The sequence below is a fragment of the Lampetra fluviatilis genome, chromosome 49 (assembly GCF_964198595.1).
Source record: "Lampetra fluviatilis chromosome 49, kcLamFluv1.1, whole genome shotgun sequence".
NCBI classification, from domain to species: Eukaryota; Metazoa; Chordata; class Hyperoartia; order Petromyzontiformes; family Petromyzontidae; genus Lampetra; species Lampetra fluviatilis.
This window is the reverse complement of record NC_136323.1, coordinates 10,111,877-10,256,055: the sequence shown is the minus strand read 5'-3', so window position 1 is coordinate 10,256,055 and position 144,179 is coordinate 10,111,877. Positions and strand designations below refer to the sequence as shown.

General features: G+C 44.2%; 1 protein-coding gene across 4 annotated transcripts; it reads right to left on the bottom strand.

The window, feature by feature from the left end:
- Window positions 1-32,235: 32,235 nt before the first annotated feature.
- On the bottom strand, window positions 32,236-127,670 carry LOC144948529 (paraspeckle component 1-like). 4 transcript variants are annotated; one of them, XR_013640171.1, is made up of 10 exons: window positions 126,309-127,669; window positions 116,053-116,354; window positions 114,700-114,795; window positions 114,104-114,300; window positions 113,632-113,716; window positions 108,118-108,232; window positions 99,625-99,682; window positions 92,730-92,890; window positions 36,859-36,979; window positions 32,236-35,350 (listed from the first exon to the last, which is right to left on the bottom strand). XR_013640171.1 is itself a non-coding variant. In XM_078878104.1 (9 exons), exons 1-9 carry the CDS (start codon window positions 127,503-127,505, stop codon window positions 88,125-88,127), a joined length of 2,406 nt encoding a protein of 801 aa, XP_078734230.1. In that variant the 5' UTR covers window positions 127,506-127,668; the 3' UTR covers window positions 87,224-88,124. The 4 variants fall into 4 exon arrangements, 2 of the variants coding, with proteins under 2 accessions (XP_078734230.1, XP_078734232.1); XR_013640172.1 differs by lacking the exon at window positions 92,730-92,890 and having other exon boundaries at window positions 126,309-127,670; XM_078878104.1 differs by lacking the exons at window positions 32,236-35,350; window positions 36,859-36,979 and adding an exon at window positions 87,224-88,319 and having other exon boundaries at window positions 126,309-127,668.
- Window positions 127,671-144,179: the final 16,509 nt, after the last annotated feature.

Below are 144,179 nucleotides of genomic sequence, written 5' to 3'. Positions count from 1 at the left end.
CCAAACGCATTTACACTAACATCTGCTGCTGTAACTTCTTCTAATGCGAAACGAATTCTGTCTAGAACTAGCTTAGCTCTTATCTCAGAGAAAATCAGACTTACGCGCACCGAACTAGATCAGTTAGACAAGACACTCTACAAATCACACTTATCTTTGAGTGCAACAATGTCCACATCGGATTGGGAACATGTGGAAAAAATGACTGCCTCTTCAGCTGCCGTTATGTCGACTAAATGTAAGAACAACTTGATTTCCAAATTCAACCGCCTCTCAAACAAGAAACCGGACCCACACATTGAAAAGCTAGATGTTAACAAAGTCGTAATTAATCGCAGTAACAGTTCTATTTCTGAAGGTTTGAAATCCGTTTTAGCTAAAGGACTAAACTTTGCAGTCACACCTAGACACATACCAGTTAATGATATAATTGCTCGAGTAGATGTAGCTCTCAAGGGCTTGAGTCACATCGCTGCAGACGTAGCAAGATCCGAAATCTCTGCAACCCTCAAAAACGCTAAGATGCCAGCTAGCAACATCAGCAAAGATGAGCGTTTTGAATTAGCTCAATTAAAAAAGAGGGATGACATTGTCATCCTCTCAGCCGACAAAGGCAATGCCACTGTCATCATGGACAAAATAGAATACAACAACAAAATTCAAGAACTACTCAACGATGGCAGCTATACAAAAATAAAAAGAGACCCCACCAACAGCCTCGTCACTAAAACCAACAAAATCATTTCTGATTCAACCGCATTATTTGATCAGACCAAACAGTTCTCGTTGAAACCTTCTGCAGCCAGGCCACCAAGATTATACGGCTTGCCAAAGATACATAAAGAAGATACACCTCTTCGTCCCATTGTTTCTACTATCAACTCCCCCACCTATAAATTGGCTCGTTTTTTGTCTGAAATTCTACGGCCTTTCACTGGAAAAACCACCTCTGCAGTACTAAACTCTAGTGACCTGGTATCGACAATCAAGGGGATTGCCCTGTCCCCAGACGACCTGCTTGTCATTTTTGATGTGGTTTCCATATTCACCAAGGTTCCTGTACCTGACACCATCGCAATCATTGAAGACTTGATTCATCAAGGACTGAATGCTGGGGTACCCCCCCTGGTGAGACACTGCTTAACCAATACATACTTCACTTGGAATTAAACTTTCTACAAGCAAATTGAGGGCACCCCAATGGGCTCCCCCCTATCTCCGGTTGTAGCCAACATCTTCATGGAGAAATTTGAGATGGACGCCATCCGGACTGCCACTCTACGTCCTACCTTATGGAAGAGGTACGTAGACGACACTTTTGTCATCTGGCCACATGGCCGGCCTGCTCTAGACCAATTTCTCGACCACATCAATTCCATACACCCAGCCATCAGATTCACCATGGAAGTCGAAAATGATGGCAAGCTACCCTTTTTGGATGTCCTAATCAAAAGGAGACCTGATGGTTCAATGAGCCACTCTGTCTACAGGAAAACCACCCATACGGATGCTTATCTAAAACCGGATTCCCACCACCATCCATCCCAGAAGAATTCTCTCATCAAGACTCTATATCATAGAGCCCAATGCATCTCCGACCATGAACACATTTCCAGTGAACTCAAACACGTACGCCAAGCTCTTAAGGCTAATGGTTACTCCGACTACACAATCCGCAAAGCCATCACTCCAACCATCAAGAAGGATCCTGTTGAGGAGCCTTTCAAGACCATCACCTTACCCTACATTGCTGGGGTCACAAAAAAGATCTCCAAAATCCTGATTAAACACAAGATCCAGGTCCGATTCAACACAGTACATAAAATCTGTGATCTGGTACCGTCTGTAAAAGATGTGGTTCCAGACATACAGTACCCTGGTGTCTAAAAACTAAGTTGCCTCTGTGGTAGCAGTTACATTGGGGAAACCAAACGACATGTCTCGGACCGCATCCGTGAACATAAAGCTGACCTGAAACACGGTAGGACAAACACCTCAGCCGTGGCAGATCACTGTTACAACTCAGTGGGCTCACATGACATTGACTTCTCCAAGACAGAGGTTCTCTGCAAGCCATCTGGCTATCATGAGAGATTCGTTCATGAGGCGATCCACATATACAAACACAGAGACAGTTTTAACCGAGAAGATGGATTCTGGCTTAGCAATCATTGGAAGGACGTAATAAACCATTTCGATACACATTAGGGTGGGTAGAATAATACATAGTGTTATGTTGAAATGTATAAGGTATAGGGTGGTTTATAGTAATACAGTATATAATTTAATGTTGGGTTTATCTATGGCAGTATATAGTACGGTATATGCTCGTGTGATGTAAGAGAATAAAGTTTAGATGGAAGCATATTATATAATTTTTACGACGTAGAATTGTAATGTATTACTTGATGTTAGTAACTCAGCTTATTGTAGAGTATAGTAAGTATACTGATGGTGCTATGCAGTTTATACTTTAGTTTTTTATGTAGTTTATACTTTAGTTTTCTACGTGGTTGTTTAGTAACTGCAGCTACATATCATTAACATTCCTTTCCTTTGTTAATGCTACTCCCTGCACCCCCCCTTGGTGCTGCTGATCCTGCATAATGCATGGGCATAATATGCCTTTGAAACCCCCCCCCGCCCACCTCCTACGCATTTTCCATGAATATGCTAAATTCCTCTTCATATGCACATTCTTTTTTGTTAAGGCGCTCTTCCACCTCCAACCCAGTTTATATATAAGCTCCTAGCTTGGTAGTGTCTCATTCTTCACCTGAAGACGGCTGCTTGCGTTGTAGCCGAAACGTCGTGAGAATTATTTCATTTTATTATGTTTTATTTTTATTATTTTATTACTTCCCTTCTACGTGACTTTACCGAAAGAACCAAGAAGATAGTCCCTAATTGGCATGTTTTGTTTACGTGACACATTTCTATTTACGCCATCTAACCCAAAAACCTCTATTATGGATAATATTTGTTGCGATAGCCTGCTACGTCTTAAACTGATAGCTTGGTAGTTTAACCTTACAATGTCAAGCAGTAGACCCTTCTAAAAGTGAGAGTGTACAAAGAGATGGTGTCACCGTTCTCCCTCTCCGATTGCTTGCCAAATACAAGGAAACTATTGCAAGCATGGTATCGAGTGAGTAAAACTCGTCGCTGCGAATCAGACAGACAGACGCAAACGCCATCTTATCTAGTTGACTCGCATCCATCCATTCCGGTCACTTGCCAAAGCTATTTGTCAATTCCCACAAAACTTAGTTTTAACCGTAAACAAATTACTCTGGATGTATGTAATTGGAGACACACAGAGTTAGTCAGTCCCTTTGGCTCATATTTGCAGGTTGTTTTTTCCACTGCAGAAGTGCCCAGTGACGCCACTGGGGGCTTCACACGAAACTAGCAGAGGCGTTTTGATGACACGTTCACGTACAAAATACAAAGATCCCCCATTGAGCCTTAAGAGACTGTTTGGGGCAAGTGCTTTTAACAAATAGCATCTATGAATGCCGGTACAGCATATGAGGGGGTGGGTGGCTAACATCACGCTCGGCCGCCTTTGTTTACACACTGCACCAGGTACTCATTTGAGGCTGAGTCAACCTAGGGGAGGCCCAGGACCAGTTCAAATAATCGTCACTGGTGTTGGCGTCCGTGAGCGGAAATCGAACTTGGCTCGCTGGGTTCGTAGCGCAGCACACTAACCGCTACACTACATTGGTCAACACACTTTTTCTGGCATAAGGTATTCCAACGGTTGTAATGTAATTTTGGGGTGCTGATTCCAAATCTGGCATCAGTTTTTGTCTATGACATCAGCTTTTTGAGATATCAAATATTGCATTTTCAATAAAAACTGCAGAATCAAAATATTAAATAAATGTGGATATCTACATAAAAACAGGACCCTGCGGGGTGGGCTGGTAGGAACGAATAACCAAAGAATATAAACATAATGTATTATTACACTTGTTTAGCCAGGAAAGCCCCACTGAGTCTAAAGGTTTTTGTAGGGTCCTGCCAAGTGTTTGCAGTAGGGGGCGATGTTGCTACACCGAATCGGACGATACGAAGGGAGAGTGAGGCCTAGTTCTAGGCTTTAGGCCTAGCTGTAGGCGTTAGGCCGCTGTGAGTTAATTTGTAATTTAAATGTTTTAATTATTTATGTAAAAGCTTTAAATGTAAATGTTTCTATTTAAAAACATCAGGGAATGTAACATTGTAAAACATTAACTCCCTTTCACACACGCGGGAGTACGATACGAAGGGAGAGGTTGAGGCCTAGTTCTAGGCTTTAGGCTTAGCTGTAGGCTTTAGGCCGCCGTGAGTTAATTTTAAAATTAAATGTTTTTATTATTTAAGTAAAAGCTTTAAATTTAAATGTTTCTATTTAAAAGCATCAGGGAATGTAACATTGTTAAACATTAACTCCCTTGCACACACGCGGGGGTACGATACGAAGGGAGAGTGATAGGCGTAGTTCGAGGCTTTAGGCCTAGCTGTAGGCTTTAGGGCGCTGTGAGTTATTTTTTAATTTCAAAGTTTTAATTAAAAGCTATCTCAGGGAATTATAAGGGAATGTTACACTTGTTTAGCCAGGAAAGCCTCACTGAGTCTAAAGGTTTTTGTAGGGTCATGGCAAGTGTTTTCAGTAGGGAGCAATGTTGCTACACGTAATCGGACATCGGACAGACGGACGATATTATTTTTTTATTTCAAAGTTTTAATTAAAAGCTATCTCAGGGAATTATAAGGGAATGTTACACGTGTTTAGCCAGGAAAGCCTCATTAATTTAAATGTTTTAATTAAAAGCTATCTGAGGGAATTATAAGGGAATGTTACACTTGTTTAGCCAGGAAAGCCTCACTGAGTCTCTAGGTTTTTGTAGGGTCATGCCAAGTGTTTGCAGTAGGGGGCGATGTTGCTACACGGACGGACGGTCGGACGGACGAAATAATCTATTGGTGGCTGGTCCACTTCGTTCCTACCAGTATATTATAAACACACTATCCTAAAAATACAGCACCATATTTTAACACTAAAGCAGTCACTGACTCGCAACAACTTGCAATCATAAGTGACAGAGTTAATGTCGGGTAAAATCAATGAAAATGGGGTATGCCGATAGCATAAAAATGAGAAATGATAGAGTAAATCTGAGATCAGATTTGGAATCAGCACCCTGAAATTAGTCTAAAACAGCTGCAAAAGTCCAGGCCAAAATTTTGTTTTTTTGTTGACCAGTGCTATCATACACATGCAGGCAGATGTACACCGACACACCAGTACATACACTCGAACACACGCGTGCACACAACCATACATACGTGGCCGTACAATTGTAATAGCTGTACCTTGCAGGTGGGGCATGCAAACTCGCAGCCTGCGTGTGTGCCTTTGTCCTGCAAGCATGCTCCACAGAAGACGTGTCCGCACACCAGCAGGTAGGGGCGGCTGTTTGGTGCCCCAGGCTCCACTGGGAAACAGATAACTTTAAAATCTCAACGAAGGCATGGACGAAGTGCTACGACAGCACCTGACGTGCAAAGACAGTGTCGGCATTTTCCCATTTTAAAGTGGCGACGCCTCGTCATCATTGCAGATTAAGGGGGTGAAACTCGAGTCTGGAATTACTGTCCTTGCAGGTTTTTAGTTTCAATCAAAGACCTGATTGTTATTCATTCAGGATTCTGTTTGGAATTCAGCTAATAAAGTACAGTAGACTATCTATTATCCGTGCTAATGACGGGGAGGATGGCCGCAGATAATTCAAAATCGCGGGCAATATAAAAAATATAAAATTTCCGCGCATCTCCATGCCAAAAAGCACGAATATAGATATAACTTATGTTTAAGTTAAGAAAGATGAGTTTGTTTACGAAATAACAATTTGTAGTAAAGAATCAACCGATCGATGATGCGCGTGCTCAGTGATAACACTTCATTGCTTCCGCGCAGATTACTCCGCCCACTAAGTGGACAGCAGCAGAGCTACGCCAATCAACATCAATCAAACTCCACCCACTGTTGTAAAGATATGCAACTACTGTACTTTAGAGACGATCACGTGGATTTCGGATCAACCTGGAGCAACATATTTGTTCGGTTTAAGCGCGTGATTTGTAATAAATATATCCAATAATATCAATGGATAACTGTTTAAAAATAATTAATTTGGGCTAAAGGCAAAATCCATGAGTTATTAATTTATGTCAAAATCTCAGGTGCGCAGTTAATCCGCAAATCAAGAAAAACCGCACGTGGATAATCGAGGATTAAGGTATGCAAACGTTTTTCAGTTTTCCTGTGAGGATTCGGGGTTAAGGCTATAGGGTTTAAGGCAAGAAGTGGGGAACCCTACAGAATGCAACTTCACTTCCTATGGCATGTGGCCACATGAGGACTGCTGTAAAGAAAAGGACACACAAATTACGTGTCAACCACTGTAAAACATTATTGGCTGCACCAATTGAACCTTATGGCGGGGACCCCGGGGTCCCATAAGCCCCCGGCTCTCACATAAACTGCGTTGCGAAGTTATTTAAAGTCTGTTGAAGGCGAACGATGCGGCACTATTCCTCTCGACGAGATAGACACGATGCACTAATCAAAGTTTAAAAGTTTTGTTTCTTCTGCGCATTCGTCCTCGCTGCGCTTGGACGACATGACAACAGAATGATCCATGCCAGGTGGGTTGCAGCATTTATGTGCGCGGTCGGACGGTGGGACGAAGTCGCCAAAAATAAATAAATTACGATTTTGATTTCCGTTTATTCAGGATCCCGGGGTCCTGCCATAAGGTTCAATTGGAAACGAAAAAAATTAACCCGTAAAAACAAAGTTTTTCACTATAAATCTTTTTTATGTGTGGCATCGTTATTTTATTATTCATTTCTGTTTTTCTTGAGAAAGAGTTTCATTTTTATCACATTGGTATTTTACATTAAATATAAGGAAAGTCGATTCACATTTGATCCACAATTCACATAATATTGGCCAAAAATACGACGACGAAAGTGAAAATTGAAGTTTGTTTACACTATGAATATGCAAGAGAAACTAAAACTCACTAAAACTCTTCAAGAATGTCCTCTTGACATGCCCCGTATATTCCCAAGGGCACTAGCGTTGACCCGTTTTACCACTTTCAAGAACCTGGCGGCTTCAATTTAACTGCTCTATAAATAGTCTCCATTGTACAGCGTGGGGGCAGGGATTTCATGCCATGTGGTTAGTCAACATTTGCGTCATCATGAAACGGGCGGCTAGAGTCCTCTCGTCCTCTGGCTTGAGATGGCTGCCACCTATGGGTCAGATTATTGTCTGCCACCATTAAGCAATTGGTAATTAAATATTTTTAAAAAAATTCCCTAAACAGTGTAAAATTTTGGAAAAAAATTTTCAAGAAAATTAATTGTCACGCACAACGAGTCTGTGTGCAAAATGTCAGCTCGATTGGATCACGGGAAGTGGGTTAAAAAACGACCGAAAGATTTGCACGGTCGCAAGCAAGCAAGCACGCAAGCACGCAAGCACGCAAGTGAACTTAATATAAAGGATTTAAAAACTAACGATTTTCATTTTACCAGGTAAGGTCCACTGAGCTATGTGGCTCTTTTTCAGAAGCGACCTGGCTATCACAAATGATAGCTCAACAAAGTGGCTTATGTGAAAATGTATAGCAGCCCAAATGCTATTCATATTCTTTGGGTCTTCGGTATATCCACGTTAATAGAAAAAAAATTAACAATACCACGACATTTCGATCGCAACACAAGCAATCATCATCAGATCGAAACGTCGTGTTATTGTTATTATTTGTATTATTTTTTCTATCTACGTGGCTTTACCAAAAGACCCCAAGAATATTAATTCCTCCAGTCACGAAAGCTTTAAGTCAAGCCCAAATACTATAAACGCATATTAATAAATGTGGAGGCAAAAAATGGAGGACCCGAAGAAAATTCCATGCGACCATGGGAGAGAGACGTGCAAACTACAAATATACAGGCGTCAGGGTTGGGATCGAACCCACAACCTTCTGTATATCAGGCGAGGTAGTTAACATCTCGAAACCATTGCACCCCTATTGGGTAACTCGAGGCCAATGTTTTTCATTTGCCAAAGTGTTACCAATTTTAGCAGCCACTTGTCACTGTTGGCTGCTGCTTTTTTCAATCACTGGAAGTAGCACCCCAGGGTTGACACAAAGGAAAATGACCAACAGATAGCAGGCATAGACATTGAGGGTTCTGGCAAATGGAAGGAAGCAATGGCGCGGTGTGTGCAAACAACAGCACAGGCTTTGAGGACTTATTTACCTTTTCAGAAACATTAAAAGTCAACGCTTGCAAGCTGCAGGTGTCTTATATTACATTCACACGCCAGGGTGTAGTTTGAACTCACGCCAGGGTGTAGTTGGAACCCACATGCCAGGGTGTAGTTGGAACCCACATGCCAGGGTGTAGTTGGAACTCACATGCCAGGGTGTAGTTTCGGAAGCAGCATCTGCAGGAGCGCGAGTGCATCCCCGCGGTGCCTGTGTTCAGCAACGACCACGACATCCTCACCGTGCTCGACACCTGCTCTGCTCCAGGCGCGGGCTGGTTTAGGCCTGCAGTGAGTGGTGATGCAACTCTGGGCTGATGGGGAAGGGCAGTTATATTATTAATTAATCCATTAGATTAATACATTTAACCGATTAACTTAATACATTAACAGTACATCTAGCAACTCATTTACATGGTGGAATTGAAACAATTCTTACCTGCTTGTGTTAAACAATGCTGCTTGAAATTACACAATGGTGCGTGTTGACGACGGGAAGTGTAAAAAAACTATTCGGAGTTTGTTTTTCTTCTTGGTTCTTTCGGTAAAGTCACGTAGAAATAAAACATAATAAAATACAATTCTCACGACGTTTCGGCCACAACGCAAGCAGCCGTCCTAAGGTGAAGAACAGGTCTGTCCGCTGATTTTATGGCCAGCTCAGATATTCTTTCGGGGACTCAATTCGCTACTTTAAGCTCTGAACATCAAGGGAAGCGAGATAGCTTCTATGAAGGTCAACAGCGTGCTGTGTTAGTGGTCGTGTAAGCAGCATCACAGTCGTCTTTGCCTGCCGAGTCCACAGCGAACTGGGTACTCATTTAAGGCCGAGCTGACCTAAGGGAGGCCCCCAGAAATGGTTCAGATTCGAGTTTCCGCCGATTCTCCCCGTCAACGTGAAGATGCCCTTCAGGCATCTTCACGTTGCGTCTCAACGAGACTCTACGGTCTATGCACCTGAACTCAAGGCGTGTCTGTTTGTAAGCGCCACTGCCTTACACGAGACTTTAGTTGTTAATTTTGCGGTCATCTGCTCCTTTTACGGATGTAGCAAGTAAAACAACGTTTACTGTGTTGAACTTCTTTCGACGTGGCCAACGGTGCTAATCGGAGTGTACGGAGCAAGACGCACGCGCATGCAGACTGCTATAAACAGTTCAACGCGTAGGCTTTCGCGACCAATATCAGCCATAATACAGGTTTTGTGGGTTATATCGCGTACATTTTTACCCCCAAAAAACTGTATTACACGCGATCTAAACAAAACTGGATTGTGCTATAACCCTGTAATGTGCTATAAACAATTACCTTTATTTTCCTGTTCGGGAACTGACGATACAGTACAGAAAACGACGAGCACGCGGTACACCGGACACCACCAGTGGCCGCGTCTACTACCGCGTGTGCAGGCGGTGCAACTGCACGGGCCCACACGAGCGGGGAGCGGCTGCAGTGCCACGCCACGTGGTGGAGACATTGGCAGGCTCCATTTTTTTGTTTATTGCACCAGGCCCAGAGACTCACGGGCCCAGAGACCCTTGCAGATAGCAAGTGACTCGCACAAAGAGCCACAAGAGACCCTTGCAAATAGCCAGCGACTCGCACAAAGAGCCACAAGAGACCCTTGCAGATAGCCAGCGACTCGCACAAAGAGCCACAAGAGACCCTTGCAGATAGCCAGCGACTCGCACACAGAGCCACAAGAGACCCTTGCAGATAGCCAGCGACTCGCACACAGAGCCACAAGAGACCCTTGCAGATAGCCAGCGACTCGCACACAGAGCCACAAGAGACCCTTGCAGATAGCCAGCGACTCGCACACAGAGCCACAAGAGACCCTTGCAGATAGCCAGCGACTCGCACACAGAGCCACAAGAGACCCTTGCAGATAGCCAGCGACTCGCACAAAGAGCCACAAGAGACCCTTGCAGATAGCCAGCGACTCGCACACAGAGCCACAAGAGACCCTTGCAGATAGCCAGCGACTCGCACACAGAGCCCCAAGAGACCGACAGACGCTGGACTCGAGAGTCCCAGAGACTCACGCGGCAGCGACTCCGTGAGCAGGGACGGCGGCGCGAGACCGCGTGCCCTGGGTGACACCACGTGGTGCTGACACCACGTGCTGAGTGCGCGCGCCGAGTCACGTGAGGCGCGCGGCCAGCTTGCCTGGGGACAGTGCTGCACTGTAATAGCGGGAGAGTGGTGGTGGAGCGGTGGTGCACGGGTTAGCGCGGTGTGCTGTGCGACGAAGCCGGCGACCGATTGCCCGAGTGACGATTATTGTAAACGGTCCTGGGCCCCCCTAGGTCGATTCAGCCTCAAATGAGTGCCCAGTGCTGTATAAACATCGCCACTAGGGAGACAAAGGTGGCCGGGCGTAGTGTTGGTCACCCGCTTCCTCGTGTGCCGTGCCGGCCTGCATAGGCGCTCGCTAACACCACTTGCCCCAACAGTCTCTTTGAAGCCTATACCTTTGTCTTTGTTGTCTGGTGGCGAGTGCGCGCGTGTACCGCGCCTGCACGTGACAGCAATAACAACTATACGCCTCAAAATAGACTGAGTATCGACACAGTGGTGCGATGTTAGATGGTGGTGTGTTTATGGTGGCATCATGATGGTGTATACTCGTATTGGTTCTTTCGGTAAAGTCACGTAGAAGGGAAATAATAAAATAATAAACATACAACAATTAAATACAATTCTCACGACGTTTCGGCCACAACACAAGCAGCCGTCCTCAGGTGAAACAGCTGTCGGAAAGACAGCGCTCCAATGAACACTGCTAAGCTTGGCAGCGTATTTAAGCTGGGTGGGAGAAGCAGAGCGCCTTGACAAAGGAGTTTACATATCAACAGGGGAATTTAGCATAGAAGTAGCTATGATAATGTGAGAGATTAGCATGATGTTAAAGTGAGAAATTAGCATGTAACTGGGAGATTCGCATGATGTTAATGTGAGTAATTAGCATGTAACTGGTCACGGAAGTGGCTATGTTAAAGTCAGAGTTTACATATCAACAGAGGAATTTAGTATATTGACGTTAAAGAACTGCAACTACCCAACTATCATACAATAAACCGATGTGAAGGAACTAAATATAAACTACATCAATATAATCAATGTACTCAATATACTCTCCAATAAGCTGAGCTATTGACATTAAGTAACTGGGTATACACTACACTATATGACTACCATATATAGTGAACCGATAAAAATGGCAGTCATAATGCGCATACATTATGATAATTAGGAAGGTGTGTTATGCAAATCGATGCGATTATGCTAAAGCATGCCGTTATGATAATTAGGCTCTGCCTCGTTGTCTAGGGTCGTATTATCTATCGGGATAATACAATGAATTGTATGAAGTTATACAAGTGTGATGTAATTGTGCGACATAAAGCTCGGCTTTGTTGTCTAGGGCTGTATTATCAAGCAAGATAATACAATTATTTTCGCTTTAACGTTTACTGATTATATCTTAGTAATTTTATGTCAGGTCTCCAAATTCAAATCTCACCGCAGGACAGGGGCGGTTTCTTCATTAGGGCGATTGGGCGACGCACCACCAATTTCATTCAACCACAGTTACGCTAGGCGTTACTGTGCCTCTGCATATAGTCCAATCAGAGTCATGTCACGTTCTGTGGAGTACCGCCTCTTTTTGGGCGATTTCACTCCGGCTGAGAATCGCCCAGAGTGGTCCCATAGACTTACATTCAAAGATGTTTTTTTTCGAACGGCAGGCACTGCAATGCATTCTCTATGGCTTCCGGGAGGGCTTGCACTAACGTGCTTACGTCATTATACGTAAGCACGTTTCAGTCAACAATATTATTTGTCGCCACCTAGTGGAATCTTTAATAAAAGAAACTGAGTGAGTATAGAAACAAACAAGATGTATTGTTAAGAGTCACTTTATTTTTCATTAATATTAAAGAAGTGAAGTTGCCTTTACATGCTTAAGCTGTTAATTTATCCATTGCATGGGTGGACCTTATCCTTATCAATCATCCAGACATTTGCCCCCCCTGAGAGATTTTGCAGGAGCCGCCACTGCCGCAGGATACAGTTCTCAATTAATATTAGTATGCATGAACTTAGGAAGGCACCACTCAGACACTTCTGTGTTAAGCAACTTTAATCTCTAATAAAAAAAAACCCACAGCATTCTAATATGCGAACTCTTATGCTTGGAATTGTCAAGACAGTACTCCTGGAGATGTTCTCATTGATCCATACATTTAACCCTCAATGATTACGTTTGTTAAACTAGGTAACAGAACAATCGGTTAATTCCTCAGCGTAAAGGCGAGCATATACGGCGATAGGAAAAAGTCCTTAAAGATGAATGTGACGATATTCATAAGAACGGCAATAAAGAAACATGACCCGAAGTTAAAATAAGACCTGAATGAATTAATTGGTAAGATTACGCAATTAACGAAATATCTTGGAACAATGGTGTGCGGCAGTGTGCTTGCTTCGGCAAATGCTTATCAATTGGCTAAAAGGCTTCAACAAATTCACGGGCAAGATTCTGTGATCAAAAGAAAGATTTTAACACGATAAGTCTCCCTGTGAATGTAGATTCATAACGTAGGTTTCTAAACGTTTCGTTTCATCAATGAATTAATTGGTAATATGCAATTAGCAAAAAGAACGACTAAAATACTTCTAAACGACCATATCCATGTGTAATAACACGCTGGAGACGGCTTGTAGAATCGGTCCTTTTATTTCACTTTCTTTGCAGTTCACAAACACTCCCCGTTGCTGGCAGGCAACGGGAAGTGGGCAGACAGTCACCAGAGACCCACCACCACGTGGCACCCAGAGCCCCACTCGCGCGTGGCCTCTCCCTCTCTTAGTTCCGTGTCTGACCCCGTGTCTCTCCTCTCTCCCCTTATTTAATGCCTGGGTCACGTGGTACCCTCCAGCCAATCCTCAATAGCCTGCGCCGAATGTTCCAGATCCCCCATCAACTCCCGGGACCATGCCCCTGACTTGTCTTCCCATTGGCTGAGGCCAAGACCACCGAAACCAATCACCTAGCTGACATCCCGTGATCACGCTGGGGCCATGCTCCCAGGCTCTTCCCCCATTGGCTGTAAAGCGGGACCGGCCAAGCCGATCACCACGTGAATCTGACATAGGCTCTTATTACACATGTAACTCAATGGGCAACAATGTTCTTCATCATCAGCTAATAGTTGACGCACTCTTATCATTAGTCTTCTTATTATTATTCCCGTTATGTGCGTTATGTGCGTGTTGGTGGTTTGTCTTGTTCAACTCTGTTGTGTTAAGCAGACACCGGGCGATGCGTTGAGTGTGTGAGTATGGGGGAGGGTCATACACACAGCTTCCTCGCTCTCTCTCGCTCGGCGGCAGCTGTAGCTGCTTGTCCACTGCTGGATGAAGAGAGAGTTGGCACGACGCTCGCCGTCGGCGGTGCGCGATGATTCCGTCGTCAGATAGCGCCCGCAGCTCGTCCGCTGGTCGCCGTTCCTCACTCTTGTCTTGGTTCCCAGCTGGTGCTGGTCGGTGTGTGTGGGTCGAACCCACGGCGCTCTCGCTGGCGCTCTCCTCTTCCTCACGGGCGGCTGGTCAGGCTCTTTCCCCTGCTGGATGAGCTGAGACGGCACGACGCTTGTCTTTGAAGGTGCTCGACAGCGCTCGCAGCTTGTGCGCTGGCAGCTGACATCCTTGCTCGGTGGCGCTGGTGGCGCTGGTGGCGCTGCTGCGCTCTCTCTCCGGCTCCGTGCTGTCTGGCGATGCCTGGTTGCGCGTGCAGCTGGTTATCTGCTATACTGGCTTGGCCGATGCTTGGCGCTTTCTGCCCTTTCTCCCGGTTGATTGCTTGTCGTTGCTCGTCACTCTTTCTCTCGGGCTGCAGCTGCTCGTGGGAGCTGGCACTCACTCTCAAAATTTGTAAATTGTATTCGCACACCTCTTAAACAACTGTGAAAGCTTAGTACAATACAACTTATCGCAATCCTTGACTTTGCAAGTGACTCAAAACGTCAGGATAAATGTAGTATAACATTTTCAGCGATACTCTGTCGGTCCATGCCGAACTCAGCACCGAGAATCACCTCGCCCCTCTTCTCTGCGAGACACAACAGCCATTGTTGATCTCGAGGCCATGCCCCGGAGTCTGCCCGTCGCAGTACTCCTCTGTCGCTTGCAGCTCTTCTGTCACTTGCAGTAGTAGCAATGTATGGGTCATGTCTATTTGTTTTTAAGTGAAATTCTCTTCCCTCGGCTCGCCTTCTCACAAATGACTGGAATCCCTTTGATTTCGCTCTTTGCTGTGGGGGCAGTTGTTCAACCGAGGTACGTGTGTGTGTGTTTGTGTATGTCCTGATTTATTAGGCAATCTGTTAAGTCTCACCCTGGCCTGGTTCCTGCCCATCTCCTTAAGCCACCTTTTCATCTGTGGAAAACAGATGCTCCAAATTGCCCTTGTGTTTTTCTAGTTCTTCAACTTCGTAATAATTTCTCTGGAGGGAGGGATTCCCCCTGTTTGGTGGCATCCCCACCCCCACCTCTTCTCTCGCGGTGGGGCGTTACATTTTCTTCTCTCTCACAGAGAGGGGCACTGGCCTTTGAAGTCGTTTCTCTTGTACCGTTAGGAAAAAATATTATTTTACCTCTTATAGCTTGATACCGTACCACTTTTGTAGTTCTGATTCTGTAAGTGACTCAAGGTATGTTTGTAGCAGTGTTAACAGTACTTCCATCGTGGTTTAGAGTTCCTTCATGGTGTTTGATTTTAATTTTTAAGGGGAGATGCCCTCTGCATGCGTATGCAAATGTTTTCTATCCCGTGCTGCTGGGAGACAAAGGCGGTTGGGAGGCTCTCTCTCTATGGGATACATTTTATCTTGGTTATGTGTGATTGACTGTTTCGCCTTTTTTTATTCTTCTGGATTACCCTCGGTCTAATACTTCATAATTATTATTTGGTTTATGTTTATCCAGAATTAATTATTTGGTTCTTTCGGTAAAGTCACGTAGATAGCAAGATACAATAAGAAACAATATGTGAAGTGAATGAGAGTAAAATGAGGTAAGTGATAATTCAAGGCCACCAATGTGACTGCAGTCTGGTTTATAATCTGGGTGAATGTGTTGGCAGACCATGATGTCGACTTATTCATGTCGCGAAGTTCTGAACTTTAACCGTTGTATTAAGAGAAACGAAAAAAACTATTTTAAAAAATCGTGGCGCCTACTGTCTGTACTCTTTCGAGGGGGCTTTTTCAAGTCATGTTGAGATTCCCCAGAATCTCATCATCAAACCCCCCCCCTTCTCTTTTTTTTACCTTTATGGCTTATCTCCGGCTGCCTGGTCCCGAGTGTGAAAGGCAGCTGCTGTGTGAGGGGAGGGGGGTTCGCATCACCCCCTTTTGCCCCAAGCGACACCGCGATTGATAAAAAAAAAAATTGGAAGAATAATTCTTAATATAAATTTTGGAAAAAGGCCTATATATACAACACCACCAGCTCAACTGGGATTATACGCAACAATCAGCACCCCCTACTGGCAGACAAATGCTCGATTGCAGGCCAGGTGCTGAGTCACCTTCTACCCACAGGGACATCTGTCACTGGGGGTGACCTTTCAAACGTGTTGAGATGAGATGCCCCGCTGTACAGGAGGGCACTAAATCATTCTCATCGTCATCACTGTCTAAAGCAATAATGTAGTGGGTTAAATTACGGCGCACACTGGGCTTTGGAGGCAACACTATTTATTAGCTAAACACAATGGGTAACTCTTAACATGAATAGGATCACGACATAGGGTGGTAACCACCATTCCTAACTTAGCTAACACACAGGGATACTACATATCTGGACCGGAGACCGAGGATCGCAGATGGTGGCTTAATCCCAGAGTTGACCCAGCAGAACAGCACAGAACTCCGTCTACACCTCGCTTATAACCACTCCGGCGTGGCCGGCTCCACCCCAGGCCACGCCCCCTTCCTGATCCTTCGGGAAGGCCCGAGCCCTCAACCACATGACCCCCCTGGGGCCCCTGCCCCCCCTTTATCCGGTCACGTGTCCTGTTGGGTTCACGCAGAGTGTCACTGCCTGACACGACCTCCGTAACACCCACCTACAGCCCCCATACCGAGCCAACACAGTAGTGTCGTTCTACTACACTACATACAGTGAGGGAAAAAAGTATTTGATCCCCTGCTGATTTTATACGTTTGCCCACTGACAAAGAAATGATCAGTCTATAATTTTAATGGTAGGTTTATTTGCACAGTGAGAGACAGAATAACAACAACAAAATCCAGAAAAACGCATGTCAAAAATGTTATAAATTGATTTGCATTTTAATGAGGGAAATAAGTATTTGACCCCCTCTCAATCAGAAAGATTTCTGGCTCCCAGGTGTCTTTTATACAGGTAACGAGCTGAGATTAGGAGCACACTCTTAAAGGGAGTGCTCCTAATCTCAGCTTGTTACCTATATAAAAGACACCTGTTCACAGAAGCAATCAATCAATCAGATTCCAAACGCTCCACCATGGCCAAGACCAAAGAGCTCTCCAAGGATGTCAGGGACAAGATTGTCGACCTACACAAGGCTGGAATGGGCTACAAGACCATCGCCAAGAAGCTTGGTGAGAAGGTGACAACAGTTGGTGCGATTATTCGCAAATGGAAGAAACACAAAAGAACTGTCAATCTCCCTCGGCCTGGGGCTTCATGCAAGATCTCACCTCGTGGAGTTGCAATGATCATGAGAACGGTGAGGAATCAGCCCAGAACTACACGGGAGGATCTTGTCAATGATCTCAAGGCAGCTGGGACCATAGTCACCAAGAAAACAGTTGGTAACACACTACGCCGTGAAGGACTGCAATCCTGCAGCGCCCGCAAGGTCCCCCTGCTCAAGAAAGCACATATATATGCCCGTCTGAAGTTTGCCAATGAACATCTGAATGATTCAGAGGACAACTGGGTCAAAGTGTTGTGGTCAGATGAGACCAAAATGGAGCTCTTTGGCATCAACTCAACTCGCCGTGTTTAGAGGAGGAGGAATGCTGCCTATGACCCCAAGAATACCATCCCCACCGTTAAACATGGAGGTGGAAACATGCTTTGGGGGTGTTTTTCTGCTAAGCGGACAGGAATACTTCACCGCATCAAAGGGACGATGGACGGGGCCATGTACCGTCAAATCTTGGGTGAGAACCTCCTTGCCTCAGCCAGGGCATTGGAAATGGGTCGTGGATGGGTATTCCAGCATGACAATGACCCAAAACACACGGCCAAGGCAACAAAGGAGTGGCTCAAGAAGAAGCACATTAAGGTCCTGGAGTGGCCTAGCCAGTCTCCAGACCTTAATCCCATAGAAAATCTGTGGAGGGAGCTGAAGGTTCGAGTTGCCAAACGTCAGCCTCGAAACCTTAATGACTTGGAGAAGATCTGCAAAGAGGAGTGGGACAAAATCCCTCCTCAGATGTGTGCAAACCTGGTGGCCAACTACAAGAAACGTCTGACCTCTGTGATTGCCAACAAGGGTTTTGCCAACAAGTACTAAGTCACGTTTTGCAGAGGGGTCAAATACTTATTTCCCTCATTAAAATGCAAATCAATTTATAAAATTTTTGACATGCGTTTTTCTGGATTTTGTTGTTCTGTCTCTCACTGTTCAAATAAACCTACCATTAAAATTATAGACTGATCATTTCTTTGTCAGTGGGCAAACGTACACAATCAGCAGGGGATCAAATACTTTTTTCCCTCACTGTACATAGTAGGGGTCACCAAAAAGATTTACAAAATCATGAGCAAACACAAGATCCAGGTTCGATTGAACATAGTACATACAATTCGTAATCTGATCCCATCTGTGAAAGATGTGATCCCTAACATGCAATACCCCGGTGTTTACAAACTAAGATGTGCCTGCGGCAGTAGTTACATTGGGGAAACTAAGCGACATGTCTCAGACCGTGTTCGTGATCACAAGGCGGATCTGAAACACTGTAGGACCAATACCTCGGCCGTGGCTTATAATTGTTTTAACGCCTCGGGCACATATAAAATAGATTTATCCTATAAAAGGTACTCCCTAACATAGCCGCTTTTCCTTTTTCTTCCATGTGGCGGTTGCTCTCGTTGTTTAATAGGATGAATGTCTCACTGGCACGGCCACTGTTGCGGTGGTTATATTGCTTTAACATGCTGGTCTCTCATTTTGTTGCCCACGAGGTGGCATTGTGCCCGGTTCTCTGACACTGACATGCCAATCTTCTCATTAACACAGCCGCTGCTGCGGGAGCCATCTCACATTGACATGCTAATCTCTAATCTCTAGCAATACAATAGCCGCTTCTTCAGCACCGTAGTCGTGGGGTTACATTAACAGATTGACATGCTAATCTCTAGCAATACAATGGCCGCCTCTTCAGTACTATAGTCGTGAGGTATATCAGGCTCTCTGATCTTACATTTACATGCAAATTCCATCTCTAGCCCCGCCCACTTAACCTTGGGTTGCACCCATCTCACATCTACATAACCTCTTGTTGCAGCAGTTCTCCCGCTATATTTCTCCTGACTCAGTAGTTCGCCTGCTGTATATATTCACCTGAAGACGATTGCTTATGTTGCCATCTAAACGTCGTGATTTTTATATTTTTTCTACATACGTGACTTTACCGAAAGACCCAAAAAGTTATGTTTTTAAGCACGAATTTTTAAGCCACTGGCAATGCAGTCCCAGCTGGTTTGATATTTAAATTGACGTCATATGGTCTTTATTGTCTACTTCAAAGAACAAATCATTTAGAAAAGTCCCTGCACGGATCACCGGGAATCGTTGGAAACTAAACCACTCACTACTCTCTGGGCTGCGGAAAGCAAAATAAACTCGGCATTCAATCCTCATGAGTGCACGTGAGACGCTCTCGCACGTCATGTAATGATTAGATTGCGCACGCGAGAACGTTCCACAAATGCCTCCTGCGTGAGTTTCGAGCGATATCCGAGTTGGTCCAGGGTGGTCCACCCACGGCGTTCGCCAACCCGCACTGGAAACACGGTCAAGTATCAGAATCAGAATCAGTATTTATACTGCAGGAGGAATCCGATAAGCTTTAAAGCTCTTTTCCACACATGTCTAGTAGGGGCAAAGGGTAAGAACTTTACAACAATAAACGATAACAAAACATGACAGGAGTGCTTGGCCAAGTGTGGTAAAGCAACTTCCGTGACTGACAACACCATGGGGGCAAACACCTTTCATCCGTTCATCCAGTAGGAGATTAAACAAATGGCTCAGAACGATTAACACGATATGATTTTAAGATATGAAAAATAAATTATCCCCGAATCAATGGCAAACAGACCTGTACCGAAATATGGTGGAACGTTACGATATGAAAAACAATGAAAACATAAACATGATAAACATAAACACGATAAACATGGGGAAATATACACATCAATATATACTGCACTACCTGAGATAATTATTGGAGCGGAGCTATCAGATTGTTTTAAGTAATTGACGACTACCCATTATCAGTTCCTATATATAAAAAGAAGAACTGATAATGGATAGGGGTGTAACGGTGGCGAGATGTTAACTACCTCGCCTGGCATGCATGAGGTCGTGGGTTCAATCCCAACCCTGACGCCTGCCGTGGTCGCGTGGATTTTTCATTGGGGTTTCCCCTCCACATTTAAAATCAACAAAACGCGTTTAAGGGTATTTGGCTGCTATACATTTCCACGTGGTGATAAGCCACTTCATTGGGCGATCATTTGTGGCCAGGTTGATTCTAAAAAAGAGCTATATAGCTCAGCGGGCCTTACCTGATGCATTATTTTTTTTACTATATATCACTTGCTGGGAAAAGGCCCGAAGTGTCAAATGACCAGCAACTAACAGCACGAGTGAAGTCGTATAACAGATACGAGAGTCTATGTTTTTACGTAACCAGTGCACGTATCTGGCCATTAATAAGCGAGGGATATATGCTGATATGTGCATTGCAGGACCTAGATTTGCGATGTGATGCCGGAGCTCTGCTAGGTTCACGGTAGAATCACATTCTGCACGACAGTGCGAAAAAGGCAGAAACGTCGTCCCTGGTGTAATCTCCATTCAAATGAATGTATATTTTTTTTACTTGGGGAATCATCCCCCCTTTTCCATTGCAATGTGTGTTTGTGCTGTTGTTCAACCCCCTTTCATATCCTCCGTGGTGTGTACCCGAATCGCCTTGCACCGAATAAAATACACTTGGGACAATCGACCACAGAAGGATCGTAATTCTTCAAGTAATCATCCAGGGATGGAATCATAGGAACCGAATGATTCCGGCCGGATTAATGGCAGCTCTCACGGCATATTATGTCAAATCCCTGCGCTGTCAAATGGCGACGTCGTCTCTGCGTCACTCGCACGATGCACACGACGCACCGCCAATTCATCCCAACAGTGTAAACGCGTTTTTTTGGTTTGTTTAGAAACACCGGTGTCTCTGCGAGGCCAGGCCTCCGGTTCTCATCGTGCCATTTGCAAGTGGTGGCCGGAAGGTGTCCTGGAGCCTGCAGTGGCAGGAGCCTGATGGAGATGGTTTCGTTGTATTTGTGTTTGGGTGATTTTCTGTACCTTTCTTGTATTTTGCACTACTATCGTGTTTTTGTACTGTTTGTTGTTGTAACGTTATTACCCCGTGCCCCTACTGAACATCTGTGAAAAAGAGCTTTATAGCTCATCGGATTCCTCTAGTATTCATAAATATTCAGATTCTGACCTCATCGTCTTGATTCGAATCCGGCTTTGACAACTCTTCCTCGGTACATTCACTCTGGTGTTTGCCACGTGTCTCCCTTCGTCAATCTGTTGTTTACTCAACGAAGTATTTATACACAGGAAAGCACGTCAGTGGCTCACAAAGTCATTGTTATTCCTCGACGTCTCCGCAACTTCGTATCCACGTTACACTGTAATCACAGACGTTACACCTGCAAGTCACGAACACGGAGTTTCTTATTTTCACTGCATTGTCGCATCAAATTTGTCTCAGACATTCATTGTAAATAGAAAAAATCATAAAAGAAACGTGACTACCGGATAAACCAGAGAGTATGGATTATTGCAGTCACGAAAGCTTCAAATCAAGACATTCATTGTAAAGTTGGCAAGTATTGTGTATCTCTTTAACTAAATGTAAATACCAGTATTTGATCATATATATAGTGGGACTTTACGACCCATATTCTACTATGTGCGTATAACTCGGCAAAAATATACTGAAATATTAATTCAAGCAGAGAATTTTACAAAAGAAATATGGAGACATGAAAGTCGGCATTGCGATCTCTTGTGAATTCATGTCAAGGTCCGTGATGTGTGTATTGATGTATTACATCGGAATGGGTGAGTTTTAGCGATTATATGCTTTCTCTCGCAGTAAAACAAATCTAAACACTCGGAGAAAACATTTTGCAAAATCCCATCACTCTGAGCCGATGGGATGAAGAGGAGGGGTTGAGGTATCAGCTCGGGATTTTCAATGAGAAAAATGGAGTGACAGGCTCACAACATAAACCTCACACATCAACACAGCCTCGCTCGTCCACACAGCCGCGCACGTCCACACAATGAGAATCAGAATATGTATTTTTACTGGAGAAATCCGATGAGCTATGAATCTCTTTTTCACGGATGTCCAGTAGGGGCACGGGGTAAGAACGTTACAACAATAAACAGTACAAAAACACGATAGTAGTGCAAACCCCTACTGAGGTATTAACTTGTTTTTGAGAAGCGACCTGGCCACATATTATAGCTCAACAAAGTGGCCCATCATTTGGACATTCATGGGACTAAAATAATCTAAATTATCTTAATGCATGTTTCTAAATGTGGAGGGAAAAATCAGAGAACCCAGAGAAAAAAAATCCACCCGACCACCGGGAGAGAGACACGTAAACTCCAAATCTACAGCAGGCGTCAGGGTCGGGATCGAACCACCGACCTCCTGCATACCAAGTGAGGAAGATAATATCACAACCACCGTGGTGCCCTGTGTACACATCCAGTGCACACATGAATCAATCACACACGGGACAGATCGGTTCAAGGCTTGAGACCCATTAAAGCCCTCATTAATGCGAGTAACCTATGCAAACACGAACATCACAGCTGCCGAGCAAGCGTCCACGATCCATGTGAAAAGACTCCACTTTTTGTTTGTGATGTACGCGATTGTTACCTCTTCAATCGTGAGATGATGATGCTGCTGCAATCGTTCCTCAATTCAAAAAGGGAGACAGACCTGCATTGAGTCATTACTGACCCATCGACCTCCCACTGCACGTATATAAACTATTCACAAAGCTCTGAGTGGAGAAGGATTATGGTTCACTTTTGAGACCAAACTAAGCACATGAGAAAAGCTGGATTTAGAAAAGGCTTTTCCACCGTAAGGGCCACATACACAACGCTACCAAACGGTGGCAGGCTACGTGGCCCAGCGCTTGTTACAGACGTTCATGGTTCGAATGCAGCAGCTACGGTGGCGTTGTTAACTACCTCGCCTGGTATGCAGGAGGTCGTAGGTTCTATCCCGACTCCGACGCCTGTGGTCACGTGGATTTCTCTCCGGGTTTTCCCGCCACATTTAGAAAAACATGATTTTAGATTATTTGGCCGCTATAAATTTCCAATTGATGATAAGCCACTTTCATTGAGTGACCATTTGTGATGGCCAGCTCACTTCTGAGAAAAGTGCTTCATGGCTCAGTGGGGCCTTACCTAGTTAAAATGTGTTTAGCTTAGTTTAATCCTGCACGTGTAGTAACAACCATATGGCCTCCCATATATTGGTCGAACCGAGCCTTATCTTTCCATTATTGCAGAACAAATCCTCTGTCCTTCAACTAAGGGTGGGTGGGATCATACAGCCCACACAACAGATGCCAGCGCTCTCTTGGCACTCCACTGGGGTGTCCCCTCGTCCTTTGTCCTTTGCTTTGCCTACAATTGAGGCCGAGTGTTGAGTGGCCCCTTTGCATCCCATTGGCGGACGGCACGTCGCAAAGAGGGTTCCTCTTACCTATAAACATCTGACAGTTAATTGGTTCAAACAAACCTGGCTCTGCTGCTGAGACACGGAATGTCAAGACCTGTCCAGAGTTGGCTTGTAATTGAACCGATGCTTGCTAACATTTTGTGCTCCCAGAGGGCCGAGTGAGTTAAGGGATGTGTAAAATATAAAAAAAAAACTTTAACTATTTACACGGACGGACAAATATGCAAAGGAGGCATATTTTGTTTCTCTTTGAGGCTCCGAAATTATTTCAGAATCACCTCTCATCTTTACTCCAGACACTTCACAGACATGCTCAATACGTACACCAACCTAACCCAAAGCTTGAATGCAACACAGACATGTACACAATTAGGCCTGGGTGGCACATATATACATAGATGCACGTGTGCAGAAAAAATATAATAGGTTTTACCCTTTCTGGCAATAAAACAAGAGGTGTTAAGATGTCCAAACACCAAATAGATACTAATTTGCAAGTAATCAAGTCTGCATTAACGACATGTACTTGTGGTGAACATGCAAACAGACATGCTTGGATAATACATGTGTAGTGACATAAGACGTCACTACTGTGTCGGCCCGTACGAGGCTGGGGGCCCCAAGAGGGTGCCTGGGGGGTCACGTGGTGGAGGGACCCAGACCTCCCGTGAGGTGGGGGAAGGGAGGCGTGTCCTGGGAAGGGAGGCGTGGCCTGAAGAGAGCCAGCCACGCCGGGGCGGAGCCAGCCACGCCAAAGCAGATATAAGCGTGGTGTGAACGCAGAGCGAGGCTGTTGTACTTACTCCAAAGAGAAGACATCATCGGTTGTCAAGTCCCGAGTCGTCGTCCTGGGCCAGGCAGGCCGTTGCCTGCCTGGTCCAGTCTGTGTCGCGTTCCAGAGTGTTAGTGAGTTGAGGAAGGTGGTCACCACCTCATGTACAGTGTTATATTACTTACCGTTAATAAATAGTGTTGCCTCCAAGCTGCGTGTGTGTGCACTTAATTCGAACCCACTACATTTGGCATCAGAAGGTGGAAAAATAAATGTTGCTAGGTGTTATCCTAGGGAAGTAAAATGGGCACACGAAAAACAAATATAAAACTCACCTGGACGCCTTCGTACAACGGGGACGGTGTGACGACCATCCTTCGGACAGCCCCGGGGATGGCAGCCCCGGTGACAGAGAGAGAGAGATGGCGCTGCACGCGGAGCGGCGGGACTGGCATCGCACTGCTGCTTCGCCGCCATCGGGAACGGAGCGACGGAGCCGCGGGGAGAGGACACCATCGTCGCTGCGGGGGCTGGCGGGGGAGGCCCGGGGATGCGGGCCACGCGGTGGGCCCGCCATTTCGGCGGCTGGTCGGGGCGCGGTTCCCGCCAAAACGCCACTCCCGCCAACTCGGCGGCTGGTTAAGGTGTGGTTCCCGCCTAAACGCCGCTCCCGCCAACTCGAGGGCTGGTCGGGTCGCGGTTCCCGCCAAAACACCGCTCCCGCCAACTCGGCGGCTGGTCGGGTCGCGGTTCCCCCCAAAACGCCGCTCCTGCTGCCGAAATGCCGCTCCCGCCGACATCAACGCCTGCAGAGGGGGAGTTCCAGTCTTCTGCTCGAGCGCGAGAGGTGGATGGGTTCGCAAGAGCAGGCCGTGTTCACCATGAAAGATTCTTCGGGCCGTCCCAGTGCTCCACCTTGCCGCCCTCCGCTATTCACAGTCGCCAGGCAAGTCGTGACATGACAAACACCCGTCCCCAAGAAAAATGATAATAACTTCACCCATCTTGCGTGTGCCGGGTTGCGATCGCGGGTGTTTTTTTTTTACTCGCTGGTTTGTGGAGCGTGTTCATCCGGTTGTGTGCGTGATAAATTGACGCGGCTTCCATGCGGGTGTCTGCTTGTAACAAGTGTTGTTGTTAATTACGGCGTCGAGATCGGTATCTTTTGGGTGTAGTTAATGATTAATTCGTTGTTGGGTGTCCCGAGCTCTGTTGATATCCTGTAGGTTGCCGTGTTAATGACTCGTATTGTTACATCGTTTTGTTGCGAAATCGCCATTGTTATTGTGTATACTGCATGGAGTTTCGCTCGTGATTGTCACGTGTAACTGTAAGAAACTTTTGATCGTCATTGTTGCCAAGGTACAGACCGTATGGAGCCTTGCTTGGAATTGTTAATAGTGTATGGACTGTTGGGTACTTGCTTATGATTATTTACTATGTACGGATTGTCTTGACTATTGATTGTGTGTGTTGCCATGTGGGGACTGGATGGAGCATTGCGCCAAATGATTGACTGTACGAATTTCATGTACTGCATATACTGTATTAATCAATTCGGCGATTCTTGGGGTTTGTGTATAGTTTTTTTGCTCTCAAAATTCGAATGCCCTGAGTCCCATGGTTAATGTTGAAGGGGTTTTTGAAATGACAGGTTCGGTGTGTTCAACCTCACTGGTTGGCTCCTGTCCGTTGTTGCACAGATGATGTCTTTTGTGCGGGAATGCCCCTTGTGTTCTACATGGATCGGGGGTGCGTTTCCGTTAATTGCTGTCAAATTGCGTTGCTCTTTCCACTCGGTTGGTACAGCTGCATGCTGCAATGCGAGTCTCGGAGATGATGTGTACGGATACGGGATGTGAGGTGTATTGTTGTGACCATTGAATATTCGGGATCGTCACAAATTGTGCGTACCTGTTCAGCATTGGATCAGTTCTGTGGGGGATCATAATTCAAATTGTATGTGTTGTGATGGTGTTAAATTGCGATGGTGACATGCTGCCAGGGATTTGGAATTGTGGTGCTGGCTGTCACTTATCTTGGGGCGCAGATCCTGACCAGGATGGCCCAGTGAGAGTTGCGTGTCTAACACGAACATTGTGGTCCCGTCATGCTGTGTCTGACGGCTTGACCTGACAGCCCGGAGATCGAGACACTCCGTGGTTTGTCTAGCCTCGTGGGCTGTGCGCTCACATGGCTCAGAGAGTGTGGTCCTGTCATGCTGTCTGACAGCTTGACCTGACAGCCCGGAGATCGAGACACTCCGTGGCTTGTCTAGCCTAGTGGGCTGTGCGTTGACATGGATCAGAGAGTGTGGTCCCATCATGCTGTGTCTTATGGCTTGACCTGACGGCCCGGAGAGTGAGACACTCCGAGGTGCGTTGAAACAGTGGGCTGGAGATTCGTAAGGTTCAGGTGGAGTTGTCCTGTTACGTTGGGACTGTATCCCTCAGTTGTTAGGGTGCATGTTGTGCAGTGAGTGAATGATGGGTCGTCTCAGCTCGGTCGGTACAGCTATATGCTGCGATGCGAGTCTTGGAGAGAGACTGGGTCGTCTCAGCTCGGTTTGTACAGCTATATGCTGTGATGCGAGTCTTGGAGAGAGACTGGGTCGTCTCAGCTCGGTCGGTACAGCTATATGCTGCGATGCGAGTCTTGGAGAGAGACTGGGTCTCAGCTCGGTTGGTACAGCTATATGCTGCGATGCGAGTCTTGGAGAGAGACTGGGTTAAAATCCCCCCGATATGGCCGACGCGTGCTACTGGTTGTGACGCCGCGTCGGAAAGGCGGTGGGGTGGTAACATGGAAATTCCCCCCCCGATATGGCCGACGCGTGCTACTGGTTGTGACGCCGCGTCGGAAAGGCGGTGGGGTGGTAACATGGAAATTCCCCCCCCCGATATGGCCGACGCGTGCTACTGGTTGTGACGTCACGTCGGAAAGGCGGGGGGGTGCTAACGGGTGACTGTCATGTCCGAAGAGCGGAGGCGAGTGTTCGTTGAGTGATGCCTCAGGAGGGTTTGGTTCTTGTCACAGGAGGCAGTATCTACCTGGCACCTTGGAGTCGTCGGTTATGCCGACCGGCTATGGACTGGGGGGGGAGTGGAGCATGCGTCAGCTACTCCTGCTCCTCCTGTTCTGACTCCTGGGGGGAGGGGCCGTGCCCTTTGGGCCGCTTCTGGTTCCCCAGGCCCGGCCACATGGACTCGTTGAAGACTGGCTGCTCTACATGCCTCTCAGACTCCTTGCTCATTGCCTACGCCGTCGTTCCAATGGCCACACTCACATGTCGGTGCATGAGTGGTTCTCACGGGGAGGCTGTGCTGGAGCGTAAGTGGGTTAGCCAGTTTTCATGTATATTTGTTGTTAATTCCCCGTTTTCTATGCTGTTCCCTTTTACCCTTGTCGATTCTGTATATATTACGTGATTGTATTTATCGGTCGCCGGTCATTTATTGATGTTGCTGGTTCGGAGGCACACCTTTTCGATGTTTCACAGTTGTGTTACAGCCGGGGACGGCTGTGTTTATACAGGGGGGGGGGGGTGATGTAGTGACATAAGACGTCACTACTGTGTCGGCCCGTACGAGGCTGGGGGCCCCAAGAGGGTGCCTGGGGGGTCACGTGGTGGAGGGACCCAGACCTCCCATGAGGTGGGGGAAGGGAGGCGTGTCCTGGGAAGGGAGGCGTGGCCTGAAGAGAGCCAGCCACGCCGGGGCGGAGCCAGCCACGCCAAAGCAGATATAAGCGTGGTGTGAATGCAGAGGCTGTTCTACTGTACTCCAAAGAGAAGACATCATCGGTCGTCAAGTCCCGAGTCGTCGTCCTGGGCCAGGCAGGCCGTTGCCTGCCTGGTCCAGTCTGTGTCGCGTTCCAGAGTGTTAGTGAGTTGAGGAAGGTGGTCACCACCTCATGTACAGTGTTATATTACTTACCGTTAATAAATAGTGTTGCCTCCAAGCTGCGTGTGTGTGCACCTAATTCGAACCCACTACACATGCATTGTCTTTGAAACTGATTGGCCTACATCAGAGGCAATCTTCTTTATGGCCTAGTCTCACCAGTGTCAGACCAGAGAACGCCACAAGGCGAACAGTACAAAGACAATGCACTATCAGAGCATTGAGAGATCGGGGTGAGCAGCTATAATATGGGTCCTTTTTGTCAGTATCAAAGATTCCAAAGAACACAGGATGAGATGTTACTATCCTTTGTGCAAGCACTTCCAAGAGTTCATGAACAGTGAGCCTGGTGAAATTTGGGGAGCGCATCTTCAGTAGTGAACCTTTGGTTCCTAGGGTGTTTCGGCCTATCATACTATACACCCTCCCCAAAGGCGGCCAGCGACAGAGTGATCAATCCTACGCTTGCGTCCCATTCCCAATTAGTCATAGGAGTTGCCTTGTTGTTGATAGCCAACATCCCATGGGACTATGCATGGCAGGGCCTCCTGGCCCTCTCACTTTGGGGCCCAGCTGGGGTCTTTCCTCTTCATCCAGAGCCACTGACTGCTGCCTTCTGCCGCCTCCGATACAGCTCTGATTGCCGAACGCTGGCTCTGGCCCTTAATTCCCAGGTCTCTAAGCAGTCTGGTTGTAGATGTTGCCACAAAACCTCTGCAGCCCACCTCCACTGGTCGGACTTCTGTGTTCCTGCCATGATGCCGTGCTTCGGCAGCTAGATCGGCATAGCGCAGATGTTTTCGCTCATAAGCCTCATCTACTGAGTCCTCCCAGGGTACTGTGAGCTCAATGATGAAGACCTTCTTGAGCGAACGGGATCAGAGCACCATGTCAGGTCTTAGGGTGGTGGTTGCGATCTCCGGAGGAAACACAAGTTGCCGGCCAATGTCAGCTAGCATTTTCCAGTCGCGGGCCAAGTGCAGCTGGTCTCGCTCTATTGAAAATTAGAATAGGTTTTACTCTTTCTGGCAATAAACATGTTACATGATGTTCAAACACCAAATAGATACCTTTTGCAAGGCGTTATGTCTGCGTTAACCACACATGGCAAACATACATCTTAACACCTGTTTTATTGCCAGAAAGAGTACAACCTATTCTTATTTTTCATACTTATGTAGTGTCTGTGTGCGCCTCTCCTGTTCGTTCTCTCTTCTGCTCAATGCTCGAGGCTTGTGTGCGTGCGGGTGGCGTGCGTCGCGCACACACAGTCGGAGATGAGGTGGTCGCAGGAGGCACCGTCCTCCCCTTTGATTGTTGTTGAGTTCACGCCACCACTCGGACCCCCTCTCTCTCACGACCATACTGCCTCACGACCCGTCCCAGACACGACCCTGTCCACGTTGCACCGACAGCGTCGACCGGGACAGCCAACTACTCTCCAGCCGCACAATGATGGGGCGAAGGCGGCAGCGACGACAACGACAGCGACGACGAGTCCAATCCCAGAACCGGCAGCCTGGAGCTCTTGCTCTCCGCTGCTTATATTCCCCTCGGCATGGTTTGGCTCCGCCCTAGCCGCGCCTCCCTTCTCGAACCCTCCAGAGGATTCCAGGGGCTTCCCCACGAGGTCTACCATGACCCTTGCCCCAATTCCTCAGCCCTGCCGGCACACCCGCATATATGCTCAGTGGCGTGTGCGCCAAGTGCCCACCTGCAGTTGCGGCTGCTGTACAATAGTAATCGCTATGTCACTACACTTAGATACTGGCAAAAAGGTCCCATGATAAAAAAAGAGATAAAAAAATAAGTGTGGTGAGTCCGAGCCGAGTGTGTGCCTTGCCATGAGAATGTCATGGTGCTTGGATTCAGTGGAGCAATGTTTCCTGGACAAGCACTGAAGGAGATACGGAAGGTTCTCACGTGCACTGCTTAAGAGCATTTACATTTCAACAGCCACAGACATTAAGTGATGCTCTCCCTATTCATCTATTTGTTGTCTTGCAGCAGGTAAAAGTTCTGTGATTCTCGCGTCTGATGTGCAACTGGCAGAGCCAATGTTTAAAGCCAGAACAGGAATTAAAAAAGTATTTGCCGTGCTAAAATATTTTACTCCCCTATCGGTCAGATTCATTTTCATGGTGCAGTCCAAAGACGTTCTCACGTAAAATGAATAACAATTACCAAGCTACAGAATTACCCCATGCATTCTTTATCAACATTTCCTTTGCACTTTTTGCAAAAAGCAGAACCTATTTGAATTGAGCGTAACGACTGTACAGTACATTCACACAAGAGGCGTGATCCCTTAAGGGTTCAGGGTGTTCACGTGTTGACAGACGATCTACTTGTCGGTCGTCCTTTGCTTCTCTTCAATTAGCCCTGGCAAAGTGAAGCCTCTCCTCCTCTCTCTCGCTCAGGGGGAGAGGTTTCCAGGGCCCATCGGCCCACTCAAAATGGAATTTAGCCACCCAGGAGGCCTCCCCTAGAGAGCGCTAAACCCTCCTCCTCCCTTCAGACTAAAGCGTGTTTTCACCTAAAGTTGTTTAATACCAAATAAATAATGACGACGTTTATAACGTGCCAGATTTTGCAGACAAATGTCGATAACTCAGGGGGCGGCCCGGAGTGAAGCTCAGGGCTGCTCGGAAGCCAGACCCAGACAGATGGAGAGGAGGCCTTTAGGTGTTTGTTGAAAGTCAGAGAGTGCATTCAATGTTGCGGATGTGCTAAGAGGATATAGAGAGTTCCACACGGAGAGGGCAACATCAGGAAACGGACGTGAGGCTGTAACAGTGTAGTGTATAGTATAGTCCTTTAGTGTAGTGTATAGTAGTGAATAGTGTAGTGCATAGTGTAGTGTATAGTAGTGTGTAGTAGTGTAGTGTATAGTGGTGTAGTGTATAGTGTAGTGTATAGCAGTGTAGTGTGTAGTAGTGGTGTATTGTAGTGTTGCATATATTGTAGTGTATAGCAGTGTATTGTATAGTGTAGTGTATAGCAGTGTAGTGTGTAGTAGTGTAATGTATAGTAGTGTAGTGTATAGTATTGTAGTGTATAGTAGTGTAGTGCATAATGTAGTGTAGTGTATAATGTAGTGTACAGTAGCGTAGTGTATAGTAGTGGTATATAGTAGTACAGTGATCCCTCGTTTATCGCGGTTAATGGGGACCGGAACCCCTCGCGATAGGTGAAAATCCGCGAAGTAGGATTGGCCCCCTAGGAATTTCCGTATGTGTGGGTACCAGAATGTTTAAAATATGTATATTTATACTTTATATATATATTTTACTTAAATCTATTTAATTATAAAACCTTAATATTATACATTCACTCTCTCTCTCTCTCATACGATACGTATTATGGTGATCTACACTCACCAATGACAGTAGTACTGTATCTTGAGACTTGACTCCAGTAATGACGACGACGATGACAATGACGATGACAATGACCTGTGCAGTTCGATGAATGTGATGATGAATGATGATGATGATGGTGTTACTGCACAGGTATAATGAGGCCTTTAAATCAGTTGGAAAAATCCGCGATGCACTGAGGCCGCAAAACTTGAACCGCGAAGTGGCGAGGGATTACTGTATCATGTAGTATATAGTGAAGTGAGGCTGTAACAGTTCGAGACTTCGGTGTCCAAAGCAGATGTTGAGTGACGCTGCTACTGTTGCTGCTGTGTAGGGTTTTACCGTGAGCCTTCAGTGCAAGGCGAGAGTAATGAGGCGAGGTGCAGTGGTGGGGAACCTAGTGGTGATGGCGCGATGACAAAGTACTGAAAGAATGGACTTAAAAATACCTCTGCAACCTAACTCATTCGTAAGTTGAGGATTCCCGGAATTCATATATAAAACATATCTTGCTGCGAGTAACAATGAATGTCACCTTGTAGAAAGGCTCTCGCCATAGGAACATGGAATGTTCACCGTCTTGGCCCACCGACAACGCACGAGAAACATCCCACACTGCTTCGAACAGGAATGTACTTTGTTATTTTGAACTTGAATAAATAACCTCTTTACAGTACAGTAGTCGCACGCACGCAATATCCCCGTTGTATGGTTCAACCGCATGCACTGTGTTTTTGGTGTTGAGATTTCACAAGCGTGAACCGAATGGGTAATGAAAATATGTTTATTTTTTGTTTCCTCGAAGTCATCTCCAAAAATCCATAAATGGCAAAACATGTCACTTAAAAAGCATGCCGTACATAAAAATGGACACCCATTGCCGTATATATTTGAACACATCTGGAGATGGGGGAAAAAAATTCCTGCTCTTCACTTCTCTACGCCCACTAACTCCTGCATGACCCCTTCGCATTTCACACCCCGGGTTGAGCAGGAATATTGCCCAGTTTTGACAGGTTTCTATTTTAATGTTTCCTTTGCAAGTGCTCGGGTCTCGGCGGCGAAGCAATCCATGAATTATTAATCCCGCGCGTGCAGCTGGCAATGCCCTGCCCTTAAAAAGAGGTCGTGGGTGTTCTGACGAGTTACACCACCAACACTTATCGTCCCTTGCTAGGAGGTCCTGATTCTACGACTTGCTCACGATGGGAGATTGTTGTTGTCGAGGAATATTCTTTTTACAAATTGCAAAATACACTATTTAATTAATTTGATGGAGTTTTAAAAACTAAAGTTAATTTGAGTGGGAGGCCAAACAATTCACTTTGTGAAAATCAAATTATTTATTTGTCAGTTTGCTCGATGAAGCCTCTATGATCTTTATAACAATCCAATGAATCTATTTTTAAAAGTAGGCTTTCGCGACCAATATTATCCATAAGAGGTTTTTGGGTTCGTTTGCTTAAATAGACATTTTGTTAAACCTGCCAACACCCGACACAGAAATTAGTAATGTTTGTCACGTAAACAAAACGTGCCAATTCCACGTTTTGTTTTGCCGGTAATTGCAACAACAACCAGCCTCATCAGGCGACAGCCAGAATTCTGGAGAAATCCTCCAAAATTAGACGATTAAATCGTAGCCATGTTTGCTTTAAACGCAATAGAACGTAGTAGTAATAATAACACAGGAACAACATTCAAGTAATATTATTTACGGTTCCTTGATGAAGGTCTCTACATCCCACATTGGTCACGGGAAATAGTTTAACCATACTTCACCGTGCAGGTCAGGCGAGTTGAAGGGGAGGCCCAAGACAGATTCAGGCATCGCTTCCTCACAGATGTCAGCCATGACCAGGCCGCTGGTTTGTATCGTGCGGTGCACTCACCGCTGCCGCACCACCACTCCGGCCACATAGCACTTATAAGTCAATAAAGCTTTCATGTTAACAAATTATCTATGAACAAGACTTGTTAAATTATGTTGAGTAAGTAATATGTTACTACAAACTATGTCTAGGCAGATTAAGCAAACCGTGCGTACAATCGAAAACAAAATTTTTACGTGGTTACACAAATTTAACGCTTTCCCATTTCTTTTTGGCGTACTCCCAGCATCGAAAGGACGGCACCCATCTATGCGAGAGAAAATACTGCCGCATGTACAGCACACTTTGTTGATTTTGAAGGTCACCTCTGAAGGTGGTTTTGTGTGTGTGTGCGCGTGCGCTACGAACAATCGCTGAATGAATTTGAGACACGCGGCGTGAAAGTTTTGAAAAATCCAACGCTCAGCTCACGCAGCTGCCGCAACAAAGCTATGCGTGGTGGCGTCCAGATTGTGCAAGCCCGAGATGCTCGACCAGACGTCGTCGTTGTCACGGCAAGGATTCCAAGGTGCTTCGCGCCGTGCCCGGCGTAATCCGCTCCGCCACACGATGCGGCCGTGTGGCAGAGCGCCATTTGCACGATGGACACCGTCCACTCTGGTAACATTACCACGGGGACAATCCATTCGCAGGTGGGTGCGCACACACGCATGCACTGCATGCGGCGAACAGGGAAAACTCTCCGCATAGAGAAAAATGATTTTAGGGGGGTGACAATAACCGACGATGGAAATGCAAATCTCTCGAGGGGCTTGCGGTGATGGGGGCCAGGGGGTAGATTGTGGGCACGTGGGGGGGGGGGGGGTGCCATCCATCTCACGGTCGCCTCTCCCCTTCACGTCTCTGCTCCGTGCCTCTGCCCTGACCCCTGATGGCCTCCTACCCCAATCTCCCATCACACCCCCACCCCCTTTCATTATGTAATGAGCGACTTGCGCGATACGTCGTGGAGAGGGTACTCTTCTTTATTTCATAATCGGGCACAACACAAGCTAACGTTATCTTCTCCCTCTTCCGAGTTCACACTTTGGATATTAAAGTTGTTACAGACTACACACACGGTTGATCAGACGGCGGGGCTCCACCCGTCCACTACTGGCCTCGCCGCTGGCTGACGGCGTGCCGGTAAGGGCGGCGGAACTCCGCAGGAGATCCGCCACGTGGCCGAACAACGGAGAGATGACGGCGAGCAGCGACACAGTCCGGACCCAAGACTCCACACACTAACCCCGAGTCCTCCTCCGCCTCCACTTATATTGCCACAGGCGCGGCTAGGCTCCGCCTCCGGCCACGCCCTCTTGTGGAACTTTCTAGCCAGTTCTCGGAGTTTCTCGGCCAGCCCTGCCCTTCACCTTTGGCCCAGATACCTCTCCCTTGGGGATTGGATAATGTTTATAGTGGTGCCCGGTCGACTCGGCCTTAAATGAGTAACAAGTGCAGCACCGGGGAAACAAAGCCGGCTCCCTGCCACTTGCTGTTCCCCCGGGCTCTACGCCCGCCGTGTCTCACCCTACGCCCACCATGCCTCATTGTGCTGTCCCCATGCTGTGAGTAGACGCAGCATGTGGACGAGAAAATACTACGGACCGACGTGGAGCAGTGCCTTAGACAGATACCCTGTAGAAAGCTGGCATGATCGGTTGAAGTGCATATAACCACTCAAAACATGATGCCGCTTCTGGCTGAGACCAATGGTGCCCAGATCATGATGACGGCGTTTGTGGTGGCTTGCGGTACGCTTCTTAATTTGAGGTGTCACTGGTTCGGGGCAGGCTGACGTTGCCTGCGATTCTGAGCTCGCAGAGAGATCGCCTCTTATTGCTGAAACCGCAGCTTGTGGTGCAGCAACCCGTCCTCCAGACGCGGCGTCCCATCCTGCAGATCCGGCGTCCCGTCCTGCAGATCCGGCGTCCCGTCCTGCAGATCCGGCGTCCCGTCCTGCAGACGCAGCTTCGGTGTTCTCCCGACGCGGTGCCTCATTCTCCCCATGGAAGCCTGCCGTGCAGGAAGTGCGTAGCAGACAGCAAATGAGACACGTTTAGAGAGATGTCCACCTGTCATTCTGGCATGAGGATTGGCCTCTCTTTACGAGATGGTAATGTTACTAAATAGGAGAAAAACTCATGTGTACACATATACTCTGTGATGCATCCCGACATGCATTTGTCTTCAGAAGTATTTAACCCTTTCCATTTCTGATGTAGTATATGTACGTCATCCCTTCTTTTTTCTTCCAATTCCGTTTCGATGACGTACGTATATGTCGTCGGAATACAACCAGAAGAAAACCCAACAAAATAACTTTATAGGTACCGAGGCTCCCACAAGGCCATGCGGGAGGGCGTGTCGCACAGTTTGGCGCCAGCTATCGTAGAGTCTGGTCGTGTCGCTACGGTTATCTGTGATGAGTACAATGTCCTTAAAAACAACAGTGCTACTACGCCTCTCTAAATAAAATTTATGCTGAGCCGCTTGCGTGTTCTGAGATTCAGCAATAAACGGGAATACCCACCCTGCAACTTGCAAATGTCTGGGAACGGGAAAGGGTTAATTTGAAAAAATGGTAGCGCTCATGCCAGGTGCTTAAGGAGTAGTTACATCCGTAGGCTGCAATGAGACCACGGAGCTCGTGGCTCTGCCAAATGGCACACCTCAATCGGGAAGGCTGAGACACCGAGATGGGTCCTTCAAGCTGTTTTGGGTAATAACCCTCTGACCGATTTGGCTGCTTTCCTATAGGTTAATTCCTTAACAGTAACACAACTTTATGCCGAAGTTTGATTGATATTGGTTTATATTTTATGAGTGATGGTGTCCCTGCCACTAGTGACAGATATAATGCACAAATGCTTTCAACCTTAGTTGGAAAGCATTAAATAAATAAATTCAAAAGTAACTGTAATAGCAAATTAACTTTCTCTAATAAGAAATAATATATTTGTAAAAAATACCGTCATGTAAGAATATTCAGCAAAAAGTAAAGATTTTAATAAGTACAGGCTCCAGACCTTAATTTTTTTCTTTCTTTCTTTCTATACTCAATGCCCAATTTCTGTGTAGCGGCTTCAGATACGGTCACATTTATACACTCTAGGAATCTACATTGCACTGTATGGAATACATTTTATTAATCCTAGAAAACAATCAGCAAAACATTTAAGTACAGACCTCTATTGCAATGAGCCTTATGGTAAGCATGCCAGACTTTTACCTAAACGTCGTCACCATTTTTGTTTCTTAAATATGGAAATAACATTTTATTGGCCAGAATCAACAATATTTAAGTTCAATTACAATAATTGGCTACACCAAGCATGGCTGTGATCAATGCTGTGGTCAGTGAGCATTGTGAGGTCTTTTCATCATATCGCTACTTTTCAGCATCAGACTATTCTAAAGAATATTTGGGAGAGTGGATATGTAAACAGGTAGACAATCTTCGTGTGCTGGGTCTGTAAAACATCAACACATCGACAATGCTTTACATTTTCAAGGAAGCTTACCACATTCGCGGTACTCTTTGCCGATGCATTTCAAACTCTGCAGTGCCCCCGCCCTCCTCCTCCGCGCTGTGTTTCACCAAAGGTTAATCCACAAGAGGTCACGTCACCCCGGCTGCACAGGCTGCCGCACCACAGACACACCGGGGAAACCGTGATCGCAACATAGACTCTTTACCATACTGCATCATTGAACAACACCGTAAGTATCACAGAAACAATGATTTTTCAAAAACAAATTACACGAACAAATTTAAAATTATATCTGGCATTTGTCAAATTACGTCAGAGGGTCATTTTTTTGGCGCTAGCATCCCAATACAAGTTCGACATTTAAGCGTGCCTCGACAACGTTTTTACCCACCCCGATTGGACATCTGTGAAAAAGAGCTTTACACCTCATCGAATTCCTCCAGTAAAAATAAATATTCTGATTCTGATAGACTACCCAGTTAGTTGAGCACGAAACTTTTAAGTACAGTAGAACCCCTCTTAACGATAATTGGTTCCATGAAACCGGTCGTTAGGTGATTTGGTCGTTTAGCAAGTATAGGAAATGCAGTACACCAAGAAATCAAAAGAGATGTTTCCACTTCAAAGCACAGCAGACACTGATTGTAAACAATGGCCCCCAACGCTCATGAATGGACGTCACCGATTGGCTGAGGCCTGGTCAGACCACTTTGAAGCTCGCCGATTGGCCGAAATTGGTGGTCACGTGCTCGTTGTAAGCCCGTCGTTAACAGAGGAATGATCGATAAGCGTACACCTTGGGATCTATGGAGGCCTATCGTTAATCGATTAGTCATTAACAGGGGTGGTCGTTAAGAGGGGTTCTACTGTAAAAAAAAACTCAGTGTGTGTCAACTCAGTCGAATCACTCATTTGTTGCTGTCCTGATCAGACGGCCCTGGGAGAGGAACGGAAACGCCTGGGCTACGGCATGGGCCTCACCCAGTGCACACACACGCGTGTGCGTGAGGGATTATTATTAATTATTGTTTATTAAAGAGATACCTCATAGAAACTTGTCTTTAAATAAGCAATAACAAACTCATTTTAAGGTTCAACACATTTAAGATTTCGATTTAAAGATGGCATGTGACACAAGTCTCCAAGTGCAATGCCGGTGGCCGAGCATGGTTTATAATGTTTTGACCCCTACAACTGGTGACACTTCACTAAGACATAGATTTTCTAAGCCAATTCAATTTATATTAGTTTTTTGCATTTGGTGTTAATTTTATGCCATATTCTTGTCATTAACCCTCCAAGGCCTGACACAGATCATCACATTTAGAGATATGGGTATCCGTCGATTACGAACGTTCCGATTACGAAATTTCAGGCGAACGCTATTTCGATAAACAAAATCGAATTTCCACGTTAACAAAATTTAAAATGGCACACGCCATGAGATCATCAAAGGAGCCACCCATTTAATCCACCCGCGCCAGCGTCACGGTGTCCCTGCAGTGCAACAGTGATGCCTCCACATCGCCTCAACAGTCATTCTAACATGCAGCAAATCTTTTGACGAGTTCCCTGAAAAGGTTTGTTTTAAATTATTATTGAATTTCGATTTAAAGCTTTCGTGACTGCAGGGATTCATTTTCTTGGTTCTTTCGGTAAAGTCACGTAGAAGGGAAATAATAAAATAATAAAAATAAAACATAATAAAATAATTCTCACGACGTTTCGGCCACAACACAAGCAGCCGTCCTCAGGTGAAGAACAGGTCTGTCGAGAAGACAGAACAGGTCTGTCTTCTCGACAGACCTGTTCTTCACCTGAGGACGGCTGCTTGCGTTGTGGCCGAAACGTCGGGAGAATTATTTTATTATGTTTTATTTTTATTATATTATTGAATTGTTTTAATATTGTTCTTAATTATTTTTGGAGCGTGAAAAGTGGTATGTCTTTAGGTTAGGAGTTGAAATGCCTATCCAAAACACATCCCTATTTTTTTTATAAATAGCAAAAGCCATTCAAATATACAAAATTTCGTTTTACGCGTGTTTTTTTAATGCATCGCCTTCATAAATCAAGGGATACCTTTCGATTTAAAGCTTTCGTGACTGCAGGGATTCATCTTCTTGGTTCTTTCGGTAAAGTCACGTAGAAGAGAAATAATAAAATAATAAAACATAATAAAATACAATTCTCACGTTTCGGCCACAATTCTGTCTTTCCGACAGACCTGTTCTTCACCCGAGGACGGCTGCTTGCGTTGTGGCCGAAACGTCGTGAAAATTTTATGTTTTATTTTTCTCTTCTACGTGACTTTACCGAAAGAACCAAGAAGACAAGGGATACCTGTTACTACTTACACACGCCAATGATGATACAAATGTCAACCAGTAAAGCTCACAGGTGGCTTAAGACTTTTCACAACCGAATTTAAAATTTCAACTTCCGAACTGATTATCCAAAGAAGCTCAAAGCAGTTTGAGCAAAATGCTGTACATTGATGTTAAATTCAGTTGTGAAGTCTTAAGTCTATGGCGAGCTTTATTGGTCTCTTATACTAGTCATTCTGTACCGCCCTCCAGACAGTAACATCATACATCTTTTCCTCATGGAACTCTCCAACCTTCTCAACCTCTTCTTCTGTAAGTGGTCGCCGCTTTATAATAGCCGTAGAGTTTAATAATCCCGGCTCTTCGGGAAGCGGAGTTAGATCATCACCTAAGCTCCTCCTACGAATCTACTGTCAATGACGGACCAACACGTGTGTCAAGTACGGATATTGGCAGCACATAAGACCTAACAGTTGAGCCCAAATCTAAATGTCAACTCAATCTACTCGGAACGCCATTTCGCAGCCAACTGTGCACCATCTGTCTACCAGCCATCGAGGACAATCACCGACTACACTTGCAAGTTTGGCCGCTTAAATTTCACCACGCTCTAACAAGCTTCTAAACTCCACCTCCTCCTTGGCGTCACCATCATCCAACACAATCTGCACCAATCAACTGGACCTTAACCCCAGACATGCCCTTGACACTTTAGGGCCCGTAAAATGCTTTACCGGTCATTCTATTCTCATGATAACCAGTAGCGCTCAGCAGCAGCTTTTGCGTAAAAGTGCAGCAAATGCCGACTGGAAACAATCTACTTGTGCTACAGACTCAAAACTGACCACATTACAAAGTCTCATCTGTAAAGCCACCAACAAGCTCATCATACCCTCAGGTGCTTCATACAAACTCTGTAGCTAACCACCTGTGTAAACTCTGGTCCATACTTAATGCCATTCTCCATCACAGTGGTGGCCAACGTGCGATCACCAGGCCAACTCTTCGCTGTTAAATTCGATAGATTTTTAAAGAGACACACTTACCAACATTGCCTACACCACCCAGATAACATTTTCGCTGTTAAATCAACCCCCGGCCATTCTTTCTTTTGCCTCTCACTCAACACATTTCACCTTTCACACCCCGAGAGGTTCTCAACCTCATCCTAAATTTCCCCTGGATTTCTTCCCATCCAGCGCTTCAAGCGTTGCACCGATAAGGTTAAAATGGTTTCTCATCTTGAAAACGCCTTTTTCCAATTCGGTCTTTTCCCTCCATTTAAATTGGGCTGAGTAACTCAACTCATAAAGAAATGCGGCTCTGACCCCTGAAGACCCTGCCAACTACCGCCCTACTCACCAACGTAATAACCATCTTCAAACTTCTTGAGCGAATTGCCTTCGTCCGAATCAAAGATCACGTACATTCACCCCCCAACGTCTACCTCCCCTCCCCCCTTTCAGTCTGCCTACCGCCCAGTCCACTCAAATGAGACTGCACTCATCAAGAGTATTAACATTCTAGCTGTCAACTCTAGTTCCACCGTTGCTCTCTTTAGTCTCGACATACATCTGCCACCTTCAACACTTGAAACAAGATTTTGATCGATTGACTAAAATCTAATTTCGACATCAGCGGCACAGCCCTCAGTGGCTCTGCCATGTCTCTTCGAGAGAAGCTGCTACGTCACGGTGGGCAAGTCCTCAACCCGTCGTTGCATCCACTGTAGGGGTCTCTCAGGGATCTGTCCTGGGTCCCTTACTGTTTAGTCTACATCTCCCAAATCAGTTACCTCATCAACGGTCACGGTATATAAAATATCACGTCTACGCTAATGAAACTAAATTATACTCCACTCAGGGCCCACTCAATTCACCTATTAAATCCCCCCCAAAGCCATAGCCCTTAATCGAGGCACCAGGCAGCAGTTCATCATGGTGTCGCTCCCCCAATGTCGACATATCACCGGCTAAACCAAGTCTCTCAAACATGCTGCGTATCACCTTGGACTCCACACGCTCACTGAACAACGTCCTCAACACAGTAAAGAGTTATGCAATCACCATCTCAGGGGCTTCCGGGCACATCCGCCTCATGTCGTCTACAGCCACACCACCAAACACTGCCTCGTAGAAGTCGGCACTCATCTTGACAATTGCAACGCCACCCTTACTCGGACATCAGATTGACAAAAAAATCTCGACAAACTTTAGCGTCTACGAAACAACCTATCACTGGCTGTCCTTGGGATTGGGTGGTACCCAAGCAGCTTCCTTGGCTTTAATTAAAAAAATCTTGCGCTGGCTCCCCATCAACTCGAGGGTACAGTACAACATTTCTATGCTGTGCCGCCGAACTCCACATCAAGGTCTTCCGCCATAGCTCTCTCTACCCCTTCTCACTCCAGACCACAACAAAACACAGCGTACTATGGGGCACATCGAATACTCAACTCATCTCCCACTGCACATTCAGGCTTTCACCTGATCAGACTCCCACCTTTTCAGGATCACCCCATCCACAGGCTCTCACCTGTTTTGGCCCTCACCTGTTCAGGTCTTCACCCGTTCAGGTCCTCACCCGGTTCAGCCTCTCACCCGGTTCAGGCTGGCATACGAGAGATTTAGCTCTGGCTCCATGGCTCTGACTTCGATTGTACGACGCTTCAGATTCGTGAAATGTACGCGTGCTATAAATTGTGTTTATTATTATCAAGAGGCACACAGGCGCAGGATTAAAATTTGGGAAATGGAATTTTCATGAAAGCAGCGAACACCCATGCGCTTGAAGAACGAAGTATTCAATCAGTGGCTATTACGATGACATACGAATCAGAAGCACAGAGCAAACGCTTAAAGGTGCACAAAGAATGGAGAGATGCATTCTTGGGATTGCAGAGCGAGAAAGGAGAACACATGGAACAGGAATCAAACACAGACCCAAGAAATAATTTGCGACTCCAGATTAGTAAGTGGGCTTTGGCAGGACACAATGAGAAGGGATGATGGTCGATGGACAGGACTCGTCATGGAAATTCCCGAAAGGATGAACACTCCAGAGATGGAGTGATGAGATCGGTTCACATGCAAGCAGATGGACTGTGGACGTCATGGAAGTATTACAAACGGCAATGGGGTGTGGAGATCTTCACAAACAAAAAAATACTCGAAAGGAATCGCACTATACCCAGGAGTCTTCCATATACAGGGACTCTATTTATGAACTTTCAGAGGTACAAACAAACTTCCGTATGTCCAGTTGCCTGTTCAGACCGAGAGTCGTAAGTTAAACCGCCGCGCAATAGATGGCGATGGTTGCTCATTATCAAGCACCGGCTTGTTTTGAGTCTCAGGACCCAAAGACTGAAAGGTTTACTAAGGTGTCGGCAGCTGTTCACGATGCTATTGCCTATTACAAGTTGATTTATGAAGAGAAGAAGAGAGCAACTGTGCAGACATCTCTTGGTAAGTTTTTCAAAAGTAGAGAGGAAACACGAGCACCAAAGGGTATTAGCATATACATCTGCAGAACATTAAGAACCAGAAGCATCATAATCTACAGGAGATTGTACAACTTTTAAAGCCATTCCCTGTCTTTCGTGTACATGCTGTACAACATGTTTGGAATTGACAGAAGTAAAGTTGGACCTACAAACAAATTGACTTACGAACAGACCTCTGGAACCTAACTCATTCGTAAGGAGTCCCTGTACACCAAATATAATAGCCCTAAAAACCTACACTTCAAAAGAGCAAGGCCCTGTCATGGTGAAGAGACTTGAGTGCCTTGAATACACAAGTATCTATATTTTATTGGGGCAACCACAGTAGTCAGGTACTCAGCGAGATCAATTGTGTTCCATTCACTAACCTTTTGATACCGGTCCCCTTTTACTCTTTCTGGAAAGCTGGAGTTCAAAAGAACTCACAAACACCTCATTGTGAAAGACTCAACGCAAAGGATCGCTGGTTTTGATCTTCCGCGAAGCTCATTGGTCTACCTCAAAACGCATCCGCATAAACCATCACAGATGTGGATATCTGATGCATAAATGGAATATTAAAAACTCATGTGCGACTGTGTTCATCCAGAACAGACCATAACGTATAATGATGCAATGCCCGATCCACAAATACGAAGGAGACATCCAGCGATGATACACTCAGCTGCTTCTGACGCGGTTGTCTGGCTTGGCAACCTGAATGTGAAATTGAAGTTGTTGCTCTGCATTAGCTATACGCAAGATGACTTTTCCGTACACATACTGTGTTGGCTTTCCAGTTGTCCCTCCAACAATAATTTTCTATATTTCCGCAAACATATACGTTGAACGTCGTTCATATTCCTATTCTGTTCAACTTTGCAGCTTTCACTGTTAAGCTTATTCATGCATTTCCTGCAATTAACTTCGATTGGTTACTATAGCAACAAAAAATAATTTGTTTGTTACCATGACTGTCGACAATGAGATGGTTAATATCTTCTCCCGTAAGATTTGTACAACTTTATTTCTCCACTGTCATTTAAGAAAAATATATTCTAAAGCACCACTGACTGGAGCCTTGGTATGAGCACATCTCCTAACATGGCTCCTCTTCTGCTGCTTTATTACATTACTCTCGTCATGCAATGTTGATGTAACGTTTCATCTTTTCTAGTGGTTTGATCATTTCTGTAAAATGTTTTTATCGAGGCCTGATTTTTGAGAGCTCGGATGACCATGTGTTTCCAAAGAATTGAATGTCTCTTCATAGTATTCAATAAACAGGCACGACACTGGGTGCATCAGTCAATTTACCACTGTAAAACAAATGTTTGAACTTAAAATGGAAAAAGATATGCCATTAGTTAGGTACCATTAAACAGGGCAGCACACTTCAAGATTTTTTCCCAATCGCGTCGCATCCGACAAGACATTTGGGAATGGGGGAGATTAAGTCGTGGAGTGTTTTTTGGAGTAAATCTCCATACACAGTGCAACAAAATATTCTGGGCAAGTTAAAGTGTCATCATGTGCCAAGCAGGGAGTCAATTACCCGAGGTCAAACCCCATCTTGTGAAACTGCAAGTGTTGCGGGCGAGTCTCAGGGAGGGCTCACCACTGAACACTGTTAAATTACAGAAAAGCTAAAAGAAACAATTTTATTTTATTTTACCAGATAAGGCCCACTGAGCTGTATAGGTCTTATTCTTTGGGGCTTTCAGTAAAGTATAGTTCTTTTTCAGAAGCGACCTGGCCACAAATGATAGTTTAACAAAGTCGCTTCTCGTATAGAAATGAATTGCAGCCAAATACTCGAAATACATGTTTATAAATGTGGAGGGAAAAACCGGAGGACCCGGAGAAATATCCACACAACCACGGGGAGAACATGCAAACTACAAACATAGAGGCATCAGGGTCGGAATCGAAACCACGCCCTCCTCCATACTAGGCAAGATAGTAAACATCTCGCCACAAACATATAATACGTTTTGTTGTAGTCTATAGAAAGGCATTTGAGTGGAAACTCATTCCGTTATTCAGCTCTCATAAACCAAAGCACGAATAACAAATTAATGAAAATTAAACGTATTTTCAAACAATGATTTTCACTCAGGGTGTTTCTGCTGCATTGGTGAATGTCATGCGATAATTTTTTAGTTTTACCTTTTAACAGCTGCTGCATGTTGAGGAGACAAGCGTGGTGGCGGGTGGCGACACCATGGGTACGTGGGGGGCACCACGGGTACGTGGCGGGTATGTGGGGGGCACCGCGGGTACGTAGGGCGGCACAGCAGGCAAGTGGCCGTGAAGCTCGGCACTCCAAGTTTCGAGAGCTTCACGGTCTGTACGTATGACGGTGAACTTCATTCACACCGTACGGAGCCAACCGTGCTAGTCAGAGGTGCGTCATTTCAGTCTCGGTATCTCATTGTATATTTCATATTCCTTTATAAGCAAAGATGTTACACGTTCAAGAATTGTGTCTAGCTCAGCATTTTATTTCTAATCTAATCTTATTTATTTAGAGTGCCTTCACTCAAGGCGCCTGAAGTAGCTTACTAAACGGTGACAGGATATAATTATTTAGATGACAGGGGCACGTGCTACAAGTATTTAGAGATGAGTGACGGCAATAAGAGGGTAGTTAGGGATCTACACACTTAAAATGTATAACTTACGTGGACACAGAAGTGCAAGAATTACATTTTAATATGGAGCAACAGCTGTTTCTCACTAGAAACTAGTTTTAAAATCTGAAATAAACGTTTTTATATAGATCTATCAAAACCATCTACAGTACAATCAGTAGTTAGACAATGTCAACATTACCATTCCTATCAATAGTAGTCATTTAAAAGTATTACATTACAAAAAGGAGTACACTGTATATCCCTTAAGAATGTAATTCCCATTCAAATAATTTTGTAGTGATTTTTACGTTTACATAATTGTGGTAAACTGTATTTACAGTTAACTATAAAATACCTAACCGAACAGCTCTTGTCGGTTTGGATTTAGATTATTTTATTAACGACTAGCGGGAAGCATTGTCCAGGGGAAAAATATATTTATACACAAATACTAAGCTATTGTGAAAGACCGGTATTCCGTTTGTCCATTTGTCCGTCAACAAAATTATAACAGGCTTGCAGAAGTCTTGAATCAAAAAGTAGAAGAAAATGGGGGGTAAATAGTGTATCTAAATAGTTTCCGAAAATTGAACACCCCCCCCTCAAAAAGTCCCCCCTCCTCGTAAACATATTTACCTACACTCCCAACATACAAGAGTAGTATCTAGTGACTATAGTAGTATCTATGGACTCTGCAGGTGTATCTACTGACTGCAGTGGTTTCTACTGACTGTAGTATTATCTACTGACTCTATGGTAGTATCTATCTACCGACTCTAAAGTAGTATCTACCGACTCTATAGTACTAAGTACTGACTCTATAGTAGTAACTACTAACTATACAGTGAGGGGAAAAAGTATTTGATCCCCTGCTGATTTTGTACGTTTGCCCACTGACAAAGAAATGATCAGTCTATAATTTACATGGTAGGTTTATTTTAACAGTGAGAGACAGAATAATAACAAAATCCAGAAAAACGCATGTCAAAAATGTTATGAATTGATTTGAATTTTAATGAGGGAAATAAGTATTTGACCCCCTCTCAATCAGAACGATTTCTGGCTCCCACACTCTTAAAGGGAGTGCTCATATTCTCAGCTTGTTACCTGTATAAAAGACATCTGTTCACAGAAGCAATCAATCAGATTCCAAACTCTGCACCATGGCCAAGACCAAAGAGCTCTCCAAGGATGTCAGGGACAAGATTGTAGACCTACACAAGGCTGGAATGGGTTACAAGACCATTGCCAAGCAGCTTGGTGAGAAGGTGACAACAGTTGGTGCGATTATTCGCAAATGGAAGAAACACAAAAGAACTGTCAATCTCCCTCGGCCTGGGGCTCCATGCAAGATCTCACCTCGTGGAGTTGCAATGATCATAAGGGTGAGGAATCAGCCCAGAACTACACGGGAGGATCTTGTCAATGATCTCAAGGCCAGCTGGGACCATAGTCACCAAGAAAACAGTTGGTAACACACTACGCCGTGAAGGACTGAAATCCTGCAGCGCCCGCAAGGTCCCCCTGCTCAAGAAAGCACATATACATGCCCGTCTGAAGTTTGCCAATGAACATCTGAATGATTCAGAGGACAACTGGGTGAAAGTGTTGTGGTCAGATGAGACCAAAATGGAGCTCTTTGGCATCAACTCAACTCGCCGTGTTTGGAGGAGGAGGAATGCTGCCTATGACCCCAAGAACACCATCCCCACCGTCAAACATAGAGGTGGAAACATTATGATATGGGGGTGTTTTTCTAAGGGGACAGGACAACTTCACCGCATCAAAGGGACGATGGACGGGGCCATGTACTGTCAAATCTTGGATGAGAACCTCCTTCCCTCAGCCAGGGCATTAAAAATGAGTCGTGGATGGGTATTCCAGCATGACAATGACCCAAAACACACGGCCTAAGCAACAAAAGAGTGGCTCAAGAAGAAGCACATGAAGGTCCTGGAGTGGCCTAGCCAGTCTCCAGACCTTAATCCCATAGAAAATCTGTGGAGGGAGCTGAAGATTCGAGTTGCCAAATGTCAGCCTCGAAATCTTAATGACTTGGAGAAGATCTGCAAAGAGGAGTGGGACAAAATCCCTCCTGAGATGTGTGCAAACTTGGTGGCCAACTACAAGAAACGTCTGACCTCTGTGATTGCCAACAAGGGTTTTGCCACCAAGTACTAAGTCATGTTTTGCAGAGGGGTCAAATACTTATTCCCTCATTAAAATGCAAATCAATTTATAACATTTTTGACATGCGTTTTTCTGGATTTTGTTGTTGTTATTCTGTCTCTCACTGTTCAAATAAACCTACCATTAAAATTATAGACTGATCATTTCTTTGTCAGTGGGCAAACGAACAAAATCAGGAGGGAATCAAATACTTTTTTCCCTCACTGTAGTTGTAACAACTAACTCTATAGTAGTATCTGCTGACTATAACAGTATCTGGTGATTCTATAGCAGCATATACTGACTCTATAGTCGTATCTATTGACTGCAGCAGTATATACTGACTGTAGTGGTATCCACTGACTGTAGTAATATCAACTGACTGTAATAGTAGCTCCCGACTCTATAGTAGTATCTGCCGGCTCTATAGTAGTAACTACTCACTATGTAGAAGTATCTACCGACTACAGTAGTAACTACTGACTCTATAGTATCGACTGACGATAGTAGTAACTACTAACTCTATAGTAGTACCTGCTGACTCTATAGCAGTATATGCTGACTTTATAGCAGTATCTACTGACTGTACAGTAGTATCTAGTTACTCTATAGTAGTATTTACTGACCGTAGTAGTAGCTACTGACTCTACAGTAGTATCTACTGACTATAGTAGTGTAGTGACATCGCGGGATCTCAGTGTGCAGTGCCGGCCCTTGAGAGGCACGGCTTGCGGTGTAACAACATCGCAGATACCACAAGGGTGTGGGTGTAGTACCGGCCCGAGAGGGGCCTGGTGATCGCTGATTGATAGCGCTAGAAGGCACCACGCTTGGCGTGCAGTGCCAACCCTACAGGACAATGTGTGTTGGACGAAGGATGAAGTTACTAAAGGCCATTGCACTCTTGTTGACCCGGGAGGACACGTGACCAGTTAAGGCTACAAAGGGGCCCCAAGTGGGGGCTAGGGGTGATCATGTGGTTGGGATCCAGATCCTTCCCGAGTATTCTGGAAGGTGGTCGTGGCCAAGGGCGGAGCCAGCCATGCTGCAGAGAATATAATCCAGGTCCCGAGAGAGACCAGGGTTGTTGTTCATCCTGGAAGAAACCTTCGTCTACGTTCTCCGTTCAACGAGTCTCCAACACGTGGACCTGGACCCAAGCTGTTGGTCCCGGTCCGTAGTAGCAGTTACGTTGTAATTAGTGTAGTTAGCCTGGTGGTCACCACCATAGGTTGTTATTCTGTTAAGGGGAAAGTTACCCCGTGTGTTGGAGTTGAAAAAATGTGTTGCCTCCAAGTCTACGTCTGCGACTCAGTTGAACTCACTTCAACTGGTGTTGGAAGTGGCCAAACGTTATTTTGTCAGTAAGATAGGCCGACTTAGCTTATGTTTACGTGACGCAGACTACATACCAGGCCGTTGTTGGACGACGAAGGCATTATTCCTCAGACAGCTCCGGGGATGGCGACCCAGGAGAAAGGGAGTGAGATGCCATCGGCGGAGCATCGCGACGACCATCTCAGCGACAGCTCACCGCCGTCGGGGAAGGAACTCCGTACGTTCCACACCCGCCTCGCGGAACTCCATGAGGCCGTGGCTGCGATGGTCGCGGAGTTCGAACACAAAGAGCCAGCGGTGGAGGGGAGAGCACCGGAGCGGCGCGGGGTCGAGCATCCTGCCGCCGTTTCCTGCCAGCGGGAAAGCTCCGTGGCGCAGCCAGCGCCGAGTTCGCCTGTTGAGATTCCATCTCTCAAGCAACGTCTACCCTTTGTTAAAGAATTTTCAGCCGCCAGAGGCGACTGGGTGGCCTTCAAGCGCCAGTTCCAGACGAACTGCGACTTGGCGGGGTGGACGGAGGCGGAGGTGATGAGAGCGCTACCCGCCGCGCTTGACGACACCTTGGCGGCGTTTCTTACCATCCCGCCGTCGGAAAGGGCCACACTACAAGCTTTTGCTCAAATGGCGGCAATCTAGGAACCACCATCAAACGTTCGCCATAAGTTCACTGCGCGGAGGAGGGGGGAGGCCGAGACGGAGTTGACTCGCTGGTCCTAGAGAGATTGTTGACATTGGCGAAGGACCTCAACATCGTCCTACTGGCCATCGACGAAGACGATTTGTCTTCTCAAGGTTGCAAGATGCATCCAGGCGCATCTGCTCTTGCAACATTAGGGGTTGGCGGCGTGTACCGCGCCTCGTGAGGCGCGTGATACACCCGAAGATGTGGAGTCCGTCCAATCCTGCGCTTCAACCCATGGCGGAGACTGGCGGGGGGGGATGGCATGGTGTGATGGGATGAACTTCGACGGCGAAAGACCTCTCCTCTTCCTGGGAGCGGGCTTGTCGTGTGCATTAACTGCGGCCTGCCGGGACACATCTCGTCGGGCTGCCGTGTGTCGCGACGATGCCTTCCCGGACCACCGCCGTCAACCGCCCGACCGTCCTCCACTCCACTATACCCGAAGGCGAGTCGCAACACATCACATACTTGGCCCCTGAATCCACCTCACTCATCGCGTTCGGTCGGTTTTCATTCCCGTCGTGTCGGGGCATGAAGGTTGGGATTTTCCTTGGGCTGACTGGCCGCTCCGACCTGGTCAGTGGTCGGAGTTGGCCCATAGAGTGGTTTCCGCGACCGCAGGTTCATCCTCTGTTATCGGAATGATAGAGGGGGTTGAAATAAGAATGCTCGTCGATACTGGCACGTCCGCGACTATCACTTCCGAGTAGATTTTTTACATTCTGCCCCCTAAATGTCATACCCTATGTCCCGTTGGGGTTCCATGCTTTGCCGCAAACGGCAGCTCATTGGGCATCATTGGGAAAATAACAGCGGAGGTGTGTATTGGAGATATCAAATTGACGGGACCAGTTCTTGTATCGTTCCTTGTTGTTCCTTGATTGCTCGGGACTGATTTCTTGGGGAAGATGTCCCTGAAAATTTCGATTGATCAAGGTTGCCTTGAGTTACCATGGCCTTTTTTGCCTTCTCCCACTCGATTGTGGACGGCCAACGCTACTGTACAAGTGATTGCGAGTAAGACCGTAAAGATTCCCCCCGGCGTGCAAATGTTGGTTCCTTTACGATTGCGGAAGCTGCTAGACCAGGAGGCGACTGCGGGAGGAATGCTCCTAGGACCCTCAAACAAAGCCATTCATGGGTTGATGTTGGTGGGGGCCCAGACTCTGGTATCCAATGACCAGGAACCGTTCATTCAAGTCCTGAATGCAGGGTTGGACACGTCTGTCATTCAAGAGGGCACCGTGCTAACCCACGCGTCGCCCACGCTTAGTGAGGAAAACATCGTTGGCGGTGTGGGGGTCGCGTCGCATACGAAGCCGCAACAGGTTTCTGATGAAAAGTGGATGGATACGCTTTGATCCGAAAATTCGGAATTGTCCGAGTCCCAGAGGAGGGAGTTGAGGGCACTTTTGCGCGAATTCTCCGATGTGTTTAGCAAGGGCAAATTTTACATCGGCCACACTACACTTTTGAGTCACCACATCGATACGGGCGACGCCGCTCCCATCCGGCACAACCCCGACCGGCTGAGCCCTACGAAAAAATAACACGTACGGCTGGAGGTTGATGAAATGTTGGCCACCGATATTATCTCGCCGTCGATCAGCCCGTGGGGAGCCCCGATTGTTCTTGTTAAAAAGCAGGATGGTAGTTTGCGCTTCTGTGTTGACTTCCGTAAGCTTAGAAAAGATCTCTGGCTGACGTGTGCCCCCTTCCTCGGATGGACGATTCCCTGGATGCTCTAGCAGGAGCACATTATTTTTTGACTCTTGACCTCCTATCCGGATTTTGGCAGCTGCCCTTAGATGAATCCTCTAAGCCCAAGACAGCCTTTCGTACACCACAAGGCTTATTTGAATTTAATCAGCTTCCGATTGATGGTACTAGTTCTAGCGGGCCTCCAGTGGGACTCGTGCCTGATATATCTGGACGATGTTATCGTTTTTAGCCGTACGTTTAAAGAACATCTGGAATGGTTACGTGCTATCTTTCTTAAGATGCAGTAAATCAGGGATAGTGACGGACCCGAACAAAACCGAGTGTGTTCGTACTTGGCAGACCCCCACGTCGGTGGGGGTGGTGCAGAGTTTCAATGGATTTGCGTCCTATTACCGCCGGGTTCGCCACTATCGCCAAACCTCTCCACGCCCTGACGGCAAAGGGTTAGAAGTTCCATTGGGGGGAGGAGGCTGCATTTGTTGCGCTCTGGGATGGCTTGGTGAATGCCCCCTCCCCTCCGCTACCCTGACTTTTCCTTGCCGTTCGTCCTTGATACGGACACTAGCAACACTGGAATTGGCGCTGTTCTGTCTCAAGTCGTTAATGGCGTCGAGAGTGTTGTAGCATATGGCAGCAGAGTACTGTGTCACACGCCGGGAACTTTTGGCTATTGTTTTTTTTGTGCAACAGTATTGCCCCTCTCTTTATGGCAGACGCTTTGAGGTGCGCTCTGACCATGCAGCGCTACAGTACGCGCTGTGTATTGAGCAGCCGTCTGGCCAACTTTCACGTTGGTTGTAAGTCCTCCAGGACTACTCCTATACTGTTACCTATCACAAAGGTACCCGACACACGAACGCGGATGCCGTTGCGATTACCAATGAGCGACGGGTGCGCGTGTTTCTCGGGCTCGGGGCGCTGTAAGATGTCTGCCGAGGACTCGCCCCCTCCCCTTGTGGCATCGGGCGAGGTTGACACCTCTGAGGAAGCCGATGGTCCTGTGGCATGTGACGCCATTATTGGCTTGGACCATGCAGAGTGGGGGCGCCTCCAGGTTGAGGACGCTTCCCTGTTTAAGTTACGACGTCGTGTCAAGGAGGCGGACGGGGGTCGACGGGGTGTAGCCTCTGTAATCCTCGGAGGCGGATTGCTCATGCATTGGGACAGAGGTTTGCGCCGTTACATTGTCATGCCCACTGCCCTACAGGATAAAACCATCTGGGCTGTGCATGACCGACTGTTGCACCTGGGTGTGCATAAGACGCTAGCCACACTTAAGCTCGACTTCTTCTGGCCCGGCATGGCGGAAGATGTCGTTAATGTATTGAAGGGGTGTGTGCAGTGCGTGCGGCGGAAACCCCCGTCTTAACCCTGTTGTCCACCATAAATGAGCTGGTCGCTCTTAATATCCTTGGTCCATTTCTTACCACCCCTCCCGGCAATAAGTATTTACTGGTGGGCGTCGAATATTATTTAGTAGTATCTACTGAATCTATAGTAGTATATATTGACTCTATATTAGTATCCAATGACAATAGTAACTACTGACTCTAAAGTATCTGCCGATTCTATAGCAGTATCTACTGCCTCTAGTCGTATCTGACTCTGCAGCAGTATCTATTGACTCTGCAGCAAATATATACTGACTATAGTAGTATCAACTGAGTGTAATAGTATCTACTGACTAAAGTAGTATCAAACTAGATTCGAAGCTTTGGTGACTTCAGGAATAACTCTTTGTTTATTTCGGTAAACGTCACGTAGAAAGAAATGAAATTAAATAATAGAATACGATGTTTCGATTGCAACACAAGCAACCATCATCAGGTACAAATGAATGAGAAAACAAACATAGTAAACTTGGAAATATAATGCAATACAAGACATAGAGTCGGCCAACACAACAGTCAACAACCCACCTGGTTGATTACGTTCTTCCAAAGATTGCTAAATTTGAGAGACAAAACATAGACACGGAGACACACAAGCAGAGAGAGAGACTCACACAGAGACAGAGACACACACATAGGCACACAGAAAGACATCTCTGTGTCGAGGTCTTAAATAGAGGGGGGGGTGAGGCAGAGGGGGAGTTGTGTGGAATTCCTGCACATAGCGGACAGACGAGCTGGACACTGGACTTATAAACAAACAAGCACGGAGCATTGTGTGGAATTCCAGCCCATAGGCCTCTTCCATTTTCTGCCAACGATGTCCTCACAAGACACCTCTTCCGCCTCGATGAGTGGGAGCTTGGTGTGCCTCAGCATCGCCAGCAAGTGGGAACTCGACGTGTTCCATTTACTGCTCAACATGACCAGCGAGTGGGAACGTGACTCAACATAAGAGAGTGGGTTTGCCTGCTGCCCAGCACCACCAGCGAATGGGAGCTCGGCGAGATTCGTCCACCCTGCTGCATTACCTGCGAGCTGGAGCACAGTGCGTGGTCAGCTACTCCACTAGACCTCATGTTCTTCTGACCGCTCCATTGTATGCGCCGCGTGCGTGATCGTGTCTGCACGCGTACGTGCTAAGCAAGTGTTTACGTAGGCATCTACGCACCCGCCATGTGCGTGGGAGCATGTGCTGACAGCATGTATCTTGGCCACCACTACCTGGACTTGATGCTCCGGGCAACACAGCCGCTGATCGGAGTACACCCGAATCCTGGCCCCCCCAACACCACCACCCTTTACGTAAAGCATGAACTAACATAATAGGGCTTCAACATGCACCATCTCTTCATTACCTGCACCGGGAATCCGCCCTCCTGAGGACGCTCTCTGACCACGGGCTTCTTCGCAGTCAACGTCAGAGACTGCATCAGCACGATGGTTGCAGAGGCGGTAGGTAGGGGCCGCTGTTCACAGGTTAACCTTCAACAAGCTTTTTCGACGCCGCGCCTCTTCGGATCTTCACATCCACCTTTACCCATCCGCCTCGGCCTACTCAACTCACGCTCCATTACCAACAAATCAGCCCTCATTCACGATACCATCTCGGACCACATTGACCTTCCGCGCCCCCGGAATACAAGGTTCTTCACAAACCTCGCGCAACTAACCAGCGTGGTGGCGGCTTAGTAGTCGTCTAAAATGCTGACTTGAGAATTAAAGAGCTCAATCTATCGATAGCTCCTGCCACCTTTGAGGTCCAGTCCGTGTCCCTCACTACTAATACCGAGTGCTTTTCCCTCATTTCCATCTATCGCCCTCCAGATGGCAGCATCACTACCTTCTTAAACGAGCTTTCCAAATTTATTTACCTCATTCCTAACCCATCTCTCACAGGCTCGTGCTTACTGGAGACTTTAACTGCCCCAGCAATACTCCAGCCTCCGTTGATAGCCACCTTGAGTCAACCTTGGCCTGCCATAACCTGGTCATCACCAACTCAGGCCCCACCAGAGCTTCCTCAACAAATGTTGAGAGTATGCTCGACCTAGTTCTGGAACCAGACCTGGATCGTCGCATCTCTCCACTGAGAGTTTTCAAACTGGTTACTCCGACCACCACCTCATCCTATTTTCTCTCCAAATTCCCAAGCCAATCACCATCAAAACCACCCGCCACTCCTGTAATTTTAAGGGTGTCAAGTTTTCCACTCTACAGCACCTCCTCGCAAATTCGCCTTCAATATTATCCCCATCATCCGATCCAACTGTCTGCGCTCTTCAGCTAGAAGCTGACCTGAGGGTGGCACTGGACAAGCTGGCACCATTCAAACCACGAACCACTAGGGAGCCTTCCCACGACACTCGCTGGCTCTCAAGAGACGCCATCCTTGCTAAGCGAATCAGGAGGCGCCTTGAAAGGATCGCGTCCCGCAGTGGTCTTCCTGCTAATCGAGTCTCCTACAAAGCTCCCTGCAGGAAAACCAACGAACTTATCCTCCTTGCCTCACGTTCATCCTACATTGAAGAACACATCAAAACAGCTACCGGAAAACAACGCATCCTTTGGAAAATCCTCAAGGATCTTCTACATCATGGTAGCAACATGGTCCCTCACCTTAGCGATCCCCTGGCCTCACTGAAACTTGCCACCTCTTTCAAAACTTACTTCACCAACAAGCTGATCACCATTGCAAACTCCTGCACGTCTTCCATTAGATCGCACCATTGTACCCCTCTTCCTTTGTCTGAAATTGTACGCACTCACCCAGACACCTTTCTAACCACGTTCAAGCCGGTGTCTTCAAAAAACTTTTCTCTTTGATTCAATCACTTCACATGAAGTCATCTCCACTCGATGTCCTCCCAGGTTCCTTGTTCAAGCAATGTGCTCTGGAACTTGCCATCATGATCAGGAACATCGCAAATGCCTCATTCTTTACGGGGTGTTTTCTGTCCCACTTCAAATCTGGTCCAGTTTCCCCCCCTGTTAAAGAAACCAAGTCTCGACCCTGATGATCCATCTAACTATCGTCCCATCACTAATCTCTCGAATCTCTCTAAACTCCTCAAAAGACTTGCCCTCGCCCAGCTAAAACCCCACATCACCTCATCCCCAAACTACTGCTCCTTCCAGTCAGCTTACCGTCAAAACTACTCCACAGAAACAGCACTCACCAAAGTCCTCGACATATTTGGTCACAGCATCAGGTTCACCGATCACTTCAGCTACCTTGGTGTCATCCAAGATTCAATTTTATCCTTCGACCGCCAAACCAATCATATCAGTTCATGTAACTTTCACCTGAAGGCTCTCAGACACCTACATCCTCTCATCTCCACTGAAACTGCCAACATATTAGCATGTTGCATAGTTAAAATACAGCAGGCAGTGGTATCTACTGATTGCAGCAATATCTACTGACTATATAGTAGTATCTACCGACTCTACAGTGTATCTAATGACTGTAGTAGTATCTACTGAATCTATAGTAGTATATATTGACTCTATAGTAGTATCCACTGACCGTAGTAGTATCTACTGACTGTATAGTAGTATCTACTGACTATAGCAGTATCTGCTGTCTCTATAGCAGTATCTACTGACTCTATAGTTGTATCTACTGAATCTATAGTAGTATCTATTTACTCTACAGAAGTAGGTAATGCCGATAGTAGTATCTACTAACTCTATAGTAGTATCTGCTGACTCTATAGCAGGATCTGCTGATTCTATAGCAGTACCTACTGACTCTATAGTAGCATCTACCGACTCTGCAGTAGCATCTCCTGACTTTACAGTACTATCTACTGACTCTACAGTAGTATGTACCGACTCGATAGTCGTAACTACTGACTCTATAGTAGTATCTAGTGACTGTAGTATCTACCGACTCTATAGAAGTATCTACTAACTTTACAGTAGTATATACTGACTATAGTAGTATCTACTAACTCTATAGTAGTATCTACCGACTCGATAGTCATAACTACTGACTCTATAGCAGTATCTAGTGACCCTACCGTAGTAACTACTGACTGTAGTAGTATCTACCAACTCTATAATAGTATCGATCGACTCTATAGCAGAATCTACTATCTCTACAGTAGTATATACTGACTATAGTAATATCTACTAACTCTATAGTAGTATATTTCGACTTATAGTCGTATCTAGTTACTTTACAGTTGTATCTACTGAGTGTAGTAGTATCTACTAACTCTATAGTAGTATCTACCAACTCTATAGCAGTATCTACGAACGCTACAGTAGTATATACTGACTATAGTAGTATCTGCTAACTCTATAGTAGTATTAATAATTGGTTCTTTACCCTTCTATCTGGCAACAAAACTGACACCTTTTTTACAAGGAGTCATGTTTGCATAGACCGCAATACCTGCAGTCATAATACAAACAAAAGAACATAACTCTGATAATGTGCACTGTCCTTAAAGTTGATTGATCCACACCCGAGACAGCTTTCCTTAGAGCCTAGTCTCATATGGGTTGGACCAGATGACGCCAAAAGGCGCACAACTCAAAGACAATGCACCATCAGAGTATGAGAGCTCGGGGCAAGCATCTACACTATGGGAACCTCATTTGCCAGTAAAAATATGATAATTGGTTCTTTACCCTTCTATCTGGCAACAAAACTGACACCTTTTTTACAAGGAGTCATGTTTGCATAGACCGCAATACCTGCAGTCATAATACAAACAAAAGAACATAACTCTGATAATGTGCACTGTCCTTAAAGTTGATTGATCCACACCCGAGACAGCTTTCCTTAGAGCCTAGTCTCATATGTTCTTTTGTTTGTATTATGACTGCAGGTATTGCGGTCTATGCAAACATGACTCCTTGTAAAAAAGGTGTCAGTTTTGTTGCCAGATAGAAGGGTAAAGAACCAATTATCATATTTTTACTGGCAAATGAGGTTCCCATAGTGTAGATGCTTGCCCCGAGCTCTCATACTCTGATGGTGCATTGTCTTTGAGTTGTGCGCCTTTTGGCGTCATCTGGTCCAACCCATATGAGACTAGGCTCTAAGGAAAGCTGTCTCGGGTGTGGATCAATCAACTTTAAGGACAGTGCACATTATCAGAGTTATGTTCTTTTGTTTGTATTATGACTGCAGGTATTGCGGTCTATGCAAACATGACTCCTTGTAAAAAAAGGTGTCAGTTTTGTTGCCAGATAGAAGGGTAAAGAACCAATTATCATATTTTTACTGGCAAATGAGGTTCCCATAGTCTATAGTAGTATGTAACCAGCACAGCTGGCAGCAGCGCGGTCACGTGGCTTCTGTATGCCTTTTAGTAATTAGTGTCCAAATTATTTTATACAACCCCATTAATGTATAATCTATATATATAAAATCGCAAATCTGTCTGTCTGTCTGTGTGTGTGTCTGTCTGTCTGTGTCGCCGGACCATACGCAGTTTCATTGGACGAAATGTGAGGGATTTGCGAGACACGATTGGTCTGTTTGGTTTTCCACGGCGGTTGCCCCTGGCAACGGGTAGCGACGCATTCGCTGCGGGGTGGACGCCATTTTTAATTCCCGTTAAAAATATGCGCACGCATTAACACGCGACTCTGAGGTAAATTCATCAAAGTTTCACGTCCTCTTCACTCCCCCCCCACCACAATGTGTGCAATTACTATTATAGGGTCGGTAGATTATAAAATTATAGCGATTAGACAGTATTATTGTATCGTGGGGGGGGGGGAGGGTAACGGCCCCGGTACCCAGCCTCAGCCGGGTGGGCAATCTAGGCGAGGCCGGAGGCTCTGCACGGTACTAGGCCTCGACACCCCACCACACTATAGGCCGTACATATTACTGCACAGCGGCCGAGGAGATCGTGCCTGGGGGGGGGGGGGGGGGGGGCAGGGGTAGCAGCCCATCTGTGTATATATGTAAGGTTATTAAGAAATATATTTTTCACCCGGGCAACGCCGGGTACTTCTGCTAGTATGCCATATAAAATATTTTTTTCCCTCTGGAACGGATTATTTCCTTTCCCTTTATTTCTTATGGGAAAAATTCGTTTGAGATGTCATTTTCGGTATAAGTCCTACCTTCTGGAACGAATTAACGACGTATACCGAGGTTCCACTGTAGTTGGCTAGCTCAGTCAGCCCCGTTAGTGTTAGACGGCTAGTGTTGTGTACAGGCTAGGCTGAGCTACTGTGGAGAGTGTGCGGACGAGACCGTGAACGTTGTTTATAAAGAAATTGCCTCCTGGAAATTCTGCTTCTGAATGGTTGAGACTACAAATGTAATGTTTTACGTCAGTTAATTTGGTTTGTGCACATGTAGAGATATAGTTTTATTTAATTCCCCCAAGGTTTTTAGTCGCAGTCTTCCCGATTTGAACCCTTTGGAGTTGACAGGCATCTCTACCAACCAGCACTGACCACCATAGCGAAGTATGGCCATATGACCCTCCCCCACCCCCCTAAAAAAATAAGTATTAAACCACGACCCTCAAAGTCCCCCAAGGCTTTATATTCACCGGCTATGGCATCAGCTGGGTAGTGTGGAGGAGCAGGGGGGGGGTGGTCTAGCATCGCCGGGTACGGACAGGGACAAGATGCACTCTCGATTAACCACAAGGCTACTACGTACAACACGGAAGACTCTGTCGAGTGATACGAACCTTGCCAAATTGGAGACAGCATTAGAAGAAATTGGGAGACAGATAGTATCGCCGAGGTGAGCAGAGGAGAGCACTCGGCACATTTAAATGGGACCTACAATGTCATGTTGAGAAAATACAAATTAAATCATGACCACGGTTCTGTAGCAGAAGAAAAATCTGCAGCAAGTTAATGCTTTGGCCAATGACTCTCAGTTCAGAGCAGAAAATAGTAGATTTGGGCTTGTAGCTGGAGAGCACACGTCCAATCACAACCCAGCCTCCCTGCCCTCACTCCACTCAAGAAGGGCGATTTCCCAAACTGGCATTAATGATGGCCAAGGAAAGGTCCAAATACTTTTTTCAAGAGGGTCCTGTTAGGTTTCTCAGCAGATGCCAACGATCGCTGTGCATTTCCCAATTGGGTAAATTGCGGTGTAATTCTTAAAATTTGGACCGTGATGCCAGCACACAATGGCCTACTCTTTTTCGATATCAAGTGATTTGTGCAGATGGTGCGCATTATTTAATTGTTAACACACCCAGCAGAGTATTAGCCAGGGCGGGCTTCTGGATTTAAAACCACAAATCTCTGTAAAAAACGGTGAATGCGCTACCGCTGGGCCGTGTCCCAGCCTTACACGTCTGCTCCGTTCAGAGGAAAACCTCTCTAAGCTGGACTTGAGTAAAAGCTATTTATTTTACCGAGCAAGGCCCAGAGCTATATAGCTTTTATTCCAAAAGTAACCTGGCCACGAATGACAGCTTAACAAAGTGACTTATCACGTGTAATTTTAAAGCAGCCAAATACTCTAAATGCATGTTTCTAAATGTGAAAGGAAAAAACGGAGGACCCAGAGAAAAATCCAAGCGACCACGGGGAGAACATGTAAACTCCAAATATACAGCAGGTGTCAGCATCGGGATCGAACCCATGTCCTCGTGTATACCCGGCGAGATAGTTGACATCTCGCCGCCGTGCGCAAGCCAGATAGGTTTATAGAAAAGTAATTAATAAAAATTTAAAACAGACCAAAACACACTGACCAGTATACAATTCCCCTGCCAATCAATCGGCAATGCAGGACACCAATGCGCATGTCAATCCACACGCATCGGTCCATCCACACGGTCACTTGGCGGTGACGCCATACTATGGACAATGTTCTTCAGAATAAAATCAATTAACTTTGTTTAAACTAATTGAAGGAGGCAGTTACCTTAATTTGCAACTCAGGTTGAACGATGGCAAAGGTTCACGACCAGAGCACGTGGCAGCCAGGCCACGACCGGCAGTGAAGCCGTGGGGATTTGGCTGCCGTGACTGCCTGAAGTGTTCAACATTCCTAATCTCTACTGCCATCAATAAATTGCTGTAAGTGCGTAATTTTCATTATTAGCGACCACATCATAAAATGAGCCTACCACAGCCATTGAATCTCAGCGACTCTAATTAAACTGCACTGTAGAAATTTAAAAAAAAAAGTTTTAATTGTAAATGTTAAATTGTAAACATTTCATGAATTCCAGAGTACAGTGTTAATGAAATTTTCAATGTTATGTGTAATGCAGATTCAAGAAATGTGTTAAGATAATTTGCATGTTGTACTTGCACTATTATTTGCAGAATGCTGACATACCCCATAATCAGAAAGGCTCCTCGCCCGATTACGTCTGCCGAGGTTTTATTGCATGTAACACATTCCCCTTCTATCATGCGCACTTATTATGGATGCTGTATGTTAACTTATTTTGCACTGTTACATAGCAAAAAGTGCTAATCAAGAATTCTAAATAAATTAGTTCGTCAATCTAGATGATTTTGAAGTGCATAGCTCTATTGCCTTCCAAATATTGGAAGAGCGTTCCAGACGGCCGCTGAAGCACATCCAAAAAGCACGATGCTGTCTTTGTTCTATGGCTAGCCATGATGGGTGAATCACAAAAGTAATTTATTCATGCCGATGGCTTAAGGAGGCTTTCATCCAGCAGTGGATTGATCATAGCTGGCGATGATCGTGTCCAACAATGAAAAAAGGCCAGCCCTGTGCGTGCACGACACTTGGAACATACATGGCTCCACATGGAGCAACGGTGTGGTTCGAAGGTTCATGTGCACACCAATCGGAGTGTCCGATGCCAAAAAAATTGCAATCAATTTCATGGTTTTGAAATTGATTATCGATTAGAGGTTTATCGATAAATCGGTTCACAACTGTAGTTCGAATCCAGGCTAGGTCTCGCGTGCGGCTAGAGTTGATGGTTCCAGCCCAGTTCCAAGATGTAACGTGAAGGTGCAGCCCTGCCACGACTTGCTCAAGCCACTCCTTGTGGGGCCTGCAAGAGGGGATTCTGGGCTACTCTCTCATTATGGGCAGTCATCTTGTAAGAGGTGGGAGTATAAAGATAAGGGTACCCCCGTATAACCTCATCAGACTGTTGGGGCAAGTGCTGTTAGCAAGTAGCAACCTATGCAGACCAGCGCGGCACACGAGGGGGTGGATGGCCAGCAAAACACCCAGCCACCTTTTTCTCCCGAGGCTCAATTTTTACACATCGAACCAGGTACAGTACTCATTAGAGGCTGAATCGACCTAGGGGAGGCCCAGGACTGGTTGAGGTAATCATAACACGGGAATCGAATTCGGGTCGCCTGGTTTGTAGCAGAGCACTAATCGCTACACTATCACTCCCCATAACACCACCACACCACACATGACCTGCCAATAGAAAAATTGACTGCAGTGTGCCCATTTAAACTGCTGGGGGGAGCAAAGGCGGGGAGTTGCCCATTGGGAAATCGAACTAGTGATCTCCGCAAGTCCGCGCGTGCACAACTTTACACTGCAGCCAGATTGTCACCTAATAGCAATTTGTCACTTTAAGTACCAGGAAGCACATACAATTAACGATTAATTTGTTTCGTGTTTGTTATATGTCCTGTGAAAAATTACCTAACCTGTCATTTATAAAAGGAAATATAGCAAATAGTTATTAAGTTAAGATGTTTTTCCCCCAACAGCATTCCACCCGCACCTTCATACGATGCTGTTGAAACAGCGTGCATCACCCAAAAAAACCGACTTCTATCTTTGTGTTCCCAGCCCATAAATTCTCCAATTATACTCTGCCATCAATGTCATAAGAGATGAATATCATCGATTTCAAGGTTCTTGGGTTCCGGAAACCCTAGCGCAGTATAAACCACCGGTAACCAATATTTACTTACCACCTGGGAGAGCCCACGGAGACCACAAGTTTATATTTTTAAGGGAAACACCTTTACTAGGAAAGCGAGAGCAGCAAAAACAAAGCGGTACCACACACACACACAACACCTTCAACTCAACAAAATGCAGCAAGTGTAAGTTAGAAATGGTAAAATCAATCTTAAATCTGTTCTGTTAAACAGACGACGGAGCGGTATCGCCCTGTGAGCTCCGCACCATCGTGGCCAAACGACGTTTTCCAAATTCTTTCCGTAAACAGCACAACAATTTTGTGGAGCATCTGAAAGTAAACAATAATTAAACAAATCGGCGTGGAATTAACTTGCCGGAAATTACTTGGTATGGACTTTAATTACAAATGGAGACCCCAAAGCGATAGCAGGAGGCAGCCAGTCTTAGCAGACATCAAAGAGGACGTTTTCAGATAAGCAGAAGTCATGTTGAGTGTGCCGTCAAGTTACGTTAATTTCCATGTAAAAAGTTTGTGGACGTAACGTCAATCAAGTTGCGTCGAATTAACGACGTCACCACGATTTAGGATAACATGTGAAGGGCCCAATGAAAAAAACGGTTCCCGTAGAGAAAAAAACTCAATATTTAGAGCTGCAGTTTGATTAGTTGCATAAATCACGTCAACCAGAATCAATAATAGCAAAGGTAGCGGTGGCAGCAAAAACATGAATTAGCAAGTAAATAAGGAGAAACATTATTTCTGTAAACGAATGTTATCCCGATTTTGTATATACAGTATTTGTATCACAATGTTAAATGAAGAAAAATGCCCAAGCATGTGTGTAGCAGTAATCATGTGGTTTGATACTCTTTGGTTTTTTCGGTAAAAAACAGCAGTTTTTTCTTGCTGTGGTTGTTCCACCTGACGCCGATTGCTTGTGTTGCGATCGAAACGTCGTGATCTATTATGTTTCTACCTACGTGACTTTACCAAACGAACCAAAGAGTATGGATTCAAGCAGTTACGAAAGCTTCAAATCAAAGAATGTGGTTTGATGTTTTTAGTGCAAGGGTGACAGCTCAGATCCCTACCACGGGAGGAGCTACCGAGATGTTAACTACCTCACCTGGTACGCAGGAGATAGTGGGTTCAATCCCAACCCTGACGCCTGCAGTATATTTGGAGTCTGCGTGTCTCTCCACATGGTCGCCCGGATTTTTCTCCAGGTCCTCCGGTTTTTCACTCCACATTTAGAATCAACATGCGCTCAAGAGTATTTGGCTGCTATAAATTTCCACAAGCCACTTCGTTGAGCTATCATTTGTGATGGCCAGCTCGTTTCTTACAAAGAGAGATATATATAGCTCAGTGGGTCTTACCTGGTAAAATAAACATTAGTTTATTAGTTTTATTTTAATTGGCCAATGTTAACCAGGCTGGCCAGTGTCATCTCAAGACGCTGGCCTCTCCATCCTGACACAAGCTACAAGGAAACCCATCTCCGCGAGACGGACTTAGCCAAGATTAACGAGGTCTGTGCAGTCCACTCGGATACCACGGCGGCTGTAAAAAGATGGTTAGTAATATCCTGTCTTGAAGGGGATGGTGGCTATTTAATGAACTGAAGCAAAATAAAATACAATGAAAACAAAATTCCCAGAACAATAATCGTCTAAACAAGATGAAGTAACTGCAATGCATGAACCCTTTTATTATCAAGGAGGCAAGGACAGCATGCCAAACAGCTTGCAAGTTATGGCATTATTATTGATGGGTGAGTGAAACAAGCTGGATAGCACCAATTGACGCCATCACCATGTGGGGTAATGTGAAAAAATGGACTGCTTCAAGCGTTAAGAGTTACGGCTTTTGATTTTCAATTTTAATTTAACCTTATGGCGGGACCCCGGGGTCCCATAAGCCCCCAGCTCTCGCATAAACTGCGTTGCGACGTAATTTTATGTCTGAAGGTGAGCGATACGGAAATCTATTCCTCTCGACGAGCTTTACACGATGCGCTAATCCAAGTTTTGTTTATTTCTGCGCATTCGTCCTCGCTTCGCTTGGACGACAACAGAATGATTCGCACCAGGTGGGTTGCGGCGTTTATGTGCACGGGACCCCGGGGTTCTGCCATGTGGTTCAATTAAGCCCGTTAAAAATATTAAACTATTGTTGATCCAATCAACAGACATTGGAAATTCGTTACTCTGATGAAATAAATAGGCGAGTCATCAGCAGTCAATGCTCGAGGAAAACTGAAAAGCAACTTAGCAAATGGAATAAAGAAGCAAGTAATTACCAGCTGCTGTGACATATGAATTGGAAAACTGGACCAAGAAAATAAATGGAAACACCAAAAGGTACGTAAATCATGGATAGACGTCCACTTGAAATTACACCGAGATGAGAAGGAACACATCGATTAGAGGACATAGGCAAGGTAGAGACATCATCACGACTACTAATAGGCTTAGGCAGGACACACTGTGAGAAGGAACACGGCTGAAGGTTGAGAAACGATTGAGAGGCGGCCAGAGGACAGAATGTGCCCAAGAGAGAGGCCAAAGTGGAGATGAGGATCTGTTCCTGTGCAAATATTAATTTCCGCACATCAGGCCCATGAGGGAAACTTGGACAGACTTTCATCCAGAAGCAGATAGATCATAGCTAAAATTATGGAAGAAAAAATATCTACATAAAACTGTAAAAGCCAACTTTCTATACCCATTTTATTTATAATTTGCTGGGTTTTTTATGGCAAATACAAAACAAAAGCTTAAACGTCCAACTCATTGCAGTTTATAAAAGCTAATGTAACCAAAACAATACATTTCTGAACATCTACAAAAAAAAGAGCCCATTATTAAACAACGAAAATCAGAAGCTCTAAGCACCTAGAGTCGTAGGAATTGTCCTGTATGTAACCATTAACACAGGGGGCTCTTTCAAGCAGACCTGGGCCTTGAAGACAGAAAATTGGTAATAAAACCCAGCAAGCGATTTTAGTAAGATCCGAAATCCCCTAAAAGCCAGTTTCTGAAACTTGTTTGGCCTGTGGACCACTCAGCACCCACACCCCCTGTTAACCAAATGGATTCACTTACCTAAGTACCACTTAAAAAAACCTTTTTTTGTTTTTTGTCTTTTAACACAGGTTTTTCTAGAGGGGGGGGCACATTTAGATCATAGGGTTAGGGCAGTTTAATCAGGGTAACATGAAATATCATAAGTAATATATGAATTCATGTTCAAAACTAAAGGTATATAATAAACGTTATCATTGTCCAGATTTGCCTGCATTTGCATCACAGCCTCACGGACCGCCTGGAGGACTGTCGCAGCCCAACATCGGTGGTACCAGAGACCACACTCTTGAAAAACGCCGCCTTAAGCGGGATATGAATCTAAGGACACACGGCATTGCTCTCGTGAGGAACGTAATCAACCAGGTAAAGTATTAAATGCTGTTAGCCGACTCTCTGTGTTGCATTGCATTACATTTCTAAGCTTACTATGTTTGTTTTCTCATTCATTCATACCTGATGACAGTTGCTTGTGTTGCAATCGAAACGTCGTATTCTATTATTTATTTTCTTTTCTTTCTCCGTGACTTTACCGGAAGAACCAAAGAGAGACGATTCACTCGCACACAGACAAAAAGATCCCTCGTATAGCCTGAACAGACTGTTGGGGCAACTGCTGTTCGCGAGTAGTACCTATGAAGGCTAGCAAGGCACGAGGGGGTGGGTGGCCAGTACCAAACCCGACCACCTTTGTCTCCCCAGTGGCAATGTTTTACACATCACATTAGGTAATCAATTGAGGCTGAGTCGACCAAGGAGAGGCCCGGTTCAGATAATGGTCACTGGTGTTGGCCATTTATGCGAATAAAAAAATTTATCCAAAGTAACACCATAGAGATGGAGCAATGAGACCTATTTATGTGCCTGCATAAGATCAATGGTGATGAAAATACTGGACCATGAGGGAAGATGTTGTGGGGAGCTCTTCATCCAGCAGTAGACAATGGCTGATGATGAACATTCCATCGTGTAATTGCACAACCATTCCCAATAAATCACCTGAATAAATGACGGAAACATCGATAACAGACAATCGATAAAAGACAATCTCGTTTCTACAAGATTAATAAATGATAAGTTTGTGACCAAACCTGGTGTGGAAGTTTGGAATGCAGCAAGCAGAGTAATTTGGAGGCTCCTCTCAGTGTCTTGCGATGCTTGCAGTAATTAAGATGCTATATAAATTCAGATCATTAGTATTGCATTGGCTTGTGGACTGGGCAACATTTTTCATTGCAGTGAGCAGGATACAGTGAGCTTCGTATATAAATGGACCAGTCGATAGTTTCATTACAATGTTTACAAATCCAATTAAAATCCAATCTATTTCTGTGAGGTCTGCAAGAGCTGCAACTTTGCTCCCATTTCTTACCTGCTGCGAGTCTTTAACTTCTCCATGTCAAAATGTCCACCTGAACCCTCTGGTCTGCTTTTACATCGCAGCTTCAATTTTACTCCGACAACAACTTGGTTTTCCACAGCCATGCCGTTTATATCGGCTTTCTGAATCCTTAGCATGGCAACTAAACCCCAAGAATCATTAAGAATCCATTATTCACGAGCCTTGGACAATAACAATGAACTCTAAAAGGCCACGATCCACTAGGGCAATAATTGCAATGCATTAATCGTTATTATGGCAACTTGCCAGGCAGTAGGTGAGTGAATCCATGACGAGAGAAGCTTTGCTTAATGGAAAAGCAACGTGGCTTTTTATTTGAACTATCGAGATCCCCACTCGTGCAATTTATTGAGAGATTGACGTCAGGCTGTCAAGTGAACTTAACGATCAAATTGTAGGTTGGTGTCCCAGTCACCCACTCGGAGAGCTGTGATCAGATTTGTTTGGACTTTGGGAAGCTAAATCTCAACCGGAAACGCTGCAGCAACCTTGCAAGTGACAAATGCCCTACATTTGTCCGTAAATATACTTATGGTGCATTAACCTGGTAATGATTGTTTGCATCAATTGGTGTGCTTGTATTGAGTGCCAGCTGCTCATGTCTATATACTCTTCTATTGAACTCATTTATCTGCAACTCTATTATGCGTGGCTTATAGCAGCTGTAGGGTCTGCAGAAACCCTCTATCTGCGGGTCATATTCTTCCTACATGCCACTTGTCTCATAAATATTTGCAGAATGGCATCCTTTTATTCACAATTTTTTCAGAGTTGCACGGCAAATACATCCTATTATCAGCAAAAAAGAACTCCGCTATTCTCATAGCAAACACTCCTTGTGTAGCATACACAGGTAATTATTAGTGAGCACCTATTAAAGCAGATAAGGTTAACAAGAAGATTTCATGACCAGAACTATGCCTGGTTGCCTTTGTCTCCCCAAGCGCTGGTGTTTACACTGCGTACATTGTGCTCATTTAAGGCATAGTCGACCTAGGGAGGCTCGCGAGCGTTTCAGAAAATCACCGCTGACGCTGGCCATGAGCAGTGCACGAACACCCGTGGTCAGATCTGACCTCACCCCTCAAAATCTCCCTGGTGGATTGTCCTCTCGGACGTGTTCAATTCCGTGGCTGACACTCCCCTTATGCTTGAGCTTTGTCAATCTTTCCGTCTAGCGACAATGTCCTGCCTAGGCCCATGCAGAAAACAAAAGGGCATTTCCGCATCCCCGTCTCTTCGTCGCTTTCTGTGTCACTGTTTCTCGCACACGCCATTATGCCGAGATGTTAACTACCTCGCTTGGTATGCCGGCCGTGGGTTTGATTCAGACCCAGATGTCTGTATATTTGGAGTTTGCATGTCTCTCCGTGATCGTGGGATGTTTTTCTGGGGTCCTCTGGGTTTTCCCTCCACATTTAGAATCAACATGCGATTGTAGTATTTGGCTGCTATAAACTTCCACGTGATAAGCTACTTCATTGAGTTATCATTTGTGACTAGGTTGCTTCTGAAAGAGCTCCATAGCACAGTGGGCCTTACCTGGTAAAAAAAGACAAATGTGTTTGAAGCACTTCCGCTTCAAAAACCGCAGCTATCCTTTGAAGACTTATCCACAATTTTTTCACGGATAATAGCCATCGTGCAGGAAATTCGTCTTAATATCCGCCGGTTATTTTTACCCCGCCGATAAAAGGTAACATACCAAATAACCCAGATCCACTATTTTGGCCCCCCATATCACAGCAGATAAGAGCTCTCCTGCATAAAGAATGCACGCGAATTGAAATAAAACAGCCACATCTGCTGCACTGCAACTTCACGTGAGTTGACATCACATTGCATGGTTCAGTGACTTTCTCGTGACAGCTATAACATATATCCAACAGCATCAGTCTTAGAATTGGGTGATATCCATGAGACCTTGTGTGAGTTCTCCCATTGGAACGAGGTATTTTTCACCAATTACCTTACTCTCCTGGTCTCTTTATAGTTCTCTGCTGGTGAAAAATAAACGTGAAATTGTCTTTGCCAAGCACACAATCCCAGTGCAGCCAGGAAGGTTTAAAATTTTCATAACCAACGTTCAATGGTGCTGGTTTATTCAGTTCTCAGTGCCTATTTGAAATATTTAAAATAAGATGACTGCTTTTGTGTACTTGGACAACGCTGCAGGTAAATCTCAGAGAACCTGTGAGCAACTAGGATTTCTTATTTTAAAGTAAAATATATTCTACGCCAAACTCTATCGTTGTCGGCTGAACCTAACAAAATTGTCAGGCAGAAAATTGTGAGTTGTTGGTTAACTCTTGATATGGCATTACTGGGGCATAGGAAGACATGCAGTTAATGTTGTTGTTGTTGGTTGGTGGAGTAATAGAAAGCACTTCTTCAAAAAAAGTTTGGTTAATGTCCCATTAATTCTCAAACTGTCAGGTACTTCCACCATCGTGCATATTCTGGGAAAAATGTTAATACTTGCCATTTATAGATTGGCACCCATCACTGCATTTTATAAACAAAGGTCCACATTTCAGTCACTCCAGGACTTTGGTATCAATTTCAATCCTGTAGACATGCTGAAATGTAGCATGTTGCACCTAAGCAGAATCCAGGTTAAAGTGTTAGTTGCATCGAGCAGCAATTCATTTGGAGCACATTTCAATGTTGAATTTTAAATGCAAAGATGAATTCTGATCGTCGGCTCAAAACATCTAACATTTGTTGCTTGAAAGTTAGTAACATTGCAGATTTTTTATGCTCACCAATCTTTGCACGTCTTTTTATCACAGTACTTTAAACGTGAATAGGCAATTAAAATACTCGAAACATAGGTGCCCAGGACACTGAACAGGGCCTACACAACTAGATATGTAAAAATCCATGTCATCAAAATGGGTGTACAAATGCAAGCAGACTTATGACTACCTAAATAGCACTTGTGATACCCCAGGCACTGTTGGAGTATACTTGAGACAATAATTTTGCCAGTGCCTGCCCTGAGTTAATTCGTGTAAAACTGTTGGGCAAATTGGCTATCAGATTGACATTCAATGCCCTTTCATATCCTTATAAAAAAGGCAAAAAAAATCAGTGATGGACGCTTATCATTAAGTGTTGAGACTACAGTGAGGGGAAAAAAAGTATTTGATCCCCTGCTGATTTTATACGTTTTCCCACTGACAAAGAAATGATCAGTGTATAATTTGTATGGTAGGTTTATTTGAACAGTGAGAGACAGAATAACAACAAAAAAATCCAGAAAAACGCATGTCAAAAATGTTATAAATTGATTTGCATTTTAATGAGGGAAATAAGTATTTGACCCTCTCAAACATAAAGATTTCTGGCTCCCAGTTGTATTTTATACAGGTAACGAGCTGAGATTAGGAGCACATTCTTATTAAAGGGAGTGCTCCTAATCTCAGCTTGTTACCTGTATAAAAGACACCTGTTCACAGAAGCAATCAATCAGATTCCAAACTCTCCACTATGGCCATGACCAAAGAGCTCTCCAAGGATGTCAGGGACAAGATTGTAGACCTACACACGGCTGGAATGGGCTACAAGACCATCGCCAAGCAGCTTGGTGAGAAGGTGACTACAGTTGGTGCGATTATTCGCAAATGGAACACAAAAGAACTGTCAATCTCCCTCGGCCTGGGGCTCCATGCAAGATCTCACCTCGTGGAGTTGCAATGATCATGAAAACGGTGAGGAATCAACCCAGAACTACACGGGAGGATCTCGTCAATTATCTCAAGGCAGCTGAAACCATAGTCACCAAGAAAACAGTTGGTAACACACTACGCCGTGAAGGACTGAAATCCTGCAGCGCCCGCAAGGTCCCCCTGCTCAAGAAAACACATATACATGCCCGTCTTAAGTTTGCCAATGAACATCTGAATGATGCAGAGGACAACTGGGTGAAAGTGTTGTGGTCAGATGAGACCAAAATGGAGCTCTTTGGCATCAACTCAACTCGCCGTGTTTGGAGGAGGAGGAATGCTACCTATGATCTCAAGAACACCATCCCCACCGTCAAACATGGAGGTGGAAACATTATGCTTTGGGGGTGTTTTTCTGCTAAGGGGACAGGACAACTTCACCGCATCAAAGGGACGGTGGACGGGGCCATGTACCGTCAAATTCTTAGGTGAGAACCTCCTTCCCTCAGCCAGGGCATTTAAAATGGGTCGTGGATGGGTATTCTAGCATGACAATGACCCAAAACACACGGCCAAGGCAACAAAGGAGTGGCTCAAGAAGAAGCACATTAACGTCCTGGAGTGGTCTAGCCAGTCTCCAGACCTTAATCCCATAGAAAATCTGTGGAGGGAGCTGAAGGTTCGAGTTGCCAAACGTCAGCCTCGAAACCTTAATGACTTGGAGAAGATCTGTAAAGAGTGGGACAAAATCACTTCTGAGATGTGTGCAAACCTGGTGGCCAACTACAATAAACGTCTGACCTCTGTGATTGCCAACAAGGGTTTTGCCACCAAGTACTAAGTCATGTTTTGCAGAGGGGTCAAATACTTATTTCCCTCATTGAAATGCAAATCAATTTATAACATTTTTGACATGCGTTTTTCTGGAGTTCCTTGTTGTTATTCTGTCTCTCACTGTTCAAATAAACCTACCATTAAAATTATAGACTGATCATTTCTTTGTCAGTGGGCAAACGTACAAAATCAGCAGGGGATAAAATACTTTTTTCCCTCACTATAAGTAAGTGCCTGGTGCCAACTGGAGAGTAAGCGACCAGTCTATACACTTAGAAGGAGATATAATCTGGCTGCGAGGCCCTCACGCCATATTTGCGGTTAACGCTGGTCCACGTGGGTTTTCATTGTCATGTTAATTGCTCCATACAGCGTCTCTGTACAGCGTCTCAAAAACCCTCAGATGCATTACGTAATTAAACGGGGAACTGAAAGTGTAATATGGAAGCAAAATTGAGGCTACAAAACGGTTCATTAAAAAACTTACAAGTGGAGATATTCAGATCTACCGCAGTTTCACATGCAGTGAATAAGTTTGTATACACTTCACTTTATTCTTATCACAAGACCAAAAAAAGCACGAGGGCACTGCTCATAACCCTCACAGTACAACGTACTTGAAACGCACACAATCCACACCAAATGCAACCTCTTTTTCGACAATGCATACAAAGTTAAGCATTTGTGCAAATGAAAACACCCCCAAACGCGCGCGCGGTTGCACAAGAACAAATGCATGCAAACGATCGGCAAACACATGCACACGTGACACAAGTGAACACACATTTAATCCACAAACATGAACACACATGGATTTGTCACGACGCGAGTGAGTGCGTGAATCAAGTTGATTGGCGAGGCATGCCACATGGTGGGATACTGCGGTATATCCGTCACCCGTCCTCCCCAGGGTGTGGTGGTGCACAACCAGCGAACCTTTCAGTGCATACATTTAAATATCAGCACGTGCCCCTCTCCTGTACACTTCCACAATGGGACAGTAAATGCACAAGTGAAATGTATCCGAATGCTAAAACTAGAAACCTTCGAATTAAAAAAGGCGAAATCACGCAAAGACAAGGCGCATAAGAAAATGGTGGCCAGTAGTATTTACTGGCCACCATTAGCGGCCATACCAATTTCAATATCATTTAACATATAGCCATATATCCAAACTATTGAGGAAATTGCTCCGGAGCTTAGTTTTACACGAGTCTCCAAAACGGTCAACGACTGTGTAAAGTGGAAATTATTTTTGACCGAAATCTTCCTTGTAGTCTGCTAGCCAATGGGGGCTCATGATTGAGTCATCTTATCCATTTGGATAAGTATCATTCTCTAAGAGTAGGCGCACACGCCACGGGGGTTGAGGTACGTACTCAAATACTTAGCAAATAATTTAGTACATTTGGCGGTCGCACCCATCTTACAGGGCTGCGCTATGACGAAGGCATTAGGTTTCAGTCTGTAGCAGCTTCACGGTAGAGCGATGTAACTCTGTGTAATTCAAATAAGAGTAATTTCCAGGTAATTATCTTAATTTGTAAAATCGGGCCGTGTTCGCGCCACAAAATGGTATTCTATTTTCTAAGGATGTCACGGGATCTTTTATCATCCGCTGTGAAGCATATGTCAAGTAATTTATAGTTGACACACCAGGGCTGTCTTGGCGGATTAAAACCGCGAAACTCTGCAACAAGCGGCACACGCTACGCCAGCAGTTCTTAACCTGGGGTGCGAGATACCCTTTCTGGGGGTGCGAGACATGGCCAGATTGTTTTAGAAAGTACATCTAAATACAAATTGAGCACGGGCAGCTAAGTACAACTACTTTGTTTCATCGAAACTATGTATTTATTAAGCATAATAGATGTTTTTTGGGTTAGATCACATAAATATAAATTTCGTTAAACCCACCACCACCCGACAGAGGCAATTAGTAAACTTTGTCACGTAAACAGAACGTGCCAATTCGTGACTCACACCAGTGCGTTGGAGAGCAAATCTACATTTACAATCGGAGTACGACGTTTCCCCAGTAATTACAGCTCGCTTCAACAGGTGACAGCCAGATTTGCTCTTCAACACACCAGTGTGCTGTACTAGTAACGAATTGGCCATGTTCTGTTCACGTGACAAACCTTACTAATTGGCTGTGTCGGGTGGTATCTGGTTTAACGACACATTTTTATTTACGCGATATAACCAAAAAAACCTATATGAAGGATATTGGTCACAAAAGCTTACGTGGTCTTTATTAACATTATACATTTTCTTACGATTGAGAACCAAAGGGGTGAAAGGTTGCAGTAAAGGTTGAGAACCACTGCGCAACGTAGAGCCGCGTCACCGCCCCATAATCAATAACACCAATTTGCTGCACATAACTCAACTGGTTGCCATACTGGAGTAAGTCATTTATTCATGCATGCATGGACAGATGTCCCTGCACTAGTTTTAAACAAGACAGCCGAAGCAGACATGTCGCTCAAATGTAAGTGTGCCAATGTCAAATGAAAAATGTTCAGGTTGCTGGGATTCGCAACAAATTGCAGGGGCTATGCATGGGAATGCATGGGAACTTCTACATTTGTGAAATCAATGACAGAGTGGGTCAAGTGATTCAAAATCACAAGCAATGCCAAAACAAGCGTTGCCAATAACATTGCAGGCGCCGACCAGCCTGTCAAGTTAAGTACTCTGTATTGGCTAGGCACAAGGTGTGTGCATGACAATTACCCACGATGTTCAGACATCGGCAAGTAGCAATATGCAGATGTCAATGCTGTAGAACACATCTCCCGTGGTGGTGGCACCTGTCCGGGTTTGACCCAGATAGGGTTTGACCCAGACATGACTGCCACTCGAACAGATTGGCATCTATGAGAGCGTGGCAGTAACTATTTGTACCAAGAACTATTGGTACTGTGTTGACCGATATGAATGGATACTCTTTTTGTTAGACCTAGACTAATCTACCATTAATGGTAGGTTTTTACCCTTTTAACTGGTACAAAACTGACACCTTTATTCAAGGCATCATGTTTGCAATGACCACAACACAAGTAGTCAATAAAGCAAACAAAAAGAAGCAACTCTGATAAGGATAATAATATGCACTGTCCTTGAAGTTGATTGGCCCACACCCGAGACGGCTTTCTTTAGAGCCTAGTCCCCATTGGTGTAGGGCCAGATGACACCAGAAGGCGTACAACTCAAAAACAGTGCAATATCAGAGTATTGAGAGTTCGGGGTAAACATTTACACTATGAGATCTCTTTTACCAGTGGCAAAATATAATGGTAGGTTTTTACCCTTTTAACTGGTACAAAACTGACACCTTTATTCAAGGCATCATGTTTGCAATGACCACAACACAAGTAGTCAATAAAGCAAACAAAAAGAAGCAACTCTGATAAGGATAATAATATGCACTGTCCTTGAAGTTGATTGGCCCACACCCGAGACGGCTTTCTTTAGAGCCTAGTCCCCATTGGTGTAGGGCCAGATGACACCAGAAGGCGTACAACTCAAAAACAGTGCAGTTAAAAGGGTAAAAACCTACCATTATATTTTGCCACTGGTAAAAGAGATCTCATAGTGTAAATGTTTACCCCGAACTCTCAATACTCTGATATTGCACTGTTTTTGAGTTGTACGCCTTCTGGTGTCATCTGGCCCTACACCAATGGGGACTAGGCTCTAAAGAAAGCCGTCTCGGGTGTGGGCCAATCAACTTCAAGGACAGTGCATATTATTATCCTTATCAGAGTTGCTTCTTTTTGTTTGCTTTATTGACTACTTGTGTTGTGGTCATTGCAAACATGATGCCTTGAATAAAGGTGTCAGTTTTGTACCAGTTAAAAGGGTAAAAACCTACCATTATATTTTGCCACTGGTAAAAGAGATCTCATAGTGTAAATGTTTACCCCGAACTCTCAATACTCTGATATTGCACTGTTTTTGAGTTGTACGCCTTCTGGTGTCATCTGGCCCTACACCAATGGGGACTAGGCTCTAAAGAAAGCCGTCTCGGGTGTGGGCCAATCAACTTCAAGGACAGTGCATATTATTATCCTTATCAGAGTTGCTTCTTTTTGTTTGCTTTATTGACTACTTGTGTTGTGGTCATTGCAAACATGATGCCTTGAATAAAGGTGTCAGTTTTGTACCAGTTAAAAGGGTAAAAACCTACCATTATATTTTGCCACTGGTAAAAGAGATCTCATAGTGTTAATCTACCATTATAAAGCAAAAATTATACTAGTGGGACTTTCAAGTTGGGCCATGGTAGCATAAGAAGTTAAAAGTGCTGAAATGTGGAGCTAATGACAGCGCATACCAAATAATTTATCTGGTAAGTGGCTGGTGAGACCTCTCAAAGCTGGACACATTAAGGAGAGCCCCTCAACTTATATTGGATGTCTGCAATATTGCAAACATTAAAGGACTGAAAATGTACCTCTTAATTATATTTTTCACGTAGCTACCACCTAGCATTTAATTCACACTTTATTAAGCAAAAATATTTAACATTTTAAATGTAAATCTTGACTTAAAGCTTTCGTGACTACAGGAATTCATATTCTTTGGGTCTTTCGGTAAAGTCACATAGATAGGTTCAAAGAAAATAAAAAACGAAAACTACGACACAAGTGGTCGTCTTCAGAAAACCGCTTGTGTTGCGTTTGAAACGTCGTAGTTTTTTGTTATTTTTTTATCTATTTACGTGACTTTATCGAAAGACCCAAATAATATTTTTAATGTACGTTTCAATTCTTTCACAATGTACGTAGCTGACCATGCTAATCCGAGGTGCGGGGGAAGGACAACAAAACACAAAAAGCATATGAAAATGTAAAAATGCTTAAAACCATAACTGTAGAGTTAAGTTCATCACAACTGTAGTCACCACCACCACCATCTTGCAGAGGTAGATGGCTGAAATTCACAATGTGATGCTTGATGCATCTTTGTAAAATGAATATCCAAAATAAGAGACATCTAACTTAAGGATGACCGAGGCATCCAAGGGAATGGAGCCACAGACATCCATCTGATGTGTGGCTTTAGAATTGGTAGTGCGTAAATTAACGTGCCGCTGTATTCATTAAAACGGGGTGAGATAGCTAGTTACATGTTCCCATGTTGACAAGCGCACCTCCAAGTTACTACAAATTAGCATCTGACTTTATGGACTTCATGCCGCTCTGACCACGCGGAGGTTAAGTGAGCAAACAATGATCGAGTCGGGTTTCTTTACGTTTCCTAAACATGGCTTTATTCTGGGTTGACTTTCTGGCTTAGCCGAAATTCTGGCGAACCCCAGTCGGCTTTTGAGAGGTATCACTGCACTGTCAGTATGGTTCGGACTCAGAAATTTCTGACTATCGGTACGATATTCTTACATTTTCACAGGACAGTAAATGCACCTGCCAATTCTAAGACATGAACTATGTTACCAGGTGGAAATACAAGCTTTCCTTATACTAGCATTATTGCTATGAATTCTCATCTGTTATGTATAACTTCATATACAACACGCATTAAAGACACTCGAGTGCGCACAAGTAATCCACATTCGCCACGAGCACCACCGTATAGCAGAGCTGTAGAAGAAGGCTTCCACAGGGTGGGGACAGGGAGACGGGACGGGCGTGGTAAGAGATCACACCCTACTTTGGTACCAAGAAAACAGAGCAATGTTTAAGTTGACAAAGTTGTTTAATCGACATACGATCCCCGTTTCTTTTCCTTAACAATGGACAGCAAATCCTAAACAAATATAACATATTTCTATCTTTATCAAGCTACTATACATCAATTTCAAAGTGTGTTTGCTCTTTACTAAATTTTAAACTTCACGTGCCTCAGGGCACCATTGTAAACATAAGTCAGTGGTAATGACAAATGTGATTTTATTTGTGCATCATTGCTGATGCAGTCCCTTATTTTTGTGGGCAATTCCATTCGACCCATCAGTAAACCAGATTTCTCCGGGGTAATGTATCTTGGCCATGGTCTGTTTGTCCATAGGATTATGCAATGGAAAACAAAAGGTTAATTGAATGCACAATTGGCCAACTGCTAGATATTGCTCAGTGGCTTCAAGATACCCAAGTAGAACAGTTTTCACTCATCGCGGGATACGTCAGCACACATCTTTCTCACCACACGGTTGAAAATGGCAGCGAAGGTGGAAGTGAGATTACGATTCGCCAAGAATCTGTGCAACGCGCGTGACGTCACTCCACATGCCGCACCCCCGTCATTAATATTCATGAGTGGGTAGATTTTTACGCTCGCGCAGGTCGAGCGTAATTGTTTTCGCAAATTCGCTTTAAGTTTGACGTTTCTTTATTGAAAATGAATCTAATAAATAATTCTACGCAGCAACAACGTAGATTTAGTGTCTTTATTTCTTCAGAACTTGAGACAAAAGGTAAGTCTAATTTATGCCTCTACATTATAGTAAAAATAGACATTTCTCGGTGATTTTCCATATATTGTATCGAATTCCAATTTATTTCAACCCCAGCGACAGAAAGCAGAAGAGAATAAATTATCAGAGCAGTGAATTTGAACAAATTGAAGGTAAAATTTTGATTTAAATCTTCAGTGACTGCAGGGATTCATATTCTTGGTTCTTTCGGTAAAGTCACGTAGAAGGGAAACAATAGAAATATAAAACAAATTGAAGGTTACATTTTCTTGGTGTGGTTTTCACACCTGACGATTGCTTGTGTTGCAATCGAAACGTCATGAGCATTTATATTTTATTTTGTTTCCCTTCTACGTGACTTTACCAAAAGAACCAAACATTGAAGGTCAGTTATATAGTGATATGAAGTGAGGTGTTGAGTTTTGTGCAAGAATCACTGCCATTAATAGTGCTACAGTGAACTGCAGTGAAGTGTTTTATGCCTTTGTTTTGTGCCAGATTCACTGACATTAAGTGCTGCAGTGAAATGCAGTTAAGCGTTTCATGACATACTTCTGTGCAAGAGTCACTGCCATTAAATTTACACGAGACGCAATTATAATCTGCTAAATTTTTTCGTAAATATTACAGCTTCCATCCTAGGACGGGCAAACAAGCTAGTTATTTAATATCTTGACTTAAAGCTTTTGTAACGGCAGGAATACATATTCTATGGGGCTTTCGGTAAAGCCACGCAGACAAAAAAATAACTATATAGAAAAATAACCCTTTCTCTCACCTGGAGACGATTGCTTGTGTTGCGATCGAAACGTCGTGATATTTAATTTTTTCAATCGACATGGCTTTACCGAAAGACCCATAGAATATTTAATATATGGTATGGATTTCAATGCTTACCTGTGAAATCTTGGTTAAACTTGACTTGAGAAAATGCTGTTCTTATACTTTGGCACTTGGTTATGTAATGATCATTCAATTATAAATAATCGAATGTAGGCGTTTTGAAAAGTATATTTATTAATTCTAGATTTGAAGCTTTCGTGACTGCAAGGATTCACTCTCAGTTCTTTCGGTAAAGTCACGTAGGTAAAAAAATGAAATTAAAATTAATAAAAATAAAATAATAAAATCACGACGTTTCGGAGGCAACACAAGTCTCCGTCACTTGATGCAGCAAATCTGGTTGTGACGGTCCCACCTGATGACGGAGACTTGTGTTGCCTCCAAAACGTCGTGATTTAATTATTTTATTTTTATTCATTTTAATTTCATTTTTTACCTACGTGACTTTACCAAACGAACTGAGAGTATATTTAAGTTTGTGATGTACTTTAAACTTTTCTTTCATTGCCAAATTAAACACATTTTCCATGTGGCAAGCTTATTTGTATACCTCACAGGTGATATGATAACCGTGAGTTGTGCGGGGTGTAGTATTAACAGGCTACAAGGTACAACACCTTGCTTGATAAATTGGTTCTTGAAGTTCTAATCTTCTATGGTTTGGATACAAAAGGCCATTCCATGTAGTTACACATTACGACAGAACCTTATTTACTCTTGGACACTTTCATTCACCAGGTGTTTAGTTTGTCCAAAGCACTGGACATGTGGGCTTGCCCCGTGAGTGGTGCAGAATCCGGACTGCCAGCAGATAACCCGCTCTGGGTCCACCAGTGTTGCTCGCGTGCTCCACAGCAGCAGAACCGTGTCTGCGCATTTAACCGGAAGACCTCTGGCAGGAATGCACAGAGGCCACCCTCCAACAGATATAAAACAAAAAGAGACAAACTCAGCCCCAGAAATTACATTCTCTCATGATCCCCACTTTGATCAATGACATTTCAAACTAACTTCCCATGCTGTTCTCTGGGTATGGCAGCTTGGGTCCACGATCCAGCACTTTTGTGGAAAATGGTCGGTAGATAACAGATTTGCAAAAACTCACAAAACACACCCAAGCTTTGTGGCCAGAGACGGCAAGACAAAAATAGTGTTGTGAGCCAATGTTTAAGGATCTTTAGAGTGTTATCCCTTCACATGCTCACGTACACACAGGTTTCCCCCTATTCTGATTTCCTTCAACGTGCAAAATAAATCTTAGTAAAGTTGGCCAATCATCGCTATACAAGACACTTCTTGATAACGTCTTGCGATTCAGAAAGTTTTTACTTGAGGCAGAAACCTACATAAAAGTATACATATTCAATGCAGCATGGGTCTGGGTTCATCTTCAGTGGAAACCCTGACCAAGTGCTGCAAATCCTACTACAGCTGGGGCCAGCCTCTCCTTCATACAATCAGTCCACTTTACACAAAAAGGACCACATTGCATTGATCCTGGCAGACTTAGACTCGATATTTGTGATTGGGCACTCCAGCCATTATACTGCAAAATGTGTGAATGCTGCTGGGGTGCTCGGGCGCCAAGAGCATAGAGTTGGTACCCCTGAGACACTGGGTCAATATTTTGTTGGTTTCACCTAGTCGTGATGAAACCAGAAGTCTCAAGTAAACCAAGTTGGTGTCAGTTTGGTCACAAATATCTGTAAAAAAATCCAAAAACATTCCATTTTTTTCACATCACTTGGGTTTAGGTGTGAGAATTAATAAAATCTATTAGAAATGTCATGCTTGTTGCAGGTCATACAAGAGACATGACCCTACAGTGCAGATAGAGGTCGGTTGAAGTAACTCGAGCTCTGAAATTGCTTCAGGTGGGCCATTCGACTGGACGTGGTGGTCATGCGCTGCTAATGCAGTTCCTCGTGATGGTAAGAAGACAGTTGAAATAAAAGGGGAAAGCAACATTCTTCTTAAAAACAATTACTCGAGTGTAAAGAGGGCTACTTAAGTTAAATAAAAACACAACACAAATTTGTGTCTTGCACTCCAATGAGTTGAATTGGTTAAGATCTAAACCAGCTGCAACCATTGTTTCTGCCAATTCTTGTGACGAGTGCGAACTTCAAGTCCATCCACTGAGAATCACCATCACGCCAATGTCAACCACAACCGAATCTCGTGGTTTTAATAACCTCTAGCCCAAGAGGAAACTAGTGTACACAGCTCAAGTGAATTTTGTTTAAACTGGTAAAGAACTCGACAAAGGGAGTAATTTGAAAAAGTGGCATGGGAAAGGCCAACCAGAATCTATTATCAATTAGTAAATGGAAACATGGAAATCAATGTCAAATAATTTTGGTGAAAAACCTCGTTTTTAAAAGCGCAGCACCAAAGAAACGCCACACGCAGCAGCAATTTAGAAACCGAATGCCGGTGTAGAGGGTGTAAAGTGTTATAACTATACAGTTACCACAATATGCTGTGTAACAATATCATAAAAACCTCAACGAGACAGACGCTTGTAGACCACAGGAAACTCAGAGGGGATCAAGAACCTTTTCGAGTGGGTCCTGTAAAGTTATATTTTTGCAGGAGGGGGGCAATGTTGCTACGAGTCATCCCAATTGAGTGATTTGCAGGCGATTTTTCAGCATAGATTGTGGGGTTTTTTTTTTATTTGTGGAAGGAAACCCATGCAGAATAGAACACAAACTCCAGACAGTAAAGGCGTCAAGTCGGGAATTGAACCTGGGGGCTTGTTGCTGTGAGGCACAGGTGATCCCACCGCGCCAAACTGCAATAACTAAGACAATAAATGTAATGCAAGGACGAGAACAAAATTATTAACTTCATTCTGTACGATGTGTATAGAGCACCTTCGTATCCACAGCAGGTCACAAGGCACTGACAGCGCTGCTTTGACTGGAGTTGAGGACGATTTAGCCACCTGAATCAAAACTTTACAGTGATTTTTGGGGCTTGTATGAATTGGTGGCTTGCTGCCAAATTCTTGCTCGGCCAGCAAGCCACGGCCAATGTCGAAAGACATCCCCAAACCCCGCTCATCACCACCTGTCCCGTGGCACACGTGGCAACAACAGGGAGACATTTTACTGAATTACTTGAATTAACTGATTAGTCTGGTAATTTAACTCATGAAAATACGGATATATATTTGGGTCTTTCGGTAAAGTCACGTAGATAGGTTTGAAACTATCTACGTGACTTCCTGCAGTAACTAAAGCTTTAAGTCAAGATTTCAGGACAGATATGTTAAGGTTGATTTCTCTTGCTTTAGCTACTTTTATTCTCCACAATGACACTAATGATTGCTTTGTATTACACATTGGAGTTTTGCATCATCGAACTAGGACCCATATTTAAGAGGGCCCATGCCTATAAACTGTAAACATCTGACAGTTCAAAAACATTGATTCAAGCAAGTCCGACTGATGATAAGACGCTGGATGTCAATACTGGTCAGGAATTTGCTTGCGTTGAACCAATTGCTGCCGATATGCGGTCCCAGAAGGCCGTGTCGCCGATAGGATACTTTTTATGTGGATGGTTATATGCAAGAGGCAAAATGGCACTATTTTATTTTGGCACTTGATAGATATTCCAGCTAAAGCTGACACTGAAATTTCACACACACAGCTAACAAATGTTTATTCAGTGGATCCCAAGAATCTGAATGGGATGACAATCTGCGTGGGAGAGTTATGTGAAATGTTACTTCACAAAGGGACAGAATGTAATTCTCGGGCAGGGTCCTGCCGTGTGCACCTACTATTGGGGTGTTCAGAGCTATGCAAGGTGCCTACTCAATCATTAAGGGCTCGGGATTCTCCGCATGGGAGCAGACCATACTCAGGGGAGAATGCGATCCTTACGGAAAACGTCATGTCCACAATCCATGAACAGCAACCTCCACCAACTGAATCTTTATTGCTTCTGTTCTCAAGTGGTATTCTTACGTGAATTTTTCCATTGAAGCCCAGGATTTGATGCCAACACTGTTTCTACAAGCAAGTGGAATATAACAAACAATAAATAAGCAGACAATGCCTTTTTCACTTATCGGTCCTTCAACATTAAATAAAAGTTTTTTTCCATAATTTCACCAGCACTGGTTCAACAGAAGCAAATTCCAGACCAGTTTCAACATTCAGTGTCTAATCAGCAATCAGACTTGCTTGATCTTTATTTAACTACAAAATGTGTATCGGCAAGGACCCTCTGTTAGATATGGGTCCTACAAAGATCCGAGACACACTGCTTATTGTTATTTTATGTTACACCAATGATTGTACAAAACGGTTGGCCATTTAACACGTAGCAGGCTTTTGCGAAAAATATTAGAGGTTTTTGGAATTAGATCGCGAAATTTAAATGTTAAACCTGCCACCACCCGAAACAGCCAATTAATAAGGTTTATGTAAACAAAACGTGCCAATTCGTTTCTAGTACTGCACACCGATGTGTTGGGAGTAATTATGAAATCACATTCACAAACTGTAAAAGTTGTGGGTTTACTCTCCAAGACACCAGTGTGCTGTACTAGTAACGAATTGGCACGTTTTGTGTAAGACACAAACCTTATCAATTGGCTTTTTCGGGTGGTTTGCGGGTTTAACAACACATTTATATTTGCGCGATCTATTATGGACAGTTGACCATGGCCAAAGTCATTGGTGAATGAATTCTATTCACCTCTCAACCATGCAGAGAGAAGCCTGTCGCAGCAGGGATGGGTAGGAGTCTAGTGGGCTGTAACACCGATCATCAAAAACCAGTTTATACCAGGCACACAACCTGTTTTGATATCACTGTCACCACCTATTGGACTCTTCCGGTATTAACTTGAGAAACCTTACCAGAGCTGGTAACCCAGAGGAAGGGGCAGGCCGATCCCTATACGGCCTACTGGCAGGACCGTTCTCCCTAAGGAGGGCATCCTGAGAAGAGATGGTATCCAACCTGTAATGTCTCAAACGTGCGCGAGGACTCCCCAGGTCACAGGGATGTTGGCAGCCCTAGCTCAAGAGGTAGAAATCGGCCTGGTGGAATGGGTTCTCAGCCGTCTGTGGGGAGCCTCATCAGCCACCTCATAGCAGCAGGTTATATTCGGTCTTATGGCCATTCTGAGATCCACATCGTGTCCGCCACAATGCTCAAACGAAAAGCTGTTGGGACTTACACAAGTCGGCCATCCTTTGCAGGTAAACCTAAAATTCCTCACCACATGAAGAGTGCAATGCTGTGGGATGTAAACGGCAACACTGGGAAGTCGGCAGGTGAAACTCTTATTGCAGGTGGAAAGTCCAGGAGGCAGACACCGATATCAGAAATTCTGGACAGGTTTGACAGCGACTCAAAATAAGTCAGGCTTGCTCCCTTTTGAATTGTGAAATGGTCAGTCAAGTGCCCTCTTAGTGTGTTGAACTTCTTTCGCACCATACACAGCCAAGCATACTAATCAGAGGTGCGGCGGAAGGACAATAAACTAAACACAATGCAGTTCTCAAGAAATGTTCTTGATCTAGATTTAATATTGTATAGCTCCAGTGGTTTCCTAATATCGGAAAAATGCGCATCTGAAAGCACACAACGCAGTGACCGTCTTTGTTCAGTGGCTCGCCAAAAGCCGCTGCAAGGATGACCGGAGTTCGTGTTACGGTTTATGCTCTTTACCGAGACCAGCAAGGTGTTGTGGATCGTTTGTGGCAAGCACTTAGCGTATTGAGTGTAACCTCTGTTAGATATGGATCCAAGAAAGATGTGTATTGTAGGCTGTTTTTTTCTTATATTGTGACACAAATTATTCTTTTGTGCAAACTAAAATTATATTCCTACCTTTCAAACATGCCCTTGTAACTCATGAAAACATGTTAAATGCTTATAAACATAATTCAGCCAGCAACTCCATCATTGATTTTAACATTTTGGTTCCCATAACCACTTTTAGGGTCCATGGCTAATTGTGGAGTCTTGGATTTGTAGATGGAAGCATTAGATATCTATACCTCCTTTTACTCCCTAGGAGTTAAAGCCAAATCACTGGTATCAAGCACATCCTTACAGTCAAATACTTATTGGATCCACCCGGCGATTTTCAATAGACTTTTACAGCTCCACTCAAGGTTACTGTAAAAGCAAAATGATAAAACAATGTACAAATACATTTTCACATTTTCTTTGCAGGCCATGAGACTGGGAAGTGATAATTTTTTTTTCGTAAAAAAATTACATTGGGCAACAGTCGTCCGATGGCCCAGTATCCACGCAGCCTACACGATCCACACCATCTTCCTATCACATTCGATCAAACTCACGTTAATGAGGTTTTCCGAACATCCCAATATTGAACCATTAACATAAACGGAGTGGATAAGTCGGAGTCGCCCCTAAGTCTTGGCAAAAATGTCCTATTACATGTGCTTCGGGTAAGGCTGCCGTTGATCAATTTACACAATGTATTTGATCACGTGAGCATGGTAGTTGGATGAGTGGGCACCATGCATAACGGGCGACATGGGTTGCTGCCAAGATATGTTGGGAGCAGCATGGGCATGAGAGGTCAGTGCAGCAACATCCACTGCACTGTACTTGCATGCTCCCCGATTTTCAAAACTCGCATTGACCAACATGGTGACAAAGGGCTGTATACAAATACAACCGTGGCTACAAAATACCTCCTTGATGGCAAAGCTACACACAGATGGAATAAACAAAGCATGATGCACATATGATTACGTTTTCCACCTGCTGGTGAGTGTGATGGTGATAACACTGATGGAATAATGGTAAAATTAAAACAATTATTATAGAATAATACTTTCTGGGCGTGTCGTTGTTTTGGAACATCTAATGCTCATCCCACTGTCCCAGGGTGTCGCATGAATTCACGTTGTGCTGAGACTGTCACTGTCCGACTGTGCCGAGATGATTGTAGCGATCATCATGTTCATGACAAAATTACGGTGTTGATGAAGATGGTGGTTTGGTGATGTGGATAAACTAACAAGTAAAGCCCACTGAACTATTAGCTCTTTTTCAGAGGCAACCTGGCCACACATGACAGCCCATCGAGGTGGCTTATATCACCATGTGGGAATTTCTAGTAGCAAAATAATCTAAATGCACATTTCTAAACATGGAGGACAAACTGGAGTTATTCGGGGGAATAAACCACACGACCACAGGAGGAATATATAACTCCAAATTTAGAGGCGTCAGGGTCGGAATCAAACCCATGACCTCCTGTGTGTAAGCAGAACTTCTTTTGCATCATATGTAGCCAACCGTGCTAATACCAGGGGAAAGAAGATAACAGCTCGCCACCACGAGGATAGGTGTGATCCCGCAGACCATCGTCTTGGTAGCAAGAGGTGGCAAATCCAGCCGCCCATTGCCAGTGCTTCGGCATACTTGAATCACTGAGAAATTCACTGCTGATAAAAACATGTTTTTGCTCATCGTCTTTGCCACTTTCCACTGATTGCTAGTTAAGGGCTATTATGGTTGCTGGTTAGTCCTAACTATCCAACAGTGGACAGTGGCAAAAACAAGAAAAACTATTTTTACCAATGTATAAAACCTTATTTGAACTTAGCAGCTCGGATGAGTAAAATGCATGGGTAAACATAGTAGGATCTGTGCCTAATCAGATAAGTTTCCAATGTATATTCTTCTTCTACTGTGCATTAAACAGGTTATAAGGCTGTTCTTGGTAACCGTTTGCGGAATGCCCATAAACACTCACTTTCACACACGTTAAAATGTGTCCAGTAACACCGGATCAAGAGAAAAATTTGAGTTGGCCCTTGATAAAATCAAAGCATTTGCTCACCAAGAATTTGTATGAGCGGCTCAGTTGAATTTATCAGTTCCAAACAATTTGTAACAACTTAATTTTAAATGCTGATCGGTGCTTTTTTTAAGCATCAGATACTCTTCAGGGTTTTATCTAAATTAAATTATACTTATTTTGATACTGAATTTTCCAGTTAAACGTTTTAATGTATACATCTGCAGCGCTCAACAGAAGAGTAATTTCAACAAATAAGAAATGAAATGCGAGCTATTAAATTTTACATAACACACAAATGTTTTAACTTTGAATGAAGATTCTCAAATGGCCATGCTGTCCCAAGTACACCATCTCATGCACATTATTTCACTCATTTTCATCTTTTATCCCCTTTTTCTTCTTCAGTATCTTCCAATTTTAGTAGATGCTTTCCCAATATGAATACAGAATTGAATCGAAGGACGTAACATTTAGGGAGCTTCTCCACTGGTCCTACATTCCAAGAGTTGTGGACCCATGACTGAAGTCTTACATCTACCCATCTAGTGACAAGCCCATACTGGCTCCATGCCCTTAACCCATGCATGCTATGGTTAGGCAGGAACACTTATAAAGCATTTAAACAGTTTAAGAAAATGTGAACCCCCATTAGTTAGGCACACTTTCTCAAAGCCTTTCTTGACATCAAGATACACGCGATGTAATCAAACACAACTTAGTTAAGATAGAAAAAAGAATGTTTAATGATAACCTGAAAAATTACTTAACGTACATTCTACACACATTTGCCAAAAAAACACCGTCTAGAGTATTTTATCAAACTACCAAAAAAATAAAAGGGAAAAGACGGACGAAATTAAAACCACTGATGATCAATATTAAGCAGGTCTTCCAACACTAAAACACCGCTCATTTTCAAAAGCAATAAAACGCAGATTTCCATATATGCGCGAAGACTACGTTATTCTCCGGTTGTTTGGCATAAAGTGGAGCTTGCAAATTATATGGACAGCAGATATAGGATGAGGGGTTGAGCAATGGAACACCAACACCAAAGTCCAAATAATGCACACTGTTATACAGCGGAACTCACAAAGTGGATTTTTTACTTGATACGATCAAAATGCAAATATTTTTTTCATCACGTTCCTACGTTGGGGCTTGACTTTTTCACATTGGTTTCTGTGGAGTGTGGTTTTTATGCTTCTGTCTGGACTTCAGTGGTGTGCACCATCCCTCTAGGCTCTAGTTCAGACTGCCACAGAGATAACTGTTATCTACTTACGATCGTGTAACATATTTAGTTTTTCAAAGTAAACACCAATGTACATTGATAAAAAAATTAAACCCCTCGTGTTTACTTGACTTATAAAAGTCATGGTGGTCTACCGTTAAAACAAACCCAACTTTTTTTAAAGTCCCATTTAAGGAGAGAAAAGGCATGGCCTATTTACCGGAAGATGAAACGGGCTTTGTTTTTAATTACTTCTACATTTTCAAACGCCAGCTCAGCTTCTGCAAGAGGTCACGTATTTCGGTCGAGTTAGACACTAAATGGCCAGGAGTGGGGCTTTTGAGAGTTGTTTGAAAGGCAGCTGTGGGGCACCAGGGCCCAGCTGTCTAGTAGCGGCGCCGCTTGTTAGGACCTTCATAGTCGCCTCCTCCGTACGAGGAGTAGGCGTTGGCCTCACCCGTGGCCATGAAGGCCCTGTTGCCGGCCGTGCCACGGTTCCCAATGCCAGCCCCCTGCTGCTGCTGTTGCTGCTGTTGCTGCTGTTGCTGCTGTTGCTGCTGCTGCCCATAACGATCAGCATACTGCTGGCCGGCATGCCAACAGGTTTGCATGGTTGTCGCGTTTAAGGGACAGCGAAAGGGGGAAAATATGATCAAATTCGAGATGTTGCGTTTGGTAGGAAATTATAGTTGCAAGCAATTAAAAAATGTAGTGGTGACATTAAAAAGTTTCCAGGACCCCAGGATAACCCACCCCCAAATTTTGATTGTCAGATATATACGCAATAGATAATTTAAAAAATCAATTTATCGTAGTCAATACGTTTGTAGGTAGGTTTACAACAATAGTTAAATGTTGAAAATATTAAACAAAAATTATAGTTAAGGTAGTCCGACAAAAGTTTCATAGTTGGCGTATAAATGTTCGTATTTCATCGTGAAATACACAATATCGTTCATAAATTGCAACGGAGCAATTTAGTTAAAATTAAATGTTCAGTGAGGGTCGGATGTCCGTACGAGTGTGTGCGTGATAAAGCACACACATTCAGCCGTTACACCGCCAGTCCAGTGGTACCGGGCAGGAGAGGGGAGAGAAACAGGCGTACACAATACACACCGTTAGACTGCAGCACCCAGAACCACCTGGCACTAGTGAACAAAAATAAAACAATGCTTCACATGTTAACAGGTGGGGATTAAAGCAATGTACTGTCCAAAATGAGGACTTTTGGGCAGCACTAAAGTAAAAAATATATATTAAACCCAAATTTATGTTGAATAAGGCTCAAGTGAAGTGGAAAATCAGTAGTCGTAATTGTTTATAGTTGTATGAACCGTACGGTTGGGGGCGTATCAATACCAGACAGCCAAAGTAACCCAAGAAAACCCAAGACGTGCACTACTGTTTATAATGAAGACCTGAGCTGTCCGCTCTTCCAAATTTACATACACCATGACACGTCTGCTACTAGAGAAATAAATATGTACGATACCGTGTTTTATTACTACTTCACGTAAGCATGCAGTATGTACGTTTGAAATTTATTTTCTCGGCGTGTTGTATACACGAACCGTTCGTGCCACAGCCGTTTCCAGCGCTCGTACAGGAATAAGCAATGTAAGGCAGTAGCTAAATAATTAACAGCAACCAAATGCAGACATGTTTTACATACTTAAAACTTCACAAGGAAAAAGTCCAAAAATCTGTTCATCGTACAACTTTGGACTCTCATATGAAGTTGTATTCCAATTTCAACCAGATACCCAAAGACGTTAAATGTCAATTCAATGTAAATATACTGTCAGTTTGTTCAAATGGTAAAACGCTGTGTCATTTTTAATATCAATTTAAAAGGTCTTCAGTAACAAAACCCAGAATATCATGGTACTTTGGGCACAAAGCATGATGTATACACCACAGCAAACAGCATGGGATAATCTAATTGAGCACAGCCAACCCTCACTAAACAGCCATCACAGTACAATCCATGGAATAGGCAACTCTTTTAGACTAGTCATTGTATATGCACTTGCGCATTGTACAGCTCACATACCATTTCCCTGCACATGGACAGTGGTGATTACCAATATACAATGAAATAATCAACCTTTTTTACGTAAAGAAACTGCATTAAAACAAGGCAGACAATTAATCAAGTCAGCCTCGGACTTTTTTCCCAGTTGTGGTGTTTCACAATAAGCATACTAAGCAATGAATGCTTTGACTGAAATGTAAGGATCCTAATTGTCATTTAACTCTTGGGAGTTTTTATTTAACCGAAAAAAAAACTCTTTTATAAAGCAGTTGTGACGTTTGAGCCATTATCATTTGGAATCATAATAAAATCCAGTTTCCCTATTGAGTCTCAAAAACTTCAGTGATGCCTATCCTGTACGTGCATCACATTAAATGCAAATACGACTACATAACACAACGTATTAATTACTAACATTCCAATCCCGAGTTTCTGAATCTGTAGGTGAGGTGACCACAGGCTGGTGCTGTCATTTAGCAGGGGGAGAGAGGTCACTGATTCGGATCAACTATCGTGACCTAACACTCCAAAACCCTGTGCTAATCAGCATTCCTAAAGTCATCAATTTATCATTTTCCAGCTAAGAATTTAGGCAAACACGTGAAAGAGCTCTAAATCCCCCAATGTAGGCGCACAAACTGAATAGCAATAAAACCAATGACATGAGCTGGTGCCATGTGAATAACAGGCACAGACCACAGATTCATATTTAACTCGTGGGAAGGAAAATATTTTATAATTCAGCCGCTTCGCTACATTGGTACATTCACGTGCAAGGAAAAATTCATTCAAAATGATTCAAGGCTTAAAATTACAATATTTTACAGACAGAAGGCCATGTGGCTTAATGACCAATGATTGAAGTTCAGATCTCAGAATTTTCGAAAAAAAACATTGGTGTGTCCCCGCATCAGGGCACTTAGGGTGGTGCGCCCCCCTACTGTAGCTGAAATGGTCAAAGGATTTCAGAAGCGGTAAAATATCGACCACCCTCAGAGGCAGCTCTACAACACTTGGTTACATTGCTCCAAGAGCGCGCTCAATGGATACCATCATGATGAGACCCGTAGCACAATCTGAGAAAATATATGCATGCCGTAATGATATTCGGACATTTTTAAATGTTTAACTTTATTAATTGAATATTGGCTGTGTCATGGATGTCACCATCTCGTGTCAACCCCAGTTTTACACACATATAGCAAGCTGCATGTGGTGACGAATCTCCCTCTTGGGTCCCCAGAATTAATTCTTAAAAGATGAATTAAATGTCAAGTTATCCATGTTTAAGTTCCGAAGTTGAGAATCCATTGCATCCATTTAAGGAAAAATATCACCTTCAGGTTGACTCCATATACTTAAATGTATATTGCACCGATGATTTGGATATGCATATATCACACGCTAATAAAGATAAATGTAATTGGCTCTCAGATACAAATGGGATCCCTCAATCCTCGAAAGGCTGTTTTGCCAAAATAATGCACATTTCCCTAATCAAGTATGGTGGTATGTATGGCTGTTCCAAAGAAAATCAATGTCAAATTAAGCCTCACTTTCTCCAGAAACAAAATTGAATATTCCACAAAAAAATGAAGTTAATTGTGTTTTGTACAAAGTTAAACGGTAGTGTACAGTTTAAATAATATTCAGTTATCTACTGTCGACCATCATCTACACTTTAGACTGGAGAAACCCTACATTTCCTGTCAATGTAATAGATTAATTAATTGCAAGGAACCAATCTGCCTGTTAATAACATGCCAGCTTCAGTTACCTAGTGCCAAGTAAAAATGAAAAAAAGGTGCACAAGAAATGCATTGTTTACTCTGCATTATTTTAACTACCGTGATGATTAAAAACTTATTAAGGATTTAGTCAGTCACAATAGAGTTGCGAAACATTTATGGTTTCAGATTGAGGCAGCAAATTGGGCACACCTTTTTGAGGTGTGTGACCACACACAAGACATTTTTACAAAGGCACGGTGAATGTTGTCCACATTGGTCGATGGTGGCGTTGTTCCCAAATAAATATACTGTCACAGCAAAGCCGAGGAATTGCCTATAAAGCATAAAGTGTTTTTTGCAGGACAAGTTAATGAAACACACTGGGGGGCAAGGACCTATGATCCAATTTCATGGCTGTTGGCAGCTGTGTGTACTCTTCTTCAGCAGTATATATGTAAAAAATACGTGAAGTCAAAAATTGGCAAAGCTTAACATACCTAAACACTTTACGAAAAAGAAACAGCCTTAATATTATCCAAAAAATAATAATTCTGCAATAATCAAGAGCTTACATTAATTGAGATGGTGGTTTTATAGAATGTTTTTAATAGTCAAATTTGATCGTGTTGCAAAAAAGCCCAAAGACTGCACATTTTAAAACTACCGTCAACCATCAGCATCATATTCAGCCAGAGGCTTGACCTCCTGCTCATCCAATCTAACTGAACCCACACTGATCTGGTTACGTTAACGCGTATACAGTCACATGGACGAAATACATGCCCGCAGAATCCTCCATTCTCCACCCAACAATAGGTTTGTACTGTGATGGCTGAATTCCAAACGCTCCCCGTTTCTTTCACCACTGCTTCATTTTCAAATGTGATAAAACACACGCCGAGTAGGATGCCACCGAGTATGATGCCGACGTGTACATTGAAGGACGTCGTCACACACGTCATTTTGCGGCACATTTCAGCTGTGGTGAATTAAAGTGAACTTAAAAAAAAGAATTTTAAGATTACGTGCTGGTCTTTAAATATCCACGGTGAATGTATATCTGGAACACTGCAGTATTATTTTAAGTGTCAATCTTCAGCATGTATTATTGCAGGATATGCAATGGCACCTGAACAGGTAATAGTGCATACACATTGCAGTGGATCTTCCGTAGTTTGTGCAGTGTGTGCAAAGTGCTGGTGTGGATGCAATGAATACATTACCGTTGCCATGCCGTTGTTGGCCGAGCCCATCATGGGGCTGCCCATCCCTCCGGTCGCTCCTGCCCCCGCCTGGCCCATACTTGCCCCAGCCTGCTGCTGGTAATTCATGCCGAGCATGGCGTTTTGGCCCTGGTTGCCCGTCACAGCCTGCCCATACCCATCTAGACGACACACCGAACACCACACGATGCACACTCCAAAACACCCCGTGCACACCCTTCCCCCGACGCTGCGCGGCGTTAAGGAGGACGGATCGGTTCACGTGGATTCTCACGCTCACGATATGGGCATCGAAATTGTGCGTGCGAGAATAGATTTAAACGTGATGCAAATTATAAGCGAATAGTATGCAAATGTTACATTTAAGCCAATGGAATTGCAAAAACAAAACAATCTGTCAACAATACAAATGAGATGGTAAAAATAAGGCTATAAATGAATATTAACAAATAAATTAATCTCGGTGGGAGTGATGCCTAGGCACGAGTGATTCCTGTGTTATTGGCCAAGCAGGGAGACCCATGCATTTCCTAGAAAACAAAATGAACTGAGAAAAACACCACAGGTTTTAAATGGACATTAAATGGTGGTTACTTTTACATTTCATTAATCTAGTCCATTGTCACTATTTTCCAATATCAATCAATATTCCAGTTCACGTGTTGTGCCACAATGAACCCAATTTTTTCATAATAAATAAATAGAATACTCATTAAAACGGATAGTTCACGGGCTTTATATAACTGAAATGGACTAGTGTAAATGTATTTAAGTACAGGCAGTCCCCAAGAAACGAACGTCCGACTTACGGACATCCTCACTTACGATCGAACCGCCATAAGACGTTATTATTTTTAACCACTGGACTTGTGAATGTTCGGACGTACTCACAAACCGCGGAACTATACATGTGTATTCTCTATATTGGACGAAATGCTGTGCGGTGCTTATCGCCACTTGTGGATCCGATCAAGCAGTGAAAATGTCACATTAACATGACAGTGGCTAATCGAACCATGAGATGACCCACTATTGATTTACCCGAGTGATAGCGATTTCATCCACCATGTACCGATTGGCCAATTAGACCCCGGAGTTCAACAAAAACACCTTCACAACGCAAGTAGAGCATAAAGAGGATGTATAAGGGCACTTGAGCGTTTCTCAAAGCTCCTCGATTAAAAAATTGTTCCCATCTTGCCAGTCTTGGTTTGACTCAGAATGATGGTCGTCATGGTGCAAGGTGAATCCCTCTGTGCGAAATATACAATCACAAAATGACATGAAGCTATTCTAAAACAATGCCCATTTCGCACGATTCATCTGCGGCCAAACTGCAACTATGGTTTATTTGGAAAGATTTAACTTCACTTTGAGCTTCATGTGGCAGACCTAGTGTTGCTGCTGCTGCTCTACCAAGTCTCATAGGGTATCATGACCCTTGATTGCTTGGTTCAATAAACCTCTCTCCGCCTTCTTTTGGCCCCTTGGTTATAGTTAGCCCATCACACAGCCCCATCAGCACTAGTCACTCTTTAGATTTTCTGAACCACAATGCTCGGGATAGTTATTGAGCACATTAGCCAGTGAATCAGAATCTTTATTTAATCATAATCAACGTTTTTGGGTTAGATCGCGTTATTTATAAATGTGTCTTAACCCTCCACCACCCGACACGGCCAATCAGCAAAAAAGTGTCATGTTGACAAAAGACAAATAGTTCACTGCTTTAGCCCACCGGTGTGTTGAAGCGTAAATGTTGTGGTTTCACGCTTCAACACACCGAGCGGTGAACTATTTGTCTTTTGTCAACGTGACACTTTTTTGCTGATTGGCCGTGTCTGGTGGTGGAGGGTTACGACACATTTATGAATAACGCGATCTAACCCAAAAACGTTAATTATAAATAATATTGGTCGCGAAAGCCTACGTGTTAAACTGATCTTTATTTAATACTGGAGGAATCCAATAAGCTATGAAGCTATGTCCAGTAGAGGTGGGTGAGCAAGTTAGTGAGTGGGCCCAGAGCATCTCAATGCAACCCTTTCAGAAAGCACAACGAAGAATCAGTATTTTGAGACTGGAAGAATCAGATGAGCTATGAAGCTGTTTTTTTAAAAGATGTCCAGGATAACATGAATACAAGCAACTGCTCATATCCATCAGCAAATTTGTGCCAGTAGTGGAAATTCCACACCAAATAAATTTTTGACTTTGCATTTGTGCTGTTTCTTAGATGTGGGTGCCAACTGAAAACCTTCCTTTTGTGAGCATTTAGTTGACATGAGAGCTGATGGCTACATGAAGTGGTAAAGTCAAAGCCACCACAGTTTAATGAATGACTGATTCGAATTATTTTACTTTTTAAACAAACATAACTATTACACTCTTTGTAGGGGCTCTTCTATATTGGCAATCATGAGCAAGTGGTGGGGCAATTCCCAGATATCGATCATGGAGGCAAATCTTTCAAAATAACTCAATGTCGACATACACCAGTAGTTCTTGTTTCATCAACCCAAGAGGGATGATGGGTTGAGTGGACGAAGCTCGTCAAATGTGAATTGGAATGTGAGAATGTTGAAAAGGCACCACGTGTTACATTCTATCATTTCTCATTTAAAACGTACAGGTACAATCCCTTGTTAATGCCACTGCTGGCAGGCCAACCACCAGAGCAGGGTTTCCCAAACTCCAGTCCATGCAACCCACCAAGATACGGCTTTCCACGTTTACCAATTTACTCCTCATTCAATTGCAAATTAACCAATTCCACGCTGCACATGCCTGATGATTGTTAAAATGTAATTAATGTGTACACACAGTGAGATCTCAATGGCTCAATTAACCGCAGACAGTGCAAGCTGCTTAACAATTATCGGGTTCGTGCAGCATGGAACGAGTGAATTTGCATTTGAATGAAGGTAAATTGGTAAACACGGAAATACTTAGCTCCGACATGGTGGGTCATAAGGACTGGAGTTTGGAAAACCCTGTGCTCGAGCTCTGGGGAGCATTTGGTCTATACTTCCACGCTGACAGGACTTCTTGGAAGAGCTGGATTTGCTCACACGTAATCCCACTATGCGTGAACAACCAACCGACCATGGTATATCCATTTTAGCCTTCTGGATAAAAAGATGGGAGGAGATTGAAAAACCTTGTCCCATTGTTTTCAAAACTCCGATGCCGGCAGACCAAATCAAGCCGGAAACCTCTGGATTGCAAGTCCAGTGTGCTAACAGTATTTCCCTTCATTTCTCAGTTCAAAATGTGAAGCTTTTTATTACCAAACATTTAATTGTGCGGCAAACCGAGAACCATATTTTTGTCATAATTTCTGATGTGGTTGCAGTTAATCCACAAACAATGTAAACAAAACTAGTTGACATCCAAACAGGAATCAAACGAGTACCTGTTCCAATTAATAAAATACTCTCCCACAATTTGAATAGAAACGCATATACTTGGATCCAATAAGCAACCTATGTCTCGTAATCAGTATTTGGTCATTGATAGTAAAAGACTGGCAACCAGTGAAATTGAGAATACTTTGATGGCGTACGAGTTAAGTTGCAAATGAGGGTTCATGCAAAGATACATTTTTGACCAGCAAACCAACCTTCATGACAGAGCAGGCAATGGGTTACAAAAGCAAGAAAACTTTCTCAAGTACACATCATGAACCAGTGAATAAATCTAGCACCCACAATAGCTCAGTGGCTGTATCCACAATTGAACTGTAAAGATAAAGCAATTGGACCTTCCAACAATGAAGACAATTCTCAATACTTGAAAAATTAATGTTGGTACTCACATAATCCATGCTCCCAAAAAATGTAACGTTTTGTTCATTGTTAGCTGAGGGTTATTTTTAGAGACATGTAATCCATAATGCCAAATCGTTTTTTTTACAGAGGTCATGTATTATATACTAAACCACTTGGGGTTGATGCCAGATATTGTCTGATCATTAGATTTCAGGTGCCAGGTTTGAACCTGTTTAGTACTTAAATGGGCAAGTGTCTGGACCACTGCTGTTTTATGTCTGGGCTACTAGATGGCCAGGAAATGGCAATACAGCACTTGATTGAACCCATATATGCATATGTTTGATTGTTGTCCCTATGTGTATAGGGGTTCCTCTGGTTACTCTACTTTCCTCCCAAAAGTCAAGCACGCATGAATGGAATTAGCCAAACATCCCAATTCAGAACCTTTCTAAGACTTCACTCAGTGGAGCTTTCTTGGGTTGAGTCATAGATGTGCTTGCGATAACTTTAATGTGTTTGAATGCAGTATCAAGTATGAGCCAATAAAGTTCGGCAGTGGGGCCAAAATTAAAACCATACAGCCACACCCCAAAGTAACAACCACCGACCACAGCATGCATGGCACGCCACTGAACAGGCCAAAATGCACACGAATGCTTTGTGTGTCTGAGCAGAAAATGAATCTGGACATTGCATACATTGTCAATGACTACTTTCACGATGCAGCTCATCATTGTGCACAATTAGGTTGTGCGAGACCAATGCCCCATACAATGACAAACCATCACAACATATCAACCACGTCAAGTTCTAAAAACCAACCTGGAGTTTTTTGTTTGCACACAAATTTTCTCTTTGCGAGCAGTTAATATTACTTTTCCCATTTAATTTAGAATGTAACTTATTTTGAAGTCTCAGCATGGATAAAGTGTAGTTCTACTGTAGTTCACACTTTGTATAGTAGCCCTTAATACATACAGCAAATACACTGAGCTTGTCAACCCTTTAGTGTACACCATTATGCACCGGTTTTGAAAATGTGGCTTACAAGCAATATCTGCACGATCCAGTCAAACTGAAATCTGAGCTGTTGCTTGCATCACCCCATGTCAGCAACACGCATCATGTGCATTTCAAGCTACCCTGTGTTAAGACACAAAACACGTGGAGGACTTGTGCTTGTGAGAAGATAGAACATTTCCAAAAATAAGGATATCCCCCTGAAATCTCACAAAATATGACCAGTTCATATTTGGTAATCAACAGAAATTCTATATTTTGATATAAATATTGTAAAAACTGGCACCCTTAAAGCCAGGTAGTCACTTTTATGTCACATCTTTTCAACATTATCAATGTACTAAAATGTGTACAGCTGCATACCTGTTGCTCACAACTGTTCCTTCACAAAAGCATATTTTTTTCAGAGCAGTGTAACAAATGCACACCCCCTCAAAACACCTCATTGTATATTAAGTCACACAATTAGAGGAATATGTAAAAAAACCCAAACCGTGCATATGGGATAACTTTATATTTTGCCTACTGCTAAGAGTTACTTAATCATTGAAAAACAATAAAGTCTCATTTGGTAGGGCACAACGAATGTTGGAGACTGATGGAGGCAAACCACAGGCAGGGCTTACCAACAATAGACTCTAAGCTTTCCCACATTCCTTTTGGAGCTGCCAAATAGCTATACTGTCGTAATGCACTGCATAATGGTCCAAATTAGGGGTGCCAAAGTGGCGAGAAATTAACTACCTCTCCTTGTATGCAGCAGGTTGTGGGTTCGATCCCGATCCTGACGCCTGTATATTTGTAGCTTGCATGTTCTCGCCATGGTCGCGTGGATTTTTCTCCGGGGAAATTCCAGTTTCTCCCTCCACATTTAGAATAAACATGCGTTTAAGAGTATCTGGCTGCTAGAAATTTCCACATAAGCCACTTCGTTGAGCTATCGTTTGTGGCCAGGTGCCTTCAGTTGGCTTTACCTGGTATAATTAAAATAATATATAGTTTACATGACAACTTCTGCAAATTACTCTAATAGCATTACACATAGCAATCATCGCCCCCTACTGACAGGCATGCCCACTTGCACAGCAACAGCTACCGCTGAGGTCCCCTTCAAACGTTCGATATGAGATGTGATGCAAGGCGCTTTGAGTTGCTGAAGCATTTGAGAGCAGCATACAACAAATGCAATATATTTTCATTAAATATGACCCTGTCATAGACAATATGCCTCTTCAAAAACACACTTCAGCGTGCCAATTAAAACATAAAACTATTGTGAATTTCCGATTATGGTGTTAAGTCATTTCAAATATTTATAACTGAAATTACATTTATGCTCGCTTGCATAGCTATTTGGGAACACGTGTAAGAGCTTCTTGGCACGTGTGTCACACTTAAACCATGGTACAGCCAGAGCAACAAGAAGAATGTTTACTTTTGGAACACTATACCATGTCCATTCCCAATTGTGCTATTCTCAATTTGATAGGTAATGACATCATTCAAATTACAGAATCTATTTTTGGAACATAAGTTCATGAGCAAAACTATATTTCAAACTCAATTTAGTCCCATTATCCAATATTCTCCCTGGTATTAAGCCAGCAGATTAATAACACGTTTAAGTTTTTTTAAACAAATACCTACAATTCAGCAATTGTAATAGAAAGCAAAATCATCAAGTGCAGATGACGATAGCCTACAGCCAAGTTTATGCATAAACACTCGTGAATCCAGGAATCTCGCAACCTGCTAAAGTCCTATGCAAGGTTAATTGAATTTCACTCCTGCAATGTGTTCTGTTCACATTTTTCCACAAAGCTTGGTTGGCGATGTCTGACAAAACTTTATTTCATTTGGCCGACTATAATAATTGTGCTCGGCTTTTTCCAATCACAAAATAGATTATCTGTTATATGCTGGCCTTAAAAGACTTTGAACAAATTCTTACAAGGTTATCCACTAGAATGCCTCATTAAAAGCATCTAATTTATTTAATGACCTGCATTTCCAACAAATTAGGACATGGATATGCGTGTCCAGTGGAGTAGTACAAGCGTGTATTTAAGAGCACAGCGTCCCGTGTCTGGACTCTCACTCACCTGTCATGGACATGTTGCTGCGGGCCCCCAAATCAGTCATACGCATCTCGCCTTCTCTCTGTAAATGAAAATCAATTCATAGGCTCATTCACCACCTCCAAAAGGTTGAAATGGAGTCTTCCTTTTGTAAAAATCGCATCTAAAAACAACTGTTAAAGGCATCTTATACTTTACATGAAGCATTATTCAGTTTTAGGTAGAGTATTGTTTTTCTAGGCTAGAAATGTAAAAATCCACCTCAGATAATGATGCAAAATGTCCAATTGTGGAAGTTAATGGGAGAAAAGATAGGTAAAAATAATAAATGCACTGCCATAACAAAATAACACTACAAAAGGACATGCATCACGCTATTATAAAAATGAACCAACATGGACATTATCCTTGGATATGAAACGCATGTCTACACATTGACAAAAACTCAAATTGAAAGTCTGAAATGACTTTCATCTAAACCAATAAAATCAGCCTAACACCCCTTGCGCTTTTGTCTGTTTGGCAATAGATGCTTGTATTCAACCCACATTTTTTGCGGCAACCTTCCACTCAAACAAGCAAACCCTACTCGGTGCACAGCACACTAGCCCGTGCCCAGTCTAGTGTTTTGCCAGTGATGTGTGCATGTGTATTTTCACTGCATGCAGAGCATATTTTTTGTCACTCTTTGATCTAATAGAAGTCACCTTGACTAAATTTGTATTCTTAAAATTGAGAACTTGATACCCAAACCCCATATTTCCCATACAAGTGGGCACCCCCACGCACTGTTCACAGTTCAAGTTTTCCATCACTGCCATTTTGTAGACAGCTCAAATATACCATAAAAAAACACAAACATTCACCGATGACAAAACATCTTTGAGATGCAAATAAAATAAGCAACACCGACATTTTTAAGTGCAAAAACCTGCCCCTAGTTTCAAAGACAGCTTGAGAGAAGACGATTATAAACAAAGCTTTTCCACGACAGGCAAAATCTGAAAAATATTAACTCAGACTTGTAGATTTGCTGCACAAGATCTGATGGGAAACCGTTTCATGTTTAATACAACTAAAAAAATATATAAAATGTGTACATCTGTATTCACAAATAGAGCTGTCTATCTTATTCAATAGTGTGTGTATGCATTAAAGGAAATTAAGGGCCTGTGTTTACAGTGCGTGAAAATGAAGGGGTGGCGCAGAATTTAGCAAAGCACGCTATGGGTAACTTGACTAATGAAGTTGGATTCTTGACCACAGTGAACAGTATCAGAACTGGTCATTTTCCACCACCCACCCCCTTTCCAATAAAACCAACTTGATGAAATATGAGCAAACAACACCTAAGACTGACATGGCATGGGGAGGTCTTAATCTAGCAGTGGATTGACAAAAGACTGAACATTATGAGACAGCAGTAATCATACATCTGCCAGTGTAAAAAAATGCACTTCATTATAAACACTTGGTAACTCTTTGTATTACAAATATTGAGGGGAAAGAGGATTGATTACACTGTGTAACAAATGTTTTTTTGTTCCTGGGTAGTAAGTGTTATTTCCTAATTGCTTATGCCTCAAAAGTACAGAAAATGGCTATTGTTCCCCACAAACTTTGCTTTTGTGACCAGGACAGTGATATTTTGAAGTTTACATTTTTCCATAACATTCCAGATAGATTCAGTGCTGAGTAAACTTGGAGTAACTAACTTCTAGAATGTTCTAGAACTTTCCAGTAATATAAATAGTAGTACACATACAGGGGCCTTAAGCCCACCAGTTCAGTTTAGTTCCAGCTGCCTAAGTGGATACATATCTGCATTGTTCTGAGATGGCATCAAGAGGCTACAAGAATCCCGGCAGATGAATTTTTCTATGTCTGCGGCCAATTTATCGAGACATGAGCGAAAAAGTACTCTGTGGAAGCATCTGCGGAGATGTGCGAGGCCTACAAGGCATATTTCGGCATGCCTGTCGGGGATCAAGACAAACCCTAGGCACCTAATTTCACCTGCAAGCAATGCAAAAAAACTGGAAGGTAAGATGGACAATTGTTGCTCGGAATTTTATGGTACAAATTTTGTTTAAAAAAAAATTTCATTGTAAAAGTTTTTTATTTTAAAATGGTTTACAATTTTCAATGTTATTGAAAACATACATGAAAAATGTTGCGAGAATCTCTTACACATTAGTCATGGGTGAAATAATGTATTTTTGTAGGATGGTACAGAGGGGAAAAGAGAGCCATGAAGTTCACTATCCAAAGAATTTGACAGGAACCCACTGACCACTCAAGCAAATGCGACTTCTGCATGGTGGACCATTCCAAACGTCGGACTGGCAAGAATGCACCTATCACGTATCTGGACCTTCCTTCATCGATCGCCCCGGTGCCACACTGCCATGAGCTCCCCGTACCCACTCCTCCGGATAGAGAGCAGTCGTCTTTAGAAGAGAGCAGAGAGCGAGGAAGAAGTTGTAGATCCAGATGACAATTTCAGAGGTGGAGCTGAGGAGAGAAATCTATACTACCCCAACCAAAAAGACCTCAACGATTTGTTTAGAGATCTTGGTCTCACCAAGTCCAATGCAGAGCTTTTGAGGTCTAGGATCAAGCAGTGGAACTTGTTGGATAAAAGTGTGCAAGTTGCAGATCAGAGGAAGCGTCACCAACCTTTTTGCAGCTTCTTTACCCATCAAGATGGGCTCTGCTTCTGCCACAATGTGACCAGTCTGTTCGAGGCAATCGGAATCGCCTGTAACCAGAATGAGTGGCGCCTCTTCATTGACAGCTCATCCAGGAGCCTCAAAGCCGTGCTGCTCCATAATCTTAACAAGTAGCCGTCTCTTCCCCTGGCTCACTCGGTGCACCCCAAAGAGGATTACACCAGCATCAAGACCTTGCTGGACGTCTTGAAGTATGACGAGTACGGCTGGGAGGTCAGACTTCAAAATGGTGACATTCTTGATGGGTCTCCAAGGCAGTTTTACCGAGTTTCCTCTGCTATCTTTGCCTTTGGGACAGCAGGGACGCCAAGGCGCACTACCACAGGCGGGACTGGCCACAGCGGACCGAGTTCTCTGTGGGGAGGAACAACGTCAAATGGGAGCCACTGGTGGACCCCCGGAAGGTGCTGATGCCACCACTGCACATCAAATTGGGCCTTATAAAACAGTCGGTGCTGTAGATAAGGAGTCGGCAGCCTTCAAGTACCTTCAAGACTTCTTCCCTAAGCTAAGGCAAAGGTCAAAGCCGGTGTCTTCATTAGACCATAGATAAAGAAGATCATGGAGTGCAATGAATTCCCCAAAAAGCTCACTAGTAAGGAGAAAGCGGCTTGGAACAGCTTTGTCGCAGTGGTTCGTGGCTTCCTGGGCAATCACAAGGTCGAAAACTGTGGAGCTGGTTAAGACTATGGTGAAGAACTACAGCACAATGGGCTGCAGAATGTCGCTCAAAGTCCATATCCTTGATGCTCATCTTGATAAATTCAAGGAGTACATGGGAGCGTACTAGGAGAAGCAAGGCGAGCGCTTCCACCAGGATACAGTGATACCTCGGTTCACGAACTTAATTCGTGAACCGACTCTGGTCGCGAACCGAATTGGTCGTGAACCGAGGCACATTTTCCCATAGGGTTCAATGTAAATCCGGTTAATCCGTTCTGACCTTTATTTTGGTTTTTGAAGCACAAAAATATGAAACAAATTACAATACACATTAGTACTGTACAGTATAGTAATGTATAAAGAGATAACACTAACCTTGCTTGAGATGACTTCAGTAAGCACTCAAACGGGTGAACTGTACAATACAGTAAGTACAGTATTGTACAGTACAGTAGTACAGTACAGTACTGTACGTGCTAAAAAGCACACCAAAAAGCAAAAAGTCACTGAAAGTGTCTTCACAGTACTCATAGTACTTCTTTCTGTCTCTTCTTCTCTCCACGATCTACCTACAGGAAGTCACGACCATGTGACAGCCTGGAAATAGCATTAAAATGGCCGCGGCTCCTGTTCGTGAACCGAAGCAGAGTTCGTGAACCGGAGCATATTTTTAAGAACTTTTCTGTTCGTGAACCGAGTTGTTCGTGAACAGAAGCGTTCGTGAACCGAGGTATCACTGTATACTGGACTTTGAATGCCGCTACCAAGGACAGTATGAGAACATGATGGGAGACTATATTTGGGGGCTGATTCGTGAAAGTGATTTACAGTATAATCGTAAATCTTGAAAAACTACTCACTTCTAAATCTTTTGTCATCATTTTTGTATTACTTTAGTATAAATAAATGTTAATTTTGATTTATATGGTTTGTTTTTCTGACTATGTGAATGAAAAGACACAAATTCGCCTGTTTTCTCATTGAAAAGAGGTCAATATCAAAATATAATTGTCCTGGTCACAAAAGAAAGGGTTGTGGGGAATAATAGCCATTTTATATACTTTTTAGGCATAAGCAACTACGAAATAACACTTACTACCCAGGAACAAAAATTAGGTTAGTGTTATAGAAAGAAAATAATAATGCTAAAATATGAATTAACGCAAAACAATGTCATCACTCTTTTGGGTAATTATTCAATGCACTGTGTGCTTAGTTTGTTGTCCTTCCCCCACACCTCGGATTAGCACGGATGCCTATGTACGGTGTGAAAAAAGTTCCAAGTACATCTCTTCAAAACCATAACTGTATTCAGAAATCCAATTAGCAGTGCTCACCAAACATTAGTGCACCAAGTCCAAGTTGTATCCTTGCCAATCTCTGTTAAATCCAGAATTTGGGTGACACCAAACCGGTGGCAATTCCCAGCTCATCGGTCTGAACCAGTTTTGGCAATGAATAACCAACATTGACTTTACACAAACATCTAAAGTCAAAGTGATTCAATACTCAAATGAGCATTGAGGTGGTGCTCAATTCCAATTTACAGTCCTCGGCCAGTGATATAAATTCTACATTTCTATGACGGGGGCAAGTATATCCATAAAACCACTGGCGACTTCATCATAAGGTGATACTATTAACCCCGGAAGGATGGGCAAAGTAAAACCCCAACCCAGATTTGAGCTCGCAACCAACCTTCCCCGACTGCAAACCAATCACTAGTGCTCAGCCACTTGGCTGGAATAACAGTCCTAATTGGTATTTGTTGCACAGGCAGTCTCTTTGCTAAGTGAGAAGCATGATTAGCAATGGCTTCAAGTTAACACCTATGACATAAACCAAATTGTTCTTAAATAATTTATATAGGAACAAGCTGTGCAGGACTTTCAAAGCCAAAACATCTGAAACCTGGTCACTAACCTAGACATCTCCCATGTGTACACACAGCTCTGGGATAAACTTTTGAGTATCTACCTGCTGTGCAATGGTCCAGCTTTGGGTGTCTAACTGCAGCACAAGAAACATGAAGCATGCCACGCGAAGTGCCGACATCACAAGTCACAACGTTATTAAGAGGGCAGGGAGGAGGCATGTGGCGTTTGACATCATAAAATTATGTCAAGTTGAACGATGTCACACAATGACATAATTTGCATTACGAGGTTTCATTGACATCAATAATATCGCCAAGTATAGCAACCCTTTGTTCAATTTGCCTGGTTTTCGGTTGGGGGTACAACTTTTTCCTAAAATGCTGCCTTCATTGGATAATTATAATAAGTAACCATTACAGAATGCTAGAGAGCAATTGCATTCACACTTTCAATCTTAGTGTCAATATTGAACAATTGCTTAAATCAAATGGTATGCTCATCTTCTACTTCATGCATGATGTGATGCGAAGTAGGTTATCAATCCAATCGCTGCAAAATAACTGAATATCCATTTTGTATTTATGTTGAACTTCTTTCGCACCATACGTAGTCAACCGTGCTAATCAGTCACGACAAGTTAAGCACTTGAGCATTATCAATCCTAACACAATGGACCTTACAAATCACCGATCTTCAAAATACTCATCAGCTTCCGTCAATATTAAGATGACAGAATTAGTTACAATTCGTCAGCTTTACAGCCTACTCCTGAAACAATCACCACAATAGCTCCTGCCAGTTACTGTGCAGCACTTGACTAATTTCAATCACTCTGCTGGGAGGGGAATTCTTTCACCTCCTTAACCCCTCCCACAAGAGCAAGCAAAACAAGTGCTTAAAACTTCCAATGGTCTGTGATGTCCCGGACCACAGTAAAGAAGTTTCCGTACCCAATGTGAACAAAAAGTAGAACTTGCAAAACATCATCAACGCAGTGGTGAGGTGTACCACCAAATTGTTTGCAGCAGTTAGGTATTTGCAAACGCATGCATGTTGTATGCGTGTACACCCATAAACGCATGTGCGCATGCATTAAACTCCACGATGCACAAAATGTGCACAAGAACCTTATTTTCTTCATGACTCGCATATACCACGATGATTCAGGCTGACCTTTGCAGAAAATAGCATGGCCGAACGAGATTGATGATAACCATTACAGATAATGACATTTATACTATATTACGTATATTTCAAGTTTTTTTTTCTCTTCTTAATAAGCTTCTTAATGAACTTCATGCGTTTAACATGTCAGTGCACCTGAAGCTGTTACTGGTAGGAATTTAATCAACTGTCACTTGGTTAGGTGACATTCACAATTTACCTGCAATAATCATGGGTCACTGGCCATTTTCTGTCACAGTAAACCGCAAAAATTGTGGCTAGCCTTAGGTAAAGTTATTCACAATGTAATAACTTTCTCACAGATACCCGAAGCATTATGGTATTGTTACATACTTGCATCACTCTTCATCAATGCCCCTTAGATATGGTACTATTTATTTACCATGAGGGCTATGACCTGAGGAATATTTTAGGTAACATGCCATCGCTGAGATGTGTAAGAGATATGCAGCTCAAACATTAAGGATGCGCACAACCTCGTGCACCCACATAATACATTAATAATAGACCTGTTTAAATTAAATGTCCCACAAAGTAAAGTTGGGAACAAAAGTAATACAGCATTGAAGTTCCAAAGAGTGTTTGCATATTTGAGGTGATGTTTAGTATCCCATGAGAATGCAGTGTGATGGCGTCCAACACAGCAATCTTAGGTTCTTAATAGCCACAGCCTGATGATGTGGAGCCCAACATTACGTGCCTGGGAACTATGTAGCTGGTGCTGGAGCATTCCATAACCTTCAGTGAAAATGGACTTATCATCCTGTGAGAAAACAATCATCCAAGTTAGATTTTAGGCATGTCTCTCAACAATGTTCCATGTGCTGTAAACAGCGACACATTTTCTACAAGTGTTCTCACCAGAATGGGTCTGAAAAAGGAATTCTTCTCAGCTCTACATTTTCATGTGCAAAACGATTTGCTAGGAATGCATTTGTGGTATTCACTGTGAGTACAGATTTGCGTTAATTAATTTCACGATATGCACATGTGTATGCTCGTGACGACCAATACTTGGATAAGAAATATATGCCAGAGAAGCTGTACACATTCTTAACCGAGGATATTTTGGTTACTCATGTACAGGCTTTGGTAAATATGCAACTCAAGCCGATGTCAACAATATGCTGCCAATCGACACTTAATTTCCATATTGTAAATTAGGTATAGATACCATTATATACACAAACTACATCTATGGATTATTCTATATAACGTGTATTAATATTGATATTTACACCCGTTTAAAATTGTAAAGGCAATCAGTCATATAAAAATTACACCTTTTCAAGGATTCAAATTCCTATTTAAATAATTATATATTACACAATATTACTGCATGATTTAGTTAATTCATTTACAGGGTATCAAAGTTTGGAGTTGTTTCTTACGTGACTATAAAAAAAGCCACCTTGCAGTGTTTATGTTCCAAATATTGGCAACAATAAATTAATTCTACTAAATTTCAATGAACTAAACACATTAGCTCGAACAATATAGATAATCAAACCAACTTTTGACTGAGTGCACTCTTTCTGAAGTGAACAGGCTGAATGCAACAGTAGACATTGCCAATTACGCAAGGAGCACCTTCTGGTCTCTACATGATCAGCACTGGAATGGGGTAAATTCCAGCGCTGGCATTCACAGGCTGACACATACAAACAGAAATCAGAAAATTATGAAAAGTTTACAAACTCCACAGGCAGAATATTAAATTGTCAAAAAAACCCTTGTAGCAAATCAGTAATTCTTCAATTTAAATTTAGTTCATGAACATTGTTATATTATGAAAGCAAATCATTTTCATTAAAAGTGATTAAAGGGAAAAACAACCATTTGATGCACGTGTGCAAAGCAAATCTGTACCAAACTAAAGAATGCTGGTCCCTTAAGACCCTATTCCTGGTGAGAAGTGATATTTATGTGATTATAAACAGAACATGCATTGCAACATCAATTGTCATTGGCACTGGAAGAATTAAACGAATGCCAATACGGAGTCACCGAGAGCCCAGCCTTGGCTCTTGCATGGGTCGGCAAGCGACCTGGGTACTCACGGCGCCCTCCATGTAGTTCATGCGGTAGCTATCCTGCTGGCGACGGAGCATTTCCTCCTGTTCGCGCTGGCGCCGGATCATCTCCTCCTCGCGCCGCCTGCGTTCCTCCTCGTGTCTGCGAGTGCACACGGCATATTCACAGCTGAAATTCCACCCTCTCAAACATCTACATTAACAACATACCAATGTGCCCAGTGGAACATTTTCTTTCATTTTGACAATTACAAATGGGCAGTAAAAGTTAAACGAAAAAGTTTAAGCGTACACACAAAAAATTGAGAGATCCAAGCGGGAATTACATTGAGACAAAGCAGATTGCATGGAACAAACACCTTCACACCCTACATACAATAGAGTGAGTAGTATATCGTGACTATAGTCATACCTGACTCTACAGTAGTATATGGCTCTACAGTAGCATCTACCGACTCTATAGTAGTAACTACTAACGCTACAGTAGTATCTACTGACTGCAGCAGTATTTACTGACCATAGTGGTATCTACTGACTGCAGTAGTATCAACCAACTCTACAGTAGCAAATAGACTCTACTGAATCTATAGTAGTATCTATTTACTCGAAAGTAGTATCTACTGACTCGTGGCATCTACCTACTCTACAGTAGTATCTACCTACTCTATAGCAGTTAATTACTAATTTAATAGAGTACCATGGTGAGGCCTAGTTCCGTGCAGAGCCCCCGACCTTGCCTAGATTGCCCAGCCGGCTGAGGTGGCACCTTGGCAGGCTGAGGCTGGGCTGCAACCCCCCCACAATCCCCCTGCCCACTCTACAGTAGTATCTACGGACTATGGTAGTAGCATCTACCAACTCTATAGTAGTAACTGCAGATTGGGGTGGGGGGGGACATCACACTGTGAAGAATTGACCTTAGCATTGTGTATTGTTTTGCATTTTTAACACGAATGATCATTTTTCCACGCCCCCACCGATCGCGTGTGGGTTGCTAGGGCAACCACGGGTCAGCGTTCTCGCGCATGCGCAGATGTGTACTTTAGCGAGCGCCCAGCATTGTAAAATAATAATTAATAGTAATACATTGTTAATTTAACTACTTCAAAGTTGACGGATGTGAAATACGAATAGCACTGGCTCACCCCCGGGCTTATCGCGTGGTATCTGGGTACTTTTTTGAAACGTAAACCCCACAGTTTGTGAGTTAAAAGTGTCACAAGGTGCGTTCACACACAGATAGACAGACAAAAAGACGTATGTAGGTAAGACTAGCAGGAAGTACCCGGCGTTGCCCGGGCAAAAAATAGATTTCAAAACGTTTCTTAAAAACCTTATACATACACAGATACTAAGGTATTATGAAAGCCCGGTGGGCCGTTTGTCCATTTCTCCACCAACAAAATTATAAGAGGCTTGCACAAGTCAAAAAAGTTATGGAAAGTGGGGGGTAAATAGTTAATCCAAAAGGTTTCCGAAAATTGTCGACCCCCCACCTCAAAAAATATCTTTACCCCCGCGTAGGTATATATACCTACACACCCTACATACAACAGAGTAAGTTGTATCTATTGATTCTGTAGTTGTATCTACTGACTGTACAGTAGTATCAACTGAGCCAGTAGTAGCTACTGACTGTATAGTAGTATTTACTGACTGTAGCAGTATTTACTGATCGTAGTGGTATATACTGACTGTTTGAGTATCTACTAACTCTATATAGCAGTATCTACCAACTTGATAGCAGTATCTACTATCACTACAGCAGTGCATACTGACTATGGTGGTTACTGCTATGATTACAGCAGTGCATACCGACTGTGGTGGTACCTGCTATCACTACAGCAGTGCATGCTGACTGTGGTGGTACCTGCTATGATTACAGCAGTAAATAATGTGGTTGTACCTGCTTTCACTACAGCAATGCATACTCACTGTGGTGGTACCTGCTATGTTTACAGTAGTGCATACCGAATGTGGAGGTACCTGCTATCACTACAGCAGTGCATACTAACTGTGGTGGTACCTGCTATGATTACAGCAGTGCATACCGACTGTGGTGGTACCTGCTATGATTACAGCAGTGCATACTGTGGTGGTACCTGCTTTCACTACAGCAGTGCATACCGACTGTGGTGGAACCTGCTTTCACTACAGCAGTGCATACTGACTGTGGTGGTACCTGCTTTCACTACAGTAGTGCATACCGACTGTGGTGGTACCTGCGATCACTGCAGCAGTGCATACCGACTGTGGTGGAAACTGCTATCACTGCAGCAGTGCATACTGACTGTGGTGGTACCTGCTTTAACTACAGCAGTGCATACCAAATTTGGTCGTACAGTAAAACCTTGGATTGCGAGTAACTTGGTCTGCGAGTGTTTTGCAAGACGAGCAATATTTTAAAATAAATATTAACTTGATAAACGAGTGAGGTCTTGCAATACGAGTAGTACGTATACGCTTTGTCTGCCGAGCGTCATGTGATCACAACTGGTTCTTGTCTCGCTCTCGCTGCGGGATTGTGGGTAATTGTCTCCCATGATTGGTCTCAGATGGTGTGCCTCACTCGTATAGTCAACATCCGTGCGAGCGTATACTATTTACTATGGTGTTGTGACCACGTGTGTGTGTGCGTAAAGCATTTTTTTATTGTGTCCAAGTGTAGTAACTGTTCTTTAGTAACTGTACTGCAAGTGAAAGTCGTCCTACACAATAACCCTCCTCTCCTCGTCTCCCTCACACCAGCCACGAATACATTTTATTAATAAATTTGATTACTTTATATTAAATAATAAAAATATAAAAAAGGTATTTTGTATTAATCATTTTTATATGAATAAAGGATTTTTTGGTTGTGGAACGAATCATCTGAGGAAATTCGCTTTGATATAAGAGTGCTTTCAATGATAACCACGTTTCTGGAACGAATTATGCTCGCAATCCAATATTTTACTGTACTTCCTTTACCTCCAGCAGTGCATACCAACTGTGTTGGTACCTGCTATGACAGCAGTGCATACCGACTTTGGTGGTACCTGCTATCACTACAGCAGTGCATACTGACTGTGGTGGTACCTGCTATGATTACAGCAGTGCATACTGTGGTGGCAACCTGCTTTCCACTACAGCAGTGCATACCGTGGTGGTACCTATGATTACATTAGTGCATACTGGGGTGGTACCTACTTTCAGAACAGTAGAGCCTACTGTGTCGTGGTACCTGCTTTGACTACAGCAGTGCATACCGACTGTGGTACCTGCTGTTTACAGCAGTGCATACTGACTGTGGTGGTACCTGCTTTCGCTACAGCAGTGCATACTAACTATGGTGGTACCTGCTATGATTACAGCAGTGCATACCGACTGTGGTGGTACCTGCTATGATTACAGCAGTGCATACCGACCGTGGTGGTACCTGCTATCACAGCAGTGCATACTGAGTGTGGTGGTACGTGCTTAAACTACAGCATTGCATACCAACTTTGGTGGTACCTGCTATCACTACAGCAGTGCATACCGACTATGGTGGAATCCTGATATGACTACAGCATTGCATACTGTGGTGGTACCTATTATTACAGCAGTGCATACTGTGGTGATACCTGCTTTCACTAAAGCAATGCATACCGACTGTGGTAGTACCTGCTATCACAGCAGTGCATACCGAATGTGGTGGTACCTGCTATCACTACAATAGTACATGCTGACTATCTTATATATAAAAAAGGGAAATTTGTGAATGTGTGTCTGTTCGAAATGTTTAGCATACTTGCCGACATGCAACCAACTTATATTAAACGGGAATAGGCCGATTCTAAAGAAATCTACAACCTGCGATTCCTTTGCACGATTTAAAGAATCGAATCGTGGCGCACCTGGGTTTTATTTTATTTTTAATCAATGAGTTTTCTTTTCCTTTAAAGTTTTCAGGCATTTTAAAACATTTTCCCCCCGGGGCAACGCCAGGTATTTCCCGTTAGTAGCAGTATATATCGACTCTATAGCACAAAGTACTCGCCTAACAAGAGTGCCGTGCAGAGCCCCCGGCCTCGCCTAGATTGCCCAGCCGGCTGAGGCAGGACCGCTACCCCCCCCCCGCTACAATAATCCTGTATAAGCGCTATAAAATTAGTATCTAACGACCCTATAATAGTATGGGGTGGGGGAGAGAAGAGGACGTGACACTGATGAATTTACCTCAGCGTTGCGTGTACATTTTTTTGCATTTTGAACGCGAATGAGAAATCCCCCCCCCCTCCACCGATGGCGTGCGTTGCCAGGGGCAACTCCTGTCAGCGATTCACGCATGCGCAATAGCGTGCTTTGTTCCGCGCTGGGCGGCAAAAGTAAATAATGAAATTAAGAGAAATCGCACTAAAACGTGAATTTAACTACTTGAAAGTTTACGGATTGGACAACGGAATAGCCTATTCCCACCGCGGGGCTAGGGGCGTGCCGCCCGGCAAATTTTTTTCTACGTAAACCCGACCGTCTGAGAGCAAAATTCCCCGAGCGTGTGTGCGCAGACGGACAGAGGGGACAGACCGACAAAGAATGCCTTTTATAGGTAAGATAAACATTTAAGACATTTAATTTCATCCTAATATGCAACGTCATTCTATTTTTCCATCTCAACAAAATTTGAATTGTATTTTAAGTCAAGCACAGTAAAACATCTCAAAGGCAGATTTGAATAAGCTAAAATTGGGGGTCATCCGGAAAGATTCCCAAAAAGTGAAATGAAGGAGCCAATTGGAAAACTGTTTGCATGATAATAACTAAAATGCAGACTTGCAATTTTTAAATAATAATAATAACTTGATACAATAATGTCTTAAGAATCTGTTACCTTGGACGTCACATGCTCCATTAATGTTCTTTTTCACATTTATTTTACGAACACAACTAAGACTTAAAGCTCATGAGAAAATTCATTCAGACTTCCACATTTAGTGAACCTCACCCTTTATTCTCTGCTGCAGTGAGAAAGTGATTAAACTGTATATAAATTAATTTATATCCAGTGAACCCAAGAAACTTGGCCCATAAGAAATACCACTAGACAATGGTGGTTCCCTTCAAGCATCTAGGTATAAAATGTTAAGTCCTTAATTTGTAAAATATGGACTATATTTGCAAAACAGATGATACAGAGGATTTGATTTTGTGTGATATCACGGAAAAAGCTACTTTTTGCTGTAAAAGGCATTTTACTTAATTTTTTTGCACTAGAACCCATAAGCTATTGCTGTTTTGTTTAAATCGGTGTTTATGTTGCGCAAAAACTTTTTTTTAAGGGCTCGCTTGGAAAAGATGGATTGTCTCAATGGGCTCCTACCTGATCTTAAAAAATGTAATGTTTCACAGGAGCCCAGCAAGCACACGCTGATCAGTGCGTCAATGCAATACAAATACAATGCAAGGGAGAATTATTAAATGTACGAATACCTTCTAACGTTTCTTTTGCAAGAGACATGGGTAAGAAGTAACGTGTTAAATTAAACGATTATGTTGACTGAAACAGGTTTGTAAACTGACCTCATCTCAATTTCCTTGCGCTTCTGGAGCTCCTGGTTTCTCAGTTCCTCCAAGCGCCTCAACTCCTCCTGACGCCGCAACAACTCTGAAAGAAATCACGGATTTCAGGACATCACCCTTGTTAAATACCTCCGACAGCTTTCCATAAAGGCAACCCAACACTTTAAGAATTTAAATGATAGGCACATAGCTTGTGCGTCCTTATTCTTTAGTTGATCAGGACCAAATTTTTGTTACCCAAATCAAGAATTGTGTTCAAGTCAGTCGTGATTGAGTGACTTATCTGCACATTGGGAAGATAAAATGTCTATTACATTCAGCTTGTCGTTTAAACGAGCATGATGAATGTAGCGTACAAACTGAACAAACGTTGGACATACAACTTACAGTAAAGAAATGTAAACTGGATGTCCGGTAATTTATATATCTGTTAGAACTGTAAAACGACATGAACGTGAGGTGCAAAGGTCACCTTGGCGCATGAGCATGGCCTGGTGCTCGTGAGAAGCTGCCTCCATCTCAGCATCCAGTTTCTCACGAGCCTCCCTCATGTTCTTTTCCACCTGGTCCCTCTGTTGACGCTCCATCTCATCGAGAGACTTCCACCGTGTTGAAAACTCGCACTCAAATGAGCCAGGCTGCGCAAAGCGAGGTGGCTGCTCCCGTTCCCTGCAACAACCGCACATCAGAGCAATCCTATGAAGACAAAAGCTTCCAAATGTTGCACTTAATGTGTAACAAGCAAATAAAAACATTGTAGAGAAAACATTAACAAATACTATTATTCACTCGAATGTATTCCTGATCACCCATTGTCTACACATTCCCTGTGATAAGAGTGGTTACAGCAAATATAATTTTACATGAAAGGTTATCAATAACCCCAATTCCTAAAAATGTGTTCCAAGTAAATAAAACCCACACTAATATTGCAGAGCACGCGGCAAAGGCGGAGTGAAAGCCACAAGTGTCCGCAAGTAGATTTGAAACACTAAAAGTTAGGCATCGTGAGACAACTCATAAAATATCAAACATCAAATAAGTGGCGGTGATAGTGGCAATGCTCACTTCTGGTAGAGTGGGTGCTTCTGAATGGACTTTTCCGGCAACCCGTCCTCCTCGTCATACTGCTCCAGTGGTTCCACGATCACGGGCCGGGGCGAGCTGTCAAACCGTACGCAGACCTCCATTACTACGTCGATCCCACAACGGGTCCTCAAGCAAATTACATGGCACAGAGTTAGTATCCGTCGGTGTCTTGAAGTGCATTTCCTAATTTATATTAAGAATTTCAGATTTTTTCTGAAAACAGCCATTGAAAATGAACTACAGAAAATTACAGAACTCAGTACAGTAATGGCTGCATATGGAAAAATAAGTCATGTACAAGTTCACTAAACTGAAGTTATCTTCAGAGGGACACAAATGAAAACACAACAGCGTACATATATAATACTGAGAATCAAAATGATAAACGGAACATTAAAACATGAGCAGGCTGGAGTGCTTTATGAATAAACTATTACTAATGAAAAGCAACCTAAATGAGTGTGAATAATAAACATTAACTGCTGTGACATCAGAAACAGGGATAAAGAATTTGGAACAAAATCCTAAAAGTGCACAAAGAAGCATGGGGGGCATGTTTGGAATAAAACGTACAGTAAAGCCAAGGAAGGATTAGAGAACATGCTCAAGTCACTGACATTAAATTGACTTAAGAAACTTAAGTGGACTTTAGAAGGACGTTAGGTGAATTTACGACGGCCGTTGATCGTAAAAATGGCAACAAAAGAGAACACTCCTGAGTGGATATCTACCGTGGAAACAGGAGCGCAAAAACCAACTCACGATTAAGAGCTAGATGGATGATGGCTTGTCGCATCATGCACCCATGACATATTGAACTCAGAGAGTCCTTCATTTAGCAAAGTATAGTTCACAGCTTATGATGATTAAGAAACCACCAAGCTACGAAATAAAGTATTGCCATTCTTCATAAACCTCAAAAACTGAGAAATTAAAGTCAAAGGTGGGCATACATGCAGCTTTGTGGCAGCTGGCCACATGCTGCTGATAAGAGTAGAAACTGGCCCATGGGTTGAGATGCCTTGACAAATGCAATGGTCCAAAAGGAACATAGCCGGCTAACAGACCAAAGTGTAAATTTTCGGTGACCAAACTAACCCTTACCCTTTATTACCCAGACCAAGCCCAATCATAACTTTGCACACACCAACCCGGCTTAACACAAAAACATGTAGTCAACAGACCATGTAGTCAATCGTATAGCTATGAACGAGTCACATAGCAGCCATAGCAAAATCCAATGGGAAATAATGGAATGCATTTATCCCTGAAACTTTTGGATTCAACTACAATTTGACCGCACACATTGAATTCGAAGTCCAAGGCACTCACGCAGTCAGCAGGAAGGCGCCGTCCGTGCAACGGTCCAGTGCTTTTCGTGCCGCAGGCTTGGTAGCGAACTCGACGATACCACGGCCGGTGGAGCGGCCGCGCTCGTCCGCCACCACGACGGCGCGCTCCACCATGCCGAACAGGCTGAAGGCCTCCTCCAGCAGCTCATTGGAAACCATAGGCGAGAGGTTCCGTACCGACAGGGCGGCCCCGTGCGTGGCGAAACGCACACGCAAAGGCCGGTTACGCATCATGATGCCGTCCAGCTCTGCCTTGGCCAACTCGGCAATGGTGCGCGTCTCCTGTGGGCGGGAGTCACAAGTTTCAAGTTTATTTTGTTTAAAAATATTTACTAAAAACTATTCTTGAAAATTGTTATTACAGGTTAATGTAGCCAAGCATAAATGCACAATCCAGATACACCCATTTCTCCTATTTATTTTACCAGGTAAGGCCCATTGAGCTGTACAGCTCGTTCAGAAACGACCTGGCTACACATGATGGCTCAACAAAGTGGCTTATCATGAGGACATTTATTGCAGCCAAATACTTTTAACACATTTATAAATTTGGAGAGAAAAACCCGGAGTAAGATCAACGCAACCAGAAGGAAAACATGCAAACTCCAAATATACAGACCGCATCCGGGTCTGGATTGAACCCACAACCTCCTGTATTACCAGGTGAGGTAGTTAACATTTCTCCAACAAACCCAAAGATACCTGAATATTCTCCATTGCATGAGTGACCTGGGTCACCAAAATTACAAAAACAGAAACATAAAAGCCGGTACCTGTACAACAATGCAGTGAACAGAAATCAGCAAACCTAAATCAAGAATAAACTACATACATTTTCTATCATGAAAATTGGCTCGGATTTTACGTTTAAAAACTGATTAGCACGATTGGCTACGCACGATGCGAAGGAAGTTCAACATACATACCAGGGTGATCACTGTACTCGTATGTAAAGGGATGTCAAATATTGTACAATTGCTCGTGAAGTCATCGTGCAGATCGACAGCTTGAGAAATTGTGATTTGGAAACGGTTCTGTAAAGGCCTTATAGACGAACCGTGGCAATCTAACTTGACTCAGCGACCATGTTCAATTAACTTGACTGTTATATTGCGGAATTGCAAAAGGTGATCCGAAACATGAAACAAGCGATCTTTTGTCCAACTTGATAAGAATCCAAGATTTATTAAAATCAATCAAATGTATCACTGTACAAATAAGCCAAAAGTGCAATTTAAGTTCCTCTGTCGAGAATTAGGTTATCGAAAATACAATTTGCAAACCAACTACCACAGAAAACCCACACATACAGTGGGATAACAAAGTACCGAGGGCGTTACCGTTGTGTAATCGTGATCATATTGCAATGAAGAGGTCCAGTTTAAATCCCCTTCCCAAGTGTGGCAATTGTAACAAATGTGCGAATCTTATATACAAATCTAACCTATATAATTCATTTTTTGTCTGTCTGTCTGTCCGTCCGTCTGCGTACGCTCCCTTGCGGGGGATGTAGCTCTCGGACCGTGGGGTTCGCCGAGATTAAATTTTGCAGGTGGGCCACGCCCCCGGCCCCGCGGTAAACTTAGGCATTTCCGATTTTTCGTCTCTAAACTTTAAATCAGACCGATTATCGATTTAGTGCGATTTCTCTTTATTTATTTAACGCTTTATTTATTTATTTACTATTGCCGACCGGCGCGGACCACGGCGGTTGCCCCTGGCAATGGGTAGACGCCTTCGCTGCGGGGTGGACGCCATTTTTAATTCCCGTAAAAAATATGCGCACGCATTAACACGCGACTCGGAGGTAAATTCATCAAAGTTTCACGTCCTCTTCACTCCCCCCCCACCCCAATGTGTGCAGTTACTATTATAGGGTCGGTAGATAATAAAATTATAGCGATTAGACAGTATTATTGTAGCGCGGGGGGGGGGGGGTAACGGCCCCAGTACCCAGCCTCAGCCGGGTGGGCAATCTAGGCGAGGCCGGAGGCTCTGCACGGTACTAGGCCTCGACACGCAACTCTGTCAGGCGACGACTTTGTGGTACAAACTCGATATACCCAGCGTTGCCCGGGGGAAAAATACATTTAAAATATTCTGAAAACTTTAAAACATAACATCCCAATGAAAATACAACTGTGTAATTAAAACTCTAAACCCGACCGCGCCAAGAATCGATTCTATGAATCGCGAAAAGGAATCGAAGGTTGTAGATTCATTTAGAATCGCCTTATTTCCGTTTAATATAAGTTGGTTACAGAGTTGATATAAACTGCTACGAATGGGAAATATCCGGCGTTGACCGGGGCTAAAATATAATTAAAAACTCCTGAAAACTTTAAAACATAACATAACAATGAAAATAAAACTCTGTAATTAAAAATGGAAACCTCCTATGCGCCAGGAATCGATTTTTTGAATCGCGCAAAGGAATCATCGAAGGTTGTAGATTCCTTTAGGATCACCCTTTGAGGGAGTGGTGAGGGAGAGTGGTGAGGGAGAGTGGTGAGGGAGAGTGGTGAGGGAGAGTGGTGAGGGAGAGTGGTGAGGGTGAATGGTGAGGGTGAATGGTGAGGGTGAATGGTGAGGGTGAGTGGTGAGGGTGAATGGTGAGGGTGAGTGGTGAGGGTGAGTGGTGATTAGTGAGAGGTGAGCGTGAGTGGTGAGGGTGAGGTTGAGTGGTGAGCGGTGAGGGTGAGCAGTGAGGGTGAGTGGTGATTGGTGAGGGTGCGATTGGTGAGGATGAGTAGTGAGGGTGAGTGGTTGTTGTGAGGGTGAGTGGTGAGGGTGAGTGATGAGGGTGAGTGGTAAGAGTGAGTGGTGAGGGTGAGTGACGGTTGTGAGAGGTGATTAGTGAGTGGTGAGGGTGAGTGGTGAGGGTTAGTGGTGAGGGTTAGTGGTGAGTGTTGAGCGCGAGTGGTGAGGCTGAATGGTGAGGGTGAATGGTGAGAGTGAGTGGTGAGTGGTGAGGGAGAGTGGTGAGGGTTAGTGGTGAGGGTTAGTGGTGAGTGGTGAGGGTGAGTGGTGATTGGTGAGGGTGAGTGGTGAGGGTGAGTGGTGAGGGAAATTGGTGAGGGAGGTTGGTGAGTGGTGTGAGGGTGAATGGTGAATAGTGAGTGGTGAGTGGTGAGGATGAGTGGTAAGGGTGAGTTGTGAGGGTGAATGATGAGTACAGTCAATATGCACTGCTGTTATCATACCAGGTACCACCACCACAATATGTACTCCTCTCATCATAGCAGATACCACCACAGCAGTATGCACTGCTGTAATCATAGCAGGTACCAACACAGCAGTATGCACTGCTGTAGTGATAGCAGGTACGACCTCAGTCGGTATACACTGCTGTAGTGATAGTAGATACTGCTATCGAGTTGGTAGATACCGCTATAGTAAATACTAAAACAGTCAGTATATACCACTACAGTCAGTCAATACTGCTACAGTCAGTATATACTACTATACAGTCAGTACATACTGCTACGGTGAGTAGCTACTAGAGTCAGTAGATACTATTATAGAGTGAGTAGATACTGCTATAGATTTTGTAGTTACTACTATAGTCAGTGGATACAACTATAGAGTCAGCAGATACTATACAGTTAGTCGTTACGAGTATATAGTCGGTAGATACTACTGTAGGCCCAGTAAATACTACTATGGTCAGTAGTTATTACAGTCACTAAATACTACTACACAGTCAGTAGCTACTACTGGCTCAGTAGATACTACGGTACAGTCAGTAGATACTACTACAGAGTCAATAGATACCACTTCCTCTGTTGTATGTAAGGTGTTGTTAGTATATATACCTACGAGGGGTAAAGCTATTTTTTGAGGGGGGGGGGAGACCACAATTTTCGGAAACATTTTGACATCAACTATTTACCCCACACTTTCTACAACTTTTGGACTTGTGAAAGCCTCTTATATATTTATTGGTGGAGAAATGTACAAACAGCCCACCGGGCTTTGACAATACCTTAGTATCTGTGTATATATATGTAAGGTTTTTAAGAAATATATTTTTCACCCGGGCAAAGCCGGGTACTTCCGCTAGTTATATATAAAAGTCTCCGTGCGCTCGCGCTTGCGGGGAATTTGGCTCTCGGACGGTGGGGTTTAAGACCAAAATAATTTGCCAGCTGCTACGCCCTAAGCCCCGTGGTGGGAATAGGCTATTCTGTTTTCACGTCCGTAAATTGTAAAGTCGTTTAATTAACGAATTAGTGCCATTCTTATTTTAATTATTAACTTATTGCGCGACATCGACCGTACCAACTCACGACAATTGCGTGGGGGGGGCGGACCCTACCAAGTGCTGCGCGTTGCCTCCAGCTCACGGCAGACATTTTAATTTACGCATTTAACATGGAATAGATATGCACATCACGCTGCCGATTTCTCTTCACTGTGTGATGTCCTCTTCCCCCCCACCACCCCAATGCGTGCAGTTACTGCTATAAAGTCCTTAGATATGAATTTAATCTTATTAAAACGCTTACATAGTATTATTCTGCCTCGGACGGGGAGATGGTGAGGGGGGTGGGAGTAGCGGCCCAGCCCACAGCCTGACAATGTGTCACCTCCTCTGGCTTGGCAATCTAGGCGAGGCCGCGGGCTCTGCATGGGACGAGGCGTCACCACGCCAATGTAAAGTACAATTTTATTGCATCTTTCGCTAAAATTGAAGGTTTATTCTTTACTATTATTAAACAAATAAGTTAACAAATATTACAATGATAATGTTTGTGTGCATGTGAGTCGATGGGTTTCTATGTGTATGGCTCCATGTCTGTGTGTAAGTCCATGTGTGTGTCTATCTTTTTCAAACGGACAACGCTCCATGTGTGCGTACGTACAAGTGTTTGTGTGTGTCAGTCCATTTGTGCGCGTATCAGTCGCTGTGTATGTTAGTCCACATGTGTGTGTAAGTCCACACCTGTGTGTTTCACTCGATGTGTGTGTGTCTAAGTGAATGCGTGTGTATGAGTCGATGTGCCGTACATGGCTCCATCTGAGTGTGTAAGTCAATGTGCGTTTGTGTCTACGTGTGTCAGTCGATTTGTGTGTTAATCTATGTGTGTGTATCTAAAGTAGATGTCTGTGTCACAGTCCATATGTTAATGTGTGTGTAGGGCAATGTGTGTGTCAGTCTATGTACGTGTGTGTAACTCCATGTGTGTGTATCTAAAGTGCATGTCTATGCGTGTGTGAGTCCATGTGTGTGTGTGTGAGTCCATGTGTTTGTGTGTGTGAGTCGATGTGTCTGTGTGTGTCAGTCCATGGGCGTCTGTGTTAGTCGCTTTGTGTGCATGGCTCCATGTCAGTCAGTGTAAGTCCATTTGTTTGCGTGTCTGTAGGTCCATGTGTGCATGTGAGTGAATGTGCTTTATTGACCTGCTCAAGGCCTATGATACCATCTGTAGGTGTGGCCTCTGGGTTATTCTTCGTGCTTTCCCAGTCCCTGACCAGCTGCTCATGATCATCAAAGATCTTCATGATGGTGAACGGACCCGGGTAAAACTACCTGCCCAGGAGTCTGAGCCATTCCCTGTACACCTTGGGGTGTGACAGGGATGTCCTCTGGCTCCCTCATTATTTAACATATCTTTTGACCACGTAGTTCGTGAAGCCTTCAATGGCTATACCTGAGGAATTACCATTTGGTACAGAAACAATGGGAGGCTGATCGATGCCCGGGTGCGGTCAAGGGATGGCTATCTATTGCTCAACCGTGTTAGGTATGCCGATTCTCTGGTTATTGCTGCTCACTCAGAAGAAGAGTTGGAGGCACTGCTGCTGAACTTGGAGCTTGCCACTAAGAGGTGGGACCTTACCATCAGCCCCACCAAAAGTAAGCACCTGCCTGGGTATTATGTACCATCGGACAATTCACCCCCACAACTCACAATTGCTGATGCGGCAGTTGTGGAGAGATTGGAGAGATTCCCATACCTGGCCAGTGTGCTCATAACCGACTCCGGTTTAACAGCAGAGGTTTCACTCCAAATCAGTCGAGCGCCATATCTTTTCATCGGCTGCGTTACGCTGTGTGGAAGCTACTTGGTCTGTCGCTCCGCACGAAGCTCCAGGTCTTCTCGGCCACGGTCATTCCCTCCCTTCTCTACGCTTGCAAAACATGCACCCCCTAATGGAACATTTCCATCGGTTAGAAACATTTAGGCTGGCCTGCTAACGATCCATCCTGGGTTTCACCATATGTGTGTGTGTGCGTGCGCTAAGTCGTTGTGTTTCTGTGTGTAAGTCCATGTGTGTGTGTCTGTCTTTTTCGCCCGAGCAATGCCGGGTACTTACCGCTAGTGACTTATATTTGCCCCCTACACCTCTCTGTACACTCAGCAGTATAAATGTGTACGCAAGTCGACCGTCGGGTGTGATGTGGTAAAGTGTGGGTAAGCCAACATATCCCCAGACGTCCAGGCAGCGTGGAAGAGTAGACTAAATGCTGAATACAGCTGTGCTTCTCAACATGAAATTTAACAGCAATTTTCAAACTTGCTCAATCTTCATATTGTGTGCCCAACTACGCATGCGCGACCGAGGGAGTTGAGAACCGGAGGTGGGGACTGATGGCTGTCTACTGGATTTTTTTTTCCAGATGAAAGTCAATTTGGGGTAAATATATGGTTGCTAAATTGTCCTTCCAAAAAAGTATTACGCAAGGCATTTTTCCCATCCCGTAAATTGTAAATGCATTTACAAAACGTTAAGTTTTAAGCAGATATAAGATACACGTAATAGATTCCATAAAATTGTGCTTAAAATAACGTGAGTGGATATCATCGTGTACCACATACAGTACATCAGGGTTAAACCCAGGGTTTCTCAAGTGTAGGGAGTTGGTCTGTCTGCGCGCACATTTTTTTACAAAAATGTGGTTTTGCAAATTTCAGCTGAGAAATAAAATAAATCGAAGCGACTCCAACACCTCACGGTGGTTCTTGAGCGTGTGGACTTCGGGAGCCACACTTACTACGTGACCAGAAAGCACATGGCCTATTAGACTAAGATCCCACCCCCCATATAGTTTTAACAGACTCTTGGGGAAAGCGTTGTTAGTGAGAACCTATGAAGGCCGGTACAGTACACGAGAGGGTGAGTGACCAGCACTATGCCCGGCCGCCTTTGTCTCCCCAGTAATAATGATATATCGCACCAGGTACTCGTTTGAGGCTAAAGACCCATTCAAATATTCGTCAGTTAATGGTTGGGGGCCGTCTATAAATGGCGTCACGCGATTTTGGTCAATTTTTGACCACCCCCTCATCACACGACGTCACAAAAAGTCAGACCCCCCCCCCCCCTCAAATATGACGTCATAAAGCTCTGCCCCCCCCCAAAAGAAAACATGCTTTAAATCGCTTTAAACTATTGTCATTGTAGTGCGTATTTAATGTGGCGCTGCACTCTTTATGTTGTAGGAGAAACATTTATTAAACAGTCTATTTAATCAAGTAGAACGTGTTGTCTATATTTATTTAAAGTTGCGCATTTTGATGTGACGTCACATTTCTCAAACCCCCCCTCCCCGTCACACATCGTTCACAAATGTCTGACTCCACCCCCCCCCCCTAGGTGCGTGACGTCATTTATGGACGGCTCCTTGCGAGTGGGAACCGAACTCGGGTCGCATGGTCTGCAGCGCTCTGCGCTAAACACATGACTACCGCTCCCCACACGCCTATATTTTTATCTTTAAAAATATGTTAATGTTTTATATTAATTATCTCATAATATATTGTGGTTCCAGAGCCACAACCAAAGCAAATATTGGTTTATGACGGAACAATATATCGAAAAATCTATTTTTGGGCCCACTGAATCAGCGGGTTTTGCAAATGGATTCGTCTCATGACGTCGCCAATAGCACAATTGTAGTACATTGGGAGGAATATGTTTCAAATTAGCTTAAAAAGCAACATTTAAACGTGTCCATATTTTCTACAACCGAGTTTTAAGGAGGTATGTGCCGTTTTTTGAAAAGCTATGCAACAAAATTACACCATTGCACCGCATGCCACAGGCGTCAAATCACAACATTTCTATTGATTTAGCCGAGAGTAAGGGCAACTTAAACCTCTTTAAACATTTACAAAAGTTTCTCCTAGTCGCCGCAGGGGTGGGCAAACAGGGATGGAGGCGGGCAGGAGTTATCGAGTGCCCCACCCCCGGTCTATTTGTTTGCTCCGTGGCGTTGCCATTTTACATACAGAGACGAAAACCGCCCCCCTATAACCTTAACAGACTGTAGGGGCAAGCGCTGTTAGCAAGCACCTATGAAGGCCGACACGGCACACGAGGGGGTGGGTGGCCTACATAACGCCCGGCCGCCTTTGTCTCCCTAGTGGCGATATTTTCACACCGCACCAGGTATTCATTTGAGGCGGAGTCGACCTAGGGGAGGCCCAGGACCGGTTCAGATAATCGTCACTGGTATTGGTCGTGAGCGGGAATTGAACCCGGGTCGCTAGGTTCGTAGCGCAACGCGCTAACCGCAACAATACCGCTCAACAGAGGTAGCGTCATTTTTTCCTTGAGTATGTCCCCTCATTTTGATACGTGCCTTGATTGTACATATATGTAAGACGATCTTCGTTTAATTTATACTGTAAAGAATTGTGATGCCCTCTATAGGGGGGAGAGTTTTTCCAATTTGTTTTTCCTTAATGTAAATGTACGTGGCCAGCCCATCAATGCACACGATGACAATGCGCCTCCAGTGGTTTCAGGCGGCAACCCCTCCCCCCTTGATTGGTCGAATTCGAATTTCCTCGCTGCACGCTCGACCCGTTCATTGGTCTGTGTGGACGCAGCAGAGCGTCATTCCTTGACCTCGCTAAACTTCTACCCCATTATGTGCCACAAGCAACATTTGACAATTTTACTTCAGAGGATTTATTTTTACGACCAATGGGTTTATGTTACTCAAATAGTTACTAATATGTAACTGTACAAAAGCCATTTTAAATAGTTTACCAGCGAACATTTTTTTTAAATTTAATCGCATAAGGAACCATCGGTGTAAAGTCTTCAACTCTTATCCACTCAAACTCACTGGCATATGTGAAATTAACGGTCATTGACAAAAACGTCGTATATTCTACACTTTTCCTTTTGGGGCCGTGTTATTGACGAATGTGTCCAGTATTATTGTACGTTTGCACCACTGCCAACGCACATCAATAGAACCAAAAAAATCGGAGATTGTTGAGGGGTGCCCGTTTGTCATCAGTGTGCTTTAGGGCAAGCGATGCGCGTCTCGTAAGGGGAGTGGGTGTTTGACGAGATGTGTCTGATGCGTGTTATGTTGAGACAAGCACTAAGTGTTGCTAGTATGTTAAACGGCACACAATGAAACTCTTTGGAGGGTATCCCCACACCCCCCTGCTGGTTATGGGGGGTTATTTTCCTAATATCAAACCACGCTAGTCACTCAGGGTTGGAGCATATACGGGGAAGATACTGAACTTACAAAGACAAACAAATCAAAACCCAGCTCACTCTCAATATCATATCCCTCAATCACAGCTCTCTCAATAGCATATCTCAATCGCATCTCCAATCTCAATCGAATCTCCCTCTGAATCGCATCTCCCATTACAATAACATCCCCCTTTCAATAGAATCTCCCATCTCAATCGAATCTCCCTCTCAATCACATCTCCCTCTTAATCACATCTCCCTCTCAATCAAATTTCCCATCTCAATCGAATCTCCCTACTTAATCGAATCTCCCCACTCAATCGCATCTCCCTCTCAATCCCATCTCCTTTTCAATCGATTTTCCCATCTCAATCGCATCTCCCTCAAATGAATCTCCCTCTCACTCGAGATTCCCATGTTAATCCCGTCTCCCCAATCGCATCCCCCTCTTGATCGAATTTCCCATCTCAATCCCATCTCCTTTTCAATCGAATTTCCCATCTCAATCCCATATCCTTTTCAATCTAATTTCCCATCTCAATCGCATCTCCCATCGATGCCATCTACCTTTCTAACCCCATCAGGTCGGCGATTCTGCCCATCGTCGTCTGTCATGGCGCCTCCGCAGCGCCCACAGCACACAAAGGGGAGCGAGGGGAGCTCCCCCTCCTCCATAGGGGGCAGATAGCGGCCACCCAGGAGGGAGATGGCAGAGCCAGGGAGATGCAAAAGAGAAAAGAGGCAAGAACAGGGCGAGCTGCTGCTGCGGCAGAGCGAGGCGCTCACCAGGCGGATGAAGCCGAAGCCTTTGTCGGAGTTGAGAAATATTTCGGACGGCTCGCCGTACTTGGCGAACATCTTGCGGAACCCCTCCTCGCTCAGGTCGCTGGGGACATTGCCCACGAAGAGGCGGCATCGCTGTGTGTAGGTCTTCTCGCCCGGCTTCCTGAACGTCTTGAGGTCGAGCGCCAGCTGCCTCTGCTGCTCCTCCTTGGTCGCCGCCTCCTCTGCGGCCTTCGCCTGTTGCTTCTGCTGAAGCTGCTGCTGCAAACTCTGTTGTCCTTGCTGCTGCTGCTGAATCTGCGGCTTCTGCTGCTGCTGTATCTGCGGCTTCTGTTGCTGCTGAATCTGCGGCTTCTGCTGCTGTTGTATCTGCGGCTTCTGTTGCTGCTGAATCTGCTGAATCTGCGGCTTCTGCTGCTGTTGTATCTGCTGCGGCTTCTGCTGCTGCTGTTGTATCTGCTGCGGCTTCTGCTGCTGTATCTGCGGGGTCAAAGGCGGCTTCTGCTGCTGTTGGGGCAACTGAGGCTGCGGCTTCTGCTGTTGCTGCTGGGTCAGGGGCTTCTGCTGCTGCTGCGGGGAAGCGACTGGCGGCTTCTGCTGCTGCTGCGGTGAAGCGACCAGAGGCTTCTGCTGCTGCTGCGGTGAAGCGACCAGAGGCTTCTGCTGCTGCTGCGGTGAAGCGACCGGCGGCTTCTGCTGCTGCGGTGCAGCCACCGGCGGCTTCTGCTGCTGTGCAGCCACCGGCGGCTTCTGCTGCTGCGGTAAAGCCACCGGCGGCTTCTGCTGTTGCGGTGCAGCTACCGGTGGCTTCTGCTGCTGTACAGCTACCGGTGGCTTCTGCTGCTGGGGCGGCTTGTTGTTGCTGTTGTTGATGACGATGTTGGGCCCAGGCTTCTCCACCCTCGGCGCCGTCTTGATGCCCAGAGGAGCCGCCATGACGGGAGTCGGCGGTTTCTGCGGCGGGACCTGAACCGGCTTCTGCGGCGGGACCTGAACCGGCTTCTGCTGCTGCTGTACTTGCTGCTGCTGTTGCAGTAGTTGTTGATGTATCTGCTGCTGTTGTTGATGCTGCTGGAATGGCGGCCTATTGTCGCGATTTCCGTAGAAACTCTGGCGCACGTTGAGATTAGCGCCTCCGCGCCTGTTGTTATTGTTGTTATTATAAGGGGTACCGCCGCCCCTGAACCTGTTGGGGTACATGACGATAACTGTGGTGCTCAAGATGATGGCTGAACTGCGTTCGAGGTGAGGGAGCGGTACTGGAGCGAGGATGGACGCGGATTGCTGCGGAACGACCCAGGAACGAGAAGATGGCGATCTCCGCCTCGCCGCAAAATGGCCACGGAGCCCCCGTTTGACGCCTCTCGTCCAATCGGCGCTCGCGCCGGCGAAGGCGTGACGCTCACGAGCGGTGATTGGCCCGTGGGGGCTGATTGACGTCGCGTGCCTCGCCTATTGGTCCATCGCGACATTCCGAGGTCCTGAATGAGGTTGTTGGGATGACTGGAGCTGAGGAGGGTATCTGATGAGCTGTAAAGCTCTTGTGCACAGACGTAAGGGATGTGTCACAACGTTTACAACAACAAACGATACAAACATGCCGCACCCATATGACCCCTCAAGGTCCCTAAGATGTGGGGATGCAGATCTTGGGTGACCGAGATTTTTCTCGTGTAGCCCCCAGACTACGGAACGCTCTTCCACGATATATCAGGGATCTCAGTCCGTGGACATTTAAAAAAATCGCCTTAAAATCTGTATGTTTCCGCTTACTACACTTTTAGTTAATTTCGTAAATTTTTAAAATGTTATAATATTTGTATGGTGAGTGTCTGCTGTTGCTGTGTCCTGTACAGCGCTTATTAGATGAAAATCACTATATACATGGAATTATTATTAAAGGTAAGCAAATCACTAAAACAGATATTGACTACTATATTTACCCAAAAATGTCAGTGTGTAACGCGCGTGACGTCACTCCCCCATCATTAATAATCATGAACAGGTTATGTTGACTTAAAGCTTTCGTGACTGCAGTAATTCATATTCTTTGGGTCTTTCGGTAAAGCCACGTAGATATATCAAATAAAAACAATATCACGACGTTTCGATCGCAACACACGCAATCGTCAACAGGTGAGAAATATCGCGGGAGAGCTGCTGAGAAATAGATATTGTGTTGCGATCGAAACGTCGTGATATTGTTTTCATTTTTTGTTATTTTTTATTTTATCTATCTACGTGGCTTTACCGAAAGACCCAAAGAATAGGTGATGTCCTCCACATGGACCCGTCCCTCATTAATAATCATGGATGCAATGAATATCACATCGCAGTCTGCTTTTCGCTTGCAAGCCTCAGATTTACAGAAATACACCCGTCCTTGGATGGGCAAAAATACTATATTTCCCGAGTTGGGCCCATTGAGCTCGATTGCAGAAACTTAATGCATTACACAATTACAAATTAAGAAATAGAAATTACGTTTTAAAATCACACTTTCGTGATTTTAATAAGTCATTTTTAATGTGGACAGAGATGGCGGAGCGGAGATGTGAAGAGACACGGGTGGTTGAATGCATTTGATGCAAATTATGTGCGAATTCTGGGAACTATAAAGAGACAATCAGACGTGCGTCGCAGATTTTTAGGATTGTCCTACACTGTAAACAATTATTCCGTAAATATACAGTAACTTTTCTGGCAGAAAGTTGCCAGTGAATTTTACCGTAATTATACGGAAGATTAAATCCCATTTTTTTACAGAAATATGAACAAAAATTTACAGTAATTACTGTATTTTCACACAATACCATCCGTGTTTTTTTACAGTAATTTATCCGTATTCAGTAAAAAAAAACTATATTACCCAGGACTGTAAAAAATGTTTTCTGGCAAAAAGTTGCCAGTAAAATTTTCTGTCATTTTACCGATTTTTTTTTGCGAATTGTGGTATCTTACTGTAAACTTCTATATTTTTAAAGACACTCCATATTAAAAAAATGTCTATTATAAACAACAAATAAAACCCAAATTAGATTTAGTTTAAATGGAATATGTTTCACCCTATACACGGGCAGTTTGTCTACTGCTCCCCACCATTACCTCTTCCTGGAAAGAAACTAAACAAAGAAAAAACAGCTTTTGTGGTGTGAAAGACTTTATTGTCTTTTCTTTTTAATATGTAAATCTACATACATTGGCTTATGAAAATAGTCAGTACATGCATTTGAACATGTTTTAAAATATGGAATTGCGAATGTATTTTACCCTATTTTACAAAAGAAAAAAAAGCTTCTGCATTAGCCTTTAACAGATACACTTTGTATAGTAAGGAAGTGTACAATCATCTGGAACAAACATGAGAAGAAAAAAAAGCAAGTAACTTCCAAGAGTTTTTACAGCTTCCAAGCTGCAGTACCAGCGCCAGTATCAAACACTTCAGCAAGTACTGGAAAAAACTGGTTTAATTCTTGATATTTATTCTTGATATAGTCATTTCAAAAGTTTGAATAGTTTACGTGTATCTGTTTTTGCTTTCAGCAACTTGCTTTTAACACTTTTCTAATAAAAAGAAAGGAGTCTCAACTCAAAAGGAATGAGGTAGTGTTTCCTTTGCATTAGTGGTTAAAAGTGTATGTATACATCGTGTCTGTAATACAGTATGTGTATGTTTGTTTGTGTAATATGGCTGCCATACCATGTCAGATCTTCAGTTCCTGGTCGGAGATGCATTGGGCTCTATGGTATAGAGTCTTGATGAGGGAATTCTTCTGGGATGGTGGTGGGAATCCGGTTTTAGGTAAGCATCCGTATGGGTGGCTTTCCTGTAGACAGAGTGGCTCATTGAACCATCAGGTCTCCTTTTAATTAGGACATCCAAAAAGGGTAGCTTGCCATTTTTTTTCTACTTCCATGGTGAATCTGATGGCTGGGTGTATGGAATTGATGTGGTCGAGGAATTGGTCTAGAGCAGGCCGGCCGACCTTATGGAAAAGGTACGTAGATGACACTTTTGTCACTTTTGTCATCTGGCCACTAATCACATATCTGTAATGTTTAATACAATGTATAAGGTAATATATTGTATCATAATTTTATAGTGAATATATAGCAGTGTGGTATACAGTTGGGTGGGTAGAATAATACATAGTGTAATATTACAATGTATAGTCTATAAGCATATTAGTTGCTGCGGCGCCTTATTATTAACATTCCTTCCCTTTATTAATTCTAACCTTACTCCCTCCCTTTGATACTGCTAATCCTGCATAATGCATGGGCATAATGACTTTAAACCCCTCGCCAAACCTACGCACCTCACAAGTAGTACTAATCGCATATCTGCATTTCCCATAAATATGCTAAATTCATCTTGATATGCAAATTATTTTGTCAGGACGCTCTTCGCCCCTCCACCCCAGCATAAATAGTCGCTCCAAGTCTGGAGCGTGCCATTCAGACTCTGCCTTCTCGACAGACCTGTTCTCCACCTGAAGACGGCTGCTTGCGTTGTGGCCGAAACGTCGTGAGAATAATTGTATTATGTTTTATTTTCATTATTTTATTATTTTCCTTCTACGTGACTTTACTGAAAGAACCAAGAAGATGAATCCCTGCAGTCACGAAAGCTTTAAATCGAAATTTAGACATACAGTAATTAAAAAACTAGTTATAATTTTTATAAAACGTTTAAAAAAGGAAGTGTTCTGCATGATAGTATTTTTTCTTCGTCTTATAACTTAAAATATTCATACAAAATGGCAAAATAGGTGCATCGACCTCACAGCACATACTAATTATCAGAATCGCAGAATCCAGTTCTGTTTTTAACAGCCAATGCAGAAATCACCCACCAAAATAATGAATTAGGTTACACTAGCATACCACAAGCCCCACAAAATCCATACATTATTTCAAAGTATGTGGAGTACATTAAAATCTTACCTTTGAATGAATTCCAGTGCAAGGGTTGCAGTATGTGGATGATGAATATTTAATACGTAATAAGTAGCAAAGAAAAAGCTCAAGGCAGTCAGTGGAGAATGAAGGTGGTCATTCACGATGATCTGATCTACAGCAACCATGAAGTGGCCTGCAGTCAGCACCGTTTCGCCTGAAAAATACAATTACAAAGCAAAAGTCATAAAATGACAGTAATTTAACTGAACAGATTTCCTGAAGTAGAAAAGATGTTCCTCTTGATTTTTTAAATTGTGAAAATGTTAATGTTCAGTTGTAGTTAAATACATAGTTAAATACAATTTGCATTGGAGCAAAACACTTTGGAGGGCTGTCACAGACATTAACACTAGTTATATTTGCTTACCTAAATCATTAGTAGTCTAAGATTAGTGCTAATCAGGATCTGTGATAGAAGAGGTAAATGCTCTCCTATAAATTGACTTTCCAAGGGCAACAATGCATGGGGTGGATGGAAGGTCTCCCTTCACTATGGAACTGGCGGTTTCAGTTTCCTTTATGAAAAAAGAAAAAATATATATGACATTATTGTAACTGATTCAAATGAATATTGTACAGGTGGAGAGGAGAAAAATGGGAACGTGACGTCAGGTGTGCCGTTCAGTGCGATGACGTCACGTCTCCTAGGGTACTTAAGGGAGACCCCGTGACGAAAGCGGGGTCACTGTGGGAACGGGTAGAGTACGAAGGGTGAAGAGGGAATCAGGGGTAGAGAGGGATCGAGTAGTGAGTCTGGGGAGAAGCCGGTGGTAGTCGATAGAGGTGCTTCTCTCTCCGGCAGAGCCCCCGATCCGACACGAGAGAGAGAGACTGGAGCTAGCCGGTCAGGGACCAGAACTCAGTGTAGGATCCCTAGCCCCTGGGAATTGTGTACCCTTGTGTGTTATTGTTAACCTTTAATAAACCCTGGCGAAAGCCCATAACTTACCTCCGTCTCCGAGTGCGTCCGTGGGAACTTCTCTACACAGGTCTATCATATTCTGGCTAATCAGGCCATAAATCATAATTAAATCAGTGGTATTTCCCTTTACTTGTTAGTCAATTTGCCTTTACTGTCTGTTTTCAATATAGTAGAGTCCAAGACTGGGCACTAAAGCCATTTACATAATTTAAACAAATAACTTCTACAATTTAGAACATATTTTATAACTTGACACATTATTCAATTATATTCTTAGGTTTTTTCGGTAAAGTCACGTAGGTAAAACATTAAAATTAATGAAAGTAAAATAAAACAAAATAAAATAAAAATCACGACGTTTCGGAGGCAACACAAGTCTCCGTCATCAGGTGGGACCGTCACAGCCGAATTAGCTGCATCAAGTGAAGCAATGATTCAAGATGTAATCCCTTATAAGCAAGTTGAAGGGAGGTGGAGAGGGGGGGGGGTTTGGAGAGCTTATCAGACTGTGGTAGCCAATGAATGGAAACGTATCGGGAGGGAGGAGGAGCGGTGATCAAAGACTGCACGTAGTGCTCAACACAATGAATGGACACGTGTCGGGAGGGAGGAGGAGCGGTGATCAAAGACTGCACGTAGTGTTCAACACAATGAATGGAGACGTGTCGGGACGGAGGGTGAGCGGTGATCAAAGACTGCTCACCCTCCGTCCCGACACGTCTCCATTCATTGTGTTGAACACTACGTGCAGTCTTTGATCACCGCTCCTCCTCCCTCCCGACACGTGTCCATTCATTGTGTTGAGCACTACGTGCAGTCTTTGATCACCGCTCCTCCTCCCTCCCGATACGTTTCCATTCATTGGCTACCACAGTCTGATAAGCTCTCCAAACCCCCCCTCTCCACCTCCCTTCAACTTGCTTATAAGGGATTACATCTTGAATCATTGCTTCACTTGATGCAGCTAATTCGGCTGTGACGGTCCCACCTGATGACGGAGACTTGTGTTGCCTCCGAAACGTCGTGATTTTTATTTTATTTTGTTTTATTTTACTTTCATTAATTTTAATGTTTTACCTACGTGACTTTACCGAAAAAACCTAAGAATATGAATCATTGCAGTCACGAAAGCTTCAAATCTTGAAATATTATTCAATTAGTTAATAAATAAAATAATAAAATTCACCTCTTTAAGAACGACCAGTTCTGTAGGGTTGTTACCTAAGTAGGTAGCCAAAAAAAGGTGCAGCAGGCCCAGTGATTGTTGTCATTCAGTGTTGCTGTTGTCATCATTTTCAGTGCTCAGATGATCTGGAGGGGCTGCTTTTGCTTGTCAGATGAATTTTGTGATCGTTGGTCTTTTTTGGGAAAGCTCCTCTGCCAATTTAGTTTGAATTGGAATCCCAATCAGAGTTTCAAAATGATCAAAGAGGTTGGATGCCTCAAATAAATAAGGCCATGTTTCTTTTAAAGCAGAAACACATTTCGCTTGTGTATTAATTGATAAACGTTGACTGTAGTAAGTCTCACGTATTAGCTGCTTCACACTGGTATCAGAGAGATGCTTTTCACAAAATGCAGTCTGCAACTCTGTTTGGTTCTCTAGCTGACTCTGCTCTGTTTCATTCGCAGTTAAAACTCCAGGTTGCCACTGGACACAGCCATAACTGTCACAAAACTTATTTTTTTACATCCACTGCCACTTTCCTTTTGAGTTGGGACTCCTTTCTGATAATTGTCTTTTGCAAATTTCAACTCTGTTTTCCAATTGCAGCATTAAAGAGTCATTGCCAGATCCGACTGTATTGTCTCCACTCACATCACGAAATGAAGCTGGATACCTAAGTACAATTTCCTTTGCTACTTCCCTCAGATATTTTCTGCCAGGCCTGTTTTGCACAGCTAGCAGTTCATTCACAACTATTTTCACCATTTATTTTTTAAGCATTGGAGTTGGCCTTTCTTGATCAGTTAAAGCTTGGATCAGAGCAGGTGGCATTTTGTCTCTGTCCCCAACACAGGTTCCTGATGTTGCCATCTCAGGCGATCTGCATAATCCAAGGGAGATTCAACAGCAGCTAATGGTCCTGAAGTTAAAACAAACAAAAAAGAAAGTCAAAATAAACGTAAATTTTAGAAATAATAAGGAGTTCTGCCTCATAATGTTTATAAAGCACCCACATACACCAACTATTATATATGTAGGACCTGAGATACGCGTTTGGTTGCGGAGCGAGCGTGCAACGGACAGTGGGGGGCAACTGAGGACATACAGTTGTTGTTGCGCCAATTAAGAAGTGAGGTCATTAAGAGACGCCACAGGTGTTAAGAGTAACTGAGGACGCAGGCCGGTGACTGGTCGAGAGGGTAAGTGTCTACAAAAACAACATCACGTGACATCACGTGAGGCTGGGGGCCATGGGGGGCGAAGGGAGGGGCGGGGGATGACATCGCTAATTGGGACTAATTGGTTCGGGGATAAAGGCAGAGCATAGCGAAGAGACAGGGCTTTTTGGTGAGTGTTAGAGTCGGAGCTGGAGACGGTGCCTCGGACTGAGATGGAGCAACAGAGTGTATAGTATAAGGTAGCAGTGGATAAGAGTGTATAGTATAAGGTAGCAGTGGATAAGAGTGTATAGTAGAAGGTAGCAGTGGATAAGAGTGTATAGTATAAGGTAGCAGTGGACAAGAATGTATAGTTTAAAGTAGCGGTGGACAAAGAATACAGTATACGGTAGCAGTGGATATAGAGAGTACGGACAGGGTAGCAAGGACAGAGCGAGTACAGCGTAGCGAGCAGCAGAGTAACGGACCTTGGTGGAGAGAGAGCGAGCGAAGCGGAGCAAGCGAACGGAGGGACATTGAGTGGGGTTGATGAGGAATTGTACATCAAAGAGTATGGGGGAACATTGAATGATGCTGTCGGAGATGTGAACTATATGCGAAATAAAAGGAACGAGAAAGACAAAAAAGTTGTCGTGTCAGTAAGAGTCCTACATATATTCCAGAAGGCTTTTCCGTTTCAGACCGCCTTGCCTATACACATTTCTGCGGGAAATGGGAAACACTGCATACCTATACAACACACATCACATTAAACAAATGTTTATACCCAAGAAGTTAATAGTATCAATATAAGAAATCACCATTTTATTCGAAACACAGCAATCAATTTAAATAAATTGGAATAAATAGTATAGGCTACTTTTATACATTGCAATACTTAAAAAAACATACCTGCTATGAATGCATGCAGTAGCTTTGGACCTTGAATTGGTCTCAGAATTCCCTCCAGGTCTTCTATTTTCGACAGGGTTAAATCGTCTTTACACTCTACCCCAATCTCATGCAGCCTTTGTAGTCGGCTTTCAGTTGTGTCTTCAGAGAGGGATGGCAGTGCCAGCTTCAGCAGCTCTTTCACTCTTTCCATCGTTTACAGGTTTGTGCTTCAATGGTAAAAGCAGTTTTCCCTTCTGTGATCAAATGTAAGAGGCATGTAGTTATGAATCATAGAAGAGCTTTTACAAATTACTTTACTCTGGCGAATGTGTTCTACTTCATACACACCAATACCAGGTACAATGTTAGCCATCTTTTCTTGGAGAACAAAAAGCACCTCACTTTCATTTTTTACTATGATGCATGCTATCTGCCCCAGCCTTAAGTATTCCACATTATAATCAAGTACAACAAGCAAACCATTTGCATATGAAGTGCCTTGCACTAACCATGTGTGTGATCGTTGAGACTGGAACAAGATGTTCTGTCTGTAAACTTAAGTAAAACTGAGCTAAATTGTCTGTGTATGTCTCTTCCTCTCCTACCTCAGCTAGGTTATCAGTTTCTGCGGGATGTTCTATATGTAGATATGGCTGTTGTTCATGTAGATGAGGCTGTTCTACAGCATCACTCAGGTAAGCTGAATAAATATTTGTTACGCCCCAGCCCCTGTGATATCTATATATATGCTTGATTAGACGGCGCGCTGGGAGCGGTCTCCGCGCCGCCACGTGGCGGATGGCTCGCGGAGACCCGCGACGTGGCCCAGCTTCCAGCTCTCACCAACTGACCCCGAGCCCCTTCCGTCTCTCCCTTATATCCCCTTCACCCAGACTCCGCCCTTCACCACACCCCTTAAGAACTTTCCAGATAATACCACCCCCTAGCGCCTGCGGGCTCCGCCCTTGAACCCTGCCCCCGATGGTTCATGTCGCCTGGTTGGCTTAGGAGCTGCGGTGGCGAAGCCCCAGCCTACGCTCGCATTACATCACCCCCCCCCCCCCCGGTGTAAAAGACTAGCCGTCCCAGCTAATTCAGGACAAGACCATAATGCGAGACACATAGTAACACAGTAACGGACAATTGGAACAAGAGCAACGCATAACAACAAGGAACGGCAACAATCAACGGAAGGGAAGAGACTTGGATCTGGTACGCGACGCCAGATCATCCCTTGCATGAACAGAGGGCTTCGCTGACTGCAATCCAGGCGGAGTTGGAAGAGCGGCGGGATCGACATCGGTGAAGGCCTGGCCGGTGCAGGATCACCTGTGTCCGGTTGGCTCAGGGCCGCCGAGTCTGTGGGAAGCAAAACAGGCCCCTTCGGAGGTTGAACAGGCAAGGGCAGCGGCTCGCCGGACACATCAAACACCGGAAAGGCAACCTTTGGGGATGACGGATCAATGCGAGGGGCAAAAAAAGGTTTCAACCGCGAAGTGTGGACATACCAACGGCGTGACCCTGCCCGGATGCGTGCGCACTGGGGACTAGATACCTCGATCAATTCCACAGGACCTTGCCAAGGTCTGTGCAGCTTAGGAGAGGTCCCCACCGGCACCTGTGGGCAATGGAGCCAGGCCCGGTCCCCTACACTCCATGGCATCGCGCGTTAGGAGCGCAGAGCGCACCGCTCGTTACAGGTCTGGGTTTTAGACGTGGCAATCCGTGCTGCATTTCGCGCCTCTGTGACGCGGCGAACCGTGTCACCAACGTATTCGGGGAGAGTCTGCGTGGGCTCCTTAGCGCACGCACCCAACTGCACATCCACAGGCGGCACGTTCTCATGCCCATACATGAGGAAAAAGGGTGAGTACCCCGTGGACGCGTGCGGTGCCATCCGGTAGGCGGAGAGCACTCCAGGGATGTGCAAATCCCAATCGGCCTGTTTCTTGCTAACCGTATGGCAGAGCATAACCGCTCAACCATCCCATCCGTTTGCGAGTGGTAGGGTGAAGTACATACTTTCCTGGTGCTCAATGAATCACACACATTACGCAACAACTTAGACGAGAAGTTGCGGCCTTGATTCTTAAGCAGCCGTTCGGGCACGCCCTTGTCCATCATGTACCCGTACAGAATAACCCCTGAGGCGTACGGAACACCGTCTTTTCCCTTGACGAATCGTCGAGAGGAAGTTGCCAAAACCTTGAGGAGAGATCGAGGGTGGAAAAGAATTGTGCTCCTGACAAGGCATCAAGGGAGTCATCCATTCGTGGCAGAGGGTACGCGTCTGCCACCGAGACCTTGTTAAGCTTCCGGAAATCAACGCAGAAGCAGAGGCTACCATCCTTTTTCTTTACGAGGACAACGGGAGCGCCCCACGGGCTATTCGACAGAGAGATAATGTCAGCGGCCAGCATGTCATCCACCGCGCCGCGTACATGGGACTTAGCCGGTGCGGATTCATCCTTATAGGGCTCGCCCCCCCAGTATCAATGTGATGGGACAACAGTGAAGTGCGCCCCAAGTCGAAATCATTCTTGCTGAAAACGTCGAAGTAATCGGACAACAGCGCCCGAAGCGGGCTTCGTTGATGCGTGGTTAAGGACAAATTTTCCTGACACAACTCGGCGATCCAACAATCGTCGGATGTCCCCCAAGGCCCAATCGCCGCTGCCAACCCTTGCTGTCGATCCCCATCGCGGACCATAAACGCGGTAGTGGCATGAGCCAGGACCGTGCCGGCCGCAACTAAAACGCCTTCCGACCCCCCGTTCAAAACTTGCAAAAACAGGGGTTGACCCGGCCGGACAATCGTCTGGGCCGCAACCAGCGCAAGACCCTTGGTAGCAGTGTTAGACGGGGGCAGCAGCACGCCCACTGCCGCGTCCATCCCTCAGAATTGTTTACGGTAATGCAACGGGACGAGCATTTGGGAGCCCGGAGGAATTTTCACCGAGATATCGGCAAGCACCTGCACCGGAACGTCCGGCGCAGGATGATTCAACGGGGACGGCAAGAAAAACATCTTACACTGTGCAGGCAGCTCAATGCAGCGCTGATCAACGAGGCACTGCCAATGATTGGAAATCAAAACCGTTCCCGATGCCGCAACATTCCCGATGGAAACATGCGCTTCGACCTGACCCACAATGCCCATGCTACCCCCGTTGGCAGCATTACACGCATCGAAAGCTGGCCGCACGTGCGAAGCGGGAATGGAAAGGGGGTGGAATATAACATCGGAGATGATAGTGGCCGACACGCCCGTGTCCACCAATATCCACATGTCCAACCCTTGAATAGAGCCCGGCACCATAGAGGACCCCGTCGCGGCCGCTACCACACGACGTGCCAGCTTCCTTCATTGAGTAACCATACAAGGCGAACCGCCGGTGGCCCCATGTGAGCCCCGGACATACGAATCATGCGCGGTCGATGATGCATGATGTGACAAAGCTTACCGGGTGTCTGATGCATACCGACTTGCCTGGCTCGGGTCACAGCACGACGACGGTGGCGGCCGCCGAGGTGGGGATCCGGGAAGAGGCAGCTGGCGGGGATGACTCCGACAGTCCCGTGTGAAGTGGCCCAGCCGGCCACACCAAAAGCACGTCATGCCAGCCCACCGGTCGGCCCCATCGATGTCCCAGAGCGGCGCCGACGGAGAACCCGAACGCACCTCGGTCTTCTTCCAGTGGCCCGCAGCGGCCGTCGGGTCGCCGGTCCCCGCGTCGTCTGGAGTGCGGACGGCCCGTGACAGCACCCATCCCGTAGGGTGACCGTCCACAGCAGGGTCGCCCGTCCAGGTGGCTATCTGCGCCCAGCGGCGCAAGTTGAACTGAGGCATTTGGCGGCCAACCGGGAAGTAAGCGGCTCATGGCCACACACCGGCATCAGAATGCCGAGTTCCTTGGATAGCTCCAACATCTTGCCCAGGTTGAGGGGGTCAAGCATGTCGGGCTTAGCGTCAGGGTAGGCAGCCATCGCCAGCGCCACTAGGGCGCCACGGTAGGCGATGGGAGATTCATCCGCACCCCGCTGACGCTGCACAAACTTGCGGTTAGTATCGGATGGTGGCTCGTAAACTTCAGCCATTTTGGCAAACGCCTCCCACAGTGTTGCCTTCTTCTCAGCAGGAATGGAGTGGAACACCGCGAGCGATACGTCATCGAGGAGCATAGGTAAGGCCTCCAACGCCTCCTCCTCCGTCCATCGGACGGAGCGAAAAGCGGACTCGAAGCGCCAAGTGAAAGCACTCCAGTCCCCTCCCGCGCTGAATTATTTTATGTTCGGAAGACGATGGCTGTGCCCCGCACCACTGTCCCCACTGGGCCCAGCCGCCCGCGTTCCACGTGGCGCCGCCAAAATGGCGGCCTCCTGCGGCGCACTCGCGGGTCCGCCCAAGATGGCGTCGTCTTGCCACGTGGCCGCAATGGCGGACAGCCTTCCCGAGGCTGCAATGGCGGCCGACGCTTGCCCGAGGGGACCTTCCGAGACCCCCCCGAGAGGGCCCTGCCCGTCTCCACTCAGCAGCGTTCCATGCGGACGTCCTGGCGCCGCGGACGGCGCGACCAGCGTCACCAGATTGAGCAGGACGGCACGCAGCGAGTCGATCTGCTCCGCAACCTGCCGCCAGCCATCGCCAGTGCCCGGGGATGAAGACGGCCCGGCACCGACGACCATCTCCGGCGCTTTAGCAGAGCCGACCGTAGCCGCCGCGTCCGGGCGCCCCACTCCCGGGACTGCCAGGTCCTGGGTGAGTGAGTTGTCGTCGAAAGACGGCGTAAGTGGAATTTTTTTCTTGAGATGCTTGGACATGTCGTCCACGTCAAGAATCACTTCTGACCCCAATTGTAATAAAACAGGTCGACGACAAGCGACTATGTCTCCGTCTGTGTTTATTTCTTCGTTATCTGGACAGCTCGCGTTCCACTCTCTCGGACGTTCCGCGGCGCATCGTGTGAGCTGGCGTCCTGCTTCCGCGCCGCCCTCTCGCTCCTGCTTCTCCGCTCCCGCGCACCGCTGGCAGACGGCGCGCTGGGAGCCGTCTCCGCGTCGCCACGTGGCTGATGACTTGCGGAGACCCGCGACGTGGCCCAGCTTCCACCTCTCACCAACTGACCCCGAGTCCCTTCCGGCTCTCGCTTATATCACCTTCCCGCGTCACCCAGACTCCGCCCTTCACCACACCCCTTAAGAACTTTCCAGATAATACCACCCCCTAGCGCCAGCGGGCTCCGCCCTTGAACCCTGCCCTCAATGGGGCTGGGGCGGCGAAGCCCCAGCCTACGCTCGCATTACAATAGTATACACTGCTGCATCTCCACAGCAGTGGTTCTCAACCCTGGTCCTGGCAGCCACAGTCTAGCATGTTTTCTAGGTCTCCCAAAATGACCAACGCTTTCTGAACCGAGAAGAGAAATTCAAATGGTCCAATTAACAGTAATTAGTTAAATTAGGTAGTTAAGCCCTCCAGGAACAACACTTTGCAACCCGTTAAAATCACACTTTATTAAACTGTAGGCTACTTACTAGCGTTTTCTTAAGGTCCTGGCCTTTGTCCAATTCAGTCCTGTCGATGATAATTTAAGTATATGTGTTTTACAGTATATGCCTTTACATTTCATCACAGAGAAAGTCTTACCAGCAAAAACCGAGGAATAGAAATATGGCTGCGTGTTGAAAATGAAGTTGCTCTCAATCTCTTTCCTGCCTTTTCCTAGAGCTATCCCACAATGCACTAATTCCGTAATATAACGGATATTCCGTTTAAATTTTCAATACAGTAATTTTTCCATGAGCAAATACAGTATTTTCTCATGTAAAATTACGGATATTTTTTGCAGTGTATGATAATAACAACAGGTAAGATAAAGAGCAGATCTACGGACAATATCAGAATCTTTATTTTGACTGCAGGAGGAATCCGATGAGCAATGAACCGTTTTTTTCACAGATGTCCAGGTCAGAAATTTACAACCATACAAAAATCGACAGATAGGAGTGCAGAGTATAGGAAACGTAAGCAATTCACTATAAATTAATAAATACGTGTTCATAAATACAGGATATAATTCACTATGAATTAAATACAGGATATAAGTACAAATTGTAAAAGTATATAAATTCCTGCCAATTTTTCAACAATAAATGCAAGCTTGGGTAAGGGAGCAAAACAACAAGTCCCAGACCACAGCAAGACAACACACTGTCCCGCAATAAAATTGCACATTAAAATAGCCAAGTGAAATTGTCTTCTCACACCCAAGGACATTTGCCCAGCTGTGGCAGAGAGGAGGTGACAGTGATGCGTCCAGCTCCACTCACGGTGACTCTGAAACGTGTACCACAATAGGTGACGTTTCGGGCAATGGCCTTTCTTCATCACGCTTGTGCTATGAAGCTAGCACATAATGTGATATGAAGCATGGTTGATGCATGTGGTGAATATGTTGAATTCTTTGTTGTTAGTGCGCTACTGCCAATGCAACAGCATAATCAAATACCGTAGTTTGATTGAGAGATAACGTATGGGAGGAGAGGGAGGCAGAGCATCGCGAGCATGCCAGCAAATATCTTTCTCTTTTCTCTTTCTTTTCTTTTTTTGTCTTATTATCTTCTTTTCTTTCTCTATTTCTTATATATAAAAGTCTCTGCGCGCGCTTGCGAGGGATTTGGCTCTCTGACGGTGGGGTAAACATAAAAATAAATTGCCAGCCAGCACGCCCTAAGCCCCGCGGCGGGAATAGGCTATTCCTTTTTCACGTCCGTCACCTTTAAATTAGTGAAATTAGCGATTTAGTGGGATTCTGATTTATTTATTTATTGCGCGCCATCGACCGTACCAACTCACGCCAATTGCGTGGGTGGGGCGGACCCTGCCAAGTGATGCGCGTTCGGTCGAGCTCATGGGGGACTTTTTCTTTTACGCGTTTAACTTGCAATAAATATACACATAACGTATGGGGCTATTTCTTCACAATGTCATGTCCTCTTCGCCCCCCTCCCCAACACGATGCGTGCAGTTACTGCTATAAATTCCGTAGTTATTAATAGTATTAAAGCGCTTAGATAGTATTATTGTAGCATTATTGTTTACTATTATTCAACAAATACGTTGCCAGATATTACAATCTTAATTTGGAGCTTTCGTGACTGCAGGAATTACTCTTTGGTTCTTTCGGTAAAGTCACGTATAAAGAGAAAATAATAAATTAAATACTAGCATACGACGTTTCGATTGCAACACAAGCAATCATCATCAGGTATAAATGAAATAGAACACACAAATCTAGTATACTTAGAAATGTAATGTAATACAAAAGAGAGTCGGATAACATAACCGTCAACACCCTACCTGGTTGATTAAGTTCTTCCTGAGAATGCTAAATTTGAGAGAGAGATAAAACACAGAACCAGAGACATATAGACAGACATATAAGCAGAGACAGATATCACAGAGATACATAGAGAGAGACACATACATAGGCACACATTGAAACCACGCCTCTGTGTCGAGGCCTTAAATAAAGAGAGGGGGGCGGGGGCGGAGAGAGAGGGAGGGGTTAGAGAAATTAGCATGTCAATGAGTGGCACGGTGCAAAAGCTTGAAAAAAGAGGAGACAGGGAGACACACTGAATTAAATAACCTAGCAAAATTTCGAAATGTAATGTAATGCAACACAATAGAGTCGGTCAACACACAATTAACGCATAGCCTGGTTGATTACGTTTTTGTCGAAACGTCGTATGCTAGTATTTAATTTATTATTTTCTATTTATACGTGACTTTACCGAAAGAACCAAATAGATATTACAATAATAATTTTGTGTGTACAAAATAATTTTTCATTATTACGTTGCTAAATATTCCCTTTTTTACGTGTGCTTTTATGACGCTGTGACGGTCTACTGCCAGTCTGATGTGGCCTGCTGCCTGCTGATTAATTAACGTCAGTGCACTGCCACTATCTACTGTTCATTTGCCTTTTGCCCATTATGAGTGTATGGCAGTCTATAATCTCCTGCCTGCTTCTTTACCTCACTCAGTGTACTGCCAGCCTTTCATGTCGACTGTATCCTGCCTTTTCAGCTGCTGCTCGTATTGCAAGCTTTTTATATCCACTGTAGCAATGCTTATGTCATTCAGTCGGCGTACTGCCAGTCTATAATCTAGACTGTAGCCTGCTTCTTTACTTACCTGTGCGTACTGCTGCTCTTCAATTTACACTCATTTCAGCTTATTTCTTGTATGCATTTATATTGTTTCGATTGCTCACGTCACGCTATTTACTCATACGTAGTACTGCGATACTGATAGCTGTGCCATCATCGGGGATTGCTGTGCACGTCGATGTGTGTGTGTGAGTCGATGCGTGCGTTTTTGAGTCAATATATGTGTGCGTGTAGGTCCATGTGTGTGTTTAAGTCTATGTGTGTCTGTCTTTTTCGAACGGACAACGCCCGATGTGTGTGTGTACGTCGAAGTGTTTGTGTGCCAGTCCAAGTGTGCGTGTCAGTCAATTTGTGTGCGTATCAGTCGCTGTGTGTGTTAGTCCATGTGTGTGTGTTCGTCGACGTGTGTGCATGGCTCCATCTCAGTGTGTAAGTCAATGTGCGTTTGTGTGTCTATGTGTGTCAGTCGATGTGTGTGTGTACGTCCATGTGTATGTGTGTGTCAGTCCATATGTGTGTTTGTTAGTCCACATGTGTGTGTAAGTCCATACATATGTGCGTGTCACTCCATGTGTGTGTGTAAGTCAATGCGT

What these genes read in the sequence shown, in the direction of transcription:
- LOC144948529 (XM_078878104.1), bottom strand. Translation starts at nt 127,505, where the DNA reads ATGTACCCCAACAGGTTCAGGGGCGGCGGTACCCCTTATAATAACAAC. An exon ending in CGCAAGGAAATTGAGATGAG is followed by an intron (nt 108,233 to 113,631) that starts GTCAGTTTACAA and finishes GTGCACTCGCAG; the next exon opens with ACACGAGGAGGAACGCAGGC. An exon ending in CAGCAACATGTCCATGACAG is followed by an intron (nt 92,891 to 99,624) that starts GTGAGTGAGAGT and finishes TGTGTCGTCTAG; the next exon opens with ATGGGTATGGGCAGGCTGTG.